The 101,355-nt window shown below is 35.8% G+C and overlaps 15 protein-coding genes and 1 non-coding gene across 23 annotated transcripts; 9 read left to right on the top strand and 7 right to left on the bottom strand.

The window, feature by feature from the left end:
• The first annotated feature begins 524 nt into the window (after window positions 1–524).
• On the top strand, window positions 525–4,553 carry LOC111777369 (B3 domain-containing transcription factor VRN1). Of its 2 annotated transcripts, none has more exons than XM_023656924.2 (4): window positions 525–872; window positions 2,884–3,596; window positions 3,675–3,877; window positions 3,971–4,553. In XM_023656924.2, exons 2-4 carry the CDS (start codon window positions 3,029–3,031, stop codon window positions 4,304–4,306), a joined length of 1,107 nt encoding a protein of 368 aa, XP_023512692.1. In that variant the 5' UTR covers window positions 525–872; window positions 2,884–3,028; the 3' UTR covers window positions 4,307–4,553. The 2 variants fall into 2 exon arrangements, with proteins under 2 accessions (XP_023512692.1, XP_023512691.2); XM_023656923.2 differs by having other exon boundaries at window positions 3,005–3,596.
• A 2,510-nt stretch (window positions 4,554–7,063) lies between these two features.
• Window positions 7,064–11,645, top strand: LOC111777518 (B3 domain-containing transcription factor VRN1). Of its 4 annotated transcripts, XR_015412123.1 has the most exons (7): window positions 7,064–7,297; window positions 8,107–8,764; window positions 8,849–9,009; window positions 9,088–9,355; window positions 11,277–11,286; window positions 11,321–11,362; window positions 11,446–11,645. XR_015412123.1 is itself a non-coding variant. In XM_087118533.1 (6 exons), exons 1-4 carry the CDS (start codon window positions 7,160–7,162, stop codon window positions 9,346–9,348), a joined length of 1,218 nt encoding a protein of 405 aa, XP_086974659.1. In that variant the 5' UTR covers window positions 7,064–7,159; the 3' UTR covers window positions 9,349–9,355; window positions 11,277–11,286; window positions 11,321–11,645. The 4 variants fall into 4 exon arrangements, 2 of the variants coding, with proteins under 2 accessions (XP_086974659.1, XP_023512931.2); XR_002812395.2 differs by having other exon boundaries at window positions 11,277–11,362; XM_087118533.1 differs by having other exon boundaries at window positions 11,321–11,645.
• Window positions 11,646–13,862: 2,217 nt separating this feature from the next.
• On the top strand, window positions 13,863–36,718 carry LOC111777809 (uncharacterized). Its single transcript, XM_023657529.2, has 15 exons — window positions 13,863–14,464; window positions 14,942–19,910; window positions 20,008–20,196; window positions 21,196–21,310; window positions 22,204–23,260; window positions 24,475–24,922; window positions 25,501–25,554; window positions 25,656–28,524; window positions 29,093–29,206; window positions 29,387–29,517; window positions 32,103–32,195; window positions 32,384–32,653; window positions 32,749–33,394; window positions 35,547–35,622; window positions 35,695–36,718. Exons 1-15 carry the CDS (start codon window positions 14,214–14,216, stop codon window positions 35,792–35,794), a joined length of 11,382 nt encoding a protein of 3,793 aa, XP_023513297.2. The 5' UTR covers window positions 13,863–14,213; the 3' UTR covers window positions 35,795–36,718.
• Window positions 36,719–41,838: 5,120 nt separating this feature from the next.
• LOC111777839 (extra-large guanine nucleotide-binding protein 1) lies at window positions 41,839–46,684 on the bottom strand. Its single transcript, XM_023657561.2, has 8 exons — window positions 45,078–46,684; window positions 44,839–44,976; window positions 44,645–44,746; window positions 44,383–44,556; window positions 43,536–43,722; window positions 43,019–43,260; window positions 42,671–42,834; window positions 41,839–42,594 (listed from the first exon to the last, which is right to left on the bottom strand). The coding sequence occupies exons 1-8, from the start codon at window positions 46,122–46,124 to the stop codon at window positions 42,009–42,011; spliced, it is 2,640 nt and encodes an 879-aa protein (XP_023513329.2). The 5' UTR covers window positions 46,125–46,684; the 3' UTR covers window positions 41,839–42,008.
• A 1,411-nt stretch (window positions 46,685–48,095) lies between these two features.
• On the top strand, window positions 48,096–49,907 carry LOC111777316 (cold-regulated 413 plasma membrane protein 2). The gene is made up of 4 exons (XM_023656850.2): window positions 48,096–48,369; window positions 48,809–48,916; window positions 49,020–49,090; window positions 49,422–49,907. Exons 1-4 carry the CDS (start codon window positions 48,194–48,196, stop codon window positions 49,673–49,675), a joined length of 609 nt encoding a protein of 202 aa, XP_023512618.2. The 5' UTR covers window positions 48,096–48,193; the 3' UTR covers window positions 49,676–49,907.
• A 1,874-nt stretch (window positions 49,908–51,781) lies between these two features.
• Window positions 51,782–59,719, bottom strand: LACS2 (long-chain acyl-CoA synthetase 2). Its single transcript, XM_023656849.2, has 19 exons — window positions 59,434–59,719; window positions 58,844–58,910; window positions 58,668–58,757; window positions 58,485–58,541; window positions 57,551–57,599; window positions 57,382–57,458; window positions 56,700–56,739; window positions 56,526–56,620; window positions 56,277–56,441; window positions 56,021–56,131; window positions 55,844–55,931; window positions 55,679–55,745; window positions 55,517–55,592; window positions 55,317–55,434; window positions 54,906–55,151; window positions 53,551–53,690; window positions 53,196–53,378; window positions 52,990–53,109; window positions 51,782–51,991 (listed from the first exon to the last, which is right to left on the bottom strand). The coding sequence occupies exons 1-19, from the start codon at window positions 59,586–59,588 to the stop codon at window positions 51,935–51,937; spliced, it is 2,001 nt and encodes a 666-aa protein (XP_023512617.2). The 5' UTR covers window positions 59,589–59,719; the 3' UTR covers window positions 51,782–51,934.
• Window positions 59,720–63,292: 3,573 nt separating this feature from the next.
• On the bottom strand, window positions 63,293–64,910 carry LOC111776691 (RING/U-box superfamily protein). The gene has a single exon (XM_023656005.2). It carries the CDS (start codon window positions 64,889–64,891, stop codon window positions 63,647–63,649), a length of 1,245 nt encoding a protein of 414 aa, XP_023511773.2. The 5' UTR covers window positions 64,892–64,910; the 3' UTR covers window positions 63,293–63,646.
• A 2,207-nt stretch (window positions 64,911–67,117) lies between these two features.
• On the top strand, window positions 67,118–70,562 carry TOM6 (translocase of the outer mitochondrial membrane 6). Of its 2 annotated transcripts, none has more exons than XM_023656075.2 (2): window positions 67,118–67,373; window positions 70,246–70,562. In XM_023656075.2, exon 1 carries the CDS (start codon window positions 67,209–67,211, stop codon window positions 67,371–67,373), a length of 165 nt encoding a protein of 54 aa, XP_023511843.1. In that variant the 5' UTR covers window positions 67,118–67,208; the 3' UTR covers window positions 70,246–70,562. The 2 variants fall into 2 exon arrangements, with proteins under 2 accessions (XP_023511843.1, XP_023511844.1); XM_023656076.2 differs by lacking the exon at window positions 70,246–70,562 and adding an exon at window positions 69,073–69,444 and having other exon boundaries at window positions 67,121–67,373.
• Window positions 70,563–71,230: 668 nt separating this feature from the next.
• On the bottom strand, window positions 71,231–74,728 carry LOC111777907 (deSI-like protein At4g17486). The gene is made up of 4 exons (XM_023657640.2): window positions 74,325–74,728; window positions 72,500–72,753; window positions 71,868–72,155; window positions 71,231–71,774 (listed from the first exon to the last, which is right to left on the bottom strand). Exons 2-4 carry the CDS (start codon window positions 72,708–72,710, stop codon window positions 71,536–71,538), a joined length of 738 nt encoding a protein of 245 aa, XP_023513408.1. The 5' UTR covers window positions 72,711–72,753; window positions 74,325–74,728; the 3' UTR covers window positions 71,231–71,535.
• A 1,627-nt stretch (window positions 74,729–76,355) lies between these two features.
• LOC111777645 (dolichyl-diphosphooligosaccharide--protein glycosyltransferase 48 kDa subunit) lies at window positions 76,356–80,833 on the top strand. The gene is made up of 13 exons (XM_023657336.2): window positions 76,356–76,707; window positions 76,916–77,052; window positions 77,180–77,305; window positions 77,493–77,546; window positions 77,684–77,797; window positions 78,459–78,514; window positions 78,618–78,659; window positions 79,104–79,179; window positions 79,323–79,394; window positions 79,480–79,605; window positions 79,696–79,800; window positions 80,198–80,281; window positions 80,631–80,833. The coding sequence occupies exons 1-13, from the start codon at window positions 76,440–76,442 to the stop codon at window positions 80,676–80,678; spliced, it is 1,308 nt and encodes a 435-aa protein (XP_023513104.2). The 5' UTR covers window positions 76,356–76,439; the 3' UTR covers window positions 80,679–80,833.
• Window positions 80,834–81,790: 957 nt separating this feature from the next.
• On the bottom strand, window positions 81,791–81,864 carry TRNAN-GUU (transfer RNA asparagine (anticodon GUU)). Its single transcript has one exon. It is a non-coding gene; the product is annotated as a tRNA-Asn (tRNA).
• Window positions 81,865–82,354: 490 nt separating this feature from the next.
• On the bottom strand, window positions 82,355–86,418 carry LOC111776877 (4-hydroxy-3-methylbut-2-enyl diphosphate reductase, chloroplastic). 2 transcript variants are annotated; one of them, XM_023656272.2, is made up of 11 exons: window positions 86,320–86,418; window positions 85,883–86,117; window positions 85,599–85,795; window positions 84,426–84,605; window positions 84,180–84,311; window positions 84,035–84,109; window positions 83,836–83,941; window positions 83,667–83,761; window positions 83,290–83,475; window positions 82,676–82,762; window positions 82,355–82,587 (listed from the first exon to the last, which is right to left on the bottom strand). In XM_023656272.2, exons 2-11 carry the CDS (start codon window positions 85,899–85,901, stop codon window positions 82,522–82,524), a joined length of 1,143 nt encoding a protein of 380 aa, XP_023512040.1. In that variant the 5' UTR covers window positions 85,902–86,117; window positions 86,320–86,418; the 3' UTR covers window positions 82,355–82,521. The 2 variants fall into 2 exon arrangements, with proteins under 2 accessions (XP_023512040.1, XP_023512039.1); XM_023656271.2 differs by having other exon boundaries at window positions 85,883–86,402.
• Window positions 86,419–87,291: 873 nt separating this feature from the next.
• Window positions 87,292–92,497, top strand: LOC111777696 (putative E3 ubiquitin-protein ligase ARI2). Of its 2 annotated transcripts, XR_002812411.2 has the most exons (8): window positions 87,292–87,690; window positions 88,046–88,078; window positions 88,201–88,480; window positions 88,643–89,123; window positions 90,371–90,919; window positions 90,993–91,159; window positions 91,513–91,757; window positions 92,131–92,497. XR_002812411.2 is itself a non-coding variant. In XM_023657419.2 (7 exons), the coding sequence occupies exons 1-7, from the start codon at window positions 87,574–87,576 to the stop codon at window positions 91,653–91,655; spliced, it is 1,770 nt and encodes a 589-aa protein (XP_023513187.1). In that variant the 5' UTR covers window positions 87,292–87,573; the 3' UTR covers window positions 91,656–91,994. The 2 variants fall into 2 exon arrangements, 1 of the variants encoding a protein (XP_023513187.1); XM_023657419.2 differs by lacking the exon at window positions 92,131–92,497 and having other exon boundaries at window positions 91,513–91,994.
• A 1,816-nt stretch (window positions 92,498–94,313) lies between these two features.
• On the top strand, window positions 94,314–97,529 carry LOC147789067 (plastid division protein PDV2-like). The gene is made up of 2 exons (XM_087118706.1): window positions 94,314–94,713; window positions 96,713–97,529. Exons 1-2 carry the CDS (start codon window positions 94,477–94,479, stop codon window positions 97,376–97,378), a joined length of 903 nt encoding a protein of 300 aa, XP_086974832.1. The 5' UTR covers window positions 94,314–94,476; the 3' UTR covers window positions 97,379–97,529.
• Window positions 97,530–98,319: 790 nt separating this feature from the next.
• Window positions 98,320–99,253, top strand: HB1 (hemoglobin 1). The gene is made up of 4 exons (XM_023656467.2): window positions 98,320–98,478; window positions 98,588–98,702; window positions 98,780–98,896; window positions 98,989–99,253. Exons 1-4 carry the CDS (start codon window positions 98,360–98,362, stop codon window positions 99,130–99,132), a joined length of 495 nt encoding a protein of 164 aa, XP_023512235.2. The 5' UTR covers window positions 98,320–98,359; the 3' UTR covers window positions 99,133–99,253.
• Window positions 99,254–100,246: 993 nt separating this feature from the next.
• On the bottom strand, window positions 100,247–100,651 carry LOC111777025 (uncharacterized). Its single transcript, XM_023656468.1, has one exon. The coding sequence runs from the start codon at window positions 100,649–100,651 to the stop codon at window positions 100,247–100,249; it is 405 nt and encodes a 134-aa protein (XP_023512236.1).
• Window positions 100,652–101,355: the final 704 nt, after the last annotated feature.

The following is a 101,355-nucleotide window of genomic DNA, read 5'->3' on the forward strand; positions in this document are numbered from 1 at the left end:
TAGTTATAAAAAAACATTTATAATTTAGAGATAAATATGAAATTTTAAGATTTATGTTTATTTATTTTCTGAAAAATGTTTAATAAATTTATAAATATTGATATGAATTTGTGTCTAATATATTTTTGACAAATTAAAAAAAAATAAATTAATTTATCTACGCGATATTAATTTTTATATGGATTAATTTTATAATTTTAAATAATTTTGGAATTTAATTGAAAATATGAATTAAAATAAATGGCTATGACAGGAAAGATACCAACTCTTAGAAAAGTTTGGCAAGAATTGGATTTTTTTCCAAGAATAGTAATTAAGAAAATTATGACCGAGTGGACCCGGCCGAGTTGAACCGAGTTAAAAGACCGAGTCGAGTTGGGATGAGTCACCATGGGCCAGCCCGTTTCATCGGCTGGTTCAACTTTTAGGTCAAGTTGAGTTTTCTTTTCCCTTTTTTCCCTTTTAATTCTTTTTTTTTTTTTTTTTTTTTTCTTTTTCTTCTCTCTTTTGTTTTTAGTTTTAATTATTAATTTGAAGAAACGGAATTTGACTGCAAGAAGAAGAAGAAGAAGAAGAAGAAGAAGAAGAATCAGTGGGAGAGAGAGAGGGGGGGAAGTAGATCTGAAGGCTCATATAGCAGAGCCTCATACGGCGGAGATTCAGGGAGAGAAATCCGGCCAAGGGCGGCTGATTGTTTGGTTCCGATCAAACAAAAATACAAAAATACAAAAATACAGAAGGGGAGGGTTTTTGAATTGCTATGCTGAATGACTGATTTTTCAGCTTTTCGAACGGGCGGATTCAAAAGGAAAATGCCGCGCCCTTATTTTCACAAGCTTGTGCTCTCCTCCACTATCCAAGCTAGGAAATTGGTACTCTGTTGATTCTTTTTCTGTTTGATTTTTTCTGGCTTTTGCTTCCCTTGCTTGTTTATCGAAAAAATCAGGCTCAACTCCTTTTGCTGTTTCTTTTTCTTTTGGAGTTTCTCTAGTATTGCTCTTTGTGTATCTCGTGCTGTGTTCTTTTGCTCTTCAACGAATTTTCTGATGGAATTAAGCTAAAACCCTGATTTCTATGTTGTTTTTAATCAGGGAAGACGGGGGAATTTATCGGGATATACTCGATGTTCTTGATGATTTACTTCTCTGTTTGTTAGTTTTGATCAATCGAAGAAGTTATTAGGCTCAAAACTGTTCGTTCCTTGACTATTATTACTGAATTTGGAGCTGAAAGTTTTCATTATTTAAGCTCATTAACCATGTTTTTTTGTTAGTTTCAGCAATCTAAGGCTATGCATTGGTTTTGCTTTCAAAATGATTTCATATTCAGTTTGCATGATTGGGCAGGTTATGTTTCCGTCAGCTGAGTATCACTTGGGAGTAAAATCCCAATTTTCTGGGGCTCGTTTTGACTGAATATTCTCAATTCTAGGCCCCTGCCCTTCAAGTTCTCGCTTCTCAGCTTCTAGGGATAGCATTCTTTTGATTTGTTCTAATTTGATGTACAAATATTGCTATTTGCTAATCATAAAAAAAATAAAGGTTTTGCTTCCTATTTCACCAATTCGTTCATATTTTTGAGGTTCTCTGAGAAGAATTATTTCATCCTAAGCTGTGAGATATCATATATATAATAAATCAGAGAATTTTGTGTTCTTTTCCAATACTCTCTTGAAATATCTTGTCAACTGTTAATTGTGGAAATAAACAATCCATTATCATCATTCTTTACCATATGAAGATTATAACTTAATCCCTTAGTAATAAGTACTACTATATCTTTCCATTGTGTCTTAGTGCTAAAGTAGTCCAGTTGAGTAGTTGGGATATAACAGCTCAAGCCCATCGTTAGTACATATTGTCTTCTTTGGGCTTTCCCTTTTGGGCTTCTCCTCAAGGCTTTTAAAACGTGTCTGTTAGGGAGAGGTTTCCACACCCTTATAAAGAATGCTTCATTCCCCTCGGTTGAGTGTCCTCGTTGACACTCGTTCCTCTCTCCAGTTGATGTGGGGTCACAACCCAGCGTCCTCGTTGGTACACCGCCCGGTGTTTGACTCTGATACTATTTGTATTAGCTCAAGCCCACCACTAGCAGAAATTGTCTTCTTTGGGCTTTCCCTTTCAGGCTTCCAAGGTTTTTAAAATGCATATGCTAGGAAGAGGTTTCCACACTCTTATAAAGAATATTTTTGTTTCCCTCTCCAACCGATGTGGAATCTCACATGGGATCTTAATGGAAGCAAACAAACTTCATTTTCCTTCTGTTGTATTGTTATTCTTGCTATACATCGTGTTAGCTTCGTTTATTCTTGCTGCACATCATGTTAACATACTGCTTTGAGATTGCTTTATTGGTAGTATGAAATTACAAAAGAAAGAGGAAACCCTCAGTTAAGAGAATTTCAAAAGACCTCTCCAATTGGAAAGGAGAGTTGAAGGCTATAGTGATGAAATAAGGGGAGCATTTACGCTAAGTCACAACCGTATTAATTATAGCGTGGGAGTTCATTTTTTGGAAGATTCTTATATTTCTTTCTTGTCAGATGCTCTCCAGCAGTAGGCTCTTATAAAATTCTTCGAAAGATGTTTTGTTTCATTTTGAAAGGTAGACCTCCATGGGTGTGTGAGAATAAAAGCTTTGGATCTTTTGGGATTGTTTGTTTCTTATAATGCAGTCTATGCCGTCATTTACTTTTACCTGGTTCTTTTATCCTGGGCTTTCCTTTCTTTGCATTGCCCTTTTGTTCATCATTTTTTTTTTATCTCTGATGGAAAATATCTGTGTGGTTGGCTACGGAAACTTTATAGAACTCCTTTGTTTCTTTAATCATAAATCAAGTTTTATATTCCTTTTTCAATAAGGCAACATTTCCCTTTGAATCAGCCTGCTGAATGATCATACCACTGCAGTCGTCTTGTCAGATATGTTCTATTTGTTGGAATGGAGTTAAGTTTCTATATTATCAATCATTTGTGTGACCCCCATCACTGGTCAATATTTACAGAGAATCCCAGAAACTTTTGTCAGGATGATCAGGGATGAGCTTTCTGGAGTTGCTACCCTTACTGTTCCCGACGGCCATGTTTGGCGTGTGGGTTTGAGGAAAGTCGATAACAAATTTTGGTTTGAAGATGGTTGGCATGGATTTCTTGAGCATTACTCCATACGGGTTGGGTACTTATTAGTATTCAGATACGAGGGAAACTCGGCGTTCTGTGTCTTTATCTTTAATCTTAATACATCTGAAATAAACTACCAATCTGCTGCACTCGGTGGTAATCAAAGGAATAATTACAGCATTCAAAACAGAATCTTTGAAGAATTGGAGGATTATGACATTCCTGAAGCCATTCCTTCCAATCAGTCCATGAATTCTGGTTCTTTGCGGAATAAGCTATTTGGTGATGAATGGAATCCGCACCAATCAAAGTCTGCAAGTACGTTGCAAGCCGAGTATTTATCTACTCGTGATATTGGGGTTCAGTTTAGTGCTATGGAGGTTAAAAAATCTGCAGATGAGGTGAGATTTCAGAATTTGGGTGATGATGTACACAGAATTAAAAAGAGTGGAGGCAAAAAGCGAAAACTTGATTCTAGTAAGCTCCCGTCGCATCGCTTGACATTTTAGCAATGTAAATGTTTGAATTACCTTACCCGTAATTTTCGATCTGCAGGCGAGCACCATCCATCATCTGCTCATAGTGAAGATTTAGGAGACATTCGCTTTAGATTTTATGAAAGTGCCTCTGCTAGAAAGAGAACTGTGACAGCAGAAGAAAGAGAAAGAGCTATCAACTCTGCAAAAGCTTTCGAGCCCGGTAATCCGTTCTGCAGGGTCGTCTTGCGACCATCGTATCTGTATAGAGGTTGTATAATGGTAAGATATTTGGGTTGCTGAAATATATAAATGGATGCTTTTAAATTGAGTTATGCAAGCTCTAACAATGGTAGTCTGCACTCTCTTTTACAGTATTTGCCATCTTGCTTTGCTGAAAAGAATCTAAGTGGGGTTTCAGGATTCATCAAACTTCAGACACCAGACGGGAGACAGTGGCCGGTCCGATGTCTTTATAAAGTTGGTAGAGCGAAGTTAAGTCAGGGATGGTATGAGTTTTGCCTGGAAAATAATTTAGGGGAGGGCGACGTTTGTGTGTTCGAGCTTCTCAGGATGAGAGAAATCGTGCTCAAAGTTACCATGTTTCGTGTCATGGAAGAAGGCGGACGAATGGCTAACCCGAATCCTACCGGCACTATGAATCCTCCTCCGCTGCGAAGTGTTACCCAGATTAAGCTGATCAGAAACTAATACTCCATATTTCCAGGTTACCCTACTGTATCAAACCTCTTTCTTTCTTTCTTTCTTTGTGGTAGCCTGTTGTTTCTGATCTGTTCTTGTGGAATTAGCTGTTGTTTGATGTTCATAATCTTTCCAGGTTGACAGAAAAAAAGGATCCATTTAGAGTTTACGTTCCAAAAAGCTGTATTGACTTTAGTTGTATATAGATTTTCAAATTTTTGTTGATATCAATCCAGACAGTGTTTGTTTTTGGTTCTTTTTTTGTCTGTGTAGTGATTGATAAAGATAGGATCAAAGGAAGAGGAGAACCTTTCTCTTATTGTGTAAATCACTGATTCTTCTTGTTTTGCTTGGAATGGTCTGGTCTTCTTGTGGGCTAGAGAGCCACTAGATCGAGGCCAAGTTAAAGAAGATAAAGGCGAATGAATAAGGTCCGAAACCCAACATGAAAACATTTATGCTCGAGACCAATTTCTTTCTTGAGCCTTCCACTCGGCTTGGTGAAAGTATCTCATCAAGTTGGACTAGCAGCTCCTTCGACTAGAAGTCTAAGTCGATCGATTGGTCTGAGGTTTGTGCTCTGTCCCCAAAATCCTTTAAAACACACTACTTTGCATCTACAGATAGATAATCTAAATAAAAGAGTGGACTCTTCTAGTACGGACTGTGGGTGATAGTCTACACTATGAGTACGTGCAACTCTTCTTGAAGCGCTTGTAGCCTCCCCTCAAAGTCATCGACTCGTTGTTTGAGAGTGCATTCATGTTTTAGTTTACTGCTTTTGAAATCTATGCTTATTTTCTCTTAATTCTGTACTTTATTTTCATATCTCTGGCTGAAGCATTTAAATCCTCGACCAAATTTCAAAGACAAACAAAACTAGTCATGGATTTCAAGAACGTTATAACTGAACGAAGAAACTCATTTATGAAAGTAGTATTTGTACGTTTAATTCTTTATACATGACATCTCGTGACAAGTAAGCTAACGTGTAGATTAAGTAGGTCAACATAGCCAAAGTTAAAAGCTAGGCGTTTTCTCGAATGATGGCGAACTTTTAAATTATTTAAATAAGCCTACTTTTTTTAAAATTATTTTAAATTTAATTCTTATTAGTAATTGGTGAGCACTTTTTTTTAAATTAAATGTTAATTAATCGGGTTTTCAAAAATTTTAAATTATATAAACAGTTTCTAAATTCTCAATAATATTAAATTAATCCAGTATTTATGACAGCCTATTTAATTTCTACCCACCTTCCTAATAACACAAAAGTGGAATAAATTCAAGAGTAATAAATACAAAATAAGCTATAAATTCAAGTAATAAACTCCACCCCCACTCAATTAAATAATAAATACTTACATTTTTTTTTTTTATAATCCTTTGATTTTTTTAAAATTACATTTAATTATTATTATTTTTTACTATTTTTAACCACAATTTTCTTCTTTCAAACCAAATAATAACAATAATAATAATAATTCTTAGTTAAATTCTAAAAATAAAATTTTAAATTTTGATTTGTATTTTGAAAACACGATTTAAAAAATAATAATATAATTAAATTAATATAAAAATTATTCAACTTCATCTGTTAAAAAAAAAAAAAAAAAATAGTACTACCCAAATATACAAAATTAATATATTATTAAGTAAATTTTGTATCGATTTTAATTTTATTAAATTACACCTCGAAATTTAATAATTTTTACAATATTAACCTTAAACTCGTCAAAATGTTGCAAATTTAACCCTCAAATAATGTTTCACTCCAAATATTATCGCATAATTTTTTGTTCAAATTTATAAAATTTTGACGAAGATATCCAAACACTTAATTTGTGTTCTGATAATAGTAAAAATTTTATATTATTGAAATTAATAAATTTCTGAAAAATTTTATGCTGTTTTTATTAATAAATTAGCGAACGAATTAATAAAAATGGGATCGAGAATTAAAATAGCAGTGTTTTATAAAGTAATTTATTTTCTAAAAATAAAATAAAAACTCAAAGATAAAAACAATTACAATATATTATGGCCAAATTTTAGAATTATTGATTAAATTTATTAAAAGTTAATTGTACGATTAATATATATATATATATATATATGAATAATTTAAAATATATAATTGTATCTTTATCTTTACTAATTACTTTATTAGAACGTGGGATGCTTAAGAATCATTTTCTGACCAATTTGTCCTTTGTATAGTTCTAAAATTCCTAAACAATCCCAACAAAGCTACCTTTATTTATATTTTTATTTTTAACCTTTTTCTTTTCGTTTATATATATATATATATAATATTATTAAACTCCTATATATATATATATATATATATATATATATATAATATTATTAAACTCCACATTTATTTTATAAAACAAGGTTAATTAATATTCTCTTATATGGTGAATTTTGAGAAATTTTTTAATTTTTTTTAGATTTTTTTAGATTTTATACTTTAATTTAAAATTTTGAATGAGATAATAACGGTTTCTTTACGACGTTTTGGAATAATTTTTAATAAAAGAATATATATTTTAAAAGTTTTAATATATTTTAATGAAAATTTTAAAGTTGAAATGTTCCAAAATTAATATAAATGACTATTTTTAAATATATATATATAATTTAGCGATTAATTTAAGCTATTGGGACCCACTATATTATACGTGTCGTTTTCTTATTGGTTATTACTAAAGTGGGCCCCACATAGTATACACGCAGCATAGTTTTTTGATCCTCCATCTTTCTCTCTCTCTTGTCGCGCACACACAGCGCGGGGTTTTGGGTGCAGAGCTTTTTGCTAGAAATCAATGGAAATTGAATTAAGGGTCTGCTGAAATTTCCATGGAGAACTCTGTTACAGCCATAGTCGAGTCAGATGAACAGGAGGGAGCTCAATCGTTCAATGAAAGCTCTCCAGTAAGGAGGGCTGGCCTCTTCTACAAGCTGGTAGTGCCGTCCATTCTTCAAGACAAGAAGCTGGTAATCTGTCATTGGTGATACCGCTTGTATTTCGTTTTGTTTCTATGTGAATTTTGTTTTTGTTGTTCTTATGGGGAAAGGAAATGAACGGAATCCAGAATCGGTTTTAGGAAGTGAATGTAGACTGATTTTCATTTGCTTTGCTCACTTTATATAAGTGATCAATCGTTTCTTAGCTTTCTTTTTCTTGTCTGTTTGGATGGAGAGTGTTGGATTCGTTAATTTAGATTGATTGTGAAGAAATTGAGAGAAATCGCCTCTTGTTGATTGCTGATTTTTGTATGAAATTTTCCGTGGTTGTCTCGTTGGATTGTTTTTCAAAAGCCAAATTCTGTTTCTGCTTCGAGAGAGAGTGTGAAAGCGGTATTGATAAACAATTTGGAAGCTGATGAATGATCATCAATGATCAAGAACATGGTTTTGGTTGCGAATAATCAGGGCTTATCTTTTGCAGCTTGCGTTTCTTGGCGTTGATTCATGTTTTCTTTTCTAATTGGTTTTGAATGATCAGCTTTTTTCAAGCTCTATCTGTTCATGATATACTGCGGGGACTCCTTGTTTCACTTTAGGCTAATGTGTGGCCAATTCATTGTACTAAATTCAATAGGCATTAAGATCAATTCAAAGTTAAAACTGCTGGAGTATAGTGTTTCGAAAGGGGTGAGAAAATCATTCTTCTATCCATTATTGCTTGGTTCTAACACTTTTGTTAAGTCATGATTGATACCTTTCATTAGAAATCCTGCAGATTGTGTTACTTTCTGTTTGTATTATTGTTTGTTTAACGGATTAATTTGATGTATCCACAGAAAATACCAAATAAATTTGCAAAGAAGTTTGCAGATGATCTTTCTGATCTTGTTACTCTAGTTGTTCCGAATGGTCATCGATGGGTTCTGGAGTTAAAAAGACATGGCCGTAGTATGTGGTTTGAGGATGGTTGGCATGATTTTGTCAAACACCATTGCATTCAAGTTGGACAACTCTTGGTTTTCAGATTTGAAGGGAATTCCGTTTTCAACTTTTACATGTTCAGCCTAACTGCTATTTCAAATGGTCCATGCAATACTTCAAATGCTTCCTCTGAACAAAACGATGGTGAACAATGTCCTGTTACACTTGGAAAAGAAGCTGAATACAAGAAATTAGTTGAGATATTTGGAACGAGTTCTCCGGATCCATCTCCACGCCCTTCGGTGAAAAACGCTTTGTGTGGTTTTTCAGATCAGCAGAAGTTCAATGGAAGTTGCAATGGGACTAGCATTAAGAACTTTATGCATTGGTTTGACACAGAGAACGTGCATCCTCTAAAGGATTTAGATAAGTTGCAACTACTAAAGTCGAATCAAGATATTGGTATTCAATTCGACGGGGACGAGCTTGCAAAAGCTAGAGAGAATTTTGACTTTGAATTCTCTGATGAAACAAATGAAAGAGCCAGGAAAAAGAAGTTGAAAGTTGAACCAAGTAAGTTCTAAAAATGCACAATTGTTTAACTCATTTGCAGATTCTCAGGAATAAATTGGTTCTTTATAACAAAATTCAATGTAGTTGACTACTACAATGACAATGAGCCCATAGTGGAGGAAAATTGCGGAAACATCCCACATAAAATTAGTAGGATGGCGTGTGGAGTCGAGGAGTTCAAGCCTGGTAATCCCTTTTGCTGGATTGTTATGAGGCAATCCTATGTCCGAAGAGGGTTCCATCTGGTAAGTCTTTTAGCTCTGCACTCCATTATGTGATTCTCAAGTAGATGGTACAAATGAAGTCTGTTTCGTTATCAACAGCATATACCGTCCAAATTTGCTGAGAAGTATCTAAAAGGGGTCTCAGGCGACATCACACTTCAGGTTTCTAGTGGGAAGCAATGGCGTGTTCGATGCATTCGTGAAGGTCCTGGCACCAAGCTAACCAGGGGATGGGCTGACTTTGTTGTGGAGAATGATTTGAAAGAAGAAGACGTTTGTGTCTTTGAGCTGATTGATATAAAAGCTACTGCACTGAAAGTTACAATATTCCGAGTCCACGACGATCCAACAAAAACTTGAACACGAGGTAATCTTTTTGCTCAATTTGACGTGCATTACATTATGTTTTCAATGTTGGCTACTCTTTTTCCTGCATGCTTCATTAGATTCTAACTAGTAAATTTGAGCATAGTTATCTTGATGTTTACATATACCTGGAAAGTAGTTGAAATTATGCAAACCAAAGAGGAGACTATTTGTCTGAAATGTCACCCAAATAGCTTATTAAATCTAGTACTTTGTGTTTGCTGTTCCTGTGAACTATTGCCACTGTTGATTATGAAGTAAATGGATTCTGGGTTTACATGAAGATTCTAAATCTCAATAGAATTTGGCTGGCTTGAAAATTTAGCTCTAATCATAGTTATGGAAATCAAGGGCTGTTTGTTAGGTTTCTATTTCTTGTTTTTTTATTTTTTTCAAAAGATAGAATATGAAAAATGTATTTGGTACTTGATTCTCATTTAGTAACCATTTTACTATTTCTCAAACTTTAAAATCAAAAGTTTTTCTTGAAAATTATTTTTTAGACCATAAAGTATTCGATTTCATTGTGAAAAACACAAAATATTTAGTTTTTCAAATGTATTATACTTTGTGTTGGTCGTAGATAAGATAAACTTAGAATTTAGTCCTATAGTTTAAAAGTTAGAATTTTCTTTATAGTTAGGATAAATTTAGAATCTAGTCCCTATAGATTAAAAGTTAGAATTTGCTCTATGGTTTGATAAAATCTGGTAGGAACTATTTATAAGGGTTTTATCAAAGGATAGAAACTACTTATGAGATTTTATGGAACCATAAGGATGAAATTTTAATGAACTTTCGACCAAAAAGATAAACAATGTTTTTAGTTATCTTTGAATGATCATAAACAGAAAACAGAAAACAAAGGAACTATATTCTTTACTTACAATTTTGATAACGATTACATAAAATGACAAACGAGAAACATAGAACAGCTAAGCATGTATTTTTCTTAGAGCTAGAAATTTGAAACGAAAAATATGTAGGGAACCCCTATAGAGTGTGAGATCCCACATCAATTGGAGAGGGGAACAAAGTATTTTTTATAAAAGTGTGGAAATCTCTCCCTAGTAGACGTGTTTTAAAACCGTGAGGCTGATGACAATACGTAACCAGTCAAAGCGGACAATATCGGCTAGCAATGGGCTTAGGTTGTTACAAATGGTATCAGAGCCAGACACGGGGCGGTGTGCCTGTAAAGACGTAGGCTTCGAAGGGGGTGGATTGTGAGATCTCACATTGGTTGGAGAGGAAAACGAAATACTCTATACAAGGATGTAGAAACCTCTCCCTAGTAGACGCGTTTTAAAACTGTGAGGCTGACGGCGATACATAACGGGCCAAAGCGGACAATATCTGCTAACAGTGGGTTTAGGTTGCTACAAAGGGTATTAGAGTCAAACACTAGGTAGTGTGCTAGCAAGGACGCTGGCTCCCAAAGGGAGTGGATTGTGAGATCCCACATCGGTTGGAGAGAGAAATGAAGCATTTCTTATAAGGGTGTGGAAACCTCTACCTACATACGCGTTTTAAAACCGTGAGGCTGACGACGATATGTAACGGGCCAAAGCGGACAATATCTGCTAACGGTGGGCTTAGGTTGCTACAAAGGGTATTAGAGCCAACACCAGGCATTGTGCTAGCAAGGACGCTGGCCCCAAAGGAAGTGGATTGTGAGATCCCACATCGGTTGGAGAGGGAAATGAAGCATTTCTTATAAGGATGTGGAAACCTCTCCCTACATACGCGTTTTAAAACCGTGAGGCCGACGACGATATGTAACGGGCCAAAGCGGACAATATCTGCTAGCGGTGGGTTTTGGCTATTACACAACGAGACTTCTTCTATATAAACAATCTTCTCATTTGTCAATTATACATCCGACAACCTCATATCTGACATTACTGTCTGCATTTTTACAGGAAATCATGGAAACCCAACTGGAACACCCAGTGCATTATGATGCAAATATGTTGGAATTTTTCTCAAAAAAACAGATGACAACAAGGTCTTGATTACACAACACCCTGTTGTTTCAGATTATCCTTGTAACCTTGTCAATGTTCACTTTTCGTCTTTTATCATTTACAGCTTGTTTTCAAAGCATGAAGTTGAAGAGTGGTTGAACTTTGAAACTCCATTGCTTTAGCTCCCATCTGTATATTCTCCCCTGAATGGAAAAGTTAAAAAGAGTTGGTTTTCTTTTCTCTGTAATGTATTGCCATGAACTCAAAAATTGTTGGAAGCTTACTGTTTTTCCCTTCCATCTGTAAATCACTTGTATTTTTCGACGTAGGGACCGGACTGGCGGTGTGTGTGTGGTCGGAGTAGTTTTTCGATGGACCGTTTTGACCTAAGATGCACGACGGTTTAGTTTGGTTAGCGTGTCTGTGTCTAATGCGTGTTAGCACCATAGATATGTGTTATACATTATTTGTATAAAGTTAATATTGTTGTCGACACTAATTGAATCCTTGTTCACTATCTCCAAAAACATCGAGCACCCTACCTTTTTCTCGACAATATAATGCTCGAGCTATTTGAATTATGTTTAGATTGTTAAACTGGAAATAACTCAAATCATTAAAACTTTCCTATCATCAAACAAAAGTCAGAAGTTTAAATTTCCGCTCAAGACGAACAAAAACAAGTTTTTACGGTTTCAAAAGTTACATTGTCTGAATTTTTACCCTAAAACTTTCAATGTGGTCAAATTAGATCTTATACTTTTAATTTCATCAAATTTAACATTTTCCCGTGCGGTCTTAGCTCTAATGCATTTTTCTTCCGAAATTTATCGAGAACTCATGGAACGCATGAGATAATTGTTTTTTATTTATTTATTTTTACGGTATTTGAAGCCGAAGATGGTTAAAACGGTTAAAATTGCAACATTTATTTAAGTTTGAGATACAATTTGATGAAATTAATAGTTTTGGATTAAAATTGATACAACTTCAAATTGACCGGCAAAAATTGATTTCTTCCCCTTGAAAAACCTCATCAAATTCGTATCGGCATAGATTTACCAATATAGTTCAACGATGACATACTTAAAATTTGATATAAAGGTGTACAGATGTTAGGTTGGGTTGGATTGGTGACTTGAGCAACCCAAATAAAGTTTACAACCTAATCTAACACGAACTCATATTTTCGTGTTGGGTTTGGTTGTCCGGTTGTTCTTTTATATATATATATATATATATATATATAATTATTTTTAAAAAATCATATTTATTCACAATACATTTTATATTAATAATTAAAATCTCGTAAAACTTAAATATCGAACATTTAAAAGTCACGACGCATCACTAACATCCGTTGCAATTGTCAAATCTTTTTAATATTCATAATAATTTAAAGAGTGAGGTAGAGTAGGGTTCAATTGTAACTCTACTTTCCGGTTGGACGGACAAAAAGAAAAAAAAAAAAGTCAACCCTCGTACCGACACAAATGCTTGATTTTTCAAAAATTCAATCCAATCCAAACAAAACACATACATACATAAATACATACCTACATACATACGTACATATATAGATACATATACATACATATATATGTATGTATATATATATATATATATATGAATATGTGTATGTATACAATATACATATACATATGTATGCATACATGCATATACATATGTATACATACATATGTATATATATATAAAAAAGAAAGTAATTAGAACAGCCGCAATAATTTGAAATAAAATCAAATTTATTTTGGCATTTTAGTATTTGTGAACTAGATATTTGGGTATCGGAAGCATTTATGTGGATCTTTAGATTCAATTAGCTAAGTTTACGGTTTCGATTGGTCGAAATTTTGAATCATATGGACATTCCTAATTAGATATTAAAATCCTCGTACTCACATTCATTTGGTGTACTAACTTAGATTCTCTCGGCCGCAGCCGCAGCCACAGCCACAGCCACAGCCACACGTGACATGCCTTTTTGGGGAAACTTTCACGAACAATTGTCGTTTTTTACACCTCTGGATATCTAGTGCCAAATCTTCGTCTGTTTCTTTATTCTTTGACAATCGAATTGACTATCTTCTAACATCGATTGTCCAAGTCCGTGAAGGTTGGACAAATGAAACGAAAACGGCTCAATCGACAAATAAAGAAAAGGGGAACCCCTAGAACCTGCCAAAGTCACCATCAATGAATTCCCGAGCAATTCTCAACCAACATATGCGATTCATTCCCGTAAAGATTCTAATACATAGAGGACTCTTTACCTTAGAACCGGGATAAGTGAGACAGTTCGACAAGTGCCGATGAAGAATGCAAGCAAAGCAGGAGTTCGGGCATTGTTATATTCCATCAAGTTTCTTCATTAATACCTGGATTCAATTAATTTCTATTTTTTTTTTGTTTCATTTTTAATTTTGCATTTAATTAAAATAAATATAATATAAAAAGAATTATAATTAGTAAAAGGAAAAAAAAGAAAGTAAAAATGGGATATAAACATAATGATCATGCCGAGTTTTCTCCAAATCCCAACACAGTTTGAGAATTTGGACCGCTACGAAATTGTTCATCTTCTTCTTCCAAAGTGTCTGCCAGTGCTCCTGTTTCTGAAATCGTTTGAGCTTTTTACTGTGATTTAGACACTGCTGGCGGAAATTTGCTCTCTGGAAATTTGATTGCCAAGAACTCCGCTCGTCGCTGGATGAATATTTTCCGGACAGTTCCAGTTTTCAGAACCTCAGGGATGCGAAAGAATTGCAATGAATTTTCGTACTAGAAAGAAAGTGAATGATTCTGAAGAATTCGGATTCTTGTGTGCTTTGAAGGGTTTGAAATGAATTTTTTCAGGAAATTCCCGGGAGAAGGATGATGCAGGGACTTCACCATCAACAGCAGCAACTAGCGGCGCTTCTCAACGTAGCTTTGCGGAAGGATGATCCTAATGCCACTACCTCAAGTTCCATTTCCACCGGTGCTGCTTCCGACGAGGATGACTCTGCTAGAATTGCAGCTATCAATTCAATCCATCGTGCCATTGTTTATCCTCCTAATTCGCTTCTCGTAACTCACTCCTCCACTTTTCTCTCCCAGGGCTTCTCTCAGCTTCTGTCTGATAAGTAAGACTTCCTCTTCTATACGTTGCTGGAGGTTTCTCTCGTGCTTTTTCTATCGTTTTTCAGTTGATATTGTTGTTACCATTTTTCACTTTGTGGTATGCCGAAAGTTTATGTGCTGTATTTGGATTCGAGCTGAGAGTCCATTTACATTTTCTCATTGTTTACCTTTTTTCCCACGGGTGTTTACTGTTCATGCGTTCTCCAGGAATGTGCCTAGACAATAAATTGGAATTTTGAGGAAGCTGGGAAAATGATCCTTAAATAGTTGAACTCAATCGAAAATTTTGGTTTGTCCAAGGATGATACAAACGCATTTTCCCAAAACTTTTAGTACTTTTTCTCAGTAGAATAGTTGGTCTAGTAGGTTTATGTTTATTGTTTCTAATTCTTTTTTTAATGTTCTTAAAAACATTGATCCATCATGTTCTTCACAGAATGTTATTATTGATGCAACTATTACTTGATTCCATATATTAGGTCATACCCAGTGAGACAGGCAGCAGCCATTGCATATGGGGCTCTCTGTGCCGTCTCATGTTCAATCGCCGCATCACCAAATGGAAGGCAGAATAGTGTACTACTTGGGACTTTGGTTGATCGATTCATTGGTTGGGCGTTGCCATTGCTTAGCCATGTCACTGCAGGTGATGCAACCACCAAATTGGCATTGGAGGGATTACAAGAGTTCATTAACATTGGCGAAGCTGGTGCTGTGGAGAGATATGCTTTGCCAATTCTTAAAGCATGCCAAGTACTTCTTGAGGATGAGAGAACCCCCTTGTCTTTATTACATGGACTCCTAGGAGTTTTAACATTGATTTCTTTGAAGTTTTCTAGATGTTTCCAACCTCATTTTCTTGATATCGTTGATCTACTTCTAGGTTGGGCATTAGTTCCAGATCTAACCGATTCAGATAGGCACATCATAATGGACAGTTTCTTACAGTTTCAGAAGCACTGGGTGGGTAATTTGCAGTTTTCTCTGGGTTTATTGTCAAAGTTCTTGGGTGACATGGATGTATTACTTCAAGATGGGAGTCCTGGGACACCACAACAATTCCGTAGATTACTTGCATTACTTTCATGTTTCTCAACAATTCTTCGGTCTACAGCTTCTGGGTTGTTGGAATTGAACCTTCTTGAGCAAATAAGTGAATCTCTTTCGAGAATGCTTCCCCAGTTGTTAGGATGTTTATCCATGGTTGGACGGAAATTTGGATGGTTGGAGTGGATTGAGAATTTGTGGAAGTGCTTGACTCTTTTGGCAGAAATATTACGTGAACGTTTTTCCACCTTTTATCCACTTGCGATCGATATCCTATTCCAAAATTTGGAAATGACCAGAGCTAACCATGTTGTGAGAGGACATAAGATTACGTTTCTTCAAGTTCATGGTGTCTTAAAAACTAATCTTCAGTTATTGTCCCTTCAAAAACTTGGACTGCTGCCATCGTCTGTGCACAGAATATTGCAATTTGATGCACCAATATCTCAGCTTAGACTGCATCCAAATCATTTGGTAACAGGAAGTTCTGCTGCCACTTATATATTCTTGCTCCAACATGGGAATAATGAAGTTGTTGAACAAACAGTGACATTATTAACTGAAGAGTTAGAAGTGTTCAAGGGCTTGTTAGAAAAAGGTTTAGATCAAGGAAATATCAATGGTATTCTCGAATCTCAATTTTATTCGAAAATGGATTTGTTTGCCCTCATTAAATTTGATTTGAGAGCCTTATTGACATGTACTATCTCTAGTGGAACTATTGGTTTGATAGGCCAAGAAAATGTTGCTTTGACATGTTTAAGAAGGTCAGAAAGATTGATTTCCTTCATTATGAAAAAATTGAATCCTTTTGACTTTCCAATTCAGGCTTATGTGGAATTGCAAGCTGCTATCCTCAATACATTGGACAGCTTGACCACAACTGAATTATTTAGTAAGTGTTCTTTAAGGAAATTGAGTAGCGAGAGCCATTTTCTGGATGCAGGTGAAGAGATAGATGAAACATTTCTAAATAAGGACCATTCAGCTATTATTATTGAGCAACTAACAAAATACAATATGCTCTTCTCCAAAGCCCTTCATAAAGCTTCTCCTCTAACAGTTAAAATAACAACCCTGGGTTGGATTCAGAGATTTTGTGAGAATGTCGTTACTATTTTTAAGAATGACACAACATATGCCAACTTTTTTGAAGCATTTGGATATTTTGGAGTCATAGGAAACTTGATTTTCATGGTAATTGATGCTGCATCTGACCGGGAACCTAAGGTGAGATCTAATGCAGCTTCAGTATTGGAGCTGCTTCTGCAAGCAAAAATTGTTCATCCCATATACTTTTATCCCATTGCTGATATAGTCCTGGAGAAACTTGGTGATCCAGATAATGATATAAAAAACTCATTCGTGAGATTGCTTTCTCATATCTTGCCCACGGCACTTTATGCCTGTGGTCAATATGACCTTGGATCATATCCTGCTTCCAGGCTACATCTTTTGAGGTCGGATCATAAATCTAGCCTGCATTGGAAACAAGTATTTGCCTTGAAGCAGCTGCCTCAGCAAATTCATTTTCAGCAACTTATTTCCATCTTGAGCTACATATCACAAAGATGGAAAGTTCCTGTTGCATCATGGACCCAACGGCTCATCCATAGATGTGGGAGATTGAAGGATATTGATTCGAGTCAAAGTGAGGAGACAGGGAACTTTGGTGCAAATGGTTTATGGTTGGATCTCAAGGTGGATGATGAGTTTCTTAATGGCAATTGCTCAGTTAATTGTGTAGCTGGAGTGTGGTGGGCCATCCATGAAGCAGCTAGATATTGTATTACTCTGCGTTTACGAACAAACCTTGGTGGGCCTACACAGACCTTTGCAGCACTAGAGCGGATGCTTTTGGACATAGCACACTTGCTACAGCTTGATAATGAACATAGTGATGGGAATTTGACAATGGTTGGGGCTTCTGGAGCACGTTTATTGCCAATGAGGTTGTTATTGGATTTTGTTGAGGCCTTAAAGAAAAATGTTTATAATGCATATGAGGGGTCTGCAGTCTTATCACCTGCTACTCGTCAAAGTTCTTTGTTTTTTCGAGCAAACAAGAAAGTCTGTGAGGAGTGGTTTTCACGTATGTGTGAGCCAATGATGAATGCTGGATTGGCACTTCAAAGCCAATATGCTGCAATCCAATACTGTACTCTGCGTTTGCAGGAGTTGAAGAATCTTGTTATGTCACATATGAAGGAAAAGTCTAATTTACAGGTAGGTGAGAACATTCACAACAACAAGCATAAATTTACCAGAGATATCTCAAGGGTTTTGAGGCACATGACTCTGGCTCTTTGTAAAAGTCATGAAGCAGAAGCTTTGGTTGGTCTCCAGAAATGGGTTGAAATGACATTCTCTTCCGTCTTTCTTGAGGAAAACCAGAGTCTTGATAACTTTGGTATACTAGGACCCTTTTCATGGATTACAGGGCTAGTCTATCAGGCAAGAGGTCAATACGAAAAAGCAGCTGCTCACTTTATCCACTTGTTGCAGACTGAAGAGTCACTCGCTTCTATGGGTTCTGATGGCATACAGTTCACCATTGCTCGTATTATTGAGGGGTATACAGCTATGGCTGATTGGAAATCTCTGGAATCATGGTTATTGGAGTTGCAATCTCTTCGTTCTAAACATGCTGGGAAGAGCTACTCTGGTGCTCTAACTACAGCTGGCAATGAAATAAATGCAATCCATGCATTGGCGCACTTTGATGAAGGAGATTATCAGGCATCATGGGCGTGTCTTGGTTTGACACCTAAGAGTAGCAGTGAGCTAACTCTAGATCCCAAGTTGGCTTTGCAGAGGAGTGAGCAGATGCTTTTACAAGCACTGCTTTTCCATAATGAGGGAAGGATGGAAAAGGTGTCCCAAGAAATCCAGAAGGCAAGGGCAATGCTGGAGGAAACGTTGTCTATCTTGCCTCTGGATGGGTTGGAAGAGGCAGCTGCATTTGCTACCCAATTACATAGCATTTCTGCATTTGAAGAAGGTTACAAGCTTACAGGCAGTGAAAACAAACACAAACAGTTAAATTCAATATTGAGTGTTTATGTCCAGTCGGTGCAATCTTCTTTTTGTAGAGTTAATCAAGATTGCAACTCATGGTTAAAAGTTCTTCGGGTTTATCGAGTGATCTCACCAACTTCTCCAATCACATTGAAACTCTGTATTAATTTATTGAGTTTGGCTCGTAAACAGAAAAACCTGATGTTGGCAAATAATTTAAACAATTATATTCACGATCATATATCAGATTGTTCTGATGAAAGGCATTGTCAATTTCTCCTCTCAAGTTTGCAGTATGAGAGAATTTTGTTAATGCAAGCTGACAACAAGTTTGAAGATGCTTTCACAAATATTTGGTCCTTTGTACATCCTCACATCATTTCTTTCAACTCAACTGAGTCAAACTTCGATGATGGTATTCTGAAAGCAAAAGCATGCTTAAAACTTTCTCATTGGTTAAAACAGGATTTAAAAGCTTTGAACTTGGATAATGTTATACCTAAGATGATTGCTGAGTTTAATGTCACAGATAAATCATCTGGCAAAGGTGAGTTCTCCATCTGTAATGAGAACTTACACTCTGGGCAAAGTATAGAACTTATTATTGAGGAGATGGTAGGTACGATGACTAAATTGTCCACTCGTCTTTGCCCTACATTTGGCAAGTCATGGATTTCTTATGCATCTTGGTGCTTTAGTCAAGCTGAAAGTTCTCTCTGTGCTTCATGTGGAACTTCTCTCCGCTCATGCTTGTTTTCTTCTATATTAGATCCTGAAGTTCTTTCTGAAAAAGATAAATTAACTAAAGATGAAATCATCAGAGTGGAACACCTGATTTATCTTCTTGTCCAGAAAGATTATGAAGCAAAAAGTGTTAATGATGAGCTAAGAGAATGGAACTCTGAGACTGCAGAGGATTTGAAACTTGGTAGCACCGTGAAGGCCATGTTGCAGCAAGTAATAAATATCATTGAGGCTGCAGCTGGGTTGTCAAATGCGGAAAATCCTGGGAATGAATGTCTTACTGATGTATTTACTTCCCAGTTAAAGTTATTCTTTCAGCATGCCATTACTGACCTAGATGACTCTAGTGCAGCACCCATAATTCAGGATTTGGTAGATGTTTGGAGGTCCTTGAGGAGTAGAAGAGTGTCTCTCTTTGGTCATGCTGCTCATGGCTTTATACAATATCTTTTGTATTCAAGTATAAAAGCTTGCAATGGTCAGCTGGCGGGTTATGAGTGTAAGTCAATAAAACAGAAGTCCGGAAAATACACACTGAGGGCCACGTTGTACGTCCTACATATTCTTCTCAATTATGGAGCTGAGTTAAAAGATTCTCTTGAGCCTGCTCTATCAACAGTCCCACTCTCTCCATGGCAGGTTTGATTTCTGTTTCTGTTTTAAATCATTTCTTGTTCTTTATGCAACTTATTTCATGCTGTTGTATTTTAGAAATTTTTATTTTATGAATTTATAGGAAGTGACACCACAGTTATTTGCTCGCCTGAGTTCTCATCCTGAGAAAATTGTGAGGAAACAGTTGGAGGGATTAGTGATGATGTTGGCTAAGCGGTCCCCCTGGTCTGTAGTATACCCGACACTGGTTGATGTAAATTCTTATGAAGAGAAGCCTTCGGAGGAGCTTCAGCACATACTTGGTTCTCTGGTAACATGCTTTCTCTCATTAAAACTTCTTTTAGCAATTGGGCGGGAAACTGCATCTGGCCTTGAAAAAGGTTTTGAACTTATTTCGTCTATAGTCTTATTAGCTCAAGTTATTCACTCTTTGAAACCGATGGAACTATTCAGTTCTGGGGCTCTTTATGTCTTAAATCTATGACACACTATAGCTCTGGGGCCCCAATTATTCAGTTCACGTATTTCCTCCTAAATCATATCACAATTAGTTTGGTATTTCATATTTGACTTCCTTATGCAATCTGCTTACTGAATTGTGTTATCTTCTTCAGTTTGGTCTTTCTTTTTATCCTTTCTCAATATACAGTTGTATGGTTGTCTATTGGAGAATGTCATTGTCTATTATCACCTGAAAAAGGGACTATCTCTAGGAGAAATGATAAATTGATCGTTTCTTACAGCATGTGAGTTGATTGTTTGTTGAGGATATTTGTGCTGAAGGAGGAATAAGGAAACAGACACTTAGCTGCCCGTTATTATGGTATTTATTTGGAAAGAAAGAGAAACAGAAGAATTTTCAAAGATAAGTTGATGATGTGATTGATTTGTGGTGTCAAGGCATCATTTTTTGCTTCTTTGAGTTTCAGCGACTAAGCTTTTCTAAGTGAGTTTTTTGGGTCAGAGTTGGATTTAATTGTGGTGATACTGTTGTTTTTCTATTTAAGATAGGAGTTCTTTCCGCACAGCTACTCTGAATATATTCATGAACGGTAGTAGGCTCCTTACATGGAAAAAAATCATTGATTGCTTTAGGTTTGACGAATCATGTAGAAAAATATGTCCTCTTAATTAATATTTTGCCAATGCTGCTGCCTAGAAAAATGCAAATGCTGGTGCCCATTTCCGTTTTAAATATAAGAAACTCTCTAACTGTATGGTGTGTTGGAAATATTTTTGGTTTGAATCAATAATTTCATGGTTACAGTTGAAAAGCAAGATTATTGAAACATGCCTATGATGTCTGCAGAAAGAACATTATCCAAGATTGATTGATGATGTTCAGTTGATGATAAAAGAGCTGGAAAATGTAACTGTACTTTGGGAAGAGTTATGGCTCAGCACACTTCAAGATCTTCAGACAGGTGAGAAACATGATTTATTTATTTATTTTTATTTTTTATTTTTTGTATAGAAAACATTTTCATTATTAAATGAAATGAACAAAAGGGAAATACCGTCCAGTAGAGATTACAGTAAACTTCTCCAGCCAGATATAAGAGTGTTTAGACTATAATTGCTAAAAGGTAAAACATTTTTACACCAATAGTGAGCCAAGAAAAGAGTTGAGTCAAGCACTCCCATCGAATTCTGTCCTTGTTTTGAAAGATTCTTTCATTCCAAATGGACCAAATTGTAGAACTTACAAAATGCTGCCAAAGAACCTTTCTGTGTTACTTGAAAGGGTGATCTGTGAATAATAAGCAATACCAATCCAACACGTCCCACATCCAACAAAAAGGCTTCAAACAGACAAGCCCAAATCTAAGAAGTGAAAGGATAGTGAATAAAAATATGATTCTATGATTCTGTGAGAAACATGATTTTAAATGCACAATGGCACTTTTACCGGACATAAATCGTTTGATAATGATGAAATTGGTTTTTTCCTGCAAATTCACCATAAATTTAACTTCAAATTGGCCAAATTGTCATTTCACGTCAAATCTATGTGCCAAATTTTGCCTGTAGTACCAAAACTCAGGGATATCATACCTGCTCTATGATTTACTAAAGTTTCTGGGCCAAGTAGTTGCCGCAACATATTGTAACTAGCCTCTACACCGTGGCATGTTGTAACTTCCTAGAACAAAACCAATGTGTACATTACGACGTTACCTTATGATCTGTTCTATGAGCTATACAATTGTGTCCTTGAGTTATAAAAGAATAAGTATTTTTCAATTATTGAAGAATTTTGTCAATTTGTTTTCTTTATACAAAGTAAAACATTGAGAAGTCTGGTTTAATTTCTCAGATGTTATGAGACGCATAAATGTACTCAAGGAAGAAGCTGCTCGAATTGCTGCAAATGTCACTCTCAGCCAGAGTGAGAAAAACAAGATAAATGCTGCTAAGTACTCAGCCATGATGGCCCCCATTGTAGTGGCTTTGGAGCGTCGGTTAGCTTCAACATCTCGAAAACCTGAAACACCCCATGAAACCTGGTTTCATGAAGAGTATGAAGAACAGCTTAAGTCAGCTATTTTTACCTTCAAGAATCCTCCAGCTTCTGCTGCTGCACTTGTTGATGTATGGCGGCCATTTGATAATATTGCAGCATCTTTGGCATCTTATCAGAGAAAGTCATCAATTTCTTTAAGAGAAGTGGCACCTAAGTTAATTTTGTTATCATCATCTGATGTCCCAATGCCTGGTTTTGAGAAGCAGGTTATCTATTCTGAAGCTGACAGAAGCGTTGGCTCTAATATTTCAGGAACTGTTACAATTGGTTCTTTCTCCGAGCAAGTTACTATCTTATCCACCAAAACAAAACCTAAAAAGCTTGTTATACTGGGTTCTGATGGTGAAACCTACACTTATCTCTTAAAAGGTAGAGAGGATCTGCGTCTTGATGCTAGAATCATGCAAATGTTGCAAGCTATCAATAGTTTTTTGTATTCATCTCATTCAACTTATAGTCAATCTCTCTCCGTTCGCTATTATTCTGTAACTCCAATTAGTGGTAGAGCTGGTCTCATACAATGGGTGAACAATGTCATGAGTGTATATACTGTATTCAAGTCATGGCAACATCGGATCCAGGTGGCACAACTCTCAGCAGTTGGTGCTAGCAATTTAAAAAATTCTGTTCCTCCTCAGCTTCCACGTCCAAGCGATATGTTTTATGGTAAAATCATACCGGCACTTAAAGAGAAAGGCATAAGGAGAGTGATTTCACGCAGAGATTGGCCCCATGAAGTCAAACGTAAAGTTCTTTTGGATCTTATGAAGGAGGTTCCGAGACAACTTCTTTATCAAGAACTATGGTGTGCTAGTGAAGGATTCAAAGCTTTCAGTTTGAAATTAAAAAGGTATAATTATTTTGCTTTATATTATAGTTGCTTTCCATTGATTAACTCTGCTACTGTCAAGTACAAACAAACGCTAGTAGGTGAAAAGTTATGACGCTTGCATATAGAAATTTCTAGGTTATCAAAGGTATAATTGTCTTTTTCTGTTTTTGCTTTCTTTATTCTCCTTGTTTCTTCTACTTATTTTTTTTTTTTTTCCTCAAAGGGTCATCGTCTATTTTTCTATGTACTTCGTTGGACTATTTTACTTTGTACTACTGTCTGTACTTTCGGCATGTTTTATTTAAGGAAGATGCAAGTTTTAGTATAACATATATATTCTTCTTATCTTCTTTCTACTTTTATGTTCTCAACTTTCTAGAAAGTGAAGTTCCAAATAGGATTTCTATACAAAGAAGTAAACTTGAAGGGCATGTTTGAAGATCTGGTTTAATAACAGAAAACATTAAAATTTTCTGTAATAATGAATAGCATTAGTATTCTTTTTGTTTTTGTTTTGAGGAATATTTTTTGAAAAACTGTTTTTAGAATAAAAATCTGTTATAATTGTATGTACCGCAGAAATAAGTACACGATATTAAGGACATGTGAGTAAAAACAAAGATAATAAGTACAAGGTTTGAAGAAGAGAAAGCAGATTACAAAGTTATGAAGCTTTTATTTTGAGATAAAGGTAGATGGTGAAATATGTTTTGGATGAATGAGAGCTCACTCCTGGCTAGGAAAACTTCTAAATTTAAATCTGGATTCGTTTCAAGTTCAATTTAAAGTTGACTAATCAACGCTGCTAAACTGAAGTGCCAAATACAATCAAAATGTTCTTCTGAGATTGAATATGTGGAATAATCTGGTCACATAAATCTTCTTAAACCCTTTTTTCCATACAATCTTGGAGTTCTTTTCAAGCTGATAATGTGGAGTTCTCTTTAAGCTTATAATGTGGAAGACTTAATTTTGAAGGTGAAAAATCTTGCTTACTACCTCTACTTCTAAGTTGTAATTACTTCTCATACTCTCGCATTTGGAAAGAGTAAATTGGAGGTGTGGGTGGGTAATGCTTGTTGTAAAGAAATGCAGCACCTTTGTGTATTGTCTCTTTCTTGTACACTACTTTGTCGTTGAGCCAATTTGTGACAATTTTTTTTGTTGATAAGCAATAATTATTGAATCAGTTTCCTAATCTTGCAAGATTCTAAATTTTGTTTTCTACTCAGGTATGCAGGAAGTGTTGCAGCAATGAGTATGGTGGGACACATCTTAGGCTTAGGCGATAGACATTTGGATAATATTCTTATGGATTTCTCCACTGGAGATGTTGTACATATTGACTATAATGTTTGTTTTGACAAAGGGCAGAAACTGAAAGTTCCAGAGATCGTTCCTTTTCGTCTCACCCAAACTATGGAAGCAGCTTTAGGACTGACAGGAATAGAAGGGACCTTCAGAGCAAACTGTGAGGCTGTGCTGGAAGTTCTGAGAAAGAACAAAGACATACTCCTAATGCTGCTAGAAGTTTTTGTGTGGGATCCTCTTGTGGAATGGACGCGTGGTGATTTCCATGATGATGCCACTATAGGTGGCGAAGAAAGAAGAGGCATGGAGTTGGCTGTTAGCTTGAGTTTATTTGCATCTCGTGTGCAGGAAATTCGTGTCCCCTTGCAGGTTCTAATAATTTCCATTGAATGATAATAATTTTGTTCCTATTTTCCTCTTTGGCTTTTTGGTTATTTTGTCTTTTCAGGTGATACTGGGGATAAAGGGTCCTTGGGAACAATAGTTTGTTATTTCTGTTGGTATTAAGTTGACATGGACAGAGAGGTCTTTGTACGGGTAGAAAGAGAGGGGCAGGCAGCAAGAATTTGGATCATGCTAGGAGGGATTGAGGACCATCTAACTTCCATAAGAACTAATAATATTAATTTTTAAGCCATGTCTATCACATGCTTCAAGTCAATGAAGTTATTTATTCATGTGTGCAATGATATACCTTTTTCCTGCCCTCAACGATGGAATTATCTCAATCAGGCGTGAAGTTATTTAATTTTTCAAACTGTTGGTAGATGTTCCACTCACTCACCAGGGAATCAGCGATCACAAAACATAAAATATGGGCTCATTACTGTTCAATAGATGAGTTAGGAGTTTCATACTAACCTGGGCTCTGGTGGCGGTATCATTTTAGAGTACGTTTAACATATTTTGTGTGCAAACTCATCGTGGTTCTGCTTAACATTTTTCAGGAGCATCATGATCTTTTATTGGCTACCCTACCTACTGCTGAGTCTTCTCTTGAGGTAACACTTGACACTTGTATCCTGTCTATAACATTCTGAATTCTACCATTTTTATTTTTTGCTTCTATGAATTTCCTTCTTAACCGAATAATCTATACCAGGGGTTTGCGAATGTCCTAAATCACTATGAGCTTGCCTCTGCGCTCTTTTATCAAGCTGAACAAGAAAGGTCAAACCTAGTTATGCGTGAAACATCAGCTAAGTCAGTTGTTGCGGATGCAACATCTAATGCAGAGAAAGTTCATACATTATTTGAAATGCAGGCTCGTGAGCTTGCTCAAGCTAAGGCTATTGTTTCTGAGAAAGCTCAAGAAGCTTCAACTTGGATTGACCAACATGGAAGAATCCTTGATAGTTTAAGGAACAATATGATCCCAGAAGTAGATACTTGTTTGAATCTGAGAGCAGTTGGAGAAGCTTTTTCACTTATATCTGCAGTCACGGTGGCTGGAGTTCCAATGACAGTTGTTCCTGAGCCTACCCAAGTGCAATGCCATGATATAGATAGGGAAATTTCTCAGCATATAGCTGCACTAAGCGATGGACTTTCTTCTGCTGTAACTACAATTCAAGTTTATTCTGTTTCTTTGCAGAGATTTCTGCCTCTAAACTATGGAACAACTAGTGTAGTTCATGGCTGGGCTCAGGCTTTACAACTATCGAAGAATGCCCTCTCCTCTGATATTATTTCACTTGCAAGGAGGCAGGCTACTGAACTTATTATAAAAGTGAACGCTGATAATGATTCCATACAAGTCAATCATGATAATATGTGTGTTCAAGTGGAGAAATACGCTAAGGAAATTGCAAAAATTGAAGAAGAGTGTACTGAGCTTATGACCTCTATTGGTACAGAAACTGAATTGAAAGCCAAAGATCGCCTTCTATCAACTTTTGTGAAATATATGGTGGCTGGTGGCCTTGTAAGGAAAGAAGCTATTTCATCTTTCCAATTGGGACGGCTTACACATGATGGGAAAAAGGACATCAACATGCAGGTGGAGCTTGGGGAAGCAAAGGAAAAAAAGGAAAAGCTACTATCTAGTATCAATGTTGCTCTGGATATTCTATATTGCGAGGTTAGAGGAAAATTGCTGGACACTTTTAATGGTATGAGTGATGAGAGACTAGCGAATGCAACTTCACCTCATGATTTTAATGTTGTTTTCTCCATTCTAGAAGAGCAAGTGGAGAAATGTGTGCTTTTGACAGAGTTTCATACTGAATTACTGGACTTGATTGATAATAAAGTGCTGAGCATTGAAAACAAAAATAAAAATCGGCACAGGAACCATTCTCATAGAAACTGGACTTCCACTTTTAATGTCATGTTGTCATCTTTTAAAGGCCTGATAGGGAAAATGACTGAGGCTGTTCTACCTGATATAATTAGATCTGCTATTTCGGTGAATTCAGAAGTTATGGATGCATTTGGATTGGTCTCACAAATTCGGGGATCCATTGATACAGCACTAGAACAGTTTCTGGAGGTTCAATTAGAGAAGGCTTCTTTAGTTGAATTGGAAAAAAGTTATTTTATCAATGTTGGCCTCATTACGGAGCAGCAATTGGCTCTTGAGGAAGCTGCTGTAAAGGGAAGGGATCATCTCTCTTGGGAAGAGGCCGAGGAGCTTGCTTCAGAGGAGGAAGCTTGCAGGGCAGAACTGCATCAACTGCATCAAACATGGAACCAGAGAGATGCACGCAGCTCGTCTCTTGCAAAGAGGGAAGCAAATTTAGTAAATGCATTGGCTTCATCAGAATGCCAGTTTCAATCTCTCATCAGTGCTGCAGTGGACAACGAGTCTCTTACTAAAGGCAACACCTTATTGGCCAAATTAGTTGAACCTTTTTCTGAATTGGAATCTATTGATGAAGTGTGGTCGTCCACTGGAATTTTTTTTGCATCTAACTCAAATGGGATTCCTAAATTGTCAGATGTGGTGAGTTCTGGGTACCCAATATCTGAATATATTTGGAGATTTGGTGGCCTGTTGAGCAGTCATTCTTTCTTTATTTGGAAAATTTGTGTTGTGGATTCTTTCCTCGACTCATGCATACATGAAATAGCTTCAGCCGTGGATCAAAATTTTGGATTTGATCAGCTCTTTAATGTTATGAAGAAAAAGCTTGAGCTTCAGCTTCAAGAATATATTTTTAGGTACCTTAAAGAACGGGGTGTTCCTACAATGTTGGCTTGGTTAGATAAAGAAAGGGAATATTTAAAGCAACTGGAGGCAAGAAAAGAAAATTTTCATGAACCCCACGATCAACAAAAGAATGATTTTGAATCTATTGAGAGGATCAGGTATATGCTTCAGGAACATTGTAATGTGCATGAAACTGCTAGAGCAGCAAGGTCTGCAGCTTCACTTATGAGAAGGCAGATGAATGAGCTCAAGGAGACTCTTCAGAAGACTAGTCTGGAAATTATTCAAATGGAGTGGTTACATGACATGGATTTGACTCCTTCACAATTTAATCGGGCAACCTTGCAAAAATTTCTTTCTGTAGAGGATAGTTTATACCCCATTATTCTAGACCTTAGCCGATCTGAATTACTGAGAAGTTTGCAATCTGCTGCTTCAAGGATAGCCAAGTCAATTGAAGGCCTTGAAGCTTGTGAGCGAGGTTCTCTTACAGCTGAAGCACAGCTGGAGAGGGCAATGGGGTGGGCTTGTGGTGGCCCAAATACTGGTTCGGTGATAAATACTTCTAAATCTTCAGGGATTCCTCCTCAATTCCATGACCATATCTTGAGGCGGAGGCAGCTGTTATGGGAAACTAGAGAAAAAGCATCAGACATTATTAAGATTTGCATGTCTATATTGGAATTTGAAGCATCCAGAGATGGCATCCTTCAATTTCCTGGAGATCATGCTTTTAGTACAGACAGTGATAGCAGGGCATGGCAGCAAGCTTACTTGAACGCAATAACAAGATTCGACGTTTCTTATCACTCCTTTGCACGTGAGCAAGCTTCTCTCTCATATTTTGATGTTGTCTTATTGCACTATTTAAGCCCCTTGGTTCTAAAGAAAATTTGTTTAATTCAGAATACATAATGAAGATCGTTAAAATATTGAGGTTCTGAAGCTACTTGAAGTTTAGTAATTAGATGAAAGATTTTTTTGGACTTTCAATTTCCTTTTCTTTTTTCCAGATTTAATGCTATAATGTTTGTTTTGTTTGTAGATTTTTTTTCCAAAAAAAAAAAAAAGAATGATACTTGGGTCAAATGGTTAAATTACAAATTGAGTTCTTGAATTTTGAGGTTCGTGTCTATTTAGCCTTTGAAATATAAAATTTCAATTTAGTTCACTTTTGAATTTTTAAAATTCATAGATACAAAATTGAAATTTTAGACTTTCCTTAGACTTAAAATTTAAATTTAAATTTAACATATCAATAAAAGTTTAGATATCTATTAGACACTTTGAAAATTTTTAGGGATTAAACGTGTAATGTAATCTAAACAAATCTGTAACTGTTAGGTTAAAGGATGTTCTTTTTAATTATTCTTTACGTTCTATATTAGGTACTGAACAAGAATGGAAGCTTGCAGAAAGAAGCATGGAGGCTGCCTCAAACGAATTATACTCTGCAACCAATAATCTTCGCGTTGCCTCTCTTAAAGTGAAGTCTGCTTCAGGTCATGCATCTTTCTGTCATTTAAGCTCAAGCATATTGATAAACACACAAGCTTTAAATATTTTCCTCATTTGATATACACAAGCTTTTATCTGAAAGGTTTACGTACCAAAAGTATCCTTGTAGATGTTATTTTCAATACCTTTAACTAATTGCTTGGACCTATTGGTTCTCTTTGCAGGTGATTTACAAAGCACTCTTCTCAGTATGAGAGATTGCGCATATGAAGCAAGTGTTTCACTCTCAGCATTTGGTAATGTCTCAAGGAACCACACTGCTTTGACCTCTGAGTGCGGTTCCATGCTTGAAGAGGTAACTCAATATATTTTTAAGGTCTTGGATTTCTTTTGATGCTATTGTGTCGCAGTATGTCTGAATTTGTTGTAGTCAGGATGTTCCTTCAAAAAAGAATCAGCAATTCCTAAAAGACACCTAGACCATGTCTACATAACAACACAATAATCGATCTTGTTATATTGAACGGAATATTATTAAATAGCTATAGGAAGACTGCTACACTAAAGATAGTTAATACTTTGCAAAACATAGGTACATCTTTAGCATTTTCCTTGAAACTCTGTTATTTACTGCTTTTTATCCTTCTGATTGCAACTAATGATATAATGTAAAGTCAACTAAAAGATGTTCCCTTGTTTATGAGAAATCACACTTGGGGTAAGACATTAAGAGGTACTGAACCTTCTCTTCTAGAAAAGATGTTCCCTTGGGGTAAGACATTAAGAGGTTTTAGTAAGTGTGATTTCTCAACCTCTTAATGTCTTACCTTACTAAAACCTCTTAATGTCTTACCCCAAGGTCCCAACACATATAATAGCGCAAACGCTGACAAGCCACAAAATAAGGATCCTTATTATGCGAAGGTAGGTGAAACATAACCTCCTCCAACATGAAGTTAATCTCTAGGCTAAGCCAAATTAAAATTGTAGGATTGGAAAAAGCAGCTCCAAGTCGACCAAGTGATATGTCAAGTTCAATGAAAATAGTTGAGGTTCACAGCTACTCCCCTTCAAAGAATACAATATTACAGCCTGTCAAGCAGAGTGACCTTGTTAGGATCTGATCCAGGACATTAACAGAGGTCCAAAGGGAGACATAGAACCTAACAAGGGACTGACCTTCCTCTAGGACCTTTCAACCTCAATAAAATCTCTTATTGTCTTACCCCCAAAGTCCCAACACATTGAATAGTGCAAATGCCGTGAAGCCACAAAATTAGGACACTTATTATGAATAGTTGGGTGAAACATCCAGGGCATTAACTCAGCCATGAATAGGCCAAGCAGATTTTTTTTTTTAATCAACAGACACTTCCCCTATTAATCTTTTATCTTGAAATAGTCTAAAAAAAGACAAACCGGTTTCAATTAGTAAAGGAATCCTCCTCCAAGTACAAAAAGATATTATAGTCAGAAACTGCAGATGAAATAATGCCAACTTATCTCTGCCCACCTGGAATCCCTCAAAGACATTACTCACCATCCCTATGCTCTACTTAGAACCACAAGAAAAAATAGAAAGGGAGAAAGAAGGTTGCCTAAAAAAGACCTTCCTATAAATAAGAATTGGGCAACTAACTGTACTAATGCAGTTTCGGGTTCAAGATCTTCACTTATTTCTAAGGCCTTCTGCAGAGTTTTGTCCTAGAAATTCCAATCAACATGATTGTAATAGCCTGAATGGTTTTTTGTTTTTTAAGACATGTAACTTTGAAAAAAAATAACAAAAGATCCTCATCTTCTTTGCAACCACATGAGCAATAAATCTCAGGAGGTAAGCAGAAAAGAAAAAAATATGTTCTTTATTATATCATTGGTTGTAACCTTTCCTTCGAAACAATCCAAAATTGGAACTTTTTGAAACTTTTGCTTACCAAACATGTTTAACCGCAAAAATAGGATACAAGAGTGACAATGATGAAATGAAGAAAAGAAGATTTAAAGGAGAAAGACACCGTATGACCAAGGTTCCAAATACAATTATCATAAAATAATTAAATATTTTGATTTATTAAGTTATACTTCTTAACAAACTGGCAATGATACTAAAAAATTAAAAGTATATTGGTGAAAGATAGCTAATAATATACTTCCTTTTATTGTTATAATCCTTGGTACTTTGTTGATAAGTATGTAATTGTTTATTTCCTCATACAGTCATTAATGGTTAGTGTTGAAGGATAAGCAAGTTAGGAGATATTTGTATAATCCCATTAAATAAGGGAAGTAGTTGACCTGTTTAATTTATTTTTGTTCTTACTTAGTATTTGGAGATTATTTAGATTTATTGTTATTTAGATTTATAGGGTTACACAAATATTCCTTAAATAAAAGTTATTCCTTCAACACTATGTTCGCTCCGTTATGCCCCTAATTTCTTTTCCCATTTGATCCAATGAAATTTTATTTCTAGATTTTATCACCAAATATACCTTTAAAACTTCCAATATTTTTGTTCTGAACATAGAAATTATTAGCCGCTGCATAACCATGTCTTATCGTCAAGAGGACTTGAGTCAGCTTTTATCATCATATCTCTGCTTGCCATCAGTTCATATAAAATTAAATGGAGGCGCATTAGTCTGTGTATGAAGAAAAATTCTATGCAGTCTTCAATTTCATTGATCTCCTGTACGGAAGATGATATGGGCTATGTTCAACGTGGGAAGCATAAGAAAGTATTGAAAGATGCTCTATGTTTTATAGATGACTTTTGGATTTCCTCCTCTCATAGGCACCATTTTTTCTTTTACTTTCTTCAAGTATTTGTTTATATCGTTTATGATTCATTTGCACGTTGTGGTTGTGATCTCTTTTGATCAAGAATGTCAAACTACATTTTGTATTCAAGTGCAGCTAATATTTCTATATTCCCTGTAGGTACTAGCAATAACTGAAGATCTGCATGATGTTCATAATTTGGGAAAGGAGGCTGCTGTAATTCACCGTCGTCTTATTGAAGACATTGCGAAGGTATTTTGATCTCTCTTTTACTCACTGAATCTCAATATATTTAATTTAGGCAAACATGATGTTAGAGCATGATAGATTATTCCGTTTCCAAATTAGTCACCTGCTTGCATTCCCCATGTGAATTGATACTGGTCAAGGTATTTCCCATATCATGGTTTTTATGCTTAATTGTTTCACTCCTTAATCAGGCAAATTCTGTCCTTCTCCCCCTCGAGGCAATGTTGTCCAAGGATGTTGCGACCATGATTGATGCTATGGCAAGAGAAAGAGAGATCAAGATGGAAATATCACCGATACATGGACAAGCTATATATCAGTCCTATTGTTTGAGAATTAGGGAGGCCTGTCAGATGTTAAAGCCCTTGGTTCCTTCTCTTACATTGTCTGTGAAGGGTCTGTATTCCATGTTTACCAGGCTTGCTCGAACTGCAAGTCTCCATGCTGGCAATCTTCATAAAGTATGAATGGAGTTTATGATTCAGCTTGTTGATTTCATGAATTATCTTACAGTACTTTTTGGTGCTGATTTCCACCAAATGTGACTATTTTTCAGGCCCTTGAAGGACTAGGAGAAAGCCAGGAAATAAAGTCAGAGGGAATTCACATAACTAGGCCTGACTTCAATCGTGAAGTGGATGCTGCTGACTTTGAAAAGGAGAGAGAAAGCCTCTCCTTGTCTGATAGTGGGAGCAGCAAAGATATCCCTGATGTTACCAGACTTTCTTTACAAGATAAAGAATGGCTATCTCCACCTGATAGTTTCTGCAGCAGCAGCTCTGGATCTGGCCTTACCTCTGGTAGCTTTCCAGACAGCTCCAATGACCTAACAGAGGAGATGGATCAACATTATAATAGTTATAGTAACAGAGAAGCTAGAGTTTGTCCAAAAAGTACCTCATTTTCTCAAACTGACATTGGAAAAATCTTACCTTTAGAAGAGTCAGAATCAAAATCCACAGATGGCAGTGAAACCTTTTTTAGGAAGTTATCAACCAATGAATTAAATGGAGGTATAAAAATTGTTGCAACACCAGCTGATGAATCTATTGAAGTTCCTTCTATTGCATCGCATCCATTGACTGAGACTGTTGAAAAGCTGGGGGAGGAAAGTGGTGTAACCTCATCAGATAAGAGGTTGGAAGATGAAAATCAAGAGGCTCCTCCTGCTCAGAAGGCTGCGTGGAGTCGTGCAAGCAGGGGTAAGTAGTGTACATTCACTCAAGTTTACGTACCTAATGTCCTTAACCCCCACGTTTCAGTTTCCACTGCTGCATCAAATGATATTTATGTTCTAGGAGTTTTCATGATATTGATCAAAGTTATTCTTCAATCATCGACTGTGTTAGATAAGAAATTACTTGTCAGCCGTCGGGGTCAGTAATAAAAGAGGAATGAACCCTCCCTCAGAAGTCTTAGAAGGCTTCATAGTTAAATTTCCAGACAATATCCTTAATTCAAGAAGCAAGAGTATTCTTACCAAGTTGTTACAATTTCCTTTATACAACTGAATGAGTGAAATTTAAGAAAAAGGAAAGAAAAATAAAAAATAAAGGATGAGAAGAATCCACTCTCTTTAAATACTTCCAGAAAATGGATTACAAAACTATTCCACTTACCTGCTGTTTAAGAGCATGATTATCATGACAAGAATTTGAGAGGGTATTGCAAGAAGTTTAAAAACTATACTTCCAGACATTTTCCCACCGTCTCTTGATGTCCTGAAGGGTTCTTTTATTTCTCAACCAAACTTCTCAGAGAGCCGTAATGGCAATCCTCAAAAGGGTGGTATAGGGAGAAGTAGGTCAATCTTAGGTATCCTAAGTTAGTCCTTTTTGCCATCTTTTTGTGTATTAATTCTCTATAAATCGGAGGACCCTTTCGTGTAGTCTACAACCTTTGTGTCATATAATAAATAATTGAGTTTAATTATTGGAGATTTCCCCTTGAGACTACTTGATCTACACCAGAGAGTTTTAGCCTGCTTGTTGCTTGCTACCTGAGATATGAAAAACAGTTCAGCATATTTATGGAGTCCAACAACGAAATAGCTTGTACCACAGACCTTTGAGTAGAAATACATTCTAGAAAAGAGCCATTCTAGGGATGAAAAGAGCCATTCTAGGGATCCCATATTGGATGAAAAGAGCCATTCTAGGGATTCTCCTCTGAAAAGTATTGCCGGTGGGGCTGGGTCCAGGTTAACGAGGCCTGAGAAAATCTTTACACTTCGATGTAAAAGATTCAATGCACTATCCGTGTATATATGCTTAAAGACATTTGATTGAAAACTGGTTGAAACCATCAAGCATTTATCTCCTCGAGTACTTACACATAGGAGGTAGTTGTCATCTTAGCTTGGTATAATCATTGTAGGAAGCCGGGCTATTAAGGAGACCTGGAACTCTCCTATACACTTTACCCAAATTCAATTAGTTTCTCTCTGTCTTACCATCAGGGGAGAATTTACTACTTATTCGTGTGAAGCTACTTGTTGACTACCACCAAACCTGCCAATAAAGCCAAAAGCTTGAGTTGACTGTAAATTTATTATTTTCTTCGTACTATTAGTACTACTTTGCAAATGAGTTACTTGAGCTAGGTGTGAAAGGAGGTTTTGTACGGTTGTACCAATACTAAGGCCAAGCTACCCACTTAACCAAGTCTTAGGTTTAGGTTCATGATAGAATCCACCCAGTTCAAAAGAGTTAATGATTAAGGAAATTTTGAGATTTCAATGAGTTAATATTGTTATCACTTCTCCACCTAGTAATGTTTATGAACTAGTTTCCTGTGCACATTTTTTAATTCTAAATGCAAATATGTGTTTTTTTTCTTTTCCTATCCATTGTTTTTTTTTTTTTTTTTTTTTTTTTTTTTTTTTTTTTTGAGTTTGCTTTTGCTGTGCTAGCGGATTATAGCTCTGCCTCTTCATAAGATATGGCCTGTTTTATTTATTGATAGATGTTCTTAATGCTAATATTGTTTTAAAATATATATATTTGGGTAGGGGAATTAGCTACTTTAGAAGGGAAAACAAATCACAAATAATAAAAACTAAACCCACTAAAAATATTATGAAACTGTTTGTCTCCACTGTAATGCTGGGCTAGTTGTGGCTATTCTAATGCATATTAAGCAATTCACCGCTAGTGTTAGTTATTGCATATAAATTAGCCTCGGTTCCTTAATTTACATTCTGATACAGCAAGTTGCTTTTTGTTATTGGAAAGTCCGCACAATTTTCTTGTTTATGAGCTTCTTCGCATTCAGAGGGAAAATTGAATCATCCCATTTGATGTGGCATTACATATGTCATTTTAGATGTTAAAAGTCGTGTTATGGCTTTCTCAGGTAGAAACGCCTATGCAATGTCTGTTTTACGGCGTGTTGAGATGAAACTCAATGGACTAGACAATGTTGATAACAGGTACCTACGCTTAACTTGAAGCTATATTGACAGTCTTTATGCTGGAGTTCTGACAAACTTTTTAACTGACAGGGAACTTAGCATTGCTGAGCAAGTGGATTATCTACTTAAGCAAGCAACGAGTGTCGACAACTTGTGTAACATGTATGAAGGTTGGACTCCATGGATTTGAAATTTGATGACCAAGGAATCTTGGATGTCATGCCTGTTCTGAGGGTTTTGGTTAAGAGATGTTCTTCAAGATTTAGACTGGCATCAGGTTCATTAATCCATAACGTGGAAGGCTAAGCTGAGAACTACAACGATGCGGGACATCTCATTTGCTACGTCTGTACGCCCCACAGTCGAATTTCATTTCATCATATGGATTTCTCAGTCTACAGTGGGCAAGGAATTGACCGAGACTGCTTGAAAAGCTGGTTTAAGATCGTTCTTGCTATTACCATCTTTGAGATGTGCACCTGAGCTATTGAGGAAGCTTCCGAATAGTGTGCAACATTCCCCATGTTCCAATACGCTGCCTTGCTCAAGGCCGTGGCAGGTAATATGTGATACCAAAGGAGCTTCAAAGTTATTCAAAAATGGAACCAACCTTTACTCCATTTGCCATCAGAGACTTATCTGGGAATATTGCATTAGATGTTGGGAGTTCTGGATTGTTGGTAACGAGCCATCTTCGAGGTCGATAATTTGAGGAGGTAGGGTTCTTGGAAACATGCTGTTTTATGATATTTTTATTCCAATCTTTTGGCAAATTGTCGCTTCCCCAGATGAGAAATCGAATAATGTAATGCATTACTGTATCAGTTGGGAAACTGATTCTTCAGCCATTCAAATAGAATGGCAATGTGGAGTGCTCCCTTGGTTATAGCCATTCATATGTAACATGATAGTCATATGATAGTTTATGACTCTTTTGTGCGAATTGATTCAGTTTGGTTCGATTTGTCGGTTCTTTAGTCTTCTGTGCACCCCTAGCCATTCATAACTCGGCTTGGTTCGAATGTGTCCAAGTGATGTATGGTATTAGTGAATAATTTCAACAAATACTTCCCCTAGGCCTCATTCTAGTAGTAGAAAGAATGGTTGGTGAACATTATTTGCTGGTCAGTTTTGGTTCATACTTTGCGCTTTGGATGTTTTATGACTTTGTAGGGTATCTCTATTTAAATAACGTTCCCAATTCAAAACAACCAAAACAACCGTTTTTGAAGCATGACTTCTCCTTTGCTTTTGTGTTTCTATCCATTATTGTGTTCTTTTGTGTTTCTATCATTTTTTTAGTTTGAGAATGAAAATAAATATTTTTGTTTATTGAACAACTTTGATTCTTAGGTTTGTTTTCGTTGAAATCAACCTCATTTATCGATGGCGATGAGGATCTATTCAAACTGACAGGGAGAGGAATGAATATGCTCAACGGATTGAATTGATTAGTCTTCATCTTCTTCCCTTTCACTCTTTCAAGGGCGAGCGGCTGGATCATGTGTAGTTTTTGTTTTTGCTACCTCTAATTAATCCATTTACTCTTGATTTAGAAAGGAAGGGGTCCTAGACCTTTTGGGCGATAGGCAAAATCTCTCTAAGCTTCATCTTCGAAAGCTTGAAGACAACTACCCTATCTAAGCGGGCGGAATGAAGAGAGGGATTAGTAATAATCCACGACCGTCGAAAAAGCTCATTCCCTTCAGATAACACTCATTGTTGCTTAGTGCATCGACATGTTGCACCTATGATGATGCTTTGTGGGGAGTGAAATAGCTTGATCGAAGAGGGAAACTATTAGCAAAGTGCTATCGCACCATAGCCATCTCTTTAAACCTATTTTCAAAATAAGATTTAAGGTTTAAAAAAAAAAAAAAAAAAAAAAAAATTAATAAATGAAAACAAAAATGGACAAAATAAAAAAGAAAAAAAAACCTATAACAGACATTTTGAAAGTATAAGAATTAAAATAAATAAAAGTTAAAATTACAAAAACAAAAAATAAATCAGGTAACAAAATGGTATTCAAACCTAATTCAATTGATATTTTCTTAGAATCTATACTAAGTTGTATCAATTAAAATCTCAAAATAATAATTATATCAATTTAAATTTCAAATTTTAAAATTCATAATAAATTTCAATTTAAATTAGAATCTATACTAAGTTGTAATTTATAAATATTTTTTTTCTTATTTTAATTCATAATAAATTTAATATCACTTAAATAAAATTATTATTCTCCCAAAATCCTAATTAAGAAAATAATCATGTAATTCTTTCTTTAAAAAAAACGGATTTTTCTCCAAAAATAGAAAATTTCCAACCTTAGAAGAAGGGCAAAAATGGAAAGAAAAAAAATAGGGAGGGGTATAGTTGAAATAAAAAATATAATAAAGGGTTAAATCTGCAAACTTTTGAGACTAAGACAGACAGTGGTCCAGAAGGCCACTTTTGAAGCTTAAATTGTTTGATAACTATAAAGTCTTTGGTCGGCCAATATTTTATATAATAATTCCTTTTTAATATATAAAACAGAATTTCTTTTAATTTTCCTAAATTATTTTCAATCTTAAAATTAAAAAAAAATATATGATTTGAAATAAATAAAAATGATAGAATTTCTCTACTTTCGATCTATTTGTGGTTCTCAAAGAACCGAATCTCTCTTTGAGACGTAGTCTAGTTCATTACGTCTTGAAATTTCTCTTTTTATTAAAATCGTGGTGTAATGTGTATCTTTTTCTGCTCGATCATGAAACCGATAAAATCAAAAATTAAAAATTTTATTTTTTTGAAAACTAAAAAAAAAAAAAAAAAACCTTTTAAAAAACTTTTTTTTTTTTTTTTTAAATTTTAGAATCTGATGAGAAAAAATATTATTAAATGGGACATAAAAATAGTCTTTTAAAAACTTAATTTCAAAGATATTTAAAATTAAAATCCCAAAATAACTTTTTTATTTATTATTATTTTTTTTTATAGAATAATATCAACAAAAAAGTCCAAAACCCAAATCAAATCAATTCAATGGGAAAAAATTTAAATAAAAAGAAAATTCATCAATTATTAATTTGATTTAAAGTGATGTGGGTCCCACCACACATCCACGTCACCATCCTTATCATCTTCTCAATTCTTCCACATAATCACTGCCAAATAATCCAAAAATAGAGTCCCCACACGCTAACCACTTTCCCATTCCCTTTTATCTCTCCCACTCTCCCACCAAAAAAAAAAATTATGTTCATGACTTTGTTTTAGGCTTCTCCCAGAACGTCTCATACTAATGGAGATAATGGAGATAGTATTTCTCACTTATAAACTCATAATCTTCTCCTAAATTAATCAATGTGGGACTCACTTCCAATAATTTTGAACAGGAATAATCTTCACCTTCAGAGTAGCTTGCAATGATACCAATTTTAAATTTTAAATTTTATCCTGATCCGAAAATTAAAAAAATTAGAGTTTTAAAATTTTAATGCCTAGATGCAAAGTATACATTATTCTTAAATTAAATATATTTATTAATTTGGATGCATATGTTTTTTAAATTAAATTATTTATTTATAAACTACATAGGCCAGCTCATCAACTCAGCAGAATCTTTTCAAATCCTTAGCATAGTTGTCATCGACTCATATATTTTTATTGCTAAGAATTTTAAAATTTAAAATAATTTATATGTTTTAATTGAAATTAATAAATTAAAATATATTAGATCTATAAATAGTTTAAAAAAATTGAAAAATGAAATATCTATTAGAATATACCTCAAAATTCCTCCATTAATTGACTATTCAACCCATGAATAATAATATTAATTAATTAATTAATTAAATATATGTCCTCTCTATATAAATGTCTAAAAGAAAAAGAAAAAGAAAAAGAAAAAGAAAAAGAAAAAGAAAAAGAAAAGATGTCGGCAATGGTGGAGTCATGGATGAGCGAGCTGGGGAAGTGGAAGAACAGAGTTGAAGCTCAGAAGAAGAAGAAGAAGAAGCCATTGATACCCAAATCCAACCAATTCCTCCAAAACGACGCCGTCTCTGCACATTCCGACGACACAGAAACAGAAAGAGAACGAGAAACCACCATCTGTCTGCTCATCGATCGCTTCGCTCCGTCGTGATGCGCCGCCGGAGAACTCCCCCTCCTCTGTTTTCCTCTGTTTTCCTCTGTTTTCCTCTGTTTTCCTCTGTTTTCCTTCTCATATCTTTGTAAGTATTTCATGAATATATTTGTAGAGTAAATCAGTTAATTTTCTGCTTTTTCCCACCGCCACCGCCGTCTCTTCACGATGCGGCGGTGGTTCTCCACTTTTCCGGTCGGCAGCGGTGGTGGCTTCCGAAGGTTCTGGCTTTCAGCTGCCCGAAAAGTCCGAAACGAGTAGTGTATATTTCTATTTTAATCTTTTTTTTAATAAGATTCTGTTCTTTTTATTTATTTATTTATTTATTTATTTTTATTTACTGTGTCTCTTACTTTGCCATAATTCTCAATTTATCTTTAATTTTCTAAAACTTTAGATCATTCAATATTAATTAATTTTTTTCCATGAATTTAAATATATTTCACAGGTGAAATTTAAATTTTAAGAATCTTAAACTAAATTAAATTAACCTAAATTAGTATACTTTTAAAATTTTAATTTAGGGAAATGATTTATAAGTTAAGTAAATAATATTTTAAAATCTTATTGCAATTATAAAATTTAATGATTTATTAGATTTTCAAAATTTTAAATTTACGATTAAAATTATAATTTAATAAAATTTAGGGATATTAAACTAAATTTATAATTTAATGGAACTCGGTATACTTTTAAATTTTAAATTTAGGGAAATGATTATAAGTTAATCAAATAATTTTTTTTTTTTTTTTTTTTTTTTGAAATTTTATCACATTTATAAAATTTAATGATTTATTAGACTTTCAAAACTTTAAATTTACGATTAAACTTATAATTTAATAAAATATTTAATATTTAATATTTGATACAAAATTTAATTGAAATAGAAGGATGGACAAAAGGCTATGGCAGTGAAAATATATCTCATGCTTCTAAAAAAAGAAAATAAATTAAATTAAATACTTTTTTGAGTAATGATATTTTATTTATTAAATTGTGTGGTTAATAGTCTGTCCACATCGGTGCCACGTGCTGCGCCTTTAATTTGATAATTTGAAGAAAAATCTGAGATGTCACATCACATGTCACCTTAATTTCCTACACGACACTAATTTCATAAGTTTGGCGTAACAGGTGTCTTGTTTTTATTTGTCCGAAGTTTTGTACATGACACGTAATTGCAACACGTGGGTTAACGCTTTAATGATACGTGTCAAGTTCTAATTGGATTAAGTTATTTCATTCCCCCATAATATTTACTCTTAGGACACTTTGGAAAGTTTTAGGACCTGTTGATACAAAATAAAAGATTTAATATATAATAATAAAAAAAAGATAAAATTGAATTTTTTAAAAAATTAAGATGAAATTGAGAATGAACTCAAAAGATAAAAAGACTAAATAAATATAAATATTTAAGTGATTACCAAATTAGTCTCGACCCGTAATTATCTTGGTAAAGCTTCATTATGTTATATGTCGCGATTTTGGTTGTCCAATGTGTATTGTCTATGGCCGCATATCGAATGTTCCGATCATACTCGTAATTATCTTGGTAAAGCTTCATTATGTTATATGATTATGCTTGTCCAATGCGTGCTGTCTATGGTCGCATGTCGAATGTTCCAATCATACTTGTTCAAAACATGTTATCCATGGTCGTATATCCATTTCAAACCTTTTTACCTGCTTCCATGTTAAATGGGCTTTTACTTTCATGTTAAATAGGCTTTTATTATTATAGTTATATTAACACATGGGTGCATGACCGGTCACCAAAATCATGTCTATACCCGTCATGGCTAAAATACAAATAGTTGTCAATTCTTCCTACCTTGGTTATAAGTTATCAAAGTCGTTGCCTATTCGTTTTTAGCTTATAACATTGCTTATTTAAAAATTGTTCTCAAGATATTTCCTCGCCTAAGTTTTCTAAAACATTCCTCTCAAACATGACACAAAACTCGAGCATAAGTTAATATTGTCTGTGAAGTGCGAATTCACACAACTAACTTGTTCGTTGGGTTAGAACAAGTGTCACACAATCGCTGTCTCACTCCCGCAACAGTGCAATTGTGGCACCATACACCCTCTCGGACTCAAAAAAAATCCAAGGATTCCATTTCGCGGCAAAGCAGAAGTGAATTTATTCAGTCATATGGAGCTGATCTTAATTATTTAACTTTATTTTAGAAGAAAAAGAATAAATAATTTAGAGAGCCATATAATGAACTAAATTTATAATACCTCCTTAAAATTTGATTGCCTATGTGAAGCTGCTGCTTGCATCAACGCTGGCACTTGAAATTTCAGTAACGCTGAGGTTAGGCTTGTCTACTTGCCATTTGATTATCTCCCTTGCAAATCTAAGAGCTGCATTCACATTTTCAGCCTCCATCCCTGTAGTCTGTGAAACAAACAACTTTTTGTCTGTCAAAGAACTGAACAATCTCTTGAATTTCACTGCTATGTACTGAAACGCTCGTTGAGCAAATGCCGGGTTCATGTCGCTGCTACTTCCTCCACCCGAATTTGTAGCCATCATCGAATTGAAGTCGTGGAACCACTCGCATTGGTCAAGAGGAACTTGAATGATCTTTTCTTCAAAGAGATCAAACTTGTTGAGTATGAGAAGGAAGTTCTTCCCTCTCGAGGCTCGATGCGTCACGATGCTTTCGAAGAGTTGCTTGCTTGCCATCATCCGGTTTACTAGAACTCCGTTATCGTCTTCGTCGAATTCATCGTAATCGGTCAAAGAAACACAAAATAAGATTATGTTCATGTCTTCAAACATCTCCAACCATTTGCAGTTCCCTCCCAGGGTACTGTGATGAACTCGAATCAGCTGGTACCTAAAAGTGCAAGGCGTCGGGTTTTTTAGATGGTGACTTCATATAAATGTATGCTAAAATCCATTGAAAAAACAACCTTAACGACGAATCGTGCTCGTAAGGAGGATCGAGATAGGAGTCCTGTCGTGACTCGGGGAATGAGAACTCCATGTTAATGAGGCTGTTACATGAGGAGATCCCCTCGGCATACAAGATGTCTTTGTGAGAAGGGTCATACTCTGTACTTGAAATGTCAACAGCCTGCGTTGATAAAGAATTTTACTATGATCTGTAGTCCAGTATTCACAAGCAGGACGCCAGGGGAAACATAAACTAACCCGATCTAATAAACTGTGATAACCGAAAACCGAAAACATCTAATAAACTGTGAGCATATCTAATAACATAAACTCACCCGAAAACATAACCGAAAACATAAACTCACCCGATCAAGGAAATATGTAGCAACCTTTGGGAGCGTTTCTAGTTCGTGCCTTCTACTGTATGTGGCTTGAAAGGCTTCATCCTTCAATAACTCTTCCACTAATTGGGTATACACACGGGTTGCAGCCGGGAATATGATTTCAAAGTTACCCGAAGCCACGACTTGCAGAAGCCAATCTGCAAATCCTTTCAGTTTAAGGCCAAGGGAATAGGCGGTCTTGCGCTCCAACTGATCTTCATTCCCTGTCACCACAGAACAATCCCGTACTCTACTCATTAATCAGCTGACTAATGTAGTGTGAGATCCCACGTTGGTTGGGGAGGAGAACGAAACATACTCGAAACATACTTTATAAGTGTGTGGAAACCTCTCCCTAGCAGACGCATTTTAAAAATCTTGACGGAAAGTCCAAAAGGAAAAGCTCAAAAAAGACAATATCTACTAGCGGTGGGCATATTCTATACAAGTTATTCATTTTGGGGAAAAAAACACATCTGAAAATTGAATTACAACAGACCTGATGTTGACGAGGTGGACGGATCGTTCACGGGTTTCTTATTTTTCTCGTCCATCAAAATCTCTTCTTCAAAACGTTCCCGTCCTTCCAATAGTATGCTAAGATACCAATACAACTTCCTTTGAATCAGGAACTTTATATTACGACGCTCGTCATCAGAGAAAGGAACTTTATATATTAGTTTGGCCTAAAATGAAGAAATGATCACTGTTCAGGAAGTATACAGGATAAGCATTCTATATCAATATTATTTGTAGTATACCAAGGATAGTGCGAGATCCCATATCAGTTGGAGAGGAGAACGAAGCATTCTTTATAAGGGTGTGGAAACCTCTTCCTAGTAGACGCGTTTTAAAAACATTGAGGGGAAGCTAAAAAGAGAAAGCCCAAAGAGGACACTATATACTAGCGATGGGCTTCAGCTGTTACAAATGGCATCAGAGCCAGACATTAGGTAATGTGCCAACGAGGAGACTGAGCCCCGAAGGGTGTGGACACGAGGCGGTGTACCAGCAAGGACGCTGGACCCCGAAGGGAGGTAGATTAGGGGGACCCACATCGATTGGAGAAGGGAACGAGTGTCAGCAAGGATGTTGGGCCCCGAAGGGGGGTGGTGGATTGTGAGATCCCACATAAGTTGGGGAGGATAATAAAACATTCTTTATAAGGGTGTGGAACCCTCTCCCTACCATACACGTTTAAAAAACCTTGAGGGAAAGGGAAGCCCGAAAAGGATAGCCCAAAGAGGACAATATCCGCTAGCCATGGGAGATATTCCCAAGTACAACCAAGAAGGGTTAAGTAGAAGTTTATGAAGCATAAAATGTAGTATTACTACTGAAATTACCTGCTTGAATATGGTACTCGTGCCAGAATTTTTGTGGCCAACAAGTAGAAGTTTATGAATCGGTTTCAGCTCGGGACAAACATAACTAGCTTTGTCCACTATTTCCTCTCCAGAAGGTGCAGAATTAGAAGGAATAGGCAAAGCAAAAAGAGCACAAGCAAGCTTCGTTCTAGTCTGCAGAGTAAAGTACTTAAAGTGTTCATGTGAGTTTCATATATATACGATAGAGCAGGAAAAATCAAACGTTATCGCATAATGTTACCTTGTCCCATATTTTCCCCTGATTGTTCATTCCCTCTTCTCGATATGATCCATCAGCACTAACCCAAAAAGAAGGCCTTCCTTCACAAGGTACTCCAGCCATCTGCAGCCAACATGATCCCATTTGTGTTATCTGCACGTCCTTATGATTCAATAAAGCTAAACTAACTATAAACGCTGGGAAAACAACACCACCTTCAGTATCCGGAGCTCTTGTTTAGTGATCTCTCGGTTATTGATGCACACGTTTGTATCGCCATTGCTAGCGTCCCTCTTCATCCGACCTCCAACTTCGAGCTGGAAACTAACTATCTGACTCGGTCCACGTCCTTCCTGTTTAGTTCAAAACTGAGTAAGAAACTTCTCATGGTGCAAATGGCTTCTTCTACATGCTCATAAGATCAAACAAAATCAATCAATCAAAGAGAGAGGACCTTTCCCCAGAAGCCTGATACTTTGTCATACCAATACCGTCCTGGTTTTAGATTCTTCGGTGGCTTTCGACAACTTTGTAACATAAGCAGCTCTTGGCGACTTAAACGGTCGCCATTGACGTAAACAAGTCTTGCTGGGAGCTGGTTAACTTCACACCCCTTCTCACGCAACATCGTGCGCTTAACTTCGGAGTCAGTAAGCAACCTCTTGAGCACTTTAGAGACTTTACCAAGGTTCTCTCTTCTTGATTCATCAATCCTGAACCCAATACAACTGATACACTTCCTTCCTTCTGGCATTGATCCCATTGCTCTTATTACACACTCAACACAATATTTGGCTCCACAAACTAAACATACTTCCTTTTCAGTGAAACGGTTCCCTTTGAGGCAGTAATAGCACGACCCTTTCTTCCCCTTCCTTTCAGCTCTAGGCATCTCTTGGATACTCTCATCCTCAAATTGACTTGAATGAGTATCAAGAAAGGTAACAGCTGAAGGCCTTCTGCCATGCCGTGGCTGAGTTTCATCATCATCTTCCTCCTCTCTTACAGCAAAAATCCCAGAAGATGAGCTCCGACCGGATTCTTCCGATTCCGAATCGCTCGAATTCGTGTAACCTTGAAAATCCTCTTCATTCTTAATTTCCAATGATTCTAATCTTCCCCTTTGCTCATAGAAATTCTCTAGTTCACCAGAACTTCCAATTCCATCACATGAATTGATATTACTTTCATCTTCCCCATTATCCTCCTTATTGGCACCAAGACAAACAGAATTAGGGATGGAATTTGAGCCCATCTTCAGTTTCTTCAAGATAGGTTGTATCACAGGCAGCGACGATAAATCATCGCCGAACTGAGACGATGAAACAACAAGAGAAGCAGTAGGAATATCATCGACATTGATAGGAACTGCACGGGGAATTTCGTAATTGATTCCAGGACCAGTATACTCGACCGCAAAAGAACATTCAGCAGAGAAATCTTCATCATTAACAGGAGAAGAAGGCTTCTCCTGGAAAAACTTTTTCAGAATCCGAACCATAACTCGCCGATTAAACAACAAAATTCAAAAAATCCCAATCCTAGCCCATCGAGCATAATCAATTAACAAAACCTCCAAAACACAAAGATCAAAGAAATAAAAAAAATAAAATAAAAAAAAGGAGTAGCGATTCTCCAGTTCGTGGGAGCCCACATTCAAGAAAGTCGAATCAGAAGACTTTATGACGATAGGGCACATGGAAAATGAGTGTCCTGTTAAAGAAAATGGTGGGAATGCGAATGCCATACTCAGTCAACACAAAGACTACAGCGAAGACTTGGATTACTAGAAAAAGAATCCAACGGTGGAAATCAACGCGTTCAAGTAGCAAGAAAATCGATCAGAGGGACAGAACAAAGGTAGGTGTTTGTCATTATTACAATCAATATTGCATACAATACGTCAAATTGGAGAAGAGACTTGTTCGAGTATTACCGATTCTCCATTCCACGTTCGTCGTCCCCACTCCATAGAATCCGAATTGAAAGGCGATTTTGAACATTCTGCGATAGAAAAATAGCGATTTGTCGTGTCGTATCGGGCGGAAGAGGTGAGTAGCGAGCGGGCTAAGGGAACTTTTACCGGATTTCTCGTTTCTAGAAGAAATGACGGTTTGATTCGATATTTTATTTAAAATTAAATAAAAAAAATAAAAAATGTTATCAAAGATATTTTAATTATAGATAATTAACTTTTCTTAATTATTTTAGTATTTTTAGTTTTAGGTTTTTGAATTTATTCGGTGATAATGTTAATAATTCTCTTTGATAAAATATATAAATTTTTAACAATAAATATTTCGAGCATTTTATATTTTAAAAATTAAATATTGTATATAGTAAAATAAATTATATTAAATGAGATATACCATTAATCTTATAATAATTTATTAATAGTTACTTAGTTTTTATTAATTATAGTTTATTATTATTAATTATAATTTTATTTTGAGCCCATTAATTATATTAACTTATACATGTAATTGAAAAAAAAGAAAATAGAGTATAGAAAAGAAAATCATATTTAAAAATTATAAATCCTACCCTGGTTAATCTAAATTCTAACAAAAATATATATATATATATATATTATTATTTTTAAAAAATATCCATTAAATTTTAAAAATAGCATTAACATTCTTTTAACTTTTATAACTTTTTTTTACGAATATTATTCTAATTTTTAAATTTTGGAAATATTTTTTAAATAAAATATAAAATTTAAAAAAAAAAAATATTCTTATTAATTTTAACCTTAAATTAATAATATTTTATATTTTCACTTGAAATCTTCACATTGGTCTGAGTTAAAAGTGGTTGGGCCGAGTAATGTGGGATTGGGCCGAGTTAGCTTTGACCCATTGGACTTGACCCACATTGGTATTGGGCTTAACCCCATCAAAACTGGGCTTTGGGCCCATTGAGCTTTAGAAAAAAACTTATTTAAATTTATCTAAAATACCATATTATTCAAATTTTTGAATTATAATAATTATAATTCTAAAAATGTATTTAATCATTTTATGATTTTGATATAATATTAAAATAATTAAACTATTATTAATTAAATTTAATTTAATTAAGAAAGGGTAAACAAAATGTAATTTAATATTTTTATTTTTCAAAAAATAAAAATAAATAAAAACAGAGAGATGGTTGAATTAAACAAATAATTTAATTAATAAAATAAAAGATCTAAATTGATAATAGACGTGGACAAATGCGAATTTAACACGTGTATTAAAGGCGGGGAAGCAATTTTTGTATTACAAGTCATCTGCTTAGTACGTAACCAAAACAATAACGAAAATGTTTTTTATTTTAATAAAAAAAATTTAAAAATGGAAAAAAAGTCAGAATGCCACGTGGCGGAAGAATCGCGAAAATAAAATAAAAGTGGGCCCACAATTATAAGGTCCACGTGGTGCGGTTATGCAAGGTCATCGTCTTCTACAATTTGATCCAATCCATTTCTTTATTTACAGCAAAATCCTATCTGTCTCTCTGCTCTGCTGCTGTTGTTTCTTCTGCATTTTCACCAGATCCGAAGATCGAAGAGGCGTGCTGAAGATGGTGAAACCGAGCTACTTGAAAATGGTGACGGATTCTGACGCTGCGGATCTGATCTCCAATGATCTACGGGAGCTTGGTAACGCTGCTAAAAAGCTTGCTACACATGCTGTTCAGCTTGGTGCTTCGGGTTTTCCTGCTGCTTTCCTCCAATGGCTTGCTTCCTTTGCTGCTATGTATGTATTTCCCTCTCTCTTTATGCTTTTATTTCTGTTTCTTCCTGGTATTTGTTTGATAGTTGAATTTCATGATGTTATCTTTTTAGTAGGATTTTTTGTTGGAGAGGTTGATTTGGCGATTTTGATTTGCGGAATCGTTTGTGTTTTGTGATCGGTATCTGTTCAACTTGAGTAATTTTTTTTGTTGATTTGTATGTTGAATCGATTGAGGAGTATGAGAACGATTTAGTTAGGGAAGTGATTCGTGTTACAAAATGTGCTTCTGCTTTTCTGTAATGCTTTATGAATCATTGACTTACTGAGTGTTCTTTTTTCGTTTTCGTTTTCGATGAATTTTCTTTTAGGTTTCTTTTGGATCATTTTGATTCCGCTCCAATTCTTTTTTCTATTGATGTTTTTGTACAATTTTCAACTCTAACGTGTTTTGTAACTGCAGCTATTTGTTGATTTTGGATCGAACGAACTGGAAGACGAATATCCTTACCTCGTTGTTGATTCCGTACATTTTCTTCAGTCTTCCTGGAGTGATTTTCTTTTTTCTCAGGTGATCATCTCCACAATTGAGCGATAACCCTAGCAACTGGCTTCAGACGAAGCTCCTGGAATTGCGTTTTTGTTGTCTCTGGCTAAATTGCTTTCTCTTGCAGGGGAGAGTTTGGAAAATGGGTCGCCGCCATTGCTGTTGTGCTCCGTCTCTTCTTCCCACGACGATTCCCAGGTAATTCGTTCTCGACTTGTTTACACATATTATTGAATTCACTTTTGGTTTATGAACTACAAAATCTGCTGGCTGATAAAGCATCTTTGAGCTTATGATGAAATTAGACAGAACATTGAAGTAATCAAAAGATCCAAAACTTCAAAGTTAAAACACATTTCCAAGATAATTTGATTCACCAAAGTTAAAGGATCAAATAACATCCCAAACCTCATTCATAATTATACACAATACACCAATCTAATAACTTAAAGCTTCCATCAAACAGAAATTTCGCATCACATAAACTACTATTTATTGCATTCCATTCTCTCATTGCCCGGAAATACAGATTGGCTTGAACTCCCTGGAGCTTTAATACTTCTCATTGTGGTGGCTCCGGGGTTGTTTGCGAGCACGATGAGGAACGACGCCATCGGAGAAGCAATATGCCTGATCATATCATGCTATTTGCTGCAAGAACACATCAGAGCCTCTGGTGGATTCAGAAACTCTTTCACCAAAGCCAATGGCATCTCAAACACCATTGGCATCGTCCTTCTCTTTGTTTTCCCTGTCTGGGCACTGGTAGTTCGTGTGCTTTGATTGGTTTTTTAAATGTAATTATGCATTGTTCTTTGTGTTGTTTGGGAATGTGGGCTGTGAGATTTGGGTTTATTCTTCTTTTATTTAGCAATTGGGTGTGATTGTATCATTGTAGGCTGGGTCAGTGTAAAGTTGCATGAGAAATTTCTCTCACGAAAGATTTGTCTTATCAGTTCTTGTGGGACAAAATGTGAAACAATACTGTTTATGAATGTGAAGATTAAAGGATCAATGTGTTACATAATTATTTACGTGGTAGTTATGTGTAAAAATTAGAGAGCACGTGATATTATTATTTAAATTCTATAGAACGTTAAAATCTTTCTTACATTTATTTCCTTTACAAATGGATCGTTAAAACTATTTACATAATTATTTTTTAGTCCTAAACAAAAGGCAACAACAATGGTTTATTGCATATAACTATTGGGTAGGGAGAAATTGACAACTAGTCCTATCCCCTATAGTACATTTTGGGGCAAGTTTGCCCTGGCGGGTGTGGACTATAGTACATTTTGGGGCAAGTTTGCCCTGGCGGGTGTGGACGTGATTCTGGTAAACGGTCATACACCCCTGTATTGACTCTGATATGAAAGGGTAAAGGCCTATCTAAGATGTGAATCTGATATGAAAGGGTAAAGGCCTATGTAAGATGAAAGCATGACAAAAGGGTTTGGAATCGGCATGCAACTATAGGCAACACTTCTTAGACAAGCATGACCGTGACATCCTCCTCTACTCAATTGGTTAATGTCCCTGTCAACCAACTCGAACAAAGTTCACAACATTTGGTATAATTCAACCTATATTCTCGACATTTGTGACATTTCTCGATATCCACACACCATTTAGATTATTAATGAAGATTAGGTGGAATTACATTGCTCTAATCATTCATAAACTCGATAGATTAGGTAGAATGACATTTCTCTAAATCATCCATAAACTCAATAGATAGGTGTGCATAAACTCTCATGATTGAGTTTAAATGAATTGGTTACAATAAATTTATTAATTTTTTTAAATATATCATTGACCATTCTTAACACCCATCCTTTCCATTGTTACCGATATATAATACTCAAACTATAACTTATATAACTTAATTAGCATCTCAATAAAAGAACTTTATAACATGCCTTAACTACGTAACTACTATGAATTTGAAGCCAGTATAGAACTTGGATATTTGATAAAATAAACATAATTACTCACAATTAATGGATATTTGATGAAATAAACATAATTACTCAGGATTAAACGACTTAAAAGTGTTGACGGTATAGAATTACTTCCAAACAAATGTCCTCTAACGATTTGACTTAATAATAAATGTGATCTTTTTAATAATATGAAACATGTATCATGTGTCTGTTGGAGTCATATCCCACAAATTGATACCCCTTGATTGATTGATGGATAGAGATGGGAGGGTAAATGAGTCCACTTCTCTTGGTTCGTGGATACCACACAAGGGAATGTGGCTATCCACATTGAAAGTACTTGCTAGGAAAACGAACTTTCTAAAGGCAAAGTTGAAGAGTTCTAAGTCACTACCAACTCAAGACTGGCTTAGGATGTAGCAGATATTGTTTTCTTTGGGATTTCATTCAAAGTTTCTAAAACATGTGTGCTAGAGAGAGATTTCCACACCCTTAAAATGAATGTTTTGTTCTTCTCCTCAACTAACGTGGAATCTAACAATTCACCCTCCCTTCAGGGCCCAACGTCTTCACTGGCACTCGTTCAGTTCTCCAATCAATGTAGGACCCCCTAATCCACCCTCCATTAAAGGCCCAACGTCCTTGCTTGCACACCGCCTCGTGTCCCCCCCCCCCCCCCCCCCCCCCTCCCTTTCAAGGTTCAACCTCCTCACTGGCACATCACCCGATGTCTAGCTCTAACAATATTTGTAATGGTTCAAGCCCACTTCTAGCGGACATTGTCCTCTTTGGGCTTCCCCTCAAAGTTTTTAAAACGCGTCCGCTAAGAAAAGGTTTCCACACCCTTATAAAAAATGTTATGTTCTTCTCTCCAATCAACGTGGGATCTCCCGTACACAAATGCACATTTTTCTACTTTGTTTTTGTGTGCGAAGTTTAGAACTGAAGTCATGTTTTGATAACTTCTATAATAAGACTTAATTTTCTATGGAATTTTCAAGTTCATCCACAAAGTCAGCACAAAAATTTCTTCATAAGTTAACATATTTCTCTCCTTTTATTAGGATTTCAAGGATCGCTACTAAGATTTGTACACTTAACTTATCGGTTTTGCTGCCTTCTTTGCCTCTTCATATAGTTGATCAATTCTCTCCTGCACGTGGAATTACAAGAGAGTAACCAAATAGAATGAAACATAATAAAGTTCGCATTGCAAATCAATAGATAAACACCCATCAAAGTTCGAAGTATGAGAAGCTGTATATAGACTTTTGAGCGTAGTTCAAGGTGAGGTTAACTGTTGTCTGGAACACTTTTTCAGGAACAATTTCTGTTAAAACTGTTTTTCAAAGAATTTTGTGGTGTTTTATATGTCTAGCCAATATTACAGGCAGGAGAGTAGTTTAGTTTAGTTTTTTTTTGTAAGTTGCTTTTCTGCAAAGGCTAGAATCTCTTTTCCGTGAGAAATTTGCAACACCGCTAGCAAATATTGTCCTCTTTGGGATTTTTCTTTCGGACTTCCCCTCAAGGTTTTTAGAACGCGTTTGGTAGGGAAAGGATTCCACACCCTTATAAAAAAAGTTTTAAATCCAAATCCAACATCGGTTGAGGAGGAAAACGAAACATTCTTTATAAAGGTGTGGAAACCGCTCCCTAGCAGACTGTATTTTGAAAACTTTGTGGGGAAGCCCAAAAGGAAAAGTCCAAAGAGAACAATATCGGCTAACGGGGGCTTGGGCAGTTACCATAGCTTCGCCCGGGAGTGCATAGGAAGAATTCTTTTTAAAAAAAATATATATCTATTCATCTCAAATCACAGCCAATTGTAAAGTTATATGCACTTCCCTTGGCTACCTTGGGCGCATATAAAGAGAGAAGGGAAACTATGCATATAAATGTCTTTTTCATGATATGGGTAACTTTTTCAAACACAGCCGAAGGGCCAAAGCAGAATTCAACAAAAAAAAATCAGCAACGATTTAAACATAAACAGTACTACACTGAATCAAGCAGCGGCCTCAGGTGTTATGATACACAGTTTAACACTCAAAACATGCTCTGATGGGTGATTCAGTACAGACGCAAAGAAGCTCGGAACAAAAGAGAACAGTAGAAATGCTAGGATTTAACCGAAAGTGGGATAAGTGATACCTTGTAGTATTTAAGCAGCTGTGGTCTCTTCAATTTAAATGTTGGAGTTATCAGATCCCTCTCCATGTCAAAGGGATATGGTTCCAAATGAATTGCTTTTAATAGCTCAAATCCTCGAAGCTGCCAAATATTTTTCCAGATTAGATAAAGAAGTGTCTGTAAACAGTAATATCCTGATCAAAATTGAGTATCTAAACGGTACATACATGGTGCTTCTGACCATTGCTATTGAGCTCATCCAAAATATACTTCCTTGCATTGAGATTCTCACACAAAGATTTAAAGTCACCAGTCACATTATGGGTCCGTGCCCAATCCTCCAAGGCCTTCTGATCGGGAACCGCCACACCCACAAGAAATGACTCGAAACTATTTCCATAGACCCAAATCTGTATGCGACAGAAATTGTTTTTTGAAATATGAGTAATGGAAAGATTAAAATTAAAATTTAGAAGTGAGAAACATAATTCCAATATGTTTGAGAAAGCATCCAAATAAACAAAACTGTCAACTAATGTATCTCAGTTATGCAAGAATCAATTTCTATCCAGTAGGCAGTACCGAGGTAATCAGAGGGCATTGCAAGAATATGTTTTCGATGTTCTCCACTGCAACATACTCCCCCTGGGACAGCTTAAATATATTCTTTTTCCGATCAATTATTTTCATCGATCCATCAGGCTGCCATTCGCCAATGTCCCCTGTAACATGTATACATTTGTTCTAGTAAATAGCTAATGGCATTCATAAACCAAATGTTCAGATGATTAGAAAAAAGCGTTGAAACACATTTAATAATGATGAAAAGGTTATACGTAAAATAGATAACGAGCTGCACGTCTAAAGAATATCAGTTTAACATATGACTTTCCTGCAACATAATTAAATGTGCATAATTTAGGAGGCTTAGTGGTCACAAGAGCACATAGAACAAGTGTGCATAACTTAGGAGGCTTGGGTTTAAAATTCTACGAGTTTCCTAATTACCAAAACGAAAAAATTTTGTAGCATCAAATAGTTATCCAGTAAAAGTAGTTGATTTGAGCAAAAGTTAGCATAGACCTTACGAATATTAAAAAGAAAGAATGGAAGACCAACACTAGTGGCCCAGTATAATAATAGATCAAGAAAGTCAAAAGAAGGGGCTGGAATGTTGACTTAAGTGAAAATGGCTCAAGTCAATTGGTAAGTGCTGAAGCATAAAGCACTTTGAAATATTATTCCTAGTAATAATTATGGATGTTGGCTTTCTTTAAATCATTAAGATGCATCATTTTTTCTCTCGAGGAAAGAAAGTGTTTTAGACAAGCATATGGTTGTACAACCTATAGAAAAGATCATGTTCACAAGTAAGGTCCTGTGGAGAGAGAGAGCTTACGGCCCAAGCCCACCACTAGCAAATATTGTCCTCTTTGAGTTTTCCCTTATGGGCTTCCCCTCAAGGTTTTTAAAACGTGTCTGCTAGGGAGACGTTTCCATGCCCTTATATGCTTCATTCTCCTCCCCAACCGATGTGGGATCTCACAATCCACCCCTCTTCAGGGCCCAACGTCCTCGTTGGCACTCGTTTTCCTTTCCAATCGATGTCGTTCTCCTCTTCAATCTATGTGGGATCTCACACATTATGAAACACATCTCTAAAACATGTGTTCGAACTGAACTTCCAGCTATATTCGCACATTATTTGAGATCTCAGCCGATCAACCTACTTTTACTAATTTGTTTAGCTTTCATAGAAAATTAAGAGAAACTAATTCTTTTGAGGAAACAATTGCCATAAAGGAACGCAAGGACAAAACAGATATGGAAACGTATAATTAAAATGAGGAGATGGAGAAAAATAGTAAAATATGTCAGAAACTTTCTCCCTTATAATCCCATCTAATTATGATATAGATATTACCGTGTGGTTTTACCTGTATGAAACCATCCGTCAATAAGAACATCTTCTGTTAGATCTTGCCGTTTATGATATCCAGAGAACAAAGTACTTCCCCTTAAGCAAATCTCTCCACGAGGCGTGCTTGACAGTGCATCATACCCCATATCAGGAACTGACTCGAGCCTTACTTCAATGGTAGTAACTGGAACTCCAACAGTTCCCATCATGGTGAAAACATTGGCTATGGATGTAAGACATCCACCACAACTTTCTGTAAGGCCTAAAATTGCAATAAGATACGAGCTCATTAAAAAAAATTATTAATGCATTATGATCTCTTCGAACTCGGAATTTGCCTCAATTTTTCCGATAACTAGCACTAATTTTTTCAGAAGACTTGAGAATTATTCGGGTAAATCTAGTTTGATAATATTATATTGCATACCATATCCTTGGCTTAAAGTTGCACAACTGGTAACCCTCAAGAACTCTTCCACATGCCTGGGCAAAGGTGCAGCACCAGATAAAAAAAGACGAACTCTTCCACCAAATGCTTCTTTTATCTTTCACAATATAATAGCACTTATATTATGTAAAGAAGCTTTATATTTGAATGAACATATATAAACAGAATAAATGACAAACCTTGTCAAATACAAGCTTGTCCAAGAGAGGTGCAGCTTTTTCCTGGGGCACACCCTTCGACAGATATCCTAGCTTGCTGTTAGCACTCTCTTTGTCAGTTACACAATAGGAGATAATACAGGTAACTTAAACCAGTATATTGAACACAGAATTCGAACGTACTAATTGTATGCATAATCGAATAACATCTTCCGCAAACTACCTCCGGACGAAACTTTGTTCAGAATACCTATAACAATGAAGGTTATGGAAATTACGTAAACCACGTAATTCAAAACATTGGATAATAACTAAATGAAGAACACAAAACAAGAACATATTATGCACCAGAATAAATACGATCATAGACTCTAGGAACTCCAGAAAATATTGTTGGCTTCAGTTCCTGAATATCATCCAGCAGAAACCTAATGTCCTGTAAAGTTAACACACAAACTACCACATAAGTTCACATAATTAGGAGGTGAGATCATAAAAGCAAGCATTTCGACTGATCAAAATTACCCCACGCCAAAACCCGATAGATGAACCCTTGTAGATGCAATAGGTCTCCATTATCTGATCATACACATGGGCTAGAGGAAGAAATGAGAAATATGAATCTTCTTCTGTCGCCTGTAAGATTACCAACGTGTAATTACTACAGTCATGCAAAATATGAGAAGAATGTGATAGAACATTAATCAAACTAATAAGAACATAGTAATTAAAGAACTCAACTATTCTTTAATTGGGTCAAAATTTATATTTGGCTGCTTACCACTTTATCTGTCAATAAAAGTATGTGGTCCACAGACAAAACTTCGGCCATTATAGCTGCATTATTTAAGATAACACCTTTTGGTTCCCCGGTGGTTCCACTTGTATACATTATTGTGCAGATATTGGTCTTCAGTTTTGAAGGGAGCTCACAGTCCAAGCTTCCCTGGAGCAAAGTGAACAAAGATTAGATATGCTGCCATGGTTAATGATCAGGCAAAAAATGGTCAAGATAAAAAACATTTTGTACCAACTGATAGAACTCCTCCCAAGAATAGCAAGATACTCCCAGTTCTTCGGCTTCCTTCTTATGTACGCTTGAAACATTGTTAAAACTGACAATAGCTGAACCAAAAAGACACACGATGGTTAGATTTACAAAACTCTAAAAACGAAAGTGCAGTTCGAAATTAATGCAACGTACTTTTTAATTGAGTCGAACACCTGGGAAGGCATGAAAAGATCTGCACATTGAATAACATTTTATGTCAAGCAAAAATTGGAAAGAAGTACCAATTCATAGCTAGAAAGGAGAACGGCGGTTTACATCTTACGGTTAAAAAGTTTTCACTTCTTTCAAAATACACCACAGCATTGTAACTATCCAGTTGCAAACTTTTAATACAAAGATATAAGATGTTGTCCAGGAGACATTAAGAATTTGCAGCTGTACATTTATATTTACACACTGAACCAAATGGAGTTTGTGCAAGAACCAATTATATCTTAAAAATCTCAGTAAGGTGTGTGTTGCTTTGGGCTTTTTCAATTCTCCATTTTTATGGGGAAAATACAAAACAAAGGTAAGAAGCAAATTGGTCGGATGCAGAAAGTCTCGATGTCTTTAAAATTTTTCAATATCTCATGCTTCATAACAATATAATTGTTTTATTCTTACATTGCATACCTCATGAAAAAAAGGAAAAAAAAAATCCCTGTGCATATTATGGCACTTAGCACCCAAATCCCACAAGCACTATTGTGTCTAGCATTTCACAGTTTAAAACAAACTAATACGAAACAAGATGTTCATGGAACAGTTTAAACAATTAGCAATTCTATGTATACGGGGTAAGAACGAAGAGGTTAGCAGCATGGAAACGTACAGAAGCAAGTTTGTTTTCCTGAACAAAAGCAATTGAAACTTCAGCATGGTTAATGATGAATTCGACAGCATTAGCACCTGCAACAGTTTAAATGTCAATGCAGGCGCTTAAGCTACTATTCTCTTATTCTTAAAGTTCAAAAGATGCCAGGAGGAATAAGGAACCATACCTAGTGTATCATACAGAGGTACATAAGTGATAGCTTGGCTATTACAGGCCTGTAGGCAACAAAGGAGATGAGATGAGAGCTCAAACATATTAACTTAAACTTTCAGTATGGTATCAAATTAAAACAAGTCTCTATCCTGTGGGATTTTTATTTATTTGGTGTCAGAACTTTCAAATTTACAAATTTAGTCGAGAAACTATAGGGACCTCATGCATTTCTGTGTGTACATATGCATCAGGATACTTTCCCTTTTACGATGATGAGTACGGATGCGTACGCTATGATGATGATGGTGATCATGCCACACATGACACTCAAGGGTCTGCTAACCTCCGAACATCGTTGCGGACAACCAGCTTGACTATGATGGGTCCAGAGGGTGCGAACCACTTAAGGATTCATTGCTCGCACGTGTGGGTCGTGTGTAAGGAAGTACTGCACATCCAATTTAGATTGGAGGCCACCCCTAGGATGTTTTAACGATAGGTCCCTAGAGCATGACTTGCATGTGTTTGCATTTTCATGGCCCCTATAGTGGGGTCACTTAGGGAGTATTCTTCGAAATACTCAAGACGTGTGCTACATCATTTTCAGGTAAAGATAAGGCATTGTTATGTTTTTAAGATGAAGCTCAAGACGTGCGCTACATCATTTTCAGGTAAAGATAAGCCATTGTTATGTTTTAAAGATGAAGTTATGATTGTACGATGATGTTTTAAGAGTTAAATTCTGCATAAGAGCTTCCGTAGCAGAAATCTAGGGATAATGTTTTTCACATTCGAAACAAATGAAGGATAACTTCAGAAGGAAAAACTTGAAAAGAGGGGAAATGAGCCAACAGTCCCACAGAATTGGCGGATTTAGCTCACACATTGGTGACTTTCCCCCTAAATCTCAACCTCATATACATCTTCAAAAACACAAAATTGCTTACCTCCATCGAAATTATCCATTCAGGGCAATTGGATCCATATATACCACAGCAATCTCCCTAGAAAACAAAATAAGGAACCAGTCACAATAAGGCAAAACATAGTTCCACTTGATGCAGTAAAAAATTAAGGCAATATTAGAACTTCGAAGAACACACATTTCACTGAACATCACTTGGACTTACAGGATTAACGCCACACTTTCTAATAGCAGAACCCATCCGGATTGCAGCATCGTACGCTTCTTGATACGTGAGCCATACATAGGAACCCGCCTGCAAAACTCATGGAACCAGTTCCAATAACTCAATTTAATCTTTTAGGTCTCGTTTCAAGTTCAGAGTTCGCCGGAAATTGTTACCTTGGAATCGCCGTTGGTTTGCCGACGACCAAGCATCCGGTTACCAGGATTCCTCTTGACGGAATCGCTGCAAGAAACGAGATCATATTGGTTGCCGCACTTTCACCGATCATTTTTTAACTTTAAATATCGTAAAATCAAATGCAGATAGCTAAAAAAAATCTTTAATAAATAGTCAAAATTAATTCATTAATAAAAATTTAGGATTCAATAATTCAAATTATTAATTTAAAATTTTAATTAATACGAACTCAAAATTTAGATTATAAATTGAAGTTTTTCCTAATTTATAAGGAAACATTTAATTTTTAAATGGTTGAATTATATTTAAATGTAATTTTTAAAGTATAAAATTAAAAATACAAGTAATTTTAATTATATCATTAAACTTTCAAAATTATTTTTATTAATTTAATAATTTGTTTTAATATATATATATATTTAAAAAATGAGTATTTTTAATAAATAAATTATGAAAGTTCCCAATGGCTTAGCTCGGAAAAAAAAAAATCAGGTTTTAATTAACGTAAAAAATCAAAGGAAAATCATTTAAAGAATTTAAATTAAATAAATTTAAAAAAAAGGCAAACCTGAAGAACTGCCATGGAGATTCGAACCCAGTCGGCAACTGGAGAAGCCCATCTTTAGCGTAGATGCTCCGGTAAACCGGCCCCCCCGACGGCTTTCCGCCGCTCTCCGGCGTCGCATCCTCCACGGCCACCGTGTACGCCGTCGGCATTGTCATGAAAACAGCCGGAATTTGAAAGGAAACGGGTGCGGAAGATTGGGTTGGTCTGTTTGTGGGTGTGGGTTGCTGAAAAGGTCCGGTGATAGTGGCTTTATTACAGTTGATCTAAACCAGAGGTGGGCCGTTGGGAGGATGGTTGAGGTGGGTGTGATGAATGGCATTAAATTCTCAGCAAACTACACCAATTTGTTTCATTTTTTTTTTTTTTTTTTACCTATGTTCAATTTATTTTTACCTCTTAATTATACTTTATTAGCTAAGAGTTCCTAAATTCGTGTTTTTTAATCTACATTTGGTTATGTCGACACGAGCGGAGTAGGAACGGCTATGCCTTCTTTGTTTGTGTATCCGCCTTCTATTTTAATTTGCATCCCGGTTAAGTTTGTCCTTATGAAGTATGAATGCTCACCGAATTTGGTGTCAATCAAACATGGGATGAAAGCTCCACGAGGTCGAATGACTAGTAAAAACCGGCTCTAGTCTAGGAAGATTGAAAATGACTCAAAATGTATCTTAATGGATGTGACTAATAGTCAATTGTTCGAGGTCCGAGTTATATGGTTTCAAATATGTGATTGTTGATTATTTGCTTTTAGCCTTAACATTTTTTTTCTTACAAATTATTTTTAACCCATTTCTTCTATTATAAAACTCTTGAAATTTGCTTTAGAAATCTAGTTAAAAAAACGAGATTTTTAGATCTAAATTATCCAATAACCCAAAAATGAAAAGGAATAAACCTTGAATAAATTACCTTGATGATCAAGATCAAGAGTAAATAAAACTCGTTTCTATAACTTATAATTCGAATTACTCCACAAGATAGTTTGATCAATACTACTTGAATGACTCTAACATGCAAATTTAAACACACGAAGAGAAATAAGGGGCAAAGACAGATTGGGTTGACGTATTTTACAACTTGTGATTTGAATTATTCCATAAGATAGCTTGATCAATACTACTTTAATGACTCTAGCATACAAATTTAAACACACGAAAAGAAATAAGGGTTAAAGACAGATTGGGTTGACGTATTTTACAACTTGTGATTTGAATTATTCCACAAGATAGCTTGATCAAGACTACTTGAATGACTCTAGCATGCAAATTTAAACACACAAAAAGAATATAAGGGGTAAAAATCAGATTGGGTTAACGTATTTTACAACTTGATAGCTTGATCAAGACTACTTAAATGACTCTAGCATGCAAATTTAAACACACAAAAATAATATAAGGGGCAAAAATCATATTGGGTTAACGTATTTTACAACTTGATAGCTTGATCAAAACTACTTAAATGACTCTAGCATGCAAATTTAAACACACGAAAAGAAATAAGGGGCAAAAACAGATTGGGTTAACGTATTTTACAACTTGTGATTCGAATTACTCCACAAGATAGTTTGATCAATACCACTTTTGACAAAGGACATGACAGACTCGGATTTGGTCAGAGTCGAGATTCAGGGCAAAGCACAAGAACAAAGAATACAATCCTCATTTTTGACACGGTTCGGCAAACAAGGAGAAATCTCTCTCCCTCTTACTCCTTCATTCCAAGTGTAAATGAGAATTTTCGGCCCAACACGGTCGGTTAAACAAAAATCACTAGAAACATCCTCTTCTCCCGAGAATTAATTAAAGTGTTTTAGGTTTATTAGAAATTAACATTCCTAACCTAAAATGTCCATACTCATATAAAGTAAGATAATTGATTCAAGCAAAGAGGGTAAGTGTGACATTAAATAAGGTAGATATAATGAAATCCCCAATAGGTTGCACATTAATTAAATGCATCCTTTTCAGGCGGCCTTTAAATGAAGGTTGGCAGACCAAAAATAAAAATAAATAAAAATTACAATTTATTATTTCATACAATTAATTCTCCCTTTTTTTTTTTTCTTATTTCGAGGACCAATCACATGGGTTGACGTTTTTTTTTTTTTAATTATAATTTTTATTGTTTATTATATAGTTTTATATAATTTTAAATTTGAAATTATTTAAGATTTTTTTTATATAATTATTCATTTACCCGCTAAATTAATAAAAATAATCCTAAATTTTATATTTTGTTTCAAAAATATGCTAAACTTTTAAAAGTTTTAATCATATTATTAAATTAAAAAAAATAAAAAATATACTCTTTTAAAATGAAAATAATTAATATTTTGTTTAAAAAATTTGAATGAAGAAGCTGTTTAAAATTATATATATATTTTAATGTAATTTATATTTTAAAATTAAATTAAGCAACCTTATTTTTTTTTTATTTGTTTTTATAATTTGGACTATTTTAAATTATACAACTCAAAAATAACTTTTTTTTTTAATATTGTTGAATTTATTTGATCAGCTAAAATAAGAATAATAATAAATTTATTGAAATAATTTAAGAAGAAAATAAATAAATAATAAACTGAACTAATTTAGAGAAGGATTCTGAGTTTATAAATGAGAATACTAATTCCATTGGTGTGAGACCTTCTGGGGAAGCCCAAAGCAAAGGCACGAGAGCTTATGCTCAAGGTGGATAATATCATAAGTCGTGTTTGTCTAACAATCAGAACACGGTATTTATTTACAAATTTACAGTTTAACCTAAATAAAAAAATTTTAAATGCATTCCAACCCAACGATATCATATTAACACGTTAAAATATGATTTAACATCAAGTAAATATGATTTTTTTTTATTTAAAAATTTATGTTTCAATTAGGTTACATTTTTGTTACATTTTTACTCCCTTGAGTTTAATTTTCGATCGGTTCATAAATTAAAAAAAAATTTATACTCTTACCCCTTAATTTAAATAATTAATTAGTTAAAAAAAACTCGTCATAATTATTTTTTAATTAATTAATTGAAACTTAATCCAAAAACCAAAAGCTCAGTGGACCCAATTCCTAAAATTAAACCAACATTAGTAAAAGATTAAAAAAAATTAGAGAATCTAAAATTAGATTGAGAAGGGAAGGCACAGTAACAATAAATAGGTAACAATAATTCAACTACCAAATATTGGTAATTAATAAATGAGGAATCATTAATTATTTCACCTTATAATTTTATATTTAGCAAATAAATTTAAGGCTGGATCTTCTTCAATAATATCTAAGGGCCCACCACTAACTAATTTATCCTATTTATATAAAATTTTAAATCTGTGGAAAATATTTATTAAAAATTTTAATCTTTGAAAATTTGTCTCAATTTTGTTTAAATTTAAGAATTTATTGAACATATAATTAAAATGTAATAATAAATTTCATAAACTAAAATTCTAAATTATACATAAATTCAGTCAAAAACACTATTAAAAATATTTTTTTAATTATTTAAAAAATCACGACGTCTCGGATACGGGTTAGATTATAATCTTATGTTTAGATGAGACAAAAAAAAAAAAAAAAAGTCAACCACGAACCCACCAAAAAATTCTAATTTTTAAAAATTAAAATTTAAAATTTCAAAAGTTTGGGATTTAATTGTATGCCTCTTTTAGAATTTAATTATTTTATTAAATATGAAATTAAAATTTTAATGAAAAATGAAAAGAGACAAAGGAGCAGAAGGAAAAGGAAAAATCCTAAATAGGGAGGAGAAGGATGCAAATGGAAAAAAAATAAAAAATAAAAAAATAAAAAAATAAAAAAATAAAAAAATGGGGCATTAAATATGAATATGTTAAGAGTCGGGATTTAACCTGTTACCGGCAGTGGTTCATCGATTAAAGTTAGAGATAGAGAGAGAGAGGGCTCTCTCGTCAATTTTTCATTAAATGCTCCTCCCCACCTCCCATTAATGACCCCTACAAAATTGCCAGACAGCTCTCATTAAACACCTCCTACCTCCCCTTCTCTCTCTTCCCTTTCTCTCTCTCTCTTCCGTCCACCTCCGCCTTCCGTCGCATCGCTTTTCTTCCTCCGCCCTATCTCCCACCGTCCGTTTTTTCCCTCTCTCTTCCTCATCCTGTCCGCACACGTGTCCTCTCCTATTTTCACATTTTCACATTTTCCCCCTTTTTTTTCTTTTTTTTTTTTTTCTCTCATCTTCGGTTGAATCTCTCCGGTGATAGTAATGCCTCGGGATCTCCGCATCTCAATCGGCTCGATGAGAACGTTGCTGCTCCTCCGCTGGTTACCGACGATCGGAGAAACATTGGACTTGTCATCGACTTGCTTCGTCTCGATGAACCTCCGCCTACGCCGTTGGAGAATCTCCAGCTTGATTCCGATAGCGGAAAGAATCCTCCTCGTCGTCTGAAGAACGGCGATTTCATTCCTCTGTAGTATCGGAATGAGAATACTCTCGCCTTCGGTAGAGATCCGAACGGTGATGGCCGTTTGCTCCAGAAGCTTCCACGGCGGTACCTCCATGGCGATGCGGTTGCTGGTTCCAGAATCATTCTCTCTGACGCCAAGCTTCGTTCGAATCCGAATGAATACGATCGTTTCAGTAAGAAATCTCGTCCGTTCATTTGATCCTCTAACGAATTACTGTTCCTTGGTTCATCAACGCAAGGCGTGATTTCCGATTCTGTTGCGTGATAAGAATCTCGATTAGGAATAGGACCTTCCGCTAGCGGCTCTAATACGATGCTCTGTAAGATCGTATCGTCGAGGCTTGGCCGGATTCTTGCTGCCATAACCGGCGTGAACGGAGATTCTGGCCTGAAAACCACCGCGCGACAGAGAGGACAGTTCGCGTGTGATCTAAGCCATACGTCTATACAATCAACGTGAAATGCGTGAGAACAAATCGGAAGCGTTCGGACGTAATCGTCGTCTTCAAACTCCAGAAGACAAACGGCGCACTCACGGTCACGGCTGTCACGGCGGCTCTTGGCAGTATAGACGGAGAGTGGAATCGTCTTGATGATGGATTCGTCGAGGCCGTACGGGGAGAACACATGGTAGCCATCCGTATGCTCGAAGAAAGGCGAATCGTAAGGGAGCGAATCCAAGTCGCCGCCGGAGGAGGACGGGAGGTAAAATCGGGCGCGCCGTCGTCTCCGCCGCCACCGCCGCCACCGGCGGCGGTGGCGGCGTATGAGGAGGAGGATTGGAGGGATGACGTGGCGGGAGATGAGGCGAGAGTAAGTGACGATGAGAAAGGCCGTAGCGATGACGACAACCATTGCGATTAGAGGAGGGCTGAAGTCGACTGGGAGCTTTCCCGGCAGTAAGGATGAGGGGGGAGGGAAATTGACGGCGGCGGCGTAGGAGGAGGAGGAGGTGGAAGGGGAAGGAGAAGGAGAAGAAGATGGAGAAGGAGAAGGGGCGGTCGACATGGAAGGTGCTGCAATGGCGGACTGTGAGTTTTGTTACAGAGAGGGATGTGAGAAAAAGGGAGGGTTTAATGGAGGGAAGATGGAAGAGAAGGGGGGTTTATTTGGATCCTTTGACTCGTTGTTAGGTCCTCCATGCGATTTGTCGACGAGGACCTTGGGTGAGTGACACGTCACTGTTCATGAATTTAAGGCCCTCGAGTTTTCATCTTCTGCGGACCATCACATTCCAATCTTCCATGTGTCTATTGCCACGTCACCAACCCTCATTTCAATATATTATCCCACCTATCTCAAATTCATTAAATTCCCGTCCTATCCAAACCCAAACAACCTTCGAAGTTTATCCAAGGTATAACTCCGATCACTTAAAGAGATACACTACTCGAATAGGTGTCTAACTAAACTTAGCAACACCACTTCAAACAAAGCATTAACTCGAGCACCAATGCAAAGTCTGACCTATCACGCTAGCTAGCATGTACTAATTCAACCATATTCTCGCATCATAATATAACACATAACACAATCGCTCAATATATTACTTAAATCATATTCAATATTATTTATTGATAGGAAGGAAAGTATAAAGATTGAAAAACTATGATGCTACAATGATATCATACAAATCTCATGTGATTAATATGAAAAGAATATTAAGTTTTTTTTTAAATATTAAATAATGAAATAGGATAAAGTTTTTCTCAGTTGAATTAATGGAAAAAAATTGGCTTTCAAAAAGAATGGGAGGTGGAAGACACGTGGCAGAAGTTGATTGGCGAAAGTGGGTAGATGTGGGCACAGAGTAGCAGAAAGTAAAAAGTGGTGGCCCACAGAAGAGGAGAGCAGGGATCTTCCATGAAATTTGATGCCAAAAAGGAAAACCCATTCATACGTAAAACAAAATACAATAATAATAATAATAAATAAATAAATAATTAAAAAGAAAATAAATAATTAAGATAATAACAAAATACAATAATAATAATAATAAATAAATAAATAATTAAAAAGAAAATAAATAATTAAGATAATAACAAAATATAATAATAATAATAAATAAATAAATAATTAAAAAGAAAATAAATAATTAAGATAATAACAAAATATAATAATAATAATAAATAATTAATTAATTAAAAAGAAAATAAATAATTAAGATAATAGAATGGATGTATGAGAACCACTGCACCTAGAGTCCACAGCCACAAAGTCATAAAAAAAAATATAAAAATATAAATTTAATAATAAATAAATAAATAAATAAATATAATTTTTTTGGGTCAAAAGTTGATATTGATGTGAAGGAAACTTTTTACATAATGGAGCACTAAAAATATGTTGGCCAATACAAATTCTCTCTCCATATCATTGAATACTAATAGATATTATAGGAAAAAATGTGTGTTTTTTTAATAATTAATAAAATTTTAAATTATTAATTTTATATCTAAAAATAAATTTGTAAGGTTTAAATTTTAAAAAATAAATATAGTTGTTATTCAATTCTCCCTTAAAATATAAATTTGGTCCCAATAATTTCAAAAAAAATTAAAATTTAAGTGTTTTGGAAGCATGGATAAAACATTACAAATAATTTATATATTTTGATGAGTTTTATCTAATTTTTAAAATAATATATTAAATAAAGAGTTGGATAATGTTTTTTTTTTTATTACTATTTGCTAGATTTTATTAATTTAAATTTAAATTTCAATCGAATTAGATCATAAACTTAATTAAAATTGTAAATTTAATAATTATATATTAAAATTAAGTGATTTATCCGATACAAAAAAAATTAATAAATTTATTAAATATAAAATTGATGTTTGTATTTAATAATTGATCCATCCTTAAAAATTTATTTGATTAAATTAATAAAAATATCTTTAAAATTTCGATCTGTTTCAAAATACTCATAAATTTTAAAAGTTTCAATAATAATTATATCGTTAATTTTGGATCAAACAGTTAATATTCTATTTAAAAAAAAAATAACTTTCAAAGAGTTTAAAAGATACTCCGTAACTTTCAAATTTTTTTTAAAAACACCCTTAAACTTTCAAAATTTTCATTAATGTCCTTAAATTTAACGTTAAAAAAATATTTAAAAATGTTTTTAAAATATTAACCATTTTTATTATTTTAAAGATTTAAGGATATTATTAGGAGTATTTTTTTAAATAAAAATTTATGAATATTTTTATGTAAAAATATATGGTTAGGATCGGCCTTAAACCCACCCCAACTCGAAAATCCCAAATCAGAGTTCTAGGGTTTTATGTAGACTTTCGATCATTCCTCTGTTCGGCGAAAAATGTTTCCAGGAATGTTTATGCGTAAGCCTGACAAGGCTGCTGCACTCAAGCAGCTCCGATCACACGTTGCTATGTTCGGCGTATGGGTTGCTGTAATTCGAGTCACCCCCTATGTTCTTCACTACCTTTCCGACGAGAAAGAAGAACTCAAGCTCGACTTTTAGGTTATTCTCTAATAAGCTATTTCAACTCAATTGTGTGGATTCTTCTTGTGGGGGTTTGGATTAATGTTTTCACTTTTGATAAATGACGCGATTTTATCCCATCCGAATTTCGACCTCTAGTTTATTTCCTGATCTATTTAGTCTGTGTATCATCCCTTGGAAGTTTGTTCGAATTGGGAAATGGATCTGTTCTTGTTCCGTTGCGGGTTTAGATGAGCTCTCTGCTTCATGTTTATACTCTCGTTGTGAATTATCTTGAATTTTACGTTATTCGATTCCACTGCAATTCACCAATCGAGGAGCGGTTGATTTTGTTAAATTAGCTGCTTAGCAGCTCCTGTTATGTTAATTTGTTCTCAGTAAATTGCAATTTTTTCATGGCCATGACTGCAGTCATTGGAACAGATAAGTGATCCTGCTGCATTGTTCATGTTTAAATTGCATTTAGTCGACAAACCGAATTTCTGTCTCTCGCTTGGTCTCTCTCAAAATCCTTCTCAAAGGGTCAGGCACTATAACCCTGAGCCATTAGTGGATACCCTCATACCCTACATCGACATATAATTTTACAGATATTCTGATGAAATTGGTGTTTGAAGAAGATTTCATACTTGATTCTTGTTCATTGCATCAGAAGTTGTCTGATGAAATGACAGTTTCATAGACAATAGGATACCTGAATGCAATGAGGTTAGAAAATTTTTAGATGGGTATGCAAGGGAATACGAAATTGCATTGCATTTGACAATATGTTCTTAGGAGGGTCCCTTGACTGCTATGAGGTGGGAGCTGGGAAATTTAATAACTCTTAAGTTGGTAGGTTTTCTGCTTGAAAATGAAACGAAATTATATATAATTGATGTTATCTTCTGATTAGTAGGAAAAGAACCGCCTCTTTACTTCACTCCAGTATAATATATTTCAGGTTTCAGTGGTTCCTTTTTAAAGGTGATACTTATTTGATATGAATTCAACTGCTGACCCTTTGCATGTACCCGATTCATTGAATTAGTTTTGATCAAGCTAATTCTGGAGTGAATTGTCTTGGTATCTAAGAGTGACCATCATAGATTCCAAGTTCGATCTAAGAGTCATTCATCTTCTAACCAGCTCTTGGTTGGAATCAATCCGTTAAGTTAGCTTTCTCTGTGAACGTTTTACAAGGATTCTAGAAGGACCTCTAGCTTTACAAATTCCAGCATTGTAGGCGCTTATCATGATTTCTTGTAATGAATTTATGATTGTTTCATCTGTAGAATATTCGTGCCTGTTATTCCCCTGCATAAAAGAAAACATGCTTTTGGTTGCTCTGTGGTTATGAAACCTTGTTCAAGGTTAATCTTAAAGGCAAGCCTAAGCTTATTAGTAATTTTCTTGACTACTCTCTTCTGTTCCTCCTGTTCCCTCCATTTTTTTTTTAATCTGATCAACTCTAACTTATTTTCTGCATAATTACCAATGAGTTTGCCAAAGTATATTTTGGGGTTAGCTTTGTTTATCTGTATTGCGGGTATACATCTCACTGTTTGACTATAAATTGAGGTTAATTTTGTTACTTTCTATGTCGTTTATGTAGCTCACTCAGCTTCCTTCTATTTCTGGTTTTTGATGACCTTAATGTTTGCGCTACAAGGCTGTGTGTATTTCCATTTAGTTTTGGACCAATCACTAAACCTTTGCTCCTTCATTCTTTATGCAGTTTTTGACTGGAGCATGGGGTTAGGCTTTTCAAATCACAACTTTTTTCTTCTTCTACTGATCCCATGAGGAACAAAAGGAAGGAGTCTCTTCATCTTTTTCATTATTTTTCATTTTTACCTATTGAATCATAGGCCTATGGTTAATATGGCGTGTGAGACTTGAAACCATTCCATTAAATCACAAGTTGGCTAGGGGCAGATAATGCAGGTTGCATTATAGGTAGTTGGTAGACTATGTTAATGTGAGATGCAGATGACACTGTCCTTCTATGCAGCCAAAGTTATTGCCTCAATTATTATTATAACTTTGTTCCCATGTTGAACTCCCTATGAGTATAATGAATTCCCCCTGGCCAGAGTTAGTGAGATCACATTAATATATCCTTCAATTAGCTTTATAGAGTTGGCTCTAACTTATTGATGTCACGTATAAGGGTACACTTTCAAACCTTGAGATTTATGAAGTTTTAAGATAGGGATGCTTTTAGTTTGGAGGTTTGACGAGTTCCAAAGGTGCAACAGGCCAAACTCATTGTTAGCAGATATTGTCCTATTTGGGTTTTCCCTATCGGGCTTCCCCTCAAAAATTTTAAAACACTTCTGTTAGGAAGAGGTTTCCACACCCTACATTCTTCTCCCCAACTGATGTGGGATCTCACAATCCACTCCTCTTTGGGGCCAGCGTCTTTGTTGTCATTCGCTCCCTTCAATCAATGTGGGACCCCCCAATCTACCCCCTTCGGGGCCAAACGTCTTCGTTGTTATTCGTTCTCTTCTCCAATCAATGTGGGACCTCCCAATCCACCCTTTGGGGCCAAACGTCCTTGTCGGCACACCGCCTCGTGTCTACTCCCTTCGAGGCTCAGCCTCCGATGTTTGGTTCTAATACCATTTGTAATAGTCCAAATCCACCGTCAGATATTGTCCTCTTGCCTTCCCTTTCGGGATTCCCCTCAAGGTTTTTAAAACACCTCTCCTATGGAGAGGTTTTCTCACCTTATAAAGAATGTTTCGTTCTCCTCTCCAATCGATGTGAGATCTCACAGATTGACCTCGAACTCATTTGATCATTAGTTAACTACTATAAAATGATGTATTAGTTTAAATGTTTGATTGTGCTTGTGATTTATTAATTGAATATGATTATTCCAAACCCGTTATCAATTTCATAGAAGTTGATGCAATCAGCAAGATGGTAGATCTGGAAAAGACAAAAGGGAGTAGAGGATGCTCAAAAAACAGGTATTTGTGTGATTATAAAGTGATTGTAGGGCATATGCCCTTATTAATGTAGATTGTAGGGTATATGATGTCACGAGTTCCCAATAATTCAGAGCGTCACTGTAGGGCAGATGTTGCCCCTAAGTTCCTGTATGCAATTTAAGACTGTTTCTGCAGGGGACATCATGTCCATGCTTCAATTAAATCTTCTTGGCACCATATTGTTTGGCTTCATTTCACACATCAATGATTCTTATTTTCCACAGTATATGGACAAAGAATGTCTTTAACACCAACAAGAATACAAAAATGAGTAAAAACTTACCATTTTACTGCTTTCAGTATTATTTTCCTTAATTCTTAATTTTGTTTCTGATAGGTCAAAATCGAAAGACTCGGGATTCTATTAGACATAAAATAGATATGTTAATTTCAAGCATATATGGAACCTAATTAACTTGATTCGGGTCCTATTTTTAAAAATTTTAAATACATACGAAAAAGTTTAAGAGTTTATTAGACATTTCAAAGGTTCAAAGGCGAGTTAAAATTTATAAAACGTCTCCCGTTTTTATCATAAAATCACAAATAAGTTGCATGTAAGTTATGGGATCGTCCTTGCATGGACTCCAAATTTGGACCAAAATCAAATTTAAACGGAACGTTTGTAATTTAGAATCTTTATGTATTTTTTCAAGAATAACTCATCTAGACGTTAAGTACAACTCAACTAGACGTGTATCATCGACCCAGTTGAATAATCTACACCTTTAAAAGTAGCTTGAATTAATTATATCAATTTATTTATGGGAAAGAAGTGAGCATAGAATATTAGTGGGAATAAAATCATGTTCTAAATAAAGTTGTAATGACTAATAAATTATGAGTTGGAGTTGTCAAAGAGATCTTGGACAGTTATAATGATCTACTTTCCACTTCAACCAAAAAGCAAAACATCATTCCTTTTGAATTTCAAGCCAGATTTGATCAAGAAGATCCACAATAAATACAAACAGTTTCGAAAATTCGAGTCGATCCAACTCACATACCCTTACGAGTCGTTCGATCATCTCTATAAAGAGCATAGCCATGGAAATATCATGAATGAATTATACCCCAAGTCAATGATCAGAAACAAAGCTCATACCGGTTAGCTCCCATGGCTATTATCTCGAGAGCTGGAAGAAGAAACTTGTCAGCTAGCTCGGATCGTCGGGGTAGGTAGGTCGGTCGTCTTCTCCTTACTTGAATGACCAACTTTTGGATCTTTTCAGCTCCCATGGAGGTAGGCAGCCTTTATAATGAGAGTGTAGAAACAGTGAAGATATTGAAACTTCCTTCTGATTCATGGAGATCGAGGATAAGCAACCGAACCCGCTTCTTAGCCGTTTCTTTTCGCTGTCTTGTCCTTCGAAGCTCGGGTCGTGTTCCATCGTTGTTGCCTTAAGTGCCTTGGGGAGTATGCAGTTGCATTTTGAACCTGCATAATCAAAGGGTGTCCTGTTTTAACATCACATAGGATCGAGCATGAAATGACAAGCATTTCGAGCAAGCGAGACGAGGATCCGTGTACCTATCCTTGCAAGCCGATTAATCCATTTCGGTATGCGTTTTCCGGTTAGTTTTCTGCATATATCCTCACAGAAATGGTTGCAATTCTTCACGATCAAGTGATATGAATTGCCGTGATAGTTTGCAGCTTGACGTTCCATGAAGTCTCTAACTTGGATTGGGTCCAAGCAAGTCGTACCGATATAAATTGACTTCCTAAACTTGAAGCCGGGGCATGTTCGAGGTTCGACCTCAAAGATGCCACTTGTCGGGTAGTCGTGGGCTCCGAAGGCATATTCGATGCCGTAAACTGAAAACACAGATAAGAACATCCTTAAATGATCTACAAATGAAAAACACGAACAGTCCAAAGAGAATTATTTGTAAAAGCTCGAGCTGAGTTTGGCAACAGCTTTCTTAGCATGGCTAAACATAACTAACATGATATTAAGAACATCGACAAGATCAACTTAATTGCAACGAATGACGGCCGTAAACACGCTTTGTGAGATCCCACATCGGTTCGAGAGGGGAACAAAACATTCTTTATAAGGGTGTGGAAACCTCTCCCGAGCAGACACGTTTTAAAAACCTTGAGAGAAAGTCCGAAAGGGAAAGCCCAAAGAAGACCATATGATTGAGAAATAATCTAACCTTCGATACCAGAGTGAAATATACCGAGGCCAGCCCAATAGACGTAGCCATTTGCAGGTGTTAAGTCATACACGTTGAGATAGACGGGCGCTTCGCCTGGAGTACCGGCAGAGGTCTTCACCTTCTCCAACAAGCACAAATCGTTGGCTGGTTTACCTCGAAAGTGAAGAGACTTGATGCAATGCCATCCGTTCTCCGATCGAGCTTTCATGGTTGATGGTGAAAGCAGGAATCAATTGGCAGGTAGGCTCAGCCTGTAACGTTTGGAAACAAAAGTACACATTTACTTCATTAAGCTATAATGAAAAGCCAGAGGATTCACTCTGAAGTAGCATGTTTACATTGAGTTTGTTTCCGATCAAAGTACGAAATCGTGACAATGTAGACTAGTTTGTCGACCAAAAACTTGTCTCTACATTCCTAAAACAAGAACAAGAACAAGAACAAGAACCGACTCCTCGGACAGCACAAGTGGTTCGTGTTCCTCTTGACAAGTCCCCAAGGACCTAGTATATCAAGGGACTCTAAGAACTATCAAGCGGAAACGAGTAGAATCGTAGTTCTCGTAGTTTGTCAAATTCCTACCACATCAATCGACCAAAAACTTGTCTCTACATTCTTAAAACAAGAACAAGAACCAACACCTCGGACAGAACAAGTCGTTCGTGTTCCTCTTGACAAGTCCCCAACGACCTAGTAAATCAAGGGACTCCAATAACTATCAAGCGGAAACGAGTAGAATCGTACTTCTCCTCGTAGTTTGTCAAATTTCAACTGCATGAATCAACAAAGACTTGTCTCTACATTCTTTAAACAAGAACAAGAACCAACACCCCGGACAGGACAAGTCGTTCGTGTTCATCTTGACAAGTCCCCAAGGACCTAGTAAATCAAGGTGAGTAGAATCGTACTTCTCCTCGTAGTTTGTCAAATTCCAACCGCATCAATCAAGTTACTTATCTCTACATTCTTAAAACAAGAACAAGAACCAAAACCTCGGACAGCACAAGTCGTTCGTGTTCCTCTTGACAAGTCCCCAACGACCTAGTAAATCAAGGGACTCCAAGAACTATCGAGCGGAAACGAGTAGAATCGTCCATCTCCTTCTCCCTAATCTTTCATAAGGCTAGCATTAAGACTTTCTTGGGATCTAATCAAGTCTCTAGCTCTCTATGTTCCCCCATCCCATCAATCAAGTAGAAGTTCTATCTAGGACATATCAATGTCTCTATAAATCCAAGAAAACAGGAGCAAATCCAGCAAAACAGATCCCCTCCAGTTACAAGCATGCTTGGATCTTTCCTAATGGAGCCTTCAATGAACTCCTCCCATAAGATTCCTTACACAGTTCCACAAGCAAAGGTAGGCCAAATAAGTGAACAGTGTATGAACAATGCATTTTCAATCTCAACATTCTAACTGCTAAAGAATGCTGAATGTAAGTTCAAACAAAGAACAATTCATCATGAAATGAATCATAGTTTAGGCATAATAATCCCAAATCCAACTAGATTATATCAAGATCCAAGATCAGCGAAGAAATTGACAGCCAAACAATAAGAAATCAAATGGTGGGTGGGCATTAGATTAGCTTCATATGTCCTTAAAACAGCAAGAAGAAGCACAAAAGCCAGAACCCATGTGGAAAAACGAGATAATTAACGCATAAACTCAACAGAGGAAGCTAGATCAGATTCAGAAGAGACCCAGAAAGCAAAATGGCGAAAGAAACCAAGAAATACAGAAAAATTAGGGGAAAATAAGAGAACCCTTTTGGGGAATGGATGAAATAATCGAAACCCATTTGTGTGGAAGTGCGACGAACCTTTTTGGAAGGGGAAAAAGAGCCATCAGAGAAGGAAAATGGAGCAGGGAGAGAGAAGCAGGGCAGTGGCAGCCATTTTGAGAGCTCGAAAGGGGCTGGGGGAGCGTGTGGGTGACTGGAAGAGCAGAGAAGAGAAGAAGGGGGGGTAGCAGAAACGAGTGTCCTTTTCGAAAGTGGGTATTAAAGAAAGGGGAAAATGAGAGGCGATTTGAGAGGAAATTTGGAAGGAGCTAACAGTCAATGGTGTTGGTGTTGGTGTTGTTGAATTCGATGAAGCTCGTGGACAGCTTGAATCGCATAGTTTTTGGGAGATTTTAAATGGAAGGTTGCCATTTTCATGGAGCTCACTTTCTCTACTCTCCCAGCTTGGTCCCTGGCTGTCACTTTCAGCTTCCCTTACTCTCTTTTTATGAATAATGATGAGTTAAAAGGAATCTCTTTCTTCATGGCTATGGATTTTGTTTGAATCACTGAAATTTAGATTTAGATTTTTTTTTTTTTTTTTTTTTTGGTTCTTCACTAAGAGGATGAATTTATTCCGGTACAAGAGTTAATTGCATATAATTCTTTACGTAATTCGCATTTTTCGTGCAAGTGTGGAGTACTTCACTCTAGATGGTGAAAGTTAGAGGTCGTGCACCAGCTTCCATCTTGTTAACTGGCATATTCGTGCAACAGTGGAGTGCTGCACCCTAGATGGTGAGAGTTAGAAGTCGTCCAACCGCTTTGGCTTGTTAACTGTAATTGATATATATATATATATATATATATATATTATACGTAATTGGCATATTCGTGCAACAGTGGAGTGTTGCATTCTAGATAGTGAGAGTTAGAGGTGGTGTAGCAGTTTCCAGCTTGTTAATAGTAATTGACATGTTTTTTACGTAGTTGACATCTTCGTTCAACAGTGGAGTGTTGTACTTTAGATGGTGAGAGTTAGAGGTCGTGTAGCAACTTCCAACTTGTGTACTAGATAGTGAGAGTTAGAGGTCGTGTAGCAGCTTCCAGCTTGTTAATAGTAATTGACATTTTTTCTAACCTAATTGATATTTTCGTGCGGAATGTTGTACTCTAAAGGGTGAGAGTTCGAGGTCGTGTAGCAACTTCTAGCTTCCCCCGAAATGGTTCGAGTTCATTATTGTTATTATATAGAATGATCGTGACAAGTATTTCTTCTCTCTCATCTATCTCTCTCTTTGACCCATCCTCTCTTTTTCCTCTTTATGATAACTCTGTGAAGATTTCACACAAAAGTTATAGTTTCTATCCTTTCTCTCTTTTTCCATTCCCATTTTGCCTAAAATCCAAAAATAGGATGAAGATAAGATTGAAACTCGAGTAGGGTTGGGTTGGAAAAAGAAAGCTACGTCTAGTTCTACCTCGTTCGGGATTCATATGACAAGTTCGAGTATAACGCAATACTTTAACTAATTGAGTTATGATTACGGAATTAAATAATTTCAATTTGTGACGGTCTATGGGTCGGGGCTAAAATGGAAAAAGTTTCCTTGTCCTCGTCCCCATCTACTATTCCAATATTTATTTCTGTGAAATTGTTCATTTATTTTTGTGGAAATTAGCGGAACATTTATGAGGATCAAATTCTTCACACGAATTTTTCTATACTTTATATATAATATCATATATATATATATATACACAATGGTCTCGATAATACCCTAAAGTTAAAAAAATACCCCTAAACTTTCAAAAAGTTAAAAAAAGTTTTATTAATAGTAAAAAAATTTTAAAACTTTTTTTTTTTATAAAGATAAAGACGGTTAATTATATTTTAAACCTTAGTAATGGTAAAGTTATTTTTGAAATATTATTACAAGTTATAATTAACTAATTTTTAAAATATAGAATTTTTGAAAGACCTATTAAAATATAAATTTAAAAGTTGTGTGGGTTTAATTTGGATTTCTAGAAGTTCAGGGGTCATTTGGCAATTTCTTCACAATTATTGGGCGTTTTTATGATTATACATTAAATTGGGACCAAACTTTAAATACAGTCTTCTTCTGCAGACTACTTTTGTTCACAGAACGACTGGAAAGACGATCTCTGATCTCACTCTCGGTCCGTGCCACTTCCTAAAACCCTAGCGCCATGTCGAAATCCGTGGTCTTCTTTACGCTAATCGCTGTTCTTCCATTTCTCTGCGGCGCCTTCTCCCCCGAGCATCCAACAGATCGTAAAATCCTCGTTTTACTCGATGACTTTGCCATCAAATCTTCCCACTCTTTGTTCTTCAAGTCCCTTCAATCTCGAGGTTTCGACCTCGATTTCAAGCTCGCCGATGACCCTAAGATCGCTTTGCAGAGATATGGACGCTATTTCTATGACGCATTGATCTTGTTTGCGCCAACAATTGAACGTAAGTCTTCGTTCATTTCTTCATCTGAAGGTTTCGTGTTGGAATTCTTGTATTTTTTATGTTTCCCATTTGGAAATTGGAGACATTAGGTCAACTGGGGTTTCAATTGTTTTGCATTTATTAATTTTTTAGTTCTTATCTTTTGAGGTACCCGAATTACTCTTAATGGATTGCATCGATTTTACATTTTCATTTGTGGGTGTTTTAGGTTTTGGAGGATCCATCGATCCTGCTGCTGTACTGGATTTTGTTGATTCGGGCCATGATCTAATTCTTGCTGCTGATTCTAATGGATCTGAGTTAATCCGAGCAATTGCCACTGAATGTGGTGTTGATTTTGATGAGGTTGGTGGATATCTAGAACATGTTACCCTTTTATCTTTAGCATAATTGTGAACCCTACTTCATTTTTATAAGAAATTCGCCGCATTTCTGTACTTCATGTACTTATATGAGAAATATTATGCCATAGGATCCAGCTGCTGTAGTGATCGACCACACGGGCTATGCGGTATCAGAGACCGAGGGTGATCACACATTGATTGCAAGTGATGATTTGATCAAGTCTGATGTTATTGTGGGAAGCCGGAAAATTGAGGCAAGTGCTATTTATATTTTTTGAAAGAGGATAATGTGGGAAGATAATAGGTCTCGTTTGCATTTTCGTTTACTTACTTTAGGTCTTGAATTCTAACATTTTGTATTAACTCTATTTTGTGTTTGTAACTGTCATTGTGGTAATAATTCTTATTGCTAACTACTATTTGAATGAATGTTCCACACAGGCTCCTATACTTTTCCAAGGGATCGCCCATACTTTAAATCCTGCCAATAGTTTGGTAAGATACTTGGATAGTGTTTACTTTACAACTTCCTCAAAGAATGTGGTTCTAATTAAAGCTTCAGGAAGTTGCTACATTACTCTGGATTGGCATGACCAGTTTTATGTATTAAGCTCTCTTCTTTTATTCTCTAGGTGCTAAAAGCTCTCTCAGCATCTCCCTCAGCTTATTCTGCCAACCCAAAGTCCAAGCTTTCAAGTCCCCCACAACTAACAGGATCTGCCATCTCTCTGGTTTCAGTCATTCAGGTCAATATTTTATTAAGTTTCTGCTTTTGATATGTATCTCTGTTAATGGTTTGTTTCTATGTTACTGGAGCATGAAGATCAACGAGGGACCTTTGTGTGTGATTGGTGGACTTAGCTTTTATATTGCTTTCAAAGGACCTCTTGATTTCGAGACATAGATTAATTCTTTAAACTTCGGTTATTCAAGTATGAAATTTAACACTATCGGCATTATTTTCTTAGTTTTCTTCTGGTCTCATAAGTTTGTATGGCCTCTCATTTTTATCCATTTGGCAGGGAGCAACCTTTGTCTTCTCCTTATATGTACAAATACTTGATTGTTGAAATTTTTTGTTGATTAAAACTCATGCTGGCCTTGCATCTGTTTGCTGTTAAATGAGACTGAGTAGAGTTTAGAACGTTTATTGCTCTCTTGGTGAAGATTTTTTTTTTTTTTTTTTTTTTTTTTTTGTACTGGGTGATATCTTACCAGCCGTTCTTTGTGCTCTCTCTTTCACAGACCTACAGTATAATTTCTTATAATCATTAAAAGAGGGAGAGAGTTCAAGAGAGAGAGAAATTATAAGTTCTCTCCTTATCCCAAAAATAAATAAATGAATAAACAAAAAGAAGAAAATAAAAGATTAGAAAAAAAGAATTAAAAGTTCTTTCTATGTTGCAGGCGAGAAACAATGCCCGGATTTTGATATCTGGATCTTTAAGTTTGTTTAGCAACCGGTAGGGATCACTTCTAACCTATTTCCCGGAACTAACTTTAGTTCTTTTATTCTTCTGCTTCTCAGGATCTCTTAATAATATATTTTTTTTCTCTTGTTTATAGATTTTTTAAATCTGGGGTGCAGAAGGCTGGAAGTCCAACAAGGTAAGTCAAAATGCATGAACTAGACCGTATTACTTGATAAAAACATTCATAGTGGATTTTGAAACTTTAATCAGATTTTATAACTTACCATGATTCTTCTGATCAGACATGGTTGATGTCTTGGCGATCATTATGACATCTTAACCAGGAATGATGGTTGCTGTCCTTGATTCGTAAATTGAACTTGAAAATGATTCATTAGTAAATTTTTTTTAGTGCAACCGTTATATATAAAAATATTATCTAATGGATGGTGGAAAACAATTATGTAGCTGCATCAATTATTAATGAACTGTTGGTTTGGTCCTCACAACCTGGATTGGAATTTTTGGCTAAGAATATTGCTTGAACATTGACGAGAATTTTGATCACTTAGCAATTATTAGTACTTAGCATGCTTATGAACTATTGAATATACTTGTTTAAGAGATTATGTTGTGATAGGTATGCTAAGTCAGGCAACGAGCAGTTTTCAATTGCACTAAGCAACTGGGTTTTCCACGAGAGAGGTCATCTTAAGGTGAGGCATTTCTTTGGCTTTCTTACATGAAACTCCAATTTAACTTCTTGGCATTTTGTACTCGGTATGAGTTTGTTCTAGAATCAGATTGTAGATGCTATAATTCTAACCGCCGCTTTGGTAATAAATGCTTGTATTTTTAGGCTGTGAATGTTAGGCACCACAAAGTTGGGGAAGCTGATGAACCAGCAATGTACAGGATTAATGATGAATTGGTAATTTTAATTTCAGAAAGGCTAAATAAATTCTGAATGAGATGGAAATATTTGGGGTCTTCTGACCGTTGGATTTTGTTTAAAGGAATATTCAGTTGAGATTTACGAGTGGTCGGGTAAGGCGTGGGAGCCATATGTCACTGATGACGTCCAAGTGCAGTTTTACATGATGAGCCCCTATGTTCTAAAAACTTTATCAACCGACAACAAGGTATGGATTTCTTTTTGACAACTGTTTTTTGTTTCTTTTTACCTATGAATCTGATTGGACCCGAATATTAATAGCTACTTCCTCTTGTAGGGTCGTTATCATACTGCCTTCAAAGTTCCAGATGTATACGGAGTATTCCAGTTCAAGGTTGAGTATCAAAAACTTGGCTACACTACCTTATCTCTATCGAAGCAGGTAATGTTCGAATTTTATCTTGATGCATACTAATTATAGTGGGAAGAAGCAAGTTGATGGATCCCATTTTAGCTTTCTGAAGATTACCATTTTTCTTCTGCGCTCATTGGTTTTGGATATTATGCAATTGCTCTTTGTTTGAAATGGAACTTGATTGCTATTTTCGAACTTACTCTTGCCTCTATGCAGAATGTCACAACCTAATTATGAAGAGAGTAGGTTGTGACCCTCACGTCGTGAAAAGTACGACCGTGACACAGTGCACACACCTTTACATATTGTTTTACACTTAAATCATTCCCCATAATTGCTAAACTATTTCATTCTTTATCTACTGATAAAGAACCATCGGTAAACTTATTGTCTGTTACTGATAAAGATCATTCATAAATTGCAGATTCCAGTGAGACCCTTTAGGCACAATGAATATGAAAGATTCATTCCCACAGCTTATCCATACTACGGATCAGCATTTTCAATGGTACGCCTCTTTTACGTGTCTTTTTGAGATGGGAAATTGCACTCTCTTGACCCTTTTTCCATTTGAATATCTATTCCATGTTGATTAAACCTTTCCCTGAATCACATCAGGTTTAGATTCATTAACCTTTCGATACTTATTCGGTTTTTAGTTTATTTCTTAGTTCTATATTTTCATGGGTTTTAAAAAGTACGTTTCGTTTCTAAAAAACAAAGATTACGAAACGAATAGAAGAGGTAAATAAGCTCATCATCATTATCAATATCATAAAGTTTATTCTTCCATGTTCTTAATGTGCAGTTCTATGCTTTGAAATTGGTATAAATCATAAGAATTAAATTGTGTGCAGATGGCTGGCTTCTTCATCTTCACTATTGTTCATCTATACAACAAGTAAGGACCAACTTTGCAGATGCGATCTAGATCAATGTAAGAATGCAGAGCTTAGTTTTTTTTTTTTTTTTTCATCTGATTTTGAATTATAATTTGAGCTCTACTTCTTTTGCATATTGGAATTTTAGAGGAAGTGACAATTTTGGTGCTTCTTTTTAATGCTTCGTTGACGATATGATCACTTTTTATGTCAACGTCGAACCTATAAATATAAATATCTGCACGACACGACACGACGATAGTTTAAAACACCTGTTCTAACACGAAATACAATTTCTGATATTTCTGAATAATTGGTCAATCTGCTTATATAATTTTCACAAAATATAATTATTCAGATGAAATTGTACCCTTTTTTCCCCCCTTTCAGGTTGTGTTTAAGATAACATTTTGAATTAGGTTCGTCTTATTTTTTATTTTTTCCATTATTTTTTTAAACTTCACCTCCAAAGGAAATTCCAATTGTAAAATATTGAAAATAAAATAAGTTAATTAATCCATAATATATAGTTCTTTCAAAAAAAGAAAGAATTAAGTTAAATTATATGCTAATTGCTCATCTTGTAAATAGCTTTTAAATCTGAAGGGCGGAATAAAATTTTCGTTTGTGTCAATAATCTTATAAGCATTTCTATTGAAATTTGTTACATGTGTGTATCTGAAAAATATCATACAAATTGAAAAAAATAAGAAAAAAATATTGAAAAATATTTGAAATTGGTGTAAATACTATTTTGATCTGATATTTTAATATTAAAATATTATACATTTGTTTTTCATAAAAAAATCTTTGAACTTGTTTTAATATTTGTTATATATATACCAATTTTTATAAACTAATTATCATCTACAATTATCATTCTAAAAGTTAATAGTTACTCGGTTCAACTTAAAAAAGTTGATTGATGAAAGTGACCGTTTACAAATTATACATTTTAAAATTTTTTTTATAGAAAAAGGTCTCTTTTTTATTAATTTTATTTTTCCAAATTTGATAAAAAGAAAAAAAAAATCGTTGTGGACTAATTTTGAGATTTAAACATTTAGAAGTATAATTAAAAATAAATGATATTAGTGACAATTAGTCCGGCAGGGAAAATAATGAAACAAAAAAAGCGCTAGAAGGAGGGCTTGAACCTCCGACCTTGTGGTTAACAGCCACACGCTCTAACCAACTGAGCTATTCCAGCTGATGTTAACTACACTTCTAGTTATTAATGAGATGCCTCCTGTAAATGAACCCGGAGACGTTTGAGCTCGTAGAAAACTACTTTGAGAGCAGCCTCCAGACGCTGGATCTCTGTTCAGCTCTGGAAAACTACCTCAAGCGAGCTCGGGATAGTCAGCTGTTCATTTTAATAGCGCGGAGGCAGTCCGAGGAGGAGGAATCTCAAGCAGGTCGTTCAAAACTCAGTGGCGGTCAACATTCCGATTATTGATTAAAATATAATTTTGATCATCCTACTATTAGTTTTAAGTTTTACCCATTACCAATAGAGATGTCCATTTAACCACGGGACATAGCCACAAAGAAGGGACAAAGAATCCTTGATTAAATAGAGAATAGGAGGAAGCGGAGAGAGATTTCTTCCCATTAGCTAAATGGGTCTGTAGATGAAGATTCTAATGGAAGGTTTTTCACGATATGGACATCTCAAGTTTCGCTTTCCAAGATATTCCTTTGACGAGCATTTGCAAGGATTATTTTTATATGATAAATGTGTGAAGTTTATTTATTACGTCACTATTTTTAATATCATAAACATAATCTAGCAAACAAAAATGGAAAAGAAAGGAAAAGAAAACAGTTCAGTAACGCTATACTCTGTAGTTTGCTTTTGTCCAAGCTATTCAAGCTGCGCAGTTCCTTCCCCTTTGATCTCGAAAACCTTCTTAAGAACATTTCCAACAACCTGTAATTTTTAACCCATTTCACAAAAGTTAATGGCGGATCGACAATTTACAGTCACAGACAAGGTTTGACAGCAACTTTTAACTTACCTTATCTGGTGTAGAGGCACCGGAGGTCACTCCAATGGTAACATGTCCATCAGGTAGCCAGTTTTCTTTCTTCGCCAGCTCCCCGTGCTGTCGTGCGATTCAACGAGTTGACATGAGTATAAATGTAACGATCCAAGCCCACAGCTAGCAGATATTGTCCTCTTTGGGCTTTCCCTTCTGGGCTTCCCCTCAAGGACTTCAAACGCGTCTGCTAGGGAGAGGTTTCTGCACCCTTATAAAGAATGTATTGTTCCCCTCTCCAACCGATGTGGGATCTTGCAATCCACCCTCTTTCGGGACCCATCATCCTCGCTGACACACCGCTTGGTGTCCACCCCCCCTTCGGGGTTCAACCTCCTTACTGAAAAATCGCCCAGTGTTTGACTCTGATACTATTTGCAACGGCCCAAGCCCACCGCTAGCAGATACTATCCTTTTTGGGTTTTCCCTTATGGGCTTCCCTTCAAGGTTTTTAAAACGCATCTTCTACGGAGAGGTTTCCATACCCTTAAAAAGAATGTTTTGTTTCCCACTCCAACCAACCTGGGATCTCACAATAAAAGAAAAACAAATGCCAAGTAGTCTTTGGATCAACATTCTAAATTCATACTTACATTGAGCTTGTATGATATCGAGTTTCCTGGTCCTATACGTTGCTCGCTGTCGATCCAGTACGACGGGATTCCTCGAGCCTCTGCAATCTCTTGAAGGTGAGAGGTGTTGCTTGAGTTCCATCCTCCAACAACTAACATGAGATCCATATCTTCCTCCACCAGCTGGTACATGGCATCTTGACGCACCTAATGAAAAACACCACCTCCAATCACCATCACGAGATTTTATTGCGAGTAAATACATAATTTTGTAAATTACGAGAAAGTTCGGCCTATTATCAACGGACACGAGGTCCTTACTAGCAGTAAACTTGCCATCTCATCCGTTTCAAACGATATCAACACTTTACACGACAACTTTAACATGTAGAACTTACTTGAGTAGCATTACAGATCGTATTGAAACTAATGAAGTGATCATTAATATTTTCAATTCCATACTTCCGCATCATAGTTTTCTCGATCAATTTTCCTGTTATCAGAATCATAAGATCAATGATTCACAGATTGCGAGTTTCTAACAAATCAATGGCTCCAAAAATTTACCAATCTCTTCTGTTTCCCCTTTGAGCATTGTGGTCTGATTAGCAATGCCAACTTTCATGAGATCACTATCTGGGTCGAATCCTTTTGAAACAGCAGACTTAAATTTCTACAAACAAGCCAGAAACTCGACTATTATCATGAGCGACGATATCGTAAAGTATCAGCAAGTTCCATTAAGCAAATCATTAACATGTTGTACCTTTAAAAAAGCTTCTTTAGTTGAGATCAATCCATTACTTTCAACCCCAAGAATGTAGTCGCATACATACGTCGCCTGACATCGGTTCAGATTTTAGTTTTAAAATGCTTCCTTATGCTATGAGCCAAAAGTACCAAGGATTTACCTCTACTATGTCTTTCACAATGATGTACTTTCCAGCGAACGAAGCAGTTGCTACGGTTTCTTCGTGACGATACTTGCCGTGAATTATTGACGTGTATTCTCCTTTTTTGTGCTTGTCAACAGCATTCCAAACCTATACAAAAGAAATGCAGAGGTAATCTCAGCATCAACAGCTACACTGTGCCCTTACTTTCCTTCAATGATGGTACTCGGAGGGACTGTGAATGACAAGAAAATGATGGAGTACCTTAGAAACCCATGGGCAAGTTGTGTCAACAATCTTAACTTTTTTGTCATTCAGAACAAGCATTTCATCAACTGCAGCCCCAAAGGCAGGCAAAATCACAACATCTCCTGGGTTAACGACATCAAATCGTTTCTTTCCTTCCTCCAGAGGAATGTTGTACACTCCCATCTCCTCCAAACGCTGCAGACTCATAGAATTTCCAAACAGTTACAGTAAGATATTTCATTCAACACATCATGTTGTTGGCTACCCTAAAAGCAAATCAAAATAAAACAACACAATAAGGAAGAGTACGATCTAAACTTGGGAGTATCGAGGATTATTGAAAGGAGTAGTCCTACATCGGCTAATTAATAGGAAAATCATGAGTTTATAACCAAGGAACACTATCTCCATTGTTATGAGTTATTTTGGGGAAACCAAAAGCAAAACCACGAGATCTTATGCTCAAAGCAGACAATATCATACCATTGTGGAGGGTCGTGTTTCCTAATATGGTATCAAAGTCATGCCCTTAACTTAGTCATGTCAATAGAATCCTCAAATGTCGAACAAAGAAGTTGTGAGCCTCGAAGGTGTAGTCAAAAGTGACTCAAGTGTCGAACGAAGGGTGTACTTTGTTCGAGGGCTCCAGAGAAAGAAGTCAAACCTTGATTAAGGGGAGGTTGTTTTAGGGCTTCATAGGCCTAAGGGGAGGCTCTATGGTGTAACTCGTTTGAGGGGAGGATTGTTGACGATTATTGAAAGGAGTAGTCCCACATTAGCTAAATAAAAGGAAGATCATGGGTTTATAAGTAAGGATGTTTGGGAAAACCAAAAGCAAAACCATGAGAGCTTACGCTCAAAGTGGACAATATCATACCATCATAGAGGGTCATGATTCCTAACAGGGAGATGTTCTTTACTACATAAATATTTACAGTACTACTACAACATGGATCATTCTTTCATATCCATGTTAGTATCTTTTGAAGCCACTAAATACAACAACGTAACAACAACTCAACATTTTCAAGCGAAGTCCGAACGAGAGTGTTTCAAATGACATTTTAAGTGCTAAAAAACACTTGGAAAGTAATTTCAAACACACCCTTAGTATGTGCTAGAACATTTGTGATCATTGTGTAACCAATGAAACAGTAAAGGCAAGAAAAGCTAAAGCATCAAAAGGACCTTGTTAACAGTTGGGTTATGAATAATCTCATTGGTAATCCATATTGTTTCACTCGGAAACTGTTTCCTCGCTTCATAAGCAATCTGCACAGCTCGTTCCACTCCCCAACAAAAGCCATAAGCTCCAGCCAATTTGACAGTAACATTCCCCCAAGTGAACCGATTCCCATTTTCATTCAGAGTATTCACAACTTCACCTAAGCCATTCAATACAAAAAAATTGGCACCAACAAAACGAAGATTCAACAAACTAAAATCATCATTCAAATACAACAAAAACTCACTTGTGAACTCGCTACTCATGAGCTTCAACGCCTCCTCCTTATACCCAAACCCTTTCCGATTATAGTTTTCACCTCTGGAAAAGTTCTTCCAGAACAGCTTCGCATCGAAATCGGGATTGACCGACGAAGAATCAGCAGTGCACCGAACCAAAAGGGGTTTCCGGAACCGGAGAGCTCCGGCGCCGGAAAAACTCTTCGATGAAACAGAGTCTACACGACGGGGAAGACGGGGGATCTGCAGAGAAATCGCCATGGAAAACGGTGGTATAACAACAACGAAGAATGGACGTTGACGTAGAAATATGAACGCACAGCATTGCTGGTGCTTCGTAAATTACGTTTCAAATTCAAAGTCCAAATCCGGAAAAGTTCTACTCATTAAAATACTGAAATCAATGAACAGGTATACCGAATCTTGATCCTGCTTTACAGATTACCTCCTCCGATTAGCAGAGATGGTGGGTGGTTGAAAGCATGGAACGACTACGAGTGAAAAACATCGAACTTTTTTGGAAGAACTTTAAACTTTATTTCCCTCATTTTTCAAATAAAAATATAAACTAAATTAATAAAAATATCCCTTTTATCTTAAGAAAAAAATAGTTTTAATAATATCTAGTTTTAGATAAAATAATAATTTAAGGATTTTAATTAATATTTTTAAAAAAATAAAAAATACCCATAAAATTTTAAAAATAACTTAATTTTTATAAAAAAAAAAATATTAAAAATTGTTACGGTCATTATATGGACAAAAATCATTTATTGATAATTACAAACGTTTTAATGTTATTTTAGAAAGTTTTTTTTAGTATTTTTAAAATGTGATACTGTCTATAAATATATTTTTTTATTATTTTAAATTTATTTTTGAAATTGTGAAAAAAGTTAAAAGATATTTTAAAGAAAAATTTAAAAATTAAAGGAACACGAGCTTTTAAAAATTTGACATATATTAATTCATTAAAAATCATATTTATTATGTAAAAAATTATAATATTTAAGAGTAAATATAATTGTAACATTAAATAACATTATTTATTTGAAGTGAAAAAGTAAAATAAACTAAAAGTAATTAACTTTTCAAATAAACTATATATTTATTTTTATTTTTATTTTTTTAAATTTAAGAATATTATTGAATGAAAGCAGAAAATATTTTATTAATTTAGCATAAAAAAAAACAAAAGATTCTAAGATACCAAGCGTCTGCAGCAATCATGAACCGGATATTTCATCGGACCAAAACGACGTCGTTTGCCGCAAGTAACAATACGACGTAGTATTGGTTTTGCTCTCTCTGGACCCCGGACTTCTCTTCTCGCTCACAAGTTTGCTCTCTCTCTCTCTTTTTTTTTTTTTTTTTTTTTTTTTTTTTTTTATTTTATTTTAATTTAATTATTATTATTTTTGTTTTATTTACTTCATCGGAGCGACTACCATTTAGTCGTTGTCCTTTCACTCTCTTCGCCGGCTTTTCCAACGATCTCCCCGGAGGGAAACGTTCTCCGGCGTTCCCCGATTCTCCGGATCGGATTTATTCATCGAATCTCTCTCGTTATCGATTGATATTTTTTCTTACTTGTATTACCAACTGAGCTTTGCTTTTTTATTTTTTATTTTTCCATCTGACTTCAATTTGTCTTCTCTTTCCCCAATTCGATTTCGCTATTTCTTTCGCCAATTTTTCAATGGAGGACTGCATCAGCAGCGATGAAGACTACTATGACTCCGATCGTGAGTCTCTTCAGGGTCTCGAGAACGAGGACTCTGAAATTCAGTGGGTTTCTAAAGGTCCCGCGACTAAGGTATTCTATTTTTTTTTTGGTACGAGGAGGGATTCTAATTGCGATTGATTACTTGGTTTGCTGATTGAAAGTTGTAACTCTTGTTGTTGGATTCAATTTTAGTGAGTTTCTTTTGTGGTGATGGCAGGGAATGAATTGATTGGGTTGAAATATAACGCTCCATGTTTTGTTTTTTGGACTCTTACTGTTTTTGTTGTTATTATTACTCTTTCCTGAAAAAAAGAGGTTTTTCTCCAAGTTTGTGATGATGGGGCGGCGGAATTTGGTGCATAATGCTTGGAATTTCTTTCCTGTTGAGATTCATGTGAATTTTCTAATCAATCATGCTTATGAAAACCCTTTTTGTTGTTTTCAGGTTATTACAAAGGAATCTCTCCTTGCTGCACAGGTTTAGCACCGGTTCTTCCCATCATATAAAAGACAATTTATCTCATTCTATTCTTTCATTGGATTCATGGGTTCTTTTTCGTTATTTGAATCTGATTTTAGGGCCGTTTTGTTTTCGTGTAGAAGGAGGACATGCGTAGAGTAATGGAGTTACTATCATTGAGGGAGCACCATGCTCGGACCTTACTCATTCATTACCGATGGGATGTAGAGAAATTGTTTGCAGTACTTGTGGAGAAAGGGAAAAGTCACTTGTTTGCTACTGCTGGTGTTACTATGATTGAGAATCGAAGTAATTGTTCCTCTGAGACTTCCTCCGTGGTGATGTGTGATATCTGCATGGAGGAAGTACATAGCAATGATGCAACAAGAGTGGATTGTGGTCATTGCTTTTGCAATAACTGTAAGCCTTTTTTTCCCTCTAAAATTAGATTTTGAATGGCCTTGTGAACTAATATTGTAAAGATTGTCTGTGATGTTAGTTGTAAGCAATTGTTATGGAATCAAATTGTGCTAAGTTCGTATAAATGACTAATAATTGGCTGAGCTTTATTTCTTGCTTCAGGTTGGACTGAACATTTCATTGTGAAAATAAATGAGGGTCAGAGTCGTAGAATCAGATGCATGGCCCACAAATGTAATGCAATTTGTGATGAAGCTGTTGTTAGGAATCTAGTTAGTAAAAGGCATCCAGATCTTGCCAATAAATTTGATCGTTTCCTTCTTGAATCATACATCGAGGATAACAAAAGAGTCAAGTGGTGTCCGAGCGCTCCTCATTGCGGCAATGCTATACGTGTGGAGGATGATGAGTTCTGTGAAGTAGAATGTTCTTGTGGTCTTCAGTTTTGTTTCAGTTGCTTATCAGATGCTCACTCGCCGTGTTCATGTTTGATGTGGGAACTTTGGATTAAGAAGTGCCGAGATGAATCTGAAACTGTTAACTGGATTACAGTACATACAAAGCCCTGTCCAAAGTGCCACAAACCTGTGGAGAAGAATGGAGGCTGTAATCTCGTCAGCTGCATCTGTGGTCAAGCATTTTGGTAAGATTATACTATTTTTTTAATCATTTTCTTTGTTATAGTTTTTTCAGTAAATGGGTGAAATGGCACATTCTGTTCAAAACTACTTAGATATGAGACCTGAAATCGATCCCTTTCATATATTGGCGAGATTTTGAGGTAGATAGCTCATTTTCATATTTTGCTGAAACTGAGACCGACACTGCAAGTATCGGCCAGTGTGGCACTCGTCAGATACTTACTGTTCATAGTTAGGTTCGATATAAGACAAATGGTCATACATCTAAATTCTTCTCTTGAAAAGCATACATGATTTTAGCGGCCTTGAAGAAGTAACTTTCTGCATTTCATTTGATGTGAAAATGTTCTGAAGAATCTAGTCATTTGATGCCCTTTCTGTCTCTTTCTATGAACAAATTTTTTTTTCTTTGCTATTGTCTTTTTAATATATGCCATTGATTCATATAATGGTGCGCACCACTTTTTGAGGTCTCAAACAATTTGTGAGTGGTCAATAATCTTCGTGATTTTTTTAATAAGTTTTTAGACCTTTTGGGAATTTGCTAATTTGTTATCAATAGAATTTAAATGATCTCACATCATGGTTTGTTTTTTCTTTATAGATGATAGATTAGTTAGATGTATATTGGAAATTTAGAACAAGTTCTAAGAAGGATTGCAGTTAATTAGATAGTAATCTTAGATAGTACTACCTAATCCATCTCCATTACTTTGATTGAAACTTAGAATAGGAAAATTTTCAATTGAATATTATGGTTTGAACTACCATAATTCACTCTAATATTTTTCTACATTCACTTGAACAAGTTCAATATAACGTATTTAATCATTTTAACCTTATGCTGGTTATAGATTCTGTAAAAATACGAATCTCCATGATCTAAGGAAATAAGTTTAGTTAGGTGCGAAGTATGATGTGTGAAAGATGGTTATTTTTTCGTTTAACTCACCAAATAATTACTTAAACCTTGCTTCAATTTGAATATAAATTCATATAAGTCGAGCATTTAGTGCTTAAGACATAAGTTTATGATAGTATAACTGTTTCTTTTTCCAATTGTTATTCTTTACCATAAAATTCATTTGAATAATATTTTCATAACACTTCAATTTTAGCATATGGACGGCAGTCGTTAATTTCATCTCTTAACCAGCTGCTTGTTTCTATTTTAGCTATGTGTTCTTCTCACCTTGTTTTACTTTTATTAAGTGGGTCTAAGTTTCTAATTCCCATCCTTCTGGTACAGTTGGCTGTGTGGTGGAGCCACTGGTCGAGAGCACACTTGGTCGAGTATTTCTGGTCATAGTTGTGGGCGTTACAAAGAAGAATCAGAACAGAAAGCTGAGCGAGCAAAACGGGATTTGTACCGTTATATGCACTATCATAATCGATACAAAGCTCATACAGATTCTTTTAAGCTTGAAAGCAAATTGAAGGAATCCATACAAGAGAAGATCTCGATTTCTGAAGAGAAGGAATCCATGCTCAGAGATTTTAGTTGGGTAAACAATGGACTGTGTAGACTTTTCAGATCAAGGCGGGTTCTATCATACTCTTACCCATTTGCGTTCTATATGTTTGGGGATGAGCTATTCAAAGACGAGATGACTCAGGAGGAAAGGGAGATAAGGCAGCATCTATTTGAGGACCAACAGCAGCAACTTGAGGCAAATGTTGAGAAGCTCTCCAAGTTTTTAGAGGAACCGTTTGATCAATACACGAAAGACAGGGTAATGGATATAAGGATGCAAGTCATCAATCTGTCGGTTATCACCGATACCCTCTGCAAGAAGATGTAAGTATACTGAGCTATCTGTTCTTCTAAAAACGTGTAAAGCTCTGGGAAGTCATGTCTTATTCTAACGCAGGTACGACTGTATTGAGAACGATCTTCTGGGTTCACTTGAACTGGGTATCCACAATATTGCTCCTTACAAGTCGAAGGGCATTGAGAAGGCGCTGGAGCTTTCTGCTTGTTGGAACAGCAAAGCAAATACTACAGACAAATATCTGCCATCAGACTGTGGAACAAGTGGTAAAGTGGAGAGTACTTTTCTACACTTTTTTATTCATCCCTGTTCGGTTCACAAATCGTGATTTCGATTCGTCTGTCTCAGTTCACAAATTTTGATCTCAATGCGTCTGTCTCTTAACAGTGTCCCTTATTTTTGAAAATATACATTTATCATCTACATCTCTAAATCAAGATCATTGGGCATTGCTTGGTCTTTCTTTAGTCAGATAAATCTTTATTTTGGGCCTATTTGATGTGGAGTTCTTACAATTCTTTTCAGTCAATTTCTGAGACAATATATAAAGGAAACTACCTGGCAATACTGCTTTGTATAGATATTGGGTATAAAAGTTTTACTGATGGTATAAATGCAGGAGGATTGTCAGAGCGGAATAGACTGAGTAGCTTGAATTCCGATGAGAACGGATGCTCGTCTAGGAAGCGTGCCAGAGCCGAAGTCGTTACTGGCAACTGCTTCGATCTAAACTTACCTGCTGAGGTTGTTGATAGAAACTGATCTCTGGAAGTTGCGAGTTTATAACGTACAGTTGTACAGATCTGACATAAAACATTAGCTTCGTTAGCACGGGGACGGGCAATCGAGGATTGGCAATCCTAGGTACTTTTAACTCTTTACTCTTTGTTTATCATGTTTGTCTCAGGTTGAATATATTGTCTTCGGCTGAGCTATATTTTGAAAGAGAATTATCTTTAAGTTTCACGTTCTTTACTTTTGAAATCCGCAAATTGTACATAGCAGTGATATCGGGATTTGATGATGGTATTTGGAATGTAAATGCTTAATTCTCAGCTTGAGACAGACAAGAGGGTATATGCATTTTGAGCTCTAGTCTAATATTCTCTCTTGCTGGAAGTAAAATTTCTATGCTGTGTTTTATTCGATGTTTCCTGATGTTCATGTTTGTGTGCTATGAACATTTCCATGTCTGGTGATCTGTTTTTGGTCATATCCTGATCTTTGCCTTTTACAGGAAGAAATAATGATAAAAGCTGGTTATAGCTGTTGGAATCTTTGGCATTTCATGATTTTGTTTTTAGTTAAACACGGGAGTAAAGTCGAACCTTCAACTTCTTCTTGATTGAAGATATGTGTTTTAACTAGTTGAGTTATGCTAATGTTGACGTTTTTAGTGGTTTATAATTGGAAGTGTCACTTTCTTGGTGGGTTATAGCTGTTGGAATGTTCCTCATTTCACGATTTTATTTTTAGTTAAACACGAGTGAAGTCGAACCTTCAACTTCTTGGTTGAAGATATGTATTTTAACTAGTTGAGTTATGTTTATGTTGACGTTTTTGAGTGGTTTATAATTGGAAGTGTCACTTTTTTTTGCGGGTTATAGCTGTTGGAATGTTCCTCATTTCATGATTTTGTTTTTAGTTAAGCATGTGGGAGTGAATTCGAACCTTTAACTTCTTCTTGCTTGAATATATGTATTTTAATTAGTTGAATTATGCTAATGTTGGCGTTTTTAGTGGTTTATAATTGGAAGTGACTTTTTTGGCGGGTTATAGGTGTTAAGTCGAACCTTCAACTCCGTGATTGAAATGAACTAGTTGAGTTATGGTTATGTTGACGTTTTATGTGGTTTATAATTTGGAAGTTTCACTTTTTTCGGCGCGTTTTAGCAGTTAGAATGTTCCACATTTCATGATTTTGTTTTTAGTCAACATGTGAGAGTGAGGTCGAATCTTCAACTTATGTACTTTTGTATCGAGGATATATGTTTTAACCCGTCAATTTTTATATATTTTATTTTGGTGCTTAATTTAGAAATTTGATCCACTTAAACTTATGGTTATTATTATTATTATTCTCATGGATGCCTCTGCAATGGCTAAACTAGGGAAAGTTTCTTCTTACTTAGGACTTTTTAGTTGTTTCGGAGTTGCGGTAATTGATATGTATTCTTTGAGTTCAAAGCGAATATAAGAATTATAGAAACTTTTTCATTGATTAGAGACGATGAATCATCATGAATTAAGATGTAATTTTAAAATTGTCATAGATTTTAAAATGTTCGTACTTTGAAACAAAAAAATTACAAACAATTTTAATTGTTTAATATTTAATTTGAAAGTAACTTAAATTTCATGTGATTTAGTAAATATTTTTGAAGTAAAAATTGAGAATTGACAAATAGTTTGGTTAGAAAATCTACCAAATTTTTTAGAAAAATTACTTTTTAACATTAATCAATGGTTAAATATTATTTAGAATTAGTTGTAGATTAATTACCTTATTTTATTTTATTTATTATTTATTTAATATTTATTATATACAGAATTTAACCTTTTAATATTTTTAAAAGATTGATGCGAACTTTTTAAAATTCGGAAGGAGATACCTAAGGTTTGTTGAATGAAAGACCCACGTCTCGGCTAATTTAGGGAATGATCATGGGTGGGTTTATAATCAAGGAATACTATCTCCATGGGGAAGCCCAAAGCAATTGGTACGAGGTCTTTTGGGGAAGCCCAAAGCAAAGCCACGAGAGCTGAGAGTTTATGTTCAAAGCCCAAAGCAAAGTCATGAGAGCTTATGCTCAAAGTAGACAATATCATTTATCATTGCGGGGAGTCATGTTCATCTAATGTCAAATGTCTAACAAAGGACTCCAAAAGAAAATGAGTAGGCATAGTAAAAAATGACTAAGACTCCAAAAGAAAATGAGTCGAGCTTCGATTAAGGAAAGACATACTTTGTTCGAGGGGAGGTATTGGATAAAAGTCCCAGAGCCTTAATTAAGGGGAGACATACTTTGTTCGAGGAGAGGTTTTGGATGAAAGTCCCACATCGACTTGAGTTTATAATCAAGGAATGCTATCTCTCAGAGCCTCGATTAAGGGGAGACATACTTTGTTCGAAGGGAGGTGTTGGATGAAAGACCCACATCTGTTTGGGTTTATAATCAAAGAATATTATCTCCATTGGTATGAGGTATTCTGGGAAAGCCTCATGCTCAAAGTGGATACCATTGTGGAGAGTCGTGTTCATCTACTAAGGTTTAAATATATTTTGTATAATATTTGCCTTATTTAATAAATTTGAATAAAAAATAAGTTTGAAAAAAATTAAGTCCAATGCAATTTAAAGGATTATGACATAATACTATAAACGTGGGAGGGAATCACTTCGGCCAATCAATATACATAGAGAGCACAAGAGTCGCTTGTAATCTTCTAATTTGGCCACCAGAAACCACTTATTTGGCGGATTCTGATTCCAAGTCTTGTGCTTTTCCAAACCCCACTTCCCATGTTTGCCTTCCCTTTCTTCCCCTCAAAACCCTAGGCGGAGCCGGAGAAATCCCCGCCCATGGAAGAAGACAGTATAGATATGGTTCTGGCCAGAGCCACCGACCTCCGATTGAAGATCGGCAACTGCATTCACAATGCAACAACCACTGCTAGAACGGGAAATGAAGCCGCTGACGACGGCGGTTCCGGTTCCGAATCTCCGGTCGGAGATATGGAGGACGATGAAGAAGTAGAACGACTTTTGAGTGTCTGCGATGCTCTCGAGTCCTTGGAGACTCAGCTCTCCTCGTTGCAGGTTTTCTCTTAATTTGAACTATTTTTTATTTCTGTTCTTTCATGTTTCTTGATTTGTTGGTCTGTGATTTTGTGCTGATTTTGATCTTGAATTGCTTTTATTGTATCGTATGATGATTGTTCTAATCTAGGTTTCGTTTTTCTGTTCTTCATTTTCTCATATTCTTGAGCCAAGAGATTGTTTGTCTACTTTTGCTGAATTTAGAACGATCTTCCATTTCATTGAACTTTGAAACTACTTAATGAATTGCTCTGTTCTGCCAAATGAGACCTCGTTCTTTGTTTTGATATTGTTCAAACATGCTTTGCTTGCTTTTTCTTAATGTTTTTCCTGTTATATGAATTGTATTGAACTATTTTGGCCTTTGGAATTGTAAAGCTAAAGCATATTCTCTGTATTTGTCTGTCTTTTCCTTGTTACTCTGCTCAAAAGCATTATGATTGTGGACTGCTCTGAACTTTTACCTTTAATCCCATGGTTAGAGTCATTGTGCCTTGAATTGAACTTCAACTCATGCTATAGGATTAGCTTTGAAATATTTGGTGGATGTATGTGTGGCCATTTAGCTTGTCTCTTGTGGAAAAGAAGCTTAGAGGTCATATGGTAACTTTTTGTAACAGTCGAAGCCCACCGTTAGTTGATATTGTCTTATATCGAACCTAGAATGTTTTGAGCTTTACCTCCAGGTCTTTTAAAACATCTCTATTAAGAGAGGTTTTCACAACCTTATAAGGAATGTTTCGTTCCCTTTTTCAACTGATGTGAGATCTCCCAATCCACCCTCCTTAGGGTCCTCGGGCTTCCCTCAAGGTTTTTTAAAATGCGTTTACCAAGTAGAGGTTTCTACACCCTTGTAATGAATGCTTTGTTCTCCTCTCCAACCGATATGGGATCTCCCAATCCACCCCCTTTAGGGCCTCGAGCTTCCCTTCAAGGTTTTTAAAACACCTCTACTAAGGAGAGGTTTCCACACCCTTATAAGGAATGTTTTGTTCCCCTCTTCAACCAATGTGGGATCTCACAATCCACCCTCCTTAAGGGCCTCGGGCTTCACCACAAGGTTTTTAAAACGCGTCTACTAGGGAGTGGTTTCCACATGCTTACGAGGAATGTTTTGTTCTCATCTCAAACCGACGTGGGATTTCCCACTTTTTCATTTTTTGTTTTTTAGTTTTATAAACATATTTTTATGGTAATTATTCCTTGTTTGTCAGTTCTCAATGTTTCTAAAACTTGTATTGCAATCTTGAAATTCGAAGCAATTATCAAGAGAAAACATTAAACTATGAGAATGTCACGAAATTTTGCCTAACTTGATTATCATTGACCACCACTGATGTAAACCTTGTTTTGTTGAAATAATCACTGAAAGTTTTTTATTATCACACCAGCTAGTGAAGTTGTTTGTGTTTCTTTGGTTATATAGATAGGCTGTTGCTAGAAGGACCTATCTTTTCTTGTTTGCTTTGTGCTCACAGACACGTGAGAAACTCGAGCGGATATCATTGTACTAAATTCAGGTTATATCAGAATAATCCTTGGGTTTATGTTCTGTTTCGTTACTGGTTATAAAACTCCAGGACGATGTAATGTTCATTGAATATATTTGCATAACTAGCTATATAATTATATGTAACTGCTCCTCAAGGTTTTAAAATGTGTCTGGTAGGGAGAGCTTTCCACAGCCTTATAAAGAATGCATCGTTTCCCTCTCCAACCGATATGGGATCTCACAAGTGCCTCTAGGTGCGTCAGCGAGGACGCTGGGCCCCTAAGGAGGGAGGATTGTGAGATCCCACATCGGTTGGAGAGGGGAACGATGCATTCTTTACAAGGCTGTGGAATTCTCTCTCTACCAGACGCGTTTTAAAACCTTGAGGGGAAGCCTGAAAGGGAAAGCCCAAAGAGGACAATATTTGCTAGCGTTAGATTTTGGCTGTACATTATACGATGTAACACTTCCAGCTAAAATTAATGTTGTTTCACTTGTCATTTTAAGGATTTACAACAACAACAGCGATACGAACGGGAAGCTGCCCTCAGCGAGATCGAACACAACCGCAAGATGCTACTCGACAAGCTCAAGGAGTACAAAGGGGAGCATTTAGATGTGATAAATGAAGCTTCTGCCTTTGCTGGGGAGGCAGTAAAGAACAACCATGATTTCATGCTTCCTCCATACCCAAGCCGTCTTCCATTCCCTCTTCACCTAAACAATGGTCATTTATCACCATCCTTGTCTTCTCGCAAAGCTGCCCATAATGGGGTAGCCTTAAGCTACATGAAAAACGACACGGAAAGGGAGTCAAGCGAGTCGTTGACGACCAGCAAACAAGCGAACACGAGAAACTCAAGGAGGAACGGGTTCGGTTCGCTCGTAGCAGCAGCAGCCAAGGTAGTGTTCACCATTGTTGGTGTTGTGTCCATAATGAACATGTCTGGTTTCGGGCCACGAATCGTAGTAAACAGAGCTACTACTCATTTGAAGAAATCCAGTGCGACCGAACATCCATCCACAGAAGACGAGAGACCGAGAACTCGATGCCCACCGGGGAAAATCCTGGTTGTGGAAGACGGGGAGGAGAGGTGTTTGGTGAAAGAGAGAATTGAAGTTCCATTTTCTTCTGCTGTGGTAAAACCAGATGTGAACTATGGATGTGGTTAATTTTCGACAAGGTAGAATAATAATCCTTTTATGATAGGGGTCTGGTTTGGAATTTAATAGAAGTTGGAGGGCTGTAAATTAAATTCCCAATAAAAGATTGAGATGTAAAGTTGAAAAAAAATTGACTGAAATTGAAATTTTAAAAAGCCTAGGGACTGAAGTGAAAAAATGGTGTAAGAAATTTGAGAGAAATCAATATTTTAAGGAGTGGTTACATCTACTATGCAAATTAATATTATAAAAAATAATAGGCGCGTGAGGCTGACGACGATACGTAACAGGCCAAAATAGACAATATTTTCTATTGGAGTTGATATCAGAGCCAGACATTGAGCAGTGTGTCAGTTGCTAGCGGTGAACATGAGTTGTTACAAATGATATCAGAGCTAGACACCAAGTAGTGTGCTAGCAAAGACACTAAACTCTTATATCAATGTTATGTGAGGTCACTAAGCAGTGTGCTAGCAAAGACACTAAACTCTTATATCAATCTTATGTGAGGTCACCAAGCTAGTAAAGACACTGAACTCTTATGTCAATCTTATGTGAGGTCACCAAATAGTGTGCTAGTAAAGACATTGAACTCTTATGTGAGGTCACCAAGTAGTGTGCTAGCAAAGACACTGAACTCTTATATAATCATATAAGGTGGATTGTAAAATCCGTCAAATTAAATAAATAATTAATTGCCTAACAACTCGGTAGTTTGACTATTGAGTCCAATCCAAAACAAAATTTTAATTAAAAAACAAGCCCAAATAAAAGATTAGTATGAGAAACCCAATTAAAAAGCTACAAATTTGGCAGTGTTGGTAGACAACTCCCTGTAGCTTTGTATTTTATTCAAAGAAGCAAAAAGCAAATCCCCATGGCCTTTCATTTCAACGAAGAGGTAAAAAATTTTATCCATAAACTAAACCCATTTGGATTAGTTCATAAATAGAGTGACCAAAACATGAATTTGCTCATAAGAACACAGACATGGGCACCTGTGGTGGTGAAGGAAGGGTCTTCACTGAACAACAAGAGGCCCTTGTGGTCAAGTCATGGGGTCTCATGAAGAAGAATGCTGCTGATTTGGCCCTCAAACTCTTCCTCAAGTAAGATACTCGTTCTTCGTTCTTCGTTCTTCATTCAAAGGGTTTGTATCAATGCACTAGAGTTGACTCTTCTCTTTCTTTCTTTTTTTTAATTGTTGTTGGATCTTAGGGTATTTGAAATCGCGCCGTCTGTTAAGAACATGTTCTCGTTTTTGAGAGACTCGAAAGTTCCATTGGAGCAAAACCCGAAGTTGAAGCCTCATGCGTTGAGTGTCTTCACTATGGTGAGTTTATGAACAAAAGTTGACCTTTAGTAGATCGTGTTTGATTCCAATCTTGAACCGTTTGACGTGAATTATAGACTTGTGAGTCAGCCGTTCAGCTTCGAAAAGGAGGGATAGCGGCGGCTAAAGCAACCACTTTGAAGAGGCTAGGTGCTTCGCACCTCAAGTACGGTGTTGTCGATGAACATTTTGAGGTGATTCCGGATTCTATTTCGATTTCAAAATTTAAACTTTATCGTTATTTTGATCGAACGAGAGCATAATAGTGAATTTTTTCGGGTGATAGGTGGTGAAGTATGCACTTTTGGAGACCATTAAGGAAGGAATTCCAGAGATGTGGAGTGTGGAGATGAAAGAGGCATGGGCTGAGGCTTATGATCAATTGGTTTCTGCCATTAAAGCTGAAATGAAGCCTTCTTCCACCTCTTAAAACCTTACCCTTTTATGTCTCAATTTTCACCATGTTTAAATAAACGTCTTGTACGGTGGTTTCTAAATTCAAAAGCGCTCGATCGGGTTGAATTATGATTTCAAGAACCAATTCGGTTCTATTCGGGTTCAGGTTTAGTGGGCAAAGGATCGAATTAGTGACTTCCAACTAAATATTCACAAGTCACAGCGTATCATTAACATCTGTTATAAATATAAAAAATCATAAGCAGATCGATTGAGCTTAATTAGGTATCGTTTTGCTTATACATATAAAATGACGAAAATATCCTTCATAGAAATACATCGTCAAAAAAACATTTTTAAAATGGGATATTACTCCTTAGATATTATAAATATAAATTAAATAATTGAAGCATAAAGTTTGATTGGATCAAATGATTTCACATGCCAAAAGACATAACGTCGAATACCAACATGGTAGTTGGAGCGTTAGTTATAACGTGTAATATATAGTTTAAATCTGCGGAATAAAATCTAATTTTATTTATTACAAAAACTTAGATCTTACAATATATAAAATAAATAGATAAGACCCGAGCAATAATTGATGAAGTTTTTCAATGCTACTTTTGAAGGCGTTAATGAAACAATAATGCAATATCACATGTTGTTCGGTCCTATGATGTTTTATTTTATGTTTTTTTTTTTAAGAAAAAGAATATAAAAGAAATATAATGTTTTTCAATAATTTATTTTAATCCATGTGGAATTAAATTATTTACATAAATTTCAAATTAATTTTCAATCAACCCTTTACTTTTTTTTTTTTATTATTGGATTTATATCCAATTATTTTATTAGAAAAATATCTTAAATACCATTTTTGTTTATATTAATTTTATTTTATTGTATTTTGATATTTCATTATTAGATGAAAATAGTTCATTAATAAAAACATATAACAAAATATTATTAATGGAAATATAATATTAATAAATAAATAAATAAATAAATATATTTATAAATTCGAGTGTGCTGGTTTCTCCTCTCTTTCCCGTTGCAACTTCGGCTTTCGCCATAGACGCGACTTTCAGATACAATGTCGCCTCCGTTCTTCTTCCAAGTGGCGTTGAAGCCATTTCGCCGGAATCTCAGTACGACGCCCCTGGTGCTCTGATGCGGTGCCCTACGGCGGCTGGCGCCGCTTTCATGGACGGATATGCCTTCTTGGAGCTGGCGAGGGCTACATTAGCTTTGGCAGCCAAAGCACACAAGATTGTGAGAGAGATCGGCAGATCGGATTTAGCAAGCGGGATTAGAAAGTAAATTTCCCCCAATTCGAGCTCTCTGTCGCTGGAAATTTGTGGAACGATTGAATTGATCTTCATAGATTCTGAACTACAGAGGAAACAATTAGGGTTTTGATTGAGAATGTGGCTGGCCTTGACTGGGTGCCTCAATTCTTGTAGCCTGCCATCTATATGAATGATTTTCGCTGTGAAGGGCCAGTTCGTGAGGCTAGGGCTTGAGTGCTGAGATGAGGCACAAACTCCCATGGTTTTTGTTTTTCTGAAGAAATGGAAGAGTCGGATGGAGGAGGAGATTGGTACGTGGTGAATCATTCCATATATTTATATACAAGGAAAACTGAGAGAAGATTAGCAGGGCATGTGAATCATGGGGCCATGATAAGACCGTATAAAAACGGCGGAAAATGCACTGAATATGTGGTATGATCCTTTTCCCTTTTGAAGTTTCCTTGTTGCTCCAGCTAGATACCATTACTGTGCAGAAGCTGGGCCGTCACTGACATTTTATCTACAGGGAGAAAGAGAGAGAGAGGGAGGGAGGCCCCATTCTGGACCAACCGACTGCTCAACGTGTATCTCACTCATTGACAATGACAACAATTGGTAACTTTCCATCCCAACTGAGTATTAACCTTTTGGATCTCAGTATCAGGATTTTGACAATGCTTATATATACTGTGCTAATATTCAATCAGGGAAAAGATCAGAATTCTTCTTTTGGCCTTTTTTTTTTTTCTTGTGTATATCTACATATCATCGCCTTTAGTTAAAACAAAAATATTTTGCGATCATAGTGTTTGTGAGATCTCACGTCGGATGAGGAGGAGAACGAAGCATTCTTTATAAGAGTATGGAAACCTCTTCCTAGCATATGTGTTTAAAAATCTTGAGGGGAAGCCTGAAAGAAAAAGTCTAATGAGGACAATATCTGTTAACGGTGTGCTTGGGTT

Source organism: Cucurbita pepo, chromosome 16 (assembly GCF_057944985.1).
Source record: "Cucurbita pepo subsp. pepo isolate OVF chromosome 16, ASM5794498v1, whole genome shotgun sequence".
NCBI lineage: Eukaryota > Viridiplantae > Streptophyta > Magnoliopsida > Cucurbitales > Cucurbitaceae > Cucurbita > Cucurbita pepo.

Excerpts from the sequence above, each read along its gene's own strand:
- LACS2 (XM_023656849.2), bottom strand. The coding sequence starts at position 59,588 with ATGACAATGCCGACGGCGTACACGGTGGCCGTGGAGGATGCGACGCCG. Across the intron at positions 58,758-58,843 it reads AAACCAACGGCGATTCCAAG|GCGGGTTCCTATGTATGGCT; the intron begins GTAACAATTTCC and ends TGAGTTTTGCAG. Across the intron at positions 58,542-58,667 it reads GAAAGTGTGGCGTTAATCCT|GGAGATTGCTGTGGTATATA; the intron begins GTAAGTCCAAGT and ends TTTGTTTTCTAG.
- LOC111776877 (XM_023656271.2), bottom strand. The coding sequence starts at position 86,135 with ATGGCGATTTCTCTGCAGATCCCCCGTCTTCCCCGTCGTGTAGACTCT. Across the intron at positions 84,312-84,425 it reads CTTGCCCATGGGTTTCTAAG|GTTTGGAATGCTGTTGACAA; the intron begins GTACTCCATCAT and ends TCTTTTGTATAG. Across the intron at positions 83,942-84,034 it reads CTAAAGAAGCTTTTTTAAAG|AAATTTAAGTCTGCTGTTTC; the intron begins GTACAACATGTT and ends GCTTGTTTGTAG.
- LOC111777907 (XM_023657640.2), bottom strand. The coding sequence starts at position 72,710 with ATGAAAGCTCGATCGGAGAACGGATGGCATTGCATCAAGTCTCTTCAC. Across the intron at positions 72,156-72,499 it reads ATTTCACTCTGGTATCGAAG|TTTACGGCATCGAATATGCC; the intron begins GTTAGATTATTT and ends CTGTGTTTTCAG. Across the intron at positions 71,775-71,867 it reads TAATCGGCTTGCAAGGATAG|GTTCAAAATGCAACTGCATA; the intron begins GTACACGGATCC and ends TTGATTATGCAG.
- LOC111777696 (XM_023657419.2), top strand. The coding sequence starts at position 87,574 with ATGGAGGACTGCATCAGCAGCGATGAAGACTACTATGACTCCGATCGT. Across the intron at positions 88,481-88,642 it reads TCATTGCTTTTGCAATAACT|GTTGGACTGAACATTTCATT; the intron begins GTAAGCCTTTTT and ends TTCTTGCTTCAG. Across the intron at positions 90,920-90,992 it reads GATACCCTCTGCAAGAAGAT|GTACGACTGTATTGAGAACG; the intron begins GTAAGTATACTG and ends ATTCTAACGCAG.
- LOC111777316 (XM_023656850.2), top strand. The coding sequence starts at position 48,194 with ATGGTGAAACCGAGCTACTTGAAAATGGTGACGGATTCTGACGCTGCG. Across the intron at positions 48,370-48,808 it reads CTTGCTTCCTTTGCTGCTAT|CTATTTGTTGATTTTGGATC; the intron begins GTATGTATTTCC and ends TTGTAACTGCAG. Across the intron at positions 48,917-49,019 it reads GTGATTTTCTTTTTTCTCAG|GGGAGAGTTTGGAAAATGGG; the intron begins GTGATCATCTCC and ends TTTCTCTTGCAG.
- LOC111777839 (XM_023657561.2), bottom strand. The coding sequence starts at position 46,124 with ATGGTTCGGATTCTGAAAAAGTTTTTCCAGGAGAAGCCTTCTTCTCCT. Across the intron at positions 42,835-43,018 it reads CTACATATTTCCTTGATCGG|GCTGTTGACATTTCAAGTAC; the intron begins GTGAGTTTATGT and ends TTATCAACGCAG. Across the intron at positions 42,595-42,670 it reads GAGCACGATTCGTCGTTAAG|GTACCAGCTGATTCGAGTTC; the intron begins GTTGTTTTTTCA and ends TTGCACTTTTAG.
- LOC111777025 (XM_023656468.1), bottom strand. The coding sequence starts at position 100,651 with ATGGGAGTTTGTGCCTCATCTCAGCACTCAAGCCCTAGCCTCACGAAC.
- LOC111777369 (XM_023656923.2), top strand. The coding sequence starts at position 768 with ATGACTGATTTTTCAGCTTTTCGAACGGGCGGATTCAAAAGGAAAATG. Across the intron at positions 873-3,004 it reads CTATCCAAGCTAGGAAATTG|AGAATCCCAGAAACTTTTGT; the intron begins GTACTCTGTTGA and ends CAATATTTACAG. Across the intron at positions 3,878-3,970 it reads TGTATAGAGGTTGTATAATG|TATTTGCCATCTTGCTTTGC; the intron begins GTAAGATATTTG and ends TCTCTTTTACAG.
- LOC147789067 (XM_087118706.1), top strand. The coding sequence starts at position 94,477 with ATGGAAGAAGACAGTATAGATATGGTTCTGGCCAGAGCCACCGACCTC. Across the intron at positions 94,714-96,712 it reads CTCAGCTCTCCTCGTTGCAG|GATTTACAACAACAACAGCG; the intron begins GTTTTCTCTTAA and ends TGTCATTTTAAG.
- HB1 (XM_023656467.2), top strand. The coding sequence starts at position 98,360 with ATGGGCACCTGTGGTGGTGAAGGAAGGGTCTTCACTGAACAACAAGAG. Across the intron at positions 98,479-98,587 it reads GCCCTCAAACTCTTCCTCAA|GGTATTTGAAATCGCGCCGT; the intron begins GTAAGATACTCG and ends GTTGGATCTTAG. Across the intron at positions 98,703-98,779 it reads CGTTGAGTGTCTTCACTATG|ACTTGTGAGTCAGCCGTTCA; the intron begins GTGAGTTTATGA and ends CGTGAATTATAG.
- TOM6 (XM_023656075.2), top strand. The coding sequence starts at position 67,209 with ATGTTTCCAGGAATGTTTATGCGTAAGCCTGACAAGGCTGCTGCACTC.
- LOC111777809 (XM_023657529.2), top strand. The coding sequence starts at position 14,214 with ATGATGCAGGGACTTCACCATCAACAGCAGCAACTAGCGGCGCTTCTC. Across the intron at positions 14,465-14,941 it reads TCTCAGCTTCTGTCTGATAA|GTCATACCCAGTGAGACAGG; the intron begins GTAAGACTTCCT and ends TCCATATATTAG. Across the intron at positions 20,197-21,195 it reads AGCACATACTTGGTTCTCTG|AAAGAACATTATCCAAGATT; the intron begins GTAACATGCTTT and ends TGATGTCTGCAG.
- LOC111777645 (XM_023657336.2), top strand. The coding sequence starts at position 76,440 with ATGTCGAAATCCGTGGTCTTCTTTACGCTAATCGCTGTTCTTCCATTT. Across the intron at positions 77,547-77,683 it reads TAAATCCTGCCAATAGTTTG|GTGCTAAAAGCTCTCTCAGC; the intron begins GTAAGATACTTG and ends TTTATTCTCTAG. Across the intron at positions 77,798-78,458 it reads CTCTGGTTTCAGTCATTCAG|GCGAGAAACAATGCCCGGAT; the intron begins GTCAATATTTTA and ends TCTATGTTGCAG.
- LOC111777518 (XM_023657163.2), top strand. The coding sequence starts at position 7,160 with ATGGAGAACTCTGTTACAGCCATAGTCGAGTCAGATGAACAGGAGGGA. Across the intron at positions 7,298-8,106 it reads TTCTTCAAGACAAGAAGCTG|AAAATACCAAATAAATTTGC; the intron begins GTAATCTGTCAT and ends ATGTATCCACAG. Across the intron at positions 8,765-8,848 it reads GAAGTTGAAAGTTGAACCAA|TTGACTACTACAATGACAAT; the intron begins GTAAGTTCTAAA and ends AATTCAATGTAG.
- LOC111776691 (XM_023656005.2), bottom strand. The coding sequence starts at position 64,891 with ATGTCGACCGCCCCTTCTCCTTCTCCATCTTCTTCTCCTTCTCCTTCC.